The sequence below is a fragment of the Gouania willdenowi genome, chromosome 11 (genome assembly GCF_900634775.1).
Source record: "Gouania willdenowi chromosome 11, fGouWil2.1, whole genome shotgun sequence".
NCBI lineage: Eukaryota > Metazoa > Chordata > Actinopteri > Blenniiformes > Gobiesocidae > Gouania > Gouania willdenowi.
In genome coordinates this window covers 25916908-26028312 of record NC_041054.1, presented here as the reverse complement: position 1 = coordinate 26028312, position 111405 = coordinate 25916908, and the positions used below count along the sequence as shown (strand labels likewise).

Genomic DNA, 111405 nt, shown 5'->3' with positions numbered 1-111405 from the left:
GCTAGCAAGCAGGACCTAGCCGGTGCGGACCGTGCTAGCTCTAGCTTAGCTTCCCCCCCGGCCAGCAATGACTGGGTTGCTGTCCGTGGTAAGCATAGTCGAAGGTCAAAAAGCCGCTCGGGATACCACCATGTTCACGTCTCAAACAGGTTCTCCCCCCTCCGTGAGGACAACACACTCACCGGGGAACAAACTCTGATAATTGGCGACTCCATAGTGAGAAACGTGAAGCTACCGAAGTCAGCGGGCATCGTGAGGTGCATCCCAGGGGCCAGAGCGGGCGACATAGAATCAAATCTAAAGTTGCTGGCAAAGAGTAACCATAAGTTTGATAGGATAGTCCTCCATGTCGGCACTAATGACTCCCGACGTCGTCAGTCGGAAGCAACCAAAGTGAACATTGAATCAGTTTGTGTTTATGCTAAAACAATGTCGGACTCCGTAATTTTCTCTGGTCCCTTACCAAATCTGACCAGTGATGATATGTATAGCCGCATGTCATCATTTAACCGCTGGCTGTCGAGGTGGTGTCCAGAAAACGAGGTGGACTTCATTGATAATTGGAGATCCTTCTGGGGAAAACTGAACCTGATAGGAAGAGATGGAATCCACCCAACTTTGGCAGGAGCATCTCTACTATCAGAAAACATGGCACAGTCACTGTTATGACATCTCATGAATGAGACCATGTTACAGAGGTGGAGTCCTCCACGCCCCTCTGTGCTTGCCTTAGGACAGTTTCCCTCCCATTGCTATTATGATAGCTGTGTTCATCGCCATGACAACTGTTGTGATGATGGTGAATATTATTTTATAGAGACGGTGTCTGTCCCCCGACCCAAATTTCACAATGATTTTAACATAAAATCAAATAAAAGAGCAATCAATTATAAAAATCTGAAAAAAAATTAAAATCTCAAATCTAGAAACACCAAAACATAAAACCATTGGATGTGCTCTATTAAATATTAGATCACTGAGATCCAAATCTCTACTAGTAAATGACCTTATCTCAGAAAATAACTTTGATTTATTCTGTTTAACTGAAACATGGCTGTATCAAGATGAATATGTTAGTTTAAATGAAGCCACTCCTCCCAGTCATTTAAATACTCATATGCCACGAGACATAGGCCGTGGAGGTGGTGTAGCAGCTATTTATCATTCCTCTCTCCTAATCTATCCTAAACCAAAGGCCAGTTACACTTCCTTTGAAAGCCTGGTTCTAAATTTATCTCATACCGAATCAAAAACCTGCCAGCCAGTCTTATTTGCAATAATTTACCATCCTCCAGGCCCTTATTCTGAATTTCTATCAGAATTCACTGAGTTTATATCAAACTTAGTCCTCAGTTCTGATAAAATACTGATAGTAGGAGATTTTGACAAAGATAGTGATAGCCTGAGCTCAGCCTTTATGTCCCTCATAGACTCAGTTGGCTTTTTTCAAACTATTAATGAAGCTACTCATCGTTTAAATCATACTCTTGATCTTGTTCTAACATATGGCCTTGATATTAATGAACTAAAAGTCTACCCTGAAAATCCTCTGCTATCAGATCACTTTTAATATCTTTTAACATTATCATAGAGGATCTCGCACTGTGCAATAAAATAGTTACAAGTAGAAATCTATCCAATAGTGCTGTGGCTAAATTTAAAGAGGCCATTCCTGCTGCCTTAAACTCAGTGCACCATCCAATAAATAACTATGATATTAATTATAGCCCCTCTCAACTGGATCTGCTTGTCGATAGCTCTGCTAGTCTACTAAAATCCACCTTCGACTCAATTGCCCCATTGAGGGAAAAAATTATTAAACGTCAGAGGAAAGCTCCGTGGTTTAGCTCTGAAACTCGCACACTCAAACAAACAACCTGTAAATTAGAGAGAATGTGGCGCTCCAATAAAACAGAGGAGTCACGAATACTCTGGCAAGAAAGCCATAGTAAATACATGACAGCCTTACGACATACTCGATCTACATACTACTCCTCACTAATTGAAGAAAATAAAAATAATCCGAGGTACCTTTTCAGCACTGTCGCCAGGCTAACACAAAGTCAGAGCTCTATTGAGCCCATGATTCCTCTAGCCCTCAGCTGTGAGGACTTGATGACATTTTTTAACAATAAAATTCATAAGATTAGAGATAAAAATAGCCACTCCCTACCTTCACCTGGGCCTGCTGTACCATTAAATGTAAATAGGCCTAACCTAAACTGTTTCACACATATAGGATTTCAGGAACTTAACTCTATTATTTCATCCTCCAAACCACCGACCTGCCTTTCAGATCCAATCCCAACTAAGCTGTTTAAAGAAGTTGTTCCCCTGGTCTGCCCATCTTTGTTGGAGACAATAAATATATCCCTATCAGTAGGCTACGTGCCACAGTCCTTTAAAGTAGCTGTAATCAAACCCCTTCTCAAAAAACCTACTCTTGATTCCAGCACTTTAACAAACTACAGGCCTATATCTAATCTTCCTTTTATTTCAAAGATTCTTGAGAAAGTTGTGGCGACTCAGCTCTGTGACTTCCTTCAAAACAACAGCCTGTTCGAGGACTTCCAGTCAGGTTTTAGAGCTCAACACAGCACAGAGACTGCTTTAGTTAAAGTAACTAATGATCTACTCTGGGCTTCAGACGGACGCCTCTCAGTGCTGGTTTTATTAGATCTTAGTGCAGCTTTTGACACTATAGATCACTATATTCTACTAGAGAGATTAGAGGAATTACTTGGAATCACAGGGACTGCCCTAAACTGGTTTAAGTCCTACCTATCTGATAGGTACCAGTTTGTACATGTGAATAATAAGTCTTCTGTGTACACTAAAGTAAGCTACGGGGTTCCTCAGGGCTCTGTGCTAGGTCCAATCCTCTTCTGTATCTATATGATCCCCCTTGGTAATGTTATGAGAAAATACTCTGTTAACTTTCACTGCTATGCTGATGATACCCAACTGTATGTATCAAAGGTGAGACAAATCAGCTATCTAAACTTGAGGCCTGTCTAAAGGACATTAGGGCCTGGATGGACCAAAATTTTCTTTTTCTTAACCCAGACAAGACTGAGGTCATTGTACTGGGCCCACGACACCTTAGAGAAACCTATGCTAGCCTAACTGCCCTCGATGGCATTACTCTGGCACGAAGCACAACTGTTAGAAACCTTGGGGTTCTATTTGATCAGGATTTATCCTTCAACTCTCACATAAAACAAACTTCAAGAACTGCCTTCTTTCATCTCCGTAACATTGCTAAAATCAGATCTATCCTGTCTCAGAGCGACGCCGAAAAGCTAGTCCATGCTTTTGTTACCTCTAAACTGGATTATTGTAATTCTCTTTTAGCAGGCTGCCCAAGCAAGTCGCTTAAGACACTTCAGCTGGTTCAAAATGCTGCAGCATGTGTACTGACTAAAACTAGGAGAAGAGATCACATTACTCCTGTATTAGCCTCTCTGCATTGGCTTCCCATAAAATATAGAATAGAATTCAAGATTCTTCTTCTCACTTATAAAGCCCTAAATGGACAGGCACCAGTCTATCTCAAGGAGCTTGTAGTGCCATACAATACCCCCAGAACACTACGCTCTCAAAATGCTGGCCTCCTCGTTGTTCCATTTGTCTCTAAAAGTAGTATAGGAGGAAGAGCTTTCAGTTATCAGGCCCCACTTCTCTGGAACCATCTACCAACCACGGTTCGGGGGCAGACACCCTCTCTACCTTTAAGGTTAGGCTCAAAACATTCCTCTATGGTAAAGCTTTTAGTTAGGAACCAGCTCATAGTTAAGATGCAATAGGCATAGACTGCCGGGGGGGTCTGGCATGCTCGGTTGGAGAGAGGTTGGAGAGGGTGTTAAGAGAGAGGTCATTTAGGTTAGAGAGGGACCGGAGAGGGTCCCATTCCTCTCTCTAACACTCCCTCTATGTCTGCTTCTTCCCTTGTGTGTTTGCTCCTGTACTCCTTCTGGCTTTTGTCTTGCAGGTCCGTGGGATCCTCAGTGTGGAGTTACAGAGTCTCAACAACTCTGTCTCCACCCTTTCCTCTGCACATACCCAACACAGCACAACGTGGATGGCTGTTCATCATAGGAATGGGATCCACACAAGGTTCCTGCTGCTTAATAGAAGGTTTTCCTTGCTGCCATGATGAATTCATGTTGGGTGTGGGATACATATGTATGTGTATATACGTATACATACATACATACATACATACATACATACGTATCCATAAAATGAAGAGTCCGTCCTTAAGACTGCTCTACTGTAAAGTGTCTTGAGATACCATTGGTTATGATTTGGCGCTATACAAATAAAAGATTGATTGATTGATTGATTGATTGATTGATTGATTGACCGGGCGACCGTGGCTCAGGTGGTAGTGGGTCGTCTTCTGATCGAGAGGTTCGGGGTTTGATCCCAGTACCTGACTATGTGTCGAAGTGTCCTTGGGCAAGACACTGAACCCTAAGTTGCTCCCAGCGGTCGACTAGCGCCTTGCATGGCAGTCCTGTCCCATTGGTGTGTGAATGTGAGAGTGATTGGGTGAATGAGTTGATATGTAAAGCGCTTTGAGACTGCTTCAGTGTGGTGATAAGGCGCTATATAAATCAAGTCCATTTACCATTTACCATTGATTGAACATCAACAGGACTATAAGAGCCTTCATTGCAAACTCAATGAGGCTGTGGAAAACCACCCTTGAAGCCAATGGCAAGCCACTTGCACAAGTCTCCATCAAATGTGGCATATTCCAAGTAGACGCCCTGTCCCCACTGCTGTTCTGCATAGGTCTGAATCCCCTCAGCCAAATAATCAACAAGACTGGCTATGGATACCGACTCAGGAACGCGGCCACCATCAGCCACCTCCTCTACATGGATGACATCAAGCTGTACGCTAAGAATGAGCAAGACATCGACTCACTGATCCATACCACCCGGATATACAGTGCAGACATTGGGATGTCATTCGGACTAGAGAAATGTGGTCGGATGGTGACTAAGAGAGGGAAGGTAGTCCACACAGAAGGGGTCTCACTCCCAGAAGGAACAATAGCAGACATCGAGGACAGTACCTCGGAATCCCACAAGCAAATGGCAACCTCGAAGAGGTGACAAGGAAAGCGGCTACGGCCAAATACCTCCAACAAGTACGGCAGGTCCTAAGAAGCCAGCGCAATGGCAAGAACAAGTCCCGGGCAATAAACAGCTACGCCCTGCCAGTAATCAGATACCCTGCAGGAATAATAAGCTGGCCAAAGGATGAGATACAGACCACAGATGTTAAGACGCGAAAGCTCCTAACCATGCACGGAGGGTTCCACCCCAAATCCAGCACTCTGAGACTATACGCTAGCCGGAAGGAAGGAGGCCGAGGACTAGTGAGTGTGAGAGCCACTATCCAGGATGAAACATCCAAGATCCATAAGTACATCAAGGACAAGGCTCCAACAGATGACGTGCTCAGTGAATGTCTCAGACAATGGGGAACAGAAGATGAGGTGCTGGAGGTTCCGTCATGGGAGGACAAGCCCTTACACGGGATGTACCACCGAAACATAACTAAAGTGGCGGATATCAAGAAATCCTACCAATGGCTAGACAGAGCCAGACTAAAGGACAGCACAGAGGCACTCATCATGGCTGCACAGGAGCAGGCCTTGAGCACCAGAGCAATAGAGGCCCAGATCTATCACACCAGACAAGACCCCAGGTGTAGACTGTGCAAAGAGGCCAATGAGACAATCCAGCACATAACTGCAGGATGTAAGATGCTGGCAGGGAAAGCTTACATGGAGCACCATAACCAAGTGACTGGCATAGTGTACAGGAACATCTGTGCAGAGTATGGGCTGGAAACCCCAAGGTCAAAGTGGGAAACACCTCCAAAGGTGGTAGAGAATGACCAAGCCAAGATCCTGTGGGACTTCCAGATACAGACGGACAGAATGATAATGGCGAACCAACCAGACATTGTGGTGGTGGACAAAGAGCAGAGGAAAGCCGTTGTGGTCGACATAGCAATACCAAGCGACTTCAGCATCAGGAAAAAGGAACACGAGAAACTAGAGAAATACCAGGGGTTCAGAGAAAAATTGGATAAAACCTGGAGGGTGAAGGCATCAGTGGTGCCCGTGGTCATTGGGGCACTCGGGGCAGTGACCCCCAAACTGGAGGAGTGGCTCCAGCAAATCCCAGGAAATACATCAGACATCTCGGTCCAGAAAAGTGCAGTTCTAGGAACAGCAAAGATACTGCGCAGAACACTCAAGCTCCCAGGCTTCTGGTAGAGGACCCGAGCTTGGAGGAAAAAAGAGACCACCCGCGGAGGGTGAGGAAGAGTTTTTTTTTTTTTTGTTTTTTTTTATGTATTATATTATATTTATTGTATTTTAAACAAATATTTATAGTTTTCAAAGCCTTTTTGCTATTAGAGCCTTCCAAAATCTTCATATACTGTAAGAATGTGTCACTATTTTTTTTTAAAAAAGGAAAATTAAGTTTCTGTTTGGAGTATTTACATTTATGAAGATAAAATTTTGACCAAAAAAAATGAGTAAATTAAAAATAAAATAAATGTGTACATACCTTTGCCTTCTGAAGAAACAAAAAACATTTTCCCATTTTAAAATAAAGTCATTGTATAGATTTCCAATTACAAAGCTGCGGAAGTCCTTCCAGAAATGTTTTGAGCAAGAACATGTCCAAAAGAGGTGTTGTATTGTCTCTTGATGATCTCCACAAAAATAACAGTTCACATCAATATTCCTTTTGAATTTCGTCATAAAAAGAGTAACAGGATCATATTTATGGATGATTTTATACGAAACTTCTTTCACCTTGTTGATTGTCAGAAATTTGTTGGTGAGTTTCCAAACCTATAAAATATAATCAACAAAATGGGTCCAGTATGAAACAATATGAGGAATAGACACAAGCTCTTTCTGGAATAAAGCACGAATAATTTTATTACATTTTTTATAATGAGCAAAACATATTTTTCCTATTTCTGAATTAAGTACATTGGGTAGAGAAACAGATACTTGAAGGCAAATGCACACTTTTATACAGCGTGATAATTCCAACAGAGATTCCATCGAAAAGTATAGCAAGGGCTGCTCTGTTTTGCATCACTTCCTCTTCCTGCCTGAAGAGATGGTGTTGTGTACTCAAGACTCAAGCGGCAATTGTCCTCTGTGAATGGTATGTGTATATAATGCCTTCCTTCATTAGCTTTCAGGACACCGCCTACATTGGGTTTTCTGTTTACTCTGACAGTGTGGTGTGACCAGGCTCTAAGCTGCATCGCCAGTTTGTGATCAGGATCTGGGCTGCATTGCCGAGCCTGTGTGTGTTCGGAACCTCCGTTGGTAAGTTGCCTCGACGCCTGCCTCTGTCGGCTGCATAGCTTGGTGAGTTAATTAATTACGTCTCTCCCAGCCAGCGCTGGTGGAATCTGGGCTGTGTGGTTTCCCCCCTACCACTGCTGTGTGACGGTCAATCCAGCGTTCCGATAGGGACACTTAATATAACTTACTTATTTTAGGTATACTCCTAAATAGTAATTATTAACATTGGTTATTTTTACAGTGCACGGCTGCGACCCTGCTGTCTTGGCTTATGATAAGTGCTGCTAGCGGTGGTTTGACTGAAATCTTTGTGCTGGACCCTTTTGCCATCCTGGTTGCTCTGAGCCAACTTTTGGGGGCGTTTGACTGCGGTCAAGCCAGCCTCCACTCGGAAATCCTCGGTCATTCTAGCCGCCAGTCAATTTGCGGTGCCAGTTTATTGAGGACAGTACGGCAATGCAGCCTGAGGATGGACTTCAAAATAAAATTTGGAATCAAATTTAAAGTTAAGCCCAGTATGAGTTTAATCCCACATCCCAAGGCATGCCAGTGCATTGTAAACCAATGTATGTGCAAAAACCGCAACTGTAAACCCAGGCGCCGCCCCGGGTCCGAAGATGCAGCCAGGCCAGCAGAAAGAGCGAGGGCCAAGGAGCCCCAGGCCACCTTCCCACGGCCAAGCAGCCCCCCAGATGCCCCCGAGATCCCCAGCCAAGAGGCAGCCGCCGCCCCCACATACACATCAGAGAAAGCCCCAAGGACCCACCGGTGGGCCCAGAGCCAGCAGACATCGGACCCCAGGTCAGAAGGACCAGGAATAGAAGCAACACTGAGAGCAGCCCAGGGACGACGACCACATCTCCAGCTGCCTAGGGCACCAAGGGTACGCTGCAAGTCGCACCGCGATTTCATTGATCTGTATTCAGAACATCCCTTATTGTTACATAATGATCATGTAATAATATTACTGAACTATGTGGTAACAAAGTTTCTGCTCATTTCAGAGTTAGATTTAAAGGTTCATCTGTAGCTCAGCTCGTCTTCATCTCAGAACAAATCCAGTTAGATTCATTCATTTTTTGCAAACATGTACAATATTATCTGTTGGTCCATCCTAAAATATCATTTGTTTATGAACAAATAAAACTATTATTAAGAACTAATATTGTTTTCTATTCCTGGACAAAACCAGGCACATTCTTATTCAAAAAGCATTGCACACTCTTTATTGTACAATTGTTTTACTATATATGAGTTACTGTCTTGAAGTTCGGGGAAATACATACATGACGAACATCCAAAACGTTATTTATAATGTAAAAAAGATCCATCAGACTCAGACATAACGCAGGATACAGAGAACACACACATGGATTATTGTTAAAAACACCAGATTTAAAACTCCAGAGCTCATCAAACTCAAAACTGTCCAAATGATTTATAAAACAAGTAAAGGTTCACTTACAAAAACGTTGCAGAAAAGATTTTTAGAGAGAGAAGGGGAAAATAATTTGTGTACAACAATATCAGGGGTTAAATTATGGAACTGCACTATCCCTATCTCTCGGGGGGGGGGGGGGGGGGGACTAAGGGGAGATATACGTGGTTTTAGTATTGTGTCACTCACTCTGCCTTTGGACGTCCGCCGGGACGGACACTAATTTTTGTTCCATCTTTGCCTTTTTTTTTACTTAGCTTATAATAAATCTTTTTTATAAAACCATCAATGCTCCGACTGGACTCCATCATTCAACCAGAGCAATAAATCATGTCTCCAAATGAGGTCAACCGCAAATTCAGCCGTAACAAAACAAAACAACATAAACCAGTTTAAAAAGTTTTTTAAATCATATATTGTTTGTAAGTATAAGAAAGAAGAGTAACAATTTTACCAAGTACATGACATATATACATTCATGTGTATGTACATATGTATATATGTTTGATGTGAATGTATACACTGTATATATAAAACTTGTGTAGAATATATAGTTAAAATAGTAATATAAGCTAAATATTTTTTGTGTGATTATCTAGAGAACCTTGTTTAGTTTTATTGTGATAAGGTAGGTTTGTATAAGCTTTGCTTCAAACTACACACTTTTGGCTTAAGGATTACACAGTTGAGTGTTTGTTTTTGTATTTTCTTATTGTGGAGACTGCTGAAATAAATAATAAATTCAAATATTATTTTTAATGCTTCTATGCAGGAAAAAAAGGAGGAAGATGTTAATGCAGATGTTCTTCCATGGAGCAGTCAGCGACTCGGTTCATGGACCAGAACCAGGGCCAGGACTACGTCCATGGTCCATAACCTCCAGCTCATGATGAACTCCACAGCACTGGTGTTGATTCTGGAGTAGATAGAATCAGGCTTTGGCCCTTTCTAATAGAAAACCCACAATCATTTAAGTAAATGTTAATATATATTGAGTTGATTTGTAAATCTATTTTTACTTTGTGTAAATAAAGTTACTTATTTTGTATTCTACAAGGACTTTGTTCATTGTTTGTTGCCTACTTGTAAGCACACATTTTATTTCTATTCAGTTAATTTAAGTACTCTTTACATCCACTTTTTTGCCCTAAGATAGAAACATAACCTGCTGTAGCACACACTATTAGGTTTGTATTTTTTTATTTTGATACATTTATTGAATTGAAAAGTTAATACAATACTCACCTATTAAGTAGGACAATTAAATAGAATGCAATTAAGATTTCCTCAATTCAAAATTTATTGAAACAAATCAAACAGCAGCAATAGGTTTAAAACATGTTGGAGTCAATAAGATGTCATTGATCATTAATAACACAAGTTGAACAACATGATGAGGACACAAACATTTTAATAAAGCATCCATTCAGTCACACACAGTAAGTCCTTGGTCCAAATATATATGAATGAAATAACATCAGGACTCGTTAGTTTGACACAAACTTGCTCTGATTCTGGTCGTATTGAGTCCCACCAAGAGCATGGTCACGGACGTGCACAGTCAGCATTAAGAGCATCTATAATGATAAACAAACATATCAAAATGAACTTATTGTCTTTATCTGCTGTACTTATGCTGGTGTAGTTGAAGCTAAGTAGCTTAGCAAATGCTAACACAGTCATTGTTAAGCAATAAAACGTCTTTGATAATTACCTGTGTTCACAAATGTTGTCGCAGATTCCTGTGACTCCGATAAAGATGGTTACATTTGTTCAGCAGAATCTTTGCGTAGGATAAGATAGTATTCATACGACGTCAACAGTCAAAACATGGGCTTCATTATGGCGCAAGTGCTCATGGGTAAACTGTTATGTAATCAGGGACGTACTGACGTATTGTGGTGACGCAAGGACGTGGTTCCAACTTGCCGATGCTGCGGTGGAAAACCAAACCGGTTCTTCAGCTAAACAGGTCTAGCTCTGAAGGAGCTCTGGCACCAACCCCAGCTCCAAAAAAACCTCCATGCTCTTAGTGGAAAAGCCCAGCCAGAGCACCTCAGATCACCTTTTCTTCATGTCGCCCGTGCGATGAGCCTTAGTTATTGCCAAAGTTAGGCCCCCCACCCCCAAGGGCCCAGCCAGACCGCCACACCTGCTTGCGGCACACACAGCTCTGAGGCAGCAGAGAGGCTGGCCTTGCAGGGCATCGCCCAAGCTGGGGCCACCCCACGCTGCACTCACAGGCATGCAAGGGCGCAGCCTGCGCACCCGACCCAGTTGACCTTCGCGAGGACCGGCCCAGCCAGCCGGTAAGGCCCGCTGAATCCCAGAAAGGCAAGCTCCCTGGCGAAGCCTCCCACCCCAGCTCATGAACGGGCCACAGCCCAGCAGGACTGCACAGGCCCAGCTGGCACAAGAACAGCAGCCCAGCCCCCCCCCCCCCCCCCCCCCCCCCCCCACCAGACAGCGCAAGCCACGGGCAATGCTCCCCACCGGCACACGAGTGACCGGCGGCTGCCACTGTGGGAAGGAGGCAGTCCAACGGAACACATCCGGTGCGGAACAGCAGCCCCCAGCCAAAGGTGCCCCGGACCCACCCACCAGTCTACAGATGGCGGGACAGACCTACCAAGCGGCTGATAGCAACCTCAATTATTGAAACAGCTAGCGCCGCCCCCCAGCAAACAGCATCATCCCGGAGCGCCAAGCAACCCCGCCCCAACCTCGGCACAGAAGCCAGCTAAGCCCCAGCGCTCCCACCCCCCACACCAGCACTCCGGGCCCAAACACCACAGGGACCACCCCCAAGGCAACCAGGAGAAGAGACAAGCACCAAGTCACAGCCGAAGGGAAGAGGCACCCCTACGCCCCGCCAGGCCGACACCGCCCGTAGAGACCCCGTGAAGAGAACCCCCAGCAACAACAGCTACGAGTGAAGTGAAATGTCCATGTAAGAGGCTAATTTATTGAAACAGCTAGCGCCGCCCCCCAGCAAACAGCATCATCCCGGAGCGCCAAGCAACCCCGCCCCAACCTCGGCACAGACGCCAGCTAAGCCCCAGCGCTCCCACCACCCCACACCAGCACTCCGGGCCCAAACACCACAGGGACCACCCCCAAGGCAACCAGGAGAAGAGACAAGCATCAAGCCACAGCCGAAGGGAAGAGGCACCCCTACGCCCCGCCAGGCCGACACCGCCCGTAGAGACCCCGTGAAGAGAACCCCCAGCAACAACAGCTGCGAGTGAAGTGAAATGTCCATGTAAGAGGCTAATTTGGCGGGACACTGGAGAGGGTAGATGGCGCAGACTGGCCCAGGGATGCGCCGAGCAGCACAGCCGGAGACCTACCCCGCGGCACTCCCAGAACCATGCCGACCCCCACTGCAAGAGAAAGGCCCGTGAGTGCACCAGAGCCAGCACAGGTCCTCACTGCACCACGATAAAACACCCTCCACAGGTAGGTGGACTTAGCCGCCCGGACGAGAGAGGATGCCACCAACCGCCCAAGCAGGGTCACCCCGCCAGCCACGGACTGATAAGCAGGCAAACCTATGCACCCCCAGCCAGGGGTCGCCCCCTGGACCGCTGGGGGTAGTGGCTGGTGCCTGGGGGGTGGGCGGTCCTGCCGTGCTCCGTGTGGTCGGCACTGGTTTGGGTGGGTCTCCGGCTGTGCTGCTCAGTGCGTCCCTGGGGCCCACGCTGCCGCGTGCCCGTCTGCACCATCTACCCTCTCCAGTGGCCCGCCATGTGGACGGGCCGGGCTCATTAACAGACAGGCCTCTTACTGTATATGGACACTTCACTTCACTTACCCCCAGCTCGTCTGGCTCACCCACTTGGTGCACCACACACATATACCCAACCCTTGGGGAGCCGGGTGGTGGGGCTAGGGGTGGAGGGGGCCACCGCCTGTACTACTAAGTAGTGGCGCGGGGGCTGCACTCCCACCTCAGGTTGCCCTTCCAATTCCTCCAATTTTAATTACACCTCAACACACCACTCCGCGGAAAGTTGGACCACCACTTCCACCCTATAGAGCTATTGCACAACATACACATATAGGTTGAATGGGGATCGCCGCTCCCCTCCATCCACCTATTTTTTAATAGCATTTCATACATTCACTAAACAAACACATTCACTCAGGGGATAAGTAAGTGCCTCTCCATTGGGGAATGGATAGGCACCATAACAGGGTGGTGGGTAATTCACACATTTGGGCCTGTCGGGTGAGGCCCGGTCCCTCTGTTGATGGCTGGGCCGCCGTGTAGAGTACAATTACATCAGGAAAATGCAGTCGGGGGCGATGGGTCTCTGGGGGGGTGTAGGGGGTGTTGCTGGGAGCTCTCTTTGCGGGGTCTCTCCGGGCAGTGCCGGCATGGTGGGGCTTGTCGGGGCAGGGTTGCTGGGCGCTCAGGGATGATGCTGTTCCGGTGGTTGAGGTCGGCATCAGTATCTTGCGCGTCGGTGGGGGCCATTGCTCCGTGGCTTGCGCTGTTTCTGGTGGTGGGGCCTGGGCTGCTTTCCTTGCGCTGGCTGGGGCTGTGCGGTCCTGCTGGGCTGTGGCTGGTTTCTGGGCTGGGGTGGGGGTGCTCTCGGGGTTCAGCGGGCCTGGCTGGCTGGCTGGGCAGGTCCTGGCGGGGGTCTTCCGGGCATGTGGTGCGGACCGCGCCCTAGCATGCCTGTGGATGCGGTTTCCTGCTTGGGTGGCGTCCTGCTCGGCCAGGTTCTGTGGCTCAGGCGGCAGGGCAGGTGGCGGCCGGTTGCGGGGAGCCGGAACTGGCGGCAGGGCAGGCGGCGGCCGGGTGCGAAGGGACTCAGGAGAGCTAGCCCGGAAGCTGGGAGCTAAAACAGGGACGCTAGCCTGGAAGATAGGGGAAACAGGGACGCTAGCCTGGAAGCTAGGGGAAACAGGGACGCTAGCCTGGAAGCTAGGGGAAACAGGGCCGATAGCCTGGAAGCTAGGGGAAACAGGGACACTAGCCTGGAAGCTAGGGGAAACAGGGACGCTTGGCTGGAAGCTAGGGGACTGGCAGGGCTGGCCCTTCTTTTTGGACCGACCTCTATTTCGTTGCAGGCTCCGGGGTCCTCCGGCAGCCAGTCGAGTCCCCGAGTACGCTTCTCTGACAGGATCCTCCTACAGTCCATACAAAAGAGCCTCCCTGGCCTCCAGAAGGTAGCTCTGCCAATAGGCAGTCCTTTCTGCCAGGTACATCTCAGCAATATCCTTCTCTGCTGGGTCCACTGATGGCTGGGACATTCTGTCATGGGCATGTGTGGGTGCAGACCCAAATGCAGGGACGGAGGCGGAGCTCAGGTGCATCATACCAGTATTTATTGCTACCACAGGCATGGTCAGTCCAGGGAGGCAGAGGCAAACAAGAAAAAACAAAACGTAAACCCAAGAACCATAGTCATAGCAAGAGTAATGTCCCAGCACTGAGCTGCAGCACAGCCTCCCTATTTATCCTAGCAGTTAATTATTTGCAGCTGGTGGCCAATCAGGAGAAAGCTGCTGGGAGGAAGGCCCAGAGTTCCTTCCTGCCCACCAAAATAAAACCCCATCATGACAAGGTTGTGTACTACAACCCTGAAGTGGAATGAGACTGTAATAACAGGCCATTTAAAAAAAAAATGAATTCAAAGTCTTATGTAACAAGTCATAATTGAAACTTTGGTGAGCTTTTATTTTGAAACTACACATCAGAATGTTTTGAAACTTATAGGGTCACATCATGAGGTTGTGTACTACAACCCTGAAGTGGAATTAGACTGTAATAACAGGGCATTTAAAAAAAAAATTGAATTCAAAGTATTATGTTGACTGAATGACCTGCTTGACCGCAGTGGCATATGCCAGCTTTGATGCCCTCTTCCAAGTTTAGCTTTAACTATATTGGTTGTTTTATTTGTGAGCTTTTTTATGTAGAGCTGTAATTTTAGTTATATTTTTGTGTTATTTTTTGGAGATTTATTATAATTCCTTTATTTTGTTGCAACATTTTCTTTTTGTTTTTTTTAATTGACAGTGTGTTTACTTTTGGTATTTGGGTTTATCCTTTTTTGGTTTTTCTTCCATTTTGTTATGTTTTCTTTTTATTTATTTATTATTATTTGTGTGATATATATGTGACTCATTTAGTGCTCGTATTGTGGAATGTTTTTAAGTGTATGTTTTGTTTGACAGGTGCTGAGGGCTTCAGTGTGACAGCAGCCCGAGTGATGGTTCCCTCACTTGATTTGTTTTGTTGCTGTGACACGGGTGCTGTGTAGTTTTGGACTCATTACCTCTCAAAAGTCACTGTAACAAGAGCTGCCAAGCCTCACGCTTTGTCAATCAATCAATCAATCAATCTTTTATTTGTATAGCGCCAAATCTACTGTAAAGTATCTCAAGACACTTTACAGTAGAGCAGTCTTAAGGACGGACTCTTCATTTTATGGATACACACATATGCATATATACGTATATCCACATACATATGTATCCCACACCCAACATGAATTCATCATGGCGGCAAGGAAAACCTTCTGTTAAGCAGCAGGAACCTTGTGTGGATGTCATTCCTATGATGAACAGCCATCCACGTTATGCTGTGTTGGGTGTGTGCAGAGGAAAGGGTGGAGACAGAGTTGTTGAGACTCTGTAACTCCACACTGAGGATCCCACGGACCTGCAAGACAAAAGCCAGAAGGAGTACAGGAGCAAACACACAAGGGAAGAAGCAGACATAGAGGGAGTGTTAGAGAGAGGAATGGGACCCTCTCCAGTCCCTCTCTAACCTAAATGACCTCTCTCTTAATGCCCTCTCCAACCTCTCTCCAACCGAGCATGCCAGACCCCCCCAGCAGTCTATGCCTATTGCATCTTAATTATGAGCTATGAGCTGGTTCCTAACTAAAAGCTTTACCAAAGAGGAATGTTTTGAGCCTAACCTTAAAGGTAGAGAGGGTGTCTGCCCCCGAACCGTGGTTGGTAGATGGTTCCAGAGAAGTGGGGCCTGATAACTGAAAGCTCTTCCTCCTATACTACTTCTAGAGACAAATGGTACAACGAGTAGGCCAGCATTTTGAGAGCGTAGTGTTCTGGGGGGATTGTATGGCACTACAAGCTCCTTGAGGTGCCTGTCCGTTTAGGGCTTTATAAGTGAGAAGAAGAATCTTGAATTCTAATCTATATTTTGTGGGAAGCCAATGCAGAGAGGCTAATACAGGAGTAATGTGATCTCTTCTCCTAGTTTTAGTCAGTACACGTGCTGCAGCATTTTGAACCCGCTGAAGTGTTTGTGTGACACATTCTCACACCACACGCCATACTTGACATTTCTCACTCTGATATTTCCCCATTCACTTATTTTTTTCATGATAATGAACTTTAGTCCTCATGGCTTTCCGTAGCTCAAGTAACTCTGATTGACTGGCCGAGATAACCAATCCATGTCTCCTTGTGCCTAAATATAACCAACCACGTCAGGCATCACACAATAATAAACCAATCAGAAGCAACGTAAGGCAGGTCTTGACGAGCCATTACACAACAAGCACCGACTCTTCAACATGCTTTCAGAAAGAAAGTGTTTCTCGAAGTCAGACACCGTCTGAGATGGTATGTAACTACCCAGTTTTGTTCACTGTTTATATTTGTGTGTGTTATTTTACTCGTCTAAAAAAACTAACCCCCCTCCAGCTCACGGACACACAGTTAGTGACTGTCAGAGGCTCAGTGCAGATGTCTGTCTGCGCTGTAAAACTATATCAGTTCTGAGTGTTGAAGCACTGAGAGATGTTTGAGGAAACACTGCATGTGTTTCTCTTCTCTAACTAACTCTCTGTCGCACTTCAGCAGAGATCTGCTACTGTAGCTAACGGGCTGTTTCCACATTCTTAAAGAGACAGTGTCCTGAATGTGATTTACTTTAAAAATGACTTTCAGCAACTTGGAGCTGCCCTAAAAAAAGCAACACTACATAATTTAATCACATTTCAGCCTTAATGAAGGAAAAAGTCAAAAGTGACACAAAATGTTATTGTGCTGCTAGTGATTAATAAAAGGATCTTTGTGGCATTTTTCTCCACTGACCATCGTGAAACAGGTTAGTTTTACCCTACTGATGATGTGTTGTTGCAATAGTAAGGTAACACTCAATAAGTTATTGAGTGTTACCTCAATAACAAATAGAAGTCACTGGACTGATATGCCGCCTTGTGATGTAGCAAGTGTTGCTAATGCTACACTACTTTAGTTAAACAAAAGAAAAAGACTGTGTGACTATAAGAACATGTCAACCCTTTTGTTTGATGCTAATTGCACATGGAACCAGTTTGATAAATTGCTTACATACAATTTAATAAAATATTTGAAAATTATTTTATTTTAGGAATAAATGATTTATGAAAAAATTATCTTTTTTTTTTTTCATTTAAGGCAATGACTAAGTGAATTGGTTTGTTTTATTGGTAAATAACTTTAAAATAGTCTAAATGATTTGAATGAAAAAAAAAAATGTATTGTGATCATGATTTTACAAAGAAAAAGTTGTGATTTTTTTTTTTCCCCCCATATTTCCCACTCCTACGTGTGTGTCTGTGCAAGACATGAACTTAAATTAATTAAAACTCTTATTCAGCTACTGAATTGCACTTGTAGGTTATATCAGCATAAATACATAGTAAATGAAACAAATGCCTTGTCTAATCTTATGTTCATTTGAACTGTTCTTATTTGATTATTTTTGTATGTAATAGTGTCTTTCTATGGACATTGAGTCTGCTGCTAAACATTCATTCAATCAAAAATCACTTCAAGTTTTAATGTTTTTTACATGATTTGCTTTTTAATGACCTTTCTGTTGCAAACAAGGAGAGCTGAGGTAAAGGTAGCACTGCCTTGGGCCACAGTGTTTTAAGTAGGAGCCCCCTGCCTCTGTCATCAAGGCATCAAAATCTGAGACAAACACCTACAACATGAGACATGTCCCCAGCTAAATGATGGAGAGTTGAATGAAATGAAATATTGACAAATAAATTAATTTTGTCAAAATTCTTGTTAGTTTTCATTTCTGGATGATTGAAACTGGCATTAAGAGGCCACAGTGCAGCTGGCATGGAGGTGAGGACATCAGTCTTAAGGCATACATCAATATTAAAACAGGCCAAAGCCACGGTTCAAGTCCCAAATGCGGACCAAAATACAGAAATTGTTCTGGTAGCTGGAGAGGTGCCAGGGCACTTCTCGAGCACTGTCGAGGTGCCCTTGAGCTAGGCATCAAACCCCAACACTGCTCTGGTGCGCTCCCTTCATTGTGGAAGCAGCCCCACTCTGACATCTCTCCATTGGTGCATGTTCATATTTGTGCATGTGTGTGTTTCGGGCCTGTGTGTGTGAGAAGCATTTCCCTTAAAAAAAAAAAAAATAACAGAGTGAAACATAATTTCCCTCCAGGGATTAATAAAGTAATTAAAAATAATAATAATAATATTTTTTTTTTTTTTTTTTTTTTTTAAATGACACTTTTTTTTTCGCCGGAACGCATCAGGTCACTAAAGTGTCACTCTTGTCATTTTCTGAAACTTGGCAGCCCTGCTGTAACCATTTAATTTTAATCTTTCCATTCATTGACGAGAAATCCATCACATTCAGTCCTCCTTTTGCTGTACAGACTTAACCATATCATTCCTTCTGATATAATTATGTTTTTTTTTCTAAATAAACCCATATAAAATTGGAACAGGGAATTATTTCTCTCTCACTGATCGACACGTTTAAAAGGTTACGGTTAAAGCAAGGCGTACTTTTATTTTGAAATCAGGCAGTGATGACGCCTACAGCAGTGGGACTGAGTGTACGTGCGTACGTTCTGACGTCAGATAGACGAAGGTGTGTGTGTTCGCCTGGTTAAAGGTTGCAGTGTCAATCGTTCAGCAGCCTCTGTGCAGCATGTAAAGAGCGTAGGGGCCGCCAAGCGTCGTCTTTATGAACGAACAGAATGCGACCGGTGCCCTGCAAGGATCTGTGTAAGGTGTGACGTGTTCAGCGTTCTCTCAGTGGGTGTCCTCTCCGCCTGGACTATCCGGTGACCCACCAGGGCCATGGGAGGCAGTCTGGGCTGTCACCGCTCCATTCCCAGAGACCCTACAGACTTTGGCTGTGGGAAGCGCAAATTCAGTGCAGCTTGCAACTTCAGCCACATCTTGGTCAACCAAGAGCGGATCAACATCAACAGTGCGACAGAGGAGGAGCTCATGACCCTGCCCGGGATAAACCGCATTGTCGCTCAGAACATTGTGGAATACCGGGAATGCATCGGAGGATTTAGAAAAGTGGAGGACTTGGCCCTTGTCAGCGGGATCGGTGCTACCAAGCTAGAGGCCATCAAAGTAGAAATCTGCGTATCCAGTCGGACCAGCTCGTCCCAGCATTCCCCTTCCTCCCTGCGCAGAGACCCAGAGCAGCAGGCCTGCAGCGGGGTGAACGTTAACACAGCCACCGCAGCACAATTGCTCAGCCTCCGCGGCATCACAGAGAAGATGGCCAGGAGCATCGTGGCTTACCGGGCGGTGCACGGCCCGTTTAAAAGCATCGAGGACCTAGTGAGGGTCAACCACATTAACAGCTCTCTGCTGGACAAGATCCGCTTTCAGGTGTTCGTAGAGCGCATCAGGACGCCCTCCACCAACACCACTAAATCATTTCCCAGCCCCACTTCGTTAAGCCTAAGGAGCGATAACCTGGATGTCCCACCTAGAGGACCGGTTCACATAGTCGCCGAGCGGCCGTGCGTGGAGCTTGGGTTTGGGCTGAGGTACGGGAAGCCCGCGGTGCGTATTGCAACTTGGAGTCTGCAGAGCTGCACCTGCGATAAAGCCAACAACCCGGGGGTCAGGGAGGTGGTGTGCATGACCCTGCTGGAGAAAGAGTGAGTACATGGCTTGTAGTTTGTGTCCTTGGTGGTTTTATGCCGTCTGAATCAATTTTTTGTAAGTTATTGAATATAACTGAGAGATGTGCAGCTGAACGTCAAGGTACCTCCGTCCTCAGTGAAGAAACAAAGGAAGCAAATCACACTGAAAACAAACCAATGACACTGGAATCAATGTGTGGCATTTCCCAGCATTTCGTTAGTTTAAATTTCTAAACTATTTGGACAATAAACAGTCCAACATATCAGCAGGCAGGAGCAACATAACAAAATCAACATTAAACTATGGACACAAAATTATATATATGTTTTTTAAATCTAATAATATGAATTACGGTTTAGTTCTCAATAATACTTTTTATGCCTCATATTTGGCCACCAGGTGATTAGACAGGGAGAAGAGAAAGATATAGAAGTGAGGGATATCCACCTAAATAGCATACAGAGCATTCCAACTCTGACTAATCGTACATGTAGTCATGTAATCATTATGAGCCAGTTGCTAACATTTAATCTGGATCAAAATGATTCACAATTGTTAATCCCATTTTTTGGTGTTCAGGTAAACCATCTTACTTTTATGCCGATTTTTCAAAGCAATATTGGACTGGATTACCCTGATCCAGATGCACAGTTTTCAAGATTGCCAAATCTAGATTATCAGTGTTCTAAATGGGAAAACATATCACATTGTCCACAGTTACACGATGTTTTGTATTTTGAAATTAATTATTCAGAATTAAATAATTCGGAATTGAAGTGTTCTGCTTCTTGTTTACATGGAAATGGTAAATCCGCATTGACCTTTACATGGAAACGTGTTTGTTCGCCTTCATTCAATTCCGCTTTTTTCCAACAAAAATAAAATACATTATGAGTGCCATAGAATAGATTTAAGTGTTCATGTTTTTTTAAAATCGTTTTTATTTTATTTGATTGCAGAAATACTTTAAAATGGTAAAAATATAAACATTTAATAATTTAAAAACAATGTATCAATGCCTGAAAAGTGTAATATGGAACTTTGGGTGTGTCGGAGATGTGAACCTTTTATGAAGTATAATTTCATAACTTAATAAACAAGTTGAAAACAGATAAATTGAATCCCTGGAACTCTGAAGTTGGAAAGAATAGAAGTAATCAGTACTAATAATTACAGGTACTGTGCAGAGAACAGGACCATGTAATGCAAATATCTGTCTACATAATTGACGGGAAAAGCTGTGATGTGTCGACCAGGGTTGTAGGATGTGATGCACTTGGTGACAAACAATCCCCACACATCGGAAATTGCAGCAAACTTATCAGTCTCCGCTCGCTCACTGCGCGTGAACATGTCATCAAAGCGTAGGTGTCACATGATGTCTTGGAAGCGGTTTCGGGATATAGTTGCAATGATCCGTTGGTTTCCCAGGTTTGTTGACCAGCTGAAATGAATTCTCATTTGTGAGCAAGCTATAAGCTATTTATATAAATATGCAAATTCGGACCATTTCACACCTGGCCGGTGACCCTACATGACAATGTGAGAAATGATCAATCGAGTCCTCTGGTTGTTATACATGAATGATCCTCACAAAACTCCCGTGTTTGTACGCCTCTTTTTGTGCCACAGTCAGCCAATTGAGCAACAAACAAGTGAAATCTGCATTACAGTTGATGATACTCATATCCAATGTGAGAAGCAGTATTATAGTTAGAGCTCCTCTGCTTCCTACTCTTGTATTTTCTCTATTTACTTTTATTGTTGATAGCTTTTTTATTTTATTTACTTTTTTAACAACTGTAAAGTGTTTTTGAAATGTGCTTATAAATAAAATTTATTGTTATCATCGATAGTAAAGCTAGATTTTCAAGTGTGAAAAGCACAGTATGAGTTCTCACTTTGAAAAGGTATATTTATGAGGTACACCATTCTCTAACCAGGTCCATTATTATTTTTATTAAGGTATTATTTTACAAATTTGAAGGAAGTGCACAAGATGGACAGGCCGATAAGTGAAACAGCACTGTTTAGCTGATTGATTTTGTAGCTTTTGTGCAGCATTAGCTTTAGCAGCTAACTCATCACTTCCACTTTGGAGACCAAATGTGGAAATTCTGAACCAGAGCGAGAGTGTGAAAAGGCTTGTAAGGTGTGAAAAATTCCTCTCCCCCTCCCCTGCTGAGACCTCCAGCAATGGTCACATTGCTTCATTTGCAAATGAAAGGATGCTGATTGTTGGTGTCAGTTTGAGCTGAGGGTCTTTTGACCTATTGCCAGGACTTAGAGGGGGTCTGGAAAATCCTGGGAGTTCTACTGTTAATAACACTACAGAGCACAGAGTATGTACACCACTTTGTACATCCAACCTTCAAACACATACTCATTTGGCCATAATTAACTCTACTTAAGCTCCCACGTGAATGCATACTTCTGATGGGCACTGTATCTATTTCACTGCACAGCTCTTTTCTGGTGTGTGCCAGCTGAGTTTGGCCCTGATCTAGCTCCTGTGGACTTCTCTTTTGAGGGAAAATATTTTTTTACTGTTCTTTATTTGGTGACGATGTCGTTTCAAAACGTTTGTTTGACCGTACGCTATTTAGACCGGACGGACCTCACCCGGAAGTGATTGACGGCAATGGCTGCTGTGTTGAAAGCTACAAATTTCTCTGAAAATGGCTCAAAATACACAAAACTAAATAATTATACTAAAAATACATAAAACTGAATATTTATACTAAAAATACATAAAACTAAATATTTACACACAAAATACACAAAATGACTCCTGAATCACACTACAATGGCAACAAAACAATAATTATACAAAAAATGCACAAAAACACAACAGAAAGATACAAAATGTTTATTTTAATTTTATTTCACTTCTGGATGGCCCCAAAATGGAACCTATTCAGCTTTTGACCTCAGGGTGTGAGGGGGCGCTAGCGCACCATCTATATCTATTTCACTGCACAGCTCACTTTCGGTGCATGCACAAGCTCCCGTAATACTTCTCTTTTCTCTTTTGAGGAAAAATATTTTTTTTACTGTTCTTTATTTGGTGATGAAATTTCGAAACGTTTATTTTCATGTTAGTTTGACCGTTCGCTATTTAGACCGGACAGACCTCACCCGGAAGTTATTGACGGCAATGGCTGCTGTGTTAACACTAACATGTCCAGAGGATGTCATTTGACACCTATACCTTTAAAGTCCAAGCTGGTGTCAGATGGCGGGTGTGAACAACTCAGCTTGTGACCATTGTTATGTTACTGAGGCCACTACTCCACCCTCAGCTAGGGTGGGGGGGTGGCTGGGTAGGTTCCAGGATACAAAGACCTTTTGTATTCTCCTTTGTGTTTCCCATACTGCAGCTACATAGAGGTTGCAACTTATATTTCAACTTTTGCGACAGAAAGTAGTAATAGTGAGACGTCAACACAGTTTGTTTGCATTCTTGGTGAAATTTATTTCTTAGAGATTTTGTGAACATTTCTGGCACTGCCACACCTCCTTTATGCATTTGCCACATGAAAACTTGTCACAATACATACAACGCTTGGTGGCACGGTTTTTCCTGCAGCAACACTTCACCTGGCACAATGCCCTTTTCCCCACATCAGGTGTGGGTGGTTGTTGCTGAAGGTTTTGCTTATTCACCTCCTTGGATGCCATATGAGACCGGGCAAGCTCCAGCAAGAAGTCCACCCTTCTCTCCTTGACCCCAGGGCATGCCTGATAAAGCACATGTGCGTTCAGCGCTGCAATGTCAATCATGTTGTAAAACACAGCGACTGGCCAACGCCGTGTTCCTGAACGCACAGTGTACTTTCAAACCATCTGGTCCATGACGTCCACACCGCATTTCATGCTGTTGTGCTTTGTGTAAGGGTGGGCGCAGGTATCATCATCGTTCACACCTGCGCCCACCCTTCCACAAAGCACACACAATAACTTTTTCAAACTTTCACTATGGTTCAGTACTTCCGCATTAGGTCAAAGGTCAAGAGGGATAATGTCAGCATAACTGATGGTGTAAACAGAGATTTAGATTATTTTTCCCTGTTGAAGCATTGATTCTTTGTGCATCTTGTGCACTTTCTTCAAATTTGTAAAATAATAGCTTAATAAAATAATTCATGGACCTGGTTAGTGAATGGTGGACCTCGTGAATTTACCTTTTTAAAGTGAGAACTCAAACAGTCCTTTTCACACTCGGAAATCTCGCTTTACCATAAATAGCAACAATACATTTTATTTATCATTGTCTACGTATGTGTAACGGACCGCCATTTAGTCCGGTTACAGTCTGTGTCACGACACCCGTCCATTGGGTGGTAGTGACTGTAGTGTTGAGTCAGATCAGTAAACGGTGCTACATAGTGAAGCCCTGATGATTACTGCAGCTTCACTCACAACACACCTGCCACTACACTTAACTACTGAAAATAGATAAATTTGGTGAAAGTTAGACAGGCATACACACACTAAACAACAACACAAAATATGAAAATGACTCAAAATATACAAAATTAAATATTTATACAAAAATTACACAAAAGACAACACAGAAAAATACCCCAAACAACAACAAAAACATGAAAATGACTGAAAATACACAAAACTAAATATTTATACAAAAAATACACAAAATTACTCCTGAATCACACTACAACAGCAACAAAAACAATAATTATACAAAAATACACATGACTCCAAAAAAAACATACATTACAAAAAAATTAAAATAAAAAACAGCAAACATTTATGCACAAAAGACAACAGAAAGATACAAAAATACACATGACTCCAAAAAACATCCATTACAGACAAATACACCAAAGGACAACAAAAACATGACAACAAAACTAAAATGGCAACTAAAATACACAAAATTACTCCAGAATCACACTACAATGGCAACATAAAACAATAATTATACAAAAAATGCACAAAAACACAACAAAAAGATACAAAAAATATGCGTAATTACTCCAAAAAACATACAATACAGAAAAAAACATCAAACAAAAAATAAATAAAAATGAGTATGAAAAACAACAAACACATTTATAATGCGTATGGCCCATAAAATTAAACCAGGGAAATTGCACACGCTATTTTACTTTGCACCCACGAATATACCCCTTTATAACACTACATACGTATGTACACCTCTTTGTACATCCAACCTTCAAACATATTCTCATTTGGCCATAATTGACAACTGTACTTATGCTCCCACATGAATGCATACTTCCGACGGGCACTGTACTAGTCTAACTAAAAAGCAAGGGAGGTCTGTGTGTGTGCGTGCGTGTGGAGCAAATATCTCCCAGTGCAAGTTCAACCTGAAACTTGGTCAATGGGTTCCAAATACCCCGAGTGTGTGTATCTGTTGTTTTGGAGTAATTTGGTCATTTCAAAATGTTTATTTTAATTTTATTTCACTTCTGGACGGCCCCGAAATTAAACCTATTCAACTTTTGACCTCAGGGTGTGAGGGGGGGCTAGAGCACCATCTATATTTATTTCACTGCACAGCAAAAGTCACGTGTGCGGCCAGAGCCAATTGTTGCGCACACAGCCAAGCAGATTGCATACACACGAGTGAGAGAGCCGGCGAAACTATCTGGTTCTTCAAACAGAGGAGTATAATGTTTTTGTGGCTCCACAACACGGCTTCACTATGATTAACATTTGTTCTGCGCAAGAGAGAGAGTTGTGTTGCAAAACGTTTATTTTTTGTGGTACTTTCGGGTCTCTCTCTTTTTTTTTTTTTTTTTTTTTCTTTTTAAATCTCTCATTAACCTGACGGATTATGAGCATAATGTGCGCGCACGTGAGAGGTAACGCGCACACACATACAGTATTTATAATAAAAATATACTAAATGGGTAAAATGAAACAAAAAACTAAACAATATTTATAGAGTACACAAAACAACAACAGAAATTCCCAAAAATATACAAAAATGCTCCAAAAACACACAAAATGACTCCAATAAAAAAAATTACAGAAAAATACACCAAACAACAAAAAATATGAAAATGACTCAAAATACACAAAAAATAAATATTACTCTACAATGGCAACAAAAGACTATAAAAAAACAACAGAGAGATGCAAAAATACACGACTCCAAAAAACATCCTTAATGAAAAATACACCAAATGACAACAAAAACATGAAAATGACTCAGAATACACTACAATGACAACTGAAATGTACAAAACTACAGCAAAAAAACCCAAAAATACACAAAATGACTCCAGAATCACTACAATGGCAACAAAAAAACAATAATTATACAAAAAATGCCCAAAAAGACAACAGAAAGATATAAAAATACACATTATGACTCCAAAAAACATACATTAAAAAATAAGAGTATAAAAACAAACACATTTATCATGCACATGTCCCATAAAATTAAACCAGAGAAATCACACACTATTTTACTTTGCACCCACAAATAAAACCCTTTATAACACTACAGAGTAGGGATGTAACGATTAATCATAAGGCAGTTAAAAATCGATTCATAGGTATCACGGTTCACATCGATGCTCTGAAAATTGAATCGCAGTACTTTTTTTAAACAGCAGAGGGCGCTATATATTAATCCTTCCAGAAGTGGACGTGACGGGCGGAATCTGCTACTATTTTCTTTCTGGTTGCCATTTACTGTTAAACATTCTCATAAATGATTCTTTACATCTTTAGCACCGAAAGAATATCTGTAATATTACGTGAATATCTGTAAAAGTCACGTTTTTCTATTAGCTCTGTCTGCTAGCATAGCATCTCTTCTTCACTGGTGGAATATCTGCATGCCAACCGACCACTGGGTTACCAGCGCCCTCTGCTGGTCCAAACAAATATCTGACGTCAACACAGTAAAATGACTTTTTTTTTTTTTTTTTTTTTTTTAAAAAGTCTAATTGTTAAGGCACAAACTACATTTTCAGTTGCACTTTTAAAAAGAAAAAGAACTATTATGTAGTTTTGAATTGTTTACTATAGAACCAGAATTTAAATTAATAGGCTTCTTCTTCATTTGTATTATTCCTTTATTTATTTCAATTCAAGATTTATTTTTAGTGAAATTGCATTGTTTTGAATAGTTTATCATGGGATTCTTTTGACAATGAAAAATAAAAGGAAAATAGAACAGTATTTTCCCCCAAAAAATAAAAGAATATTTTTCAGTCATCATTTGTCTACAGTCCCATTTTGTAAAATAAATCGTGAGAAAATCGTATCGTGAACCCAGTATCGTGAATCGAATCGTATCGGGAGTTGAGTGAATCGTTACATCCCCACTACAGAGTACAGAGTATGTACACCTCTTTGTATATCCAACCTTCAAACGCATACTCATTTGGTCATAATTGATAACTGTACTTATGCTCCCATTATATGAATACATACTTCCAACGGGCACTGTACTAGTGATTATAGATAATTAAAAGGAGCAGAAATAATAATCCATGTCAGGACAATCTATAGTTACCTTTTAATTAGAGTTTACACATGGTTTTAAATTACAATTTCTTTTTGACATACATTTCTGTTTAATTTTGGTTTTCTTTTTTTTTTAATTATTATTCATTTTGTTTCCTCACAGGAGTTGAAAACCAATATTTTCTGAAAAAAAAAAAGATAAAATATTTATTTAAAAAAAACAAAAAACAAACTGAATAAAAAAATTAGAACGTGGAAAACAGATTTTGGAAAAAAAGAATAAAATGGAATTTGGAAAATAACATTTATTTTGTAGTGCCCTATGTATGTTTTATTAATGTTTACCAGTTATTTCACCCGACCTCGCTGCAGCTGAGTACAATGAAAACGCACTGGAGAAAGAAAGAGTGGTTGGTAAAAGGCTTATGGATCAACAAAAAGCTTGAGAGGTTTGTTCAGACCAAAAAAGGAAAGAAACAAGGCAAATTATGGAAGCTGTTAAATGACTATAAAACCAGTAGCAGTGGTGTTAAGTAACAAAGCGAAAAATGGTACAAATGTTCGGTTTTTCTTTAACATCACAATTCTTCATATATACATTTTTTTTATTGTTTTTCACTAACAACAGCTTGAGTGGTGTGAATACATGTTTTTTTTTGCTTGAAGAAAATAGTGTAATTTGCCTTATTGTTTATTGTTTGCAGAGTTTTCAAGATTGCTCAATTTGTGTTAAAATTTTAAAAAAAAATCTCTCTGGAGTATCTCTGGAGGAGGATCCCCCATAAGATAAATTTTTTTGTCACCTTTTTCATGCCTTTGGTGTCTGAGTACATAATGCAACACAGCATGTTCAAGGCAATGGGGAGATGTGTGTGGGCTCATTATTTTTGGTTTTGAACTCTTCATCACCCAATAGCATTAAAAGACTTAAAGGGTACCTGTAGTGAAAATGTGTAAAACAAAAAATGTCTTACCAATAAACAATATGTGCACCTTTTTATAAAAAGACACTTTAAAATGACCTTTTAGAAGCATTTTATACCCTCTGGCATAAACTATGCAGAGCCGCTATTTTGGACAGGATATGATGTCCGTTTGTTGATCCGGCCCAGCCTGTCGCTTTAAATAAATGGTGCATTGTGGGAGGTAGAGGCCCAACAGGTCAGTTTACATTGTGGGAAGTGTAGTTTTTCTGTTGGCTCTCGGTGCTAAGCAGCCGTGTGTATCCTACTCCTTCAGTGATAAAAGTGTTTTATTCTGAATTAAAGGGGAATTAAAGCTCTCATGTAAATGTAGCTATTGTGGGCTACTAGCTATGTAAAGAACAACAAGTAGCTAACATGGGGTCACTGTACATGAACCCTCCAATATAAACAGAGCTTCTACCAGACATAGCATGTAGCGCACATGAAGCTGCTCGTCATGTTTATAACTCACAATAAATCATTATACATGGGCGCGCACGGATGTAAATGCCGTCGGGTTGAAACGTGTTTGGGCTTAAAGAGACACTGACTAAATTTGGGTCGTGTGTGTGTTCTAATGTTACTGCAGGTCCCACTTGATACCTCATTTAAATTTGCATGAAAGTGCATCTTGGAATCAGTCTTTTGAATCAAATGTTATTTCTTGTCTCCATAGTGTCTGTTAGTATTTATTAGTAGATGACCTATACCAAGCATGAGTAACTAACTACATTCATCATGACCATTCACCAATTCAACAAATAACTTTTAGCTTTAAAGTGAGGTTGGGACAAAAAGAAAAGGAACATGTTAATGATGAACAAATTCAGGTGCCGCATTTATCAACACCCGAACATTGGTGCGCTGGGATTGGTCAAATACAAATGTTTCATAAGTCGTTGATCCTGTTGTTCGACACAATGTGCACTCAGAATCAGGGCCATTGTGTGTGTGTGTGTGTGTGTGTGTGTGTGTGTGTGTGTGTGTGTGTGTGTGTGTGTGTGTGTGTGTGTGTGTGTTCCCGTCTGTCTCTGCATGTGCGCAGACATGCATGTACATTTTGTCGATGTGTGTGCCAGAGGTGGTGGGAGGCTGATAACTGGAGAGCAGGGCTGTTTGCCCCTGTGTGATATAGTGTATGTAGGGCTGTGTGTGAGCTTCACATCGTGATTGTGTGTGTCTGTGATTGTAGTGAGTCTGAAAATTCTCAGCTGAAAATCGAAGCATTTTTTTGAATTCCCTCTAGTGGCAGGTCAGTAGAAAGCAGGGGTTTAGTTTCTCTTTTATGTTTGAATTTACAAAAAACATTATAACCCTATTTTAAGTAGACATAAGGAATCTTCTTGGTTGAGGATTCAAGATAGAAACACTGTGGGAAGTCTGTTCTATCCTTTAATGTGCATTTTATTGGAGTACTCCAGTTTTCAGAAAATTGCAATCAGTGCACCCCTAGCTTAGACTAGAAATAAGAGACCCGAGGGAATCATTTAACAACTGATGGTACAGTATATGTTTATAACATTTTTATACATACACACAAATTAAGAAAACAATTAATAACTATAATGTCTATCCTTTCTAATATTGCTGTGATAAAAGCTTTGATAGTCAAACTGAATGAAGTTATTTTCGTTCTGCTCGCTAAGTTACATCTGTTTTTAATTTTTATATTAACTCACTTAGTGCCATTGATGAAATATCTCGTCATTTCAAATCCAAACCCTCAGTGCCATTGACGAGATAACTCATCATTTGCATTTTTTCACGGGGATTACTAGAAAACACCCTGGCGGCGGTCCCTCATCAATATCTAAGCTGTGGGGTGTTGTAGTGAACAACTTTGTCCTGAAGATGGCAGCAGTGCACCTTTAGATGTGAGATTAGCCACTGATGCTACCCAGCAAAGCAGGAAAAAGTGAGATTATGGCGCTACTGAGTGATATTGTGAAGTATCAAGCAGCTCACAACACCACATACTAACACAGAACATGTGTGGACCTGAGTGGATTATTGATAATGTTGTGATCGTGAGATAAAACCATCAACTAACCGGGCCAAACGGGTCATCCCTGCATGTTGGGAGGAGGGGTGGTGTCGAGGTGGGTACAAAATACCCCCAGCCTGTGAGCCAGATAGCAAAATAATAGGTGACATGTAGGAGGTAGCAGAGCACCTTTGGATGAGAGATCATCCATGCTACACAGAGCTCAGAAGGAGAAAGGAAAGGCATTTACGAGACAGAATTCATGGATAATGTGGCGATTGTGAGATAAAAACCATAGAAAAATGGGGCAAGCAGTGACACTCTGTATGTCCGGGAGGAAGAGGAAGTTGTGTGTGCAGACTGACGGGAGAGAAAGTTGGAGGAATGCCAAAATACAGTAAGAAATCAATTCATCTCTGACCCAGATAGATAAATAATAATAATTTTGCCATCAAAAGCCCGGTCTGTGTTTTTTTTTTTTTTTTTTTTTTCTATATAAGGAAACGCTCTATTCAACGGCTGATTACAAAAGAACGAAACAAGCCAGAAGCAAATGGTTTTTTTGTTGTTGATGAAAGTAGAGGCTTCAATCTTTTAGAATCTGGTGTCAGATTTTAGATAGTCATAGTAGAAAATATTCTGTGGGTCTTTAAAATCAGTCAAAATGCTAAAAAAAATGGCTGGCACTGAGGGGGGTCGAAAATCTGATAATGGCTGGCACTGAATGAGTTAATTACTAACCTGGGATGATAAGCACCCCTGCACTAAGAAATGTTAAAAATATACATAGAAATATAAAAAAAATACATAGTTTTATTTTGTACAAATTTGTGTCTTTTGTCAGATTCTACCTAAACCGCCGCATTGATGCAAACTTTATTTACCGTATTAATTTATCATGCGCATGTCCAATAGAATTAAACCAGGGAAATTGCACGTTATTTTACTTTGCACCCCCACAAATATATCCCTTTATAACACTACAGAGTATGTACACCTCTTTGTACATCCAACCTTCAAACACATACTCATTTGACATAAGTGACACTTAAGCTCCCACATGAATTCATACTTCCGACTGTACTAGTATAGTGCAGAGTCAGTGACAAATTTTGCTATGGCCTAGGGCTAGGCGACCAGACACAAGCAAGACCTACAGTAGAGGGAAAGCAACTCTCATATTATTTATATTTATATATAATATTACCATTTTCCAATTTTATATCAGTTTATAACAAAAATGTACATGTAGTTGTGTAATTCAAACATAAATGTGTCATAGGCCTAAAGTGCATTTATTACTAACTTCATAGAAGACCAGACAATAAATAGCTTATGTCTGATACATGATGATGATGATGAAAACACTTGAATTTGAATTTAACACTTCACATTAAACACACATTAAACCAGCCCCAGCTAGCTCAGCAGAGTGAGTTCAATAATACTCGCAGGTCTGTTTGTTATTCACTCACCATCTGACTGTTGTGCACATTTCTATGCTCTTTGTTTGGCGTAAAACAGTTGTTTTTTGTCACTACATTGTTTGTAGCAAGATGGATGGTAGTGGGGAAGTGCTTCCAAATCCAACTCACTGTACTGAATATAGTACTACTGGTGTCACAGCTTCTCCTTCCTTCCCTTGAAGTGGCAGTGACGCATTTTCTGCGACATGTCACCTCTTGTGACCAGGCGCAGCCATCTTTGTTGACCTACATAAACTCTCCCTGACGTCATTATCAAGAAATCAGGCTCCCTGATTGGCTGAAGCTGGGTCAATGGAACTTCACAACCATGGTGTGTGATGGAAAATTGTTTCAATTTCTTTTGAGGCTAGTGCAAATACTGCAGGGATTCTGCGTGTGAATGTCTGGTGTATTGGGTGGGATGCCAGAACTGAAATTAACAAGCATTGAAAAACTAGAGCTAAAAACAAACGCAGTTGGAACAGCTGCGCCATATGAACAAAGTAGCTTGCCAGTTTTTTCAAACTCGAGTATGTGTAATGTACAGATTGATCGAAATCGCAGGTTGTCCAGCGGACGGTTGAAACATTCCTCATTGCTAATTAGTTTTGGCAGCAGTAGTGATAATGAAATGAAGCGGCAGAGTAATGCATGAACTTTAAGTGTTTTACTGCTCAACTTCTTCTCTCTTCTCCATGCATACACACCTTCAATACAGCCTTACTAACCTACAGCGCCTTCCAGGCTGTGGGGTAGCAAATGAATATACAACAAACTGAAACTTTATTACAAACCCGTCGAATGCCACTATAAGCGCTTTGTAACACATCAGTTCAGCCTCTTGAAAGGTGCTTGTTTGACTTTTTATAGTGTAGGCTAATGATAACTTGCCAGAGTACAATTTTTAATTGCCAGTGTCAAGCAGGCAAGCATTACTGTCAAGCCCTGAGTGTGTTTGCTTACTGATGACACCGGCTGTGTTTGTTACTCCAGGCATCTGTTTGTTGTGTCATATACCTCTGTCACACCCAGTGCAACCTGGCCTCAAAAAACACATCACAGTTTAAAGGGACGTGTGTTGTGATAAGGCCTCTCATTTTTTTTGATCATCATCCAAAACCACCCCAGTTCAAGTCCTCACTCCAGGCCCAGGTTCATCTTTGTGACCCCTTTACTGCACTCCTTGGGATCCATAGCCCTGATGGGAATCTTGTACGATCAATGAAGAAAAAGTCAACAGGGTTATGTGCGTGGGGCGCTGGAAAAAGATGTGTTTGTTTAGAGCTTTACTGTACGAGCAACCAAAAGATCCACACCTCCTGGCTTTCCCCCAAGCACAAGCTCAGAGCTTCTAGAGTTCAATGAACTTCTACTTACAAAAGGTTCCTGTACTTGGCTCTATGGTGTTAGTCATCAAAAAGCTATTTGTCACATCACCAACAGCACTAGGTTAAGGGAAGATGGAGTTCTGTGTTGAGTTGACATTTTAATGCAGGTAAATATGTCAACATAGGCTGACTTGGTTCTTTCTGCTCTGCTGTTTAAAACTAACACACCCTTCCATCAATTTTAGGACCCTCTTGTTCCTTTTTTCAGGGTTGTGGGGGTTTAAAACTAACCTGCTACTAAAGTTAGGAAAATACAGGTCTCCGTTAAGCATTTGTATTTTATTTTTTTTACCTTGTCTGCACATGCTGTCGAAGGTCAACACTACATGTAGTGCAATCTTTTCACGACGACAATGAATGTTTTGTTATTGCGATTAAGTAAATTAATTTATTTTATTGCATCATTGTTACCATCACCAACCCTCCCTAAGGAAGGGTAAACTTTATTAAAGGGAGGATATAAAAAGAGAGCACAGTGTTGCACCTAGGTGAGGGAGAAGGGAAGAGGGAGTCTGGGTAGAAAAATGGACAGGGTGGGGAACAGTTGAATGTTTTGAGGTGAGAGTGCAATGTGATGTTATCGTTGTGCATATTGTGCTTTTTGTGTTGTGTGATCAGTTAAGACAGTCTGGTGAGCAGAGGGAAGGAGTGAGTGTTTTGTAATCAACGTTTCTGAGGTTAAGCCCAGTACAAGCTTATCCCACAGCCCAAGGCATGCCAGTGTATCCACAACTAATGTGTGTGCAAGAGCCACTTCCGCGAACCCAGGCGCTGCCCCCGGGCTTGAAAGTGCAGCCAGGCCACCCCCCACGACCGAGCAGCCCCCCAGATGCCCTAGAGACCCCAGGCCGAGAGGCAGCCACCGCACGGCATGTAAAGAACATACACATAGGTGAATAATGGCTGATTAACAGGGAAGATAGTTGTAGTGGCCACATGGCAAGGCCTTATGTGAAAAAGTGTATTAGTGAAGTGTTACACAGAAAATGAAATGCTAGTTACTTTGCGCTTCATTGACGTTATTATTATGATTGTACCACACACATACACGCACACACTTTCTTTCTCTTACACACACACATCTCAAAACATGCCTTCACCACACATAAGGTATTTATATTAAAAATATACTAAATGAGTAGAACAAAACAAAAAATGAAACAATATTTATACAAAAACGACAACAGAAATCAGGGCTCTACACTAACTTTTCCAGTGGTGGCACTGGTGCGACTAACTTTCTCAGTTGGTCGCACCAGCACAGAATTTGGTTGCACCTTTTTTTTCCTTTTTTTGAGCGGGGTTGGGGAGAGTGTACAGCATAGTCATGTTCTATTTGAGAAATTCCACCACTTTCTGAAAGCTAAGGCGTTATATTAGCATGAATCATACATACTTTTCTTTTTAATTATTATTTTTTCTCTCCCTCTTCTTTAATAAAGAAATAATAATTACTTATTTTGTAGTGTAGAATGCTAGAAAAGGCTTTAACAAGTGATGTTACTCAAATGGAGAACAATAGTCAGAAACAGTAGGTATCAGAAAAACTGATCCATTTATTATTAACCAATTGGTTACATAATTTTTAACCATCAGCATAATATCTACAGTATTCTACAATTGAATAAAAGAAATAAATAAAAAAAATTTTTTTTAAAAATCCGCAAATTTGAATCCGCTATTTTTCAGGCTAATATCAGACCGATATCCGATATTGATATTGGATCGGGACACCCCTACTTTCAAGTCCGCCAAGAAGCCGCAGTGTTTGCAACTGTCGTCACCTGCTTTAACAGATTTTTTCTGGTATAGATATAGAATCAACTGTGCTTTTTAAAAAACACAAACAAAACAATATAATTTGTTGCCTTTGTTATTTTGATTATTTAGATTTAAAACCAATCAGAAAAACACCGTTTTTTTAATTGGTTTGTTTTCCTGTTTCTGGCTTTAAATTATCCATCCATCCATCTTCTCCCGCTTAGCCGTTTCCGGGTCGCGGGGGCAGCATCCTCAGTAGGGAGGCCCAGACTTCCCTCTCCCCGGCCACTTCCTCCAGCTTTTCCGGGGGGACCCCGAGACGTTCCCAGGCCAGCCGAGAGACATAGTCTCTCCAGCGTGTCCTGGGTCTTCCCCGGGGCCTCCTTCCGGAGGGGCGTGCCCTGAACGCCTCACTAGGGAGGCGTTCAGGGGGCATCCTAATTAGGTGCCCGAGCCACCTCATTTGGCTCTTCTCGATGCGGAGGAGCAGCGACTCTACTTTGAGCCCCTCCTGAATGACTGAGCTTCTCACCCTATCTCTAAGGGAGAGCCCAGCCACCCTACGGAGGAAACTCATTTCGGCCGCTTGTACCCGTGATCTTGTTCTTTCGGTCATGACCCAAAGTTCATGACCATAGGTGAGGGTTGGAACGTAGACCGACCTGTAAATAGAGAGCTTCGCTTTTTGGCTCAGCTCCCTCTTTACAATGACGGACTGGTGCAGACTCCGCATCACTGCAGACGCCGCACCAATCCGCCTGTCGATCTCTCACTCCATCCTTCCCTCACTCGTGAACAAGACCCCGAGGTACTTGAACTCCTCCACCTGGGGCAGAACCTCATCTCCAACCCGGAGAAGGCACTCCACCTTTTTCCGGTCGAGAACCATGGACTCGGATTTGGAGGTGCTGATTCTCATTCCGGCCGCTTCACACTCGGCTGCGAACCGATCCAGTGAGAGTTGAAGGTCACGGTATGTTGGAGCCAACAGGACCACATCATCTGCAAAAAGCAGTGATGCAATACTGAGGCCCCCGAACCAGACCCCCTCAATGCCCTGACTGCGCCTAGAAATTCTGTCCATAAAAGTTATGAACAGAATCGGTGACAAAGGGCAGCCCTGGCGGAGTCCAACCCTCACCGGAAACGATTTCGACTTACTGCCGGCAATGCGGACCAGACTCTGACTCCGGTCATACAGGGAACAAACAGCTCCTATCAGGAGGTTCGATACCCCATACTCCCGGAGGACCTCCCACAGGAATCCCTTAATTAATTAATAAAACAAAAAAAACAACACGTGAAATAAATGTTAGCATAAAACAGTTTTTATTCATCTGTCCCAAATAGTGAAACGGAATATTTTACTATTATATTTCACGTGTTTCACAAGTAAAAGCTGGCTCCATTAGACAGTAATGTAACTATTGTGATTATGTGTGAAATATACTGTTTGTAGGGATGTGCATTTAATTTAGGAACCGGTTCTTACTTAAACAATTCTTTGGTATTGCTAACAAAAACCCTTTACAATTCCGCTATCAATTCTTCCCGAGCTGCGTGCCACTACTCGCAAAATTGCAATGTAAATCAAAATTAAACAACTGGCTAACGTTGTATGATAATGATATAAATGAGGTTAATTTATTAAGCCAATAGCCACTTGACTTGTGGACTCATTTTACTCATTTGAGTATTATTTTTATTTTTATTTTTGACTAATTTGAGTATTGTTTATTCTCAGTGGTGAATAATTAAGATTTATATTAATAAACCTGACATTTATTTTAATAAACCAGGTTGTATTCTTTTCTGTACTCATGTACTGCTTGTTTTTCAGCCTGTTTGAGAATTGATAAGAGAATTGATAAAAAAACCGGATCGATAAGCAGGAATTGATAAAGCATCGGAATTGTTAAATCGTTATCATTTGTACCTGCTCTCACTAGATCAGGGGTCTGCAACCTGCGGCTCTGGAGCCTCATGTGGCTCTTTAACTCTTTTGCAATGGCTCCCTATAGCTTTAAAAAAAAAAAATTAAATTATGAATTGGTATTTCTTACAGAGGGTATTGATGATTAATGCCATTAACATAAAATAAAAATCTGATAAAACAGTTGTTTAACCTAAAAATAAATCACATCCACTACAGACCATCAACTTTCATTGCCCCTGTGGCTAACCTAGGTTGTAAATTCCTTTTAAGATAACTAAACTAACAAAAAGACTACTCTGAAAAAAAATAGAGATTGTATTTGTGTGGGGAAAGATTTATTTCATTGCCAACATGCCATCTTATTATGTATGCTTGATATGCTGCAAGAAATTAGCAATTAGCATGTGTTGAACGACATGATCAAGTTATTTTTTGTAGCTCTTCAAATCCATTAACTCTCAAAATTATTCGATACTATTTTAACTGCATAGCATTTTATACACTATTGTTTTCCTTGAGAAGGTATTTTTTACGGCTCCGGAAGGACTTCAATCCTGGCGAGATTAGGCAAAATGGCTCCTTTGAGAGTAAAGGTTGCAGACCCCTGCACTAGATCAATGATTGAATCATCAAGCCTGATCTGGTTTAATTATAGGAGATCAGGATGATATTCATCAACCAAAACATTATGTAACTTATTATGCTATTACTGAAGCAGATTCTAGTGTTGATGTATTAAATTTAATTTGTGTTTGTAAGGAACCTATTTACACTAAGTTGGGAATCGTTTTTTATATTTATTCATTGTTTTTATTTATCATACCATGATAAATACCAGAAATTATCACAATACATTTTTTAATCTATATTGCCTATCCCTGGTGCTTAGCACTGGGGTCAGCAACTTTTAGCATCATAAGAGACATTCAAGACTAAAATAAACTGGAGGTTGGGAGCCACAGATAATTCAATATAGATAGATAGATATCCCCTGCCATGTGGAAGGTAGGATGATTAGAAAGGTGAGGCCAAAAGCTGCATGACAGAAGCTTGTTAATAAGAATAATAATAATAGATTTTATTTGTATAGCACTTTACATTAAAGAAATCTCAAAGTGCTACAAAAAAGCCTAAGACCTATAATGAACATAACTAGTAAAACAGTTTAAAACCAATAACAACGAGGCATAAAAAAGGCTACGGAAAGGCCTTTGTAACAAGGTGTGTCTTTAGGCTGCTTTTAAAAGAGTCCACAGTCTGGGAGCAGTCGAGCAGAAGGCTCGGTCATCCATGCTGTGCAGCTTGGTTCTGGGGATCTTAAGGAGGAGAGCTTTGCCGGAACGGAGGGTGCTCGAGCAGGTCTGAGGGATAAGACGTTCCTTTAGGTAGGTTGGGGCATTTCCGTGTACACACTGGTGGGTGAGGAGGGAGATCTAATATTCAACTCTTTGTTCCAGAGGGAGCCAGTGCTGTGATTTTAGGAGGGGGGTGATATGATCATATTTGAGCACCCCCATCAGGATCCTAACAGCGCTGTTCTGGATGTATTGAAGCTTGCGAATGCTCTTGCTTGGGATCCCGATGAGGAGAGCATTACAATAGTCTAGCCTGGAGGAGACAAAAGCATGTACCAGTTTTTCAGCGTCGGGCAGAGAGTGTGTGGGGCGGAGTTTCGTGTGGTTCCTCAAGTGGTAGAAGGAGGTTTTGCACAGCTGCTTTATGTGTGTGTCAAACATCATGTGAGAATCCATTCTCACACCCAAGTTGGTGACTGCTGCAGAGAGTGGAATTTCCTGACCAGAAAAGGGGATAGAAGTTATGGGGGATGTTTGAACCTGATGTGGATTGCAGACCAGCATGGTTTTGGAACTATTGAGTTGTAGGAAGTTGAGATTCATCCACGCCTTAGTCTCCTCCAGACAGGTTGTCAGTGTGGCTAGTGATGAAGATGATGAAAGGGCAGTAGGGGGTGAGGGCTCCAACCTGATGTAGAGCTGCGTGTCATCGGCATAGCAATGGAATGACACGCCATGCCTGCTGATTATATGGCCAAGGGGGAGCATGTATAAAGTGAATAAAAGTGGTCCAAGGACAGATCCCTGGGGGACACCACAGGTGGCCGGCTGGGTAGAGGATTTAGCTCCACCAAGGGCTACATACTCAGTCCGACCAGCCAGATAGGACTGGAACCAGCTCAGGGCCATGTCGCGAAGACCAACGGTGGATTGTAGACGATCCAGGAGGATGGCATGATCTACTGTGTCAAACGCTGCTGATAAGTCAAGGAGGACAAGAAGGGATGGACATCCAAAATCCGCCGCCATCAGCAGGTCGTTGGTGACCCTTACTAGGGCTGTCTCGGGGCTGTGAGCTGCTCGAAACCCAGACTGGAACAGATTGTTAATGATCTGAAGGCAATCAAAACCTCAGTCACCAAGTAAAACAATTAGGAGCAGACTGCATTGTAATTGACTACAACTCAACTCAGCCCACCTTGTTTATTGTATTACCCAAAGAACACAATCCCCAAAGTCAAGCATTGAGGTGAAAACAGTTTTGGAGCAGTTTCTGCAACGACTACAGGGCGATTTCATTCCATTAGAGGGAAAGAGAAAAAGTTTGACAAATTGATGTATTTTGAATTAACGGTAATAAAGCAGTAATGTTTTGTTCATTTTCTGTTTTGGTTAATTAAAATAGAGCAAGCCCTTTTATTGTCACAATTCCTGAGCCTGCAATCTACCATTTTGTGTGTGACGTCAACGGCTGACAGACATTTTTTCGCACACAGAAATATTTGGTTCTGTGTCTATTAACAACCAACATGGCCAGCAACATGTACACTTGACCAAGCGCAGAGAACATAATGTCTTGAATGATTTAATGTTCCATTCACAGTTTCACTGTACCAGGCGCGACAAACCAACCAGCTGCTAAGCTGAGGGTATCAGAAAAAACCTATCATAAAAAAACATGACCTGTATGACTTAAAACCTTCACAGACATTGTGATTCATACTTATAAGAAACCCTAATGATGGCACTTGTAAAATACAGTAGATCAGTACACACGATCTAACAGGTCACGCTAAAGATAGAAAACACTAAAGGTGCAAAATCAAAAAGCAATGCAAAACAGTGCAATCAAAAGTTTAAATAACATATAAAAGTTTCAGTTCAAGGACAATTCTACTTTCCTGTTTGGTTTTACTCGTCAGTAACACAAATCTTAAAACCAAACAACACAATAGCATTATATAGAAGAGAACAAGAATTAAAATAAAATAAATAGAAATATGGGCAGGAGATTAGCAGTTATAGTTAAAGATTTATTAATATTCAATTAAGAGAAAACATGTACAGTGGTTGTAAAGGGTGTGTTTCACGTTTATTATACCTTTTTTTTTTTAAAAATGGGGGGTGCAATTTGGCGCCCTTCCAGCAGATGGTGCTCTAGGCGGCCGTTTGTGTTGCCTGTATGGAAGGCAGGCCCAGCTTGCCTTGATCATCACACAAAGGGGCATTGACGAGTCACCCTATGCTTTGTGACTCTTTGGCGGCTGTAAAACTAAGTTGACTGTGTCAGTCATATACTGCTGATGGGCTTGTCTGTATTTGTAAATCTACAGGTCATCCTCTCTCTGATTGCAGCATCAAGTTACTGGCAGTGCAGGACCTGCTGGAGCGAGAAGCCCTGGATAAGGTAATAAGGGGTGGATTCACAAAAGGTTTAGGGGTAATAAAATGTGTGCAAACGTTACTCCACGCACTAATAAGGTGTACAAAGCCCAAGGAATCAGGTGTGCGCTGCAGCTGCACTTCCAAATGCATCCTCATTTCATTTAGCGCGTTTCCCTCTGATGAATATTCATAGTAGGTGAATGCAAATAAATGAATGCAAGAGATGCAATGCGATTCATGAAATCTGGAACTGTTTGTTATAATAGTTTTAGTACCAGAAAAATAATCCAAACTTTGTGATAAATCAGGAAAATTGCAGTTCCAATCAGCAAAAGACCTGTTATCATAAATTCCAATCCGGTGGATGTCTTCCACATCCTCAGGACACATGGGCTCTCCCTTGTCCGACCTCCTTGTTGAGAAAATTTGACCAATAGCGTTGAGAGACCAGCTGATCAATTCCATGATTTAGATTTAGGATCGGAATGCAGAGAGAGACTCCTAGTAGATTATGACAAGACAAAAAGCAGCAAGCAGGAAAAAAAGGAGGAGGTGAAGGAAAAAGCATCCCGTCTCCTCCGAGAGCAAGGAGGGACTGTTGCTTTTTGGATAATGGTTTTTTCCGTTTCGCCACCCTGCTTCCAGACAACAATATTGCAGGGTGATGACACTGCAGATGTAAGTCTTGTTGGAAATGCTTTCATTTAAATTGGCAATATGAGTAAAACAAAGTTTACAGACACAAATTTTTTTGTTCACCATTTTCTGTTACTTGTCATTAGACTCGACAATGAAAGCAAATTATTCCCACACCGCTGACTTTCAAGACAGCGGTGCCTTCCCAAACTGTAGCTGCGCTTCACCGCTAACCATGCTAAAAGTATAAAAATGTTGTTGTCAGCCTGAATCACAACGTGCTAAAATCACAACTTGTGATTGGCTTATTAACTCACTTGGTGGGATATTCTCATCCCTGTGCGCTGACTCACAGGCACACAGGCAAATCCAATTATGGCCCTGGGAAACATGTTTTTTTTTTTTTTGCTGCACTTGAGTAAAGTATAATTGCACATCTATTACGGTAGGGGGAAGTCGCGCTCTTGTGTCTGAGTGTGTGCTCTGTTCGAGACCATAGAGCAGAGGTTCCCAAAATTTTCAGTCCGCGACACCAAATGTATATTCTCTTGGACCTCAAGATGAGGGTTACTCCGGAGACATTGAACCCACCTTCCTGCTGGGGTGCGTCGCACAGGGTGACGGCAAACCGGGTCGCATCCCCCAGGAATGCTTGATAAGGGAGGCCGAGTGCCCGAGGGGCGTGGAGCGGGCCCGCGGCTGAAACACTTTGCGGGGGGAGAGGGTGAGACTCAAACCCCACCGGAGGAAGTGGGACACTTGACACTTGAGTTTTTTCAGCGAAAACATGTCGAATATTGCCAACAATCATCCCGCTTTGTGAATGCCACTTAACATTTTGACATGACAAATGTTATGGCAATTATTATATTAATCATCATATCATTAAATGTGTGTTCATGTGCACATTTTGTCGAGTCATGTTAGATTAGATTACCCGCAGTACAGACAGATTGTGCTGTATTCACAGTGCCAGCAACAATCTCTGCTGAAGGTCTCATACCAAAGCTCGTTTTATGCCTTTCAGTTCTTCCTTCGGAGAGGGTTTAAATGGCCGACTTGCATACTTTCACCTACGTACACAGATAAGCTGCATCTGACTGTCAAGGCCAATGGCAGACTCACATGTGTACTCACATGCAGATACGCGTACACACATACATACACACCAACTGATGCACACACATTATTAAGACAGATATTATTGCTCCAACATCTCCACTGTTAGGGCATCTGGCCCCCTCCTTTCCTCTCATCAGGGTGGGACTTTTCTCTATCTGTAAAACGTTTAAGCTGTGGAACTTTCCAGTTAGTGGCTGGCCGCTTGCCCTTCCTACAGGATGGAAGACATTTTTTTGTGCTCCTTTTCATTTAGTTTATAATAAATCCTTTTTTATAAAATCATCATGCTTTGACTGGATTTCATCATTCAACCACAGCACAAATCATGTTGCCAATGGAGGACAACCGATCTGATTTTTTTGTGTTGTAGCTTAAAGTATTTTATTTATGTTGTGTTCTTGAGTTAATGTTACTGGTTAATTTAATATTATTATTATAATCATAATAATAATAATTATTAATATTATTATTATTATTTATTGTGTATTTAAATGTATTTTTCAGTATCAAATACCTGCATCACTTGTAGGGTGCTTTCACACGTATAGTCCAGTGGACTCAGTCGTATTCAGGTGGTGAATCTGCAACATTGATGGTCCGGTCCGCTTTCACACATTCTATTTGCCAAGCGCACCAAACTTTCTGAACGTCACGCAGGCAAAACGGTCTGTCGCCGATTGGACAGAATACTTCAAACTTCAATGCTGTGATGATGTGGCGCTTTCCTGTCACTTATTTATTTATTCAGTCCACACAATCAAATGTACAGTGTATATGTACTTCCACATCAACTACACATTAAAAGTGCAGACCGCTCAAACAATGTCCCATACAACTGTTAACCTGCTTTTCCTTTCTTTTTCTTTGTTTTGACAAAAGTATCTGACAACAAACTTCACTCAGGCTAGACAGCAGACGATCAACCTTAAAAAAAATAAAATAAACACACTGGAATTTTCAGATGCACTACATGCATCTGATTCAAACACATTAATATCAAGGTAAAATTAAATTTCCATTCCCGTCAGACTGAGGAATGGGTCCCATATCAACTTAAACAGGTCCTCCTTCCCTGTCACTCTATAAATGACTCGCTCATACTTTCTTTCTGGCAGCCTTATACTCTTAAATATGTTCATTAATGATTCCTTACCCCTTTAGCACCGAAAGAATATCTGTAATATTACGTGAATATCTGTAAGAGTCACGTTTTTCTATTAGCTCTGTCAGCTAGCGCATAACATCTCTTCTTCACTTCACAGATTATCTGCATGTCAACAGACCACTGGGTTACCAGAGCCCTCTGCTGGTCCAAACAAATATCTGATGTAAATACAGTGCAATGACTGTTTTTTTTAAAGTCCAATTGTTAAGGCACAAAATACATTTTCAGTTGCACTTTTAAAAAGAAAAAGAACTGTTATGCAGTTTTGCATTGTTTATCCTGTCTCAGGGCGACGCCGAAAAACTAGTCCATGCTTTTGTTACCTCTAGACTGGATTATTGTAATTCTCTTTTAGCAGGCTGCCCGAGCAAGTTGCTTAAGACACTTCAGCTGGTTCAAAATGCTGCAGCACGTGTACTGACTAAAACTAGGAGAAGAGATCACATTACTCCTGTATTAGCCTCTCTGCATTGGCTTCCCATAAAATATAGAATAGAATTCAAGATTCTTCTTCTCACTTATAAAGCCCTAAATGGACAGGCACCAGCCTATCTCAAGGAGCTTGTAGTGCCATACAATCCCCCCAGAACACTACGCTCTCAAAATGCTGGACTACTCGTTGTTCCATTTGTCTCTAAAAGTAGTATAGGAGGAAGAGCTTTCAGTTATCAGGCCCCACTTCTCTGGAACCATCTACCAACCACGGTTCGGGGGGCAGACACCCTCTCTACCTTTAAGGATAGGCTCAAAACATTCCTCTTTGGTAAAGCTTTTAGTTAGGAACCAGCTCATAGCTCATAATTAAGATGCAATAGGCATAGACTGCCGGGGGGGGGGTCTGGCATGCTCGGTTGGAGAGAGGTTGGAGAGGGCGTTAAGAGAGAGGTCATTTAGGTTAGAGAGGGACCGGAGAGGGTCCCATTCCTCTCTCAAACACTCCCTCTGTCTGCTTCTTCCCTTGTGTGTTTGCTCCTGTACTCCTTCTGGCTTTTGTCTTACAGGTCCGTGGGATCCTTAGTGTGGAGTTACAGAGTCTCAGCGGCTCTGTCTCCACCCTCTCCTCTGCACACACCCAACACAGCATAACGTGGATGGCTGTTCATCATAGGAATGGGATCCACACAAGGTTCCTGCTGCTTAACAGAAGGTTTTCCTTGCCGCCATGATGAATTCATGTTGGGTGTGGGATACATATGTATGTGTATATACGTATATATGCATATGTGTGTATCCATAAAATGAAGAGTCCGTCCTTAAGACTGCTCTACTGTAAAGTGTCTTGAGATACCATTGGTTATGATTTGGCGCTATACAAATAAAGATTGATTGATTGATTGATTATAGAACCAGAATTTAAATTAATAGGCTTCTTCTTCATTTGTATTATTCTTTTATTTATTTCATTCAAGATTTATTTTTAGTTAAATTGCATTGTTTTGAATAGTTTATCAAGGGATTCTTTTGACAATGAAAAATAAAAGGAAAATTGTATAATATTTTCTAGTTTTTTTCCCAAAAAAAACAAAGGAATATTTTTCAATCATCATTTTTCTACATTCCCATTTTGTAAAATAAATCGTGAGAGAATCGTATCGTGAATCGTATCGGGAGTTGAGTGGATCATTACATCCCTATCCAGCACACATCGCTGCTTCTTAATCTGAGCCTGGCCAACCTGGAAGGTGTCCAGTAGGCTCTATTCAGGATCTTGTAAAACATGAGTTACGACTGAACCTCACATGAATGACAAAACCAAGATGCAAAATCAGTCCTCCAATTGTCATCAGACATTTGGAAATTCAGATCCCTTTCCCAGCATACTTTAAGCCCATCCATTCTTGGTAAGTGTGTACTCCTGATGAGCTCATAAAATTTGGATGCCCCCTTGTTTTTATATTTTAACTTGTGTGAAAGATCTTGAATACCAGTTGTTACGGCAAGATTTGCGGTTGACCTCATTTGGAGACATGATTTATTGCTCTGGTTGAATGATGGAGTCCAGGAGAAGCATTGATGATTTTATAAAAAAAAGTTTATTCTAAACTAAGTAAAAAAGTACAAGATGGAACAAAGTGGAGTGACCAGTGACCGTCCGGTCCGAGGTCCGATGATCGAGAGAGAGACAATTCTGACACACATCACGTATATCCCCTGCTCAGTCCCCCCTCCCTCCTCCCCCCCGGGAGATAAGATAGACAGGACAGAGTGGAGGAGGTGGGGAGAGAGAAGAAGAAAAAAACATTTTCTTCTTCTTGGGTCAAATAGTCCTGGTATCTGCTTGATTGTCATAGAGACGGAGGTGTGTGTGTTTTATGTGTTTGTGTGTATGAATGGATGTGTATGGCATGTGTGTATGTGAGTGTGTGTAGCCATGTGACTGCGTACACAGAGAGTGCCTATGCATCTGTCCTTGATAGTGTTTTGGGTACGTGTATATCTGCATGTGAGCAGAGACTCTGGCCTTGGCAGAGACTCTGTGCTGCACTGAGTACGATCTGTACTGTTTAATCATGATTCAAAAGTGTAAAGAGTAATGGAGTCATCATGTATTAAAACATGACAAATTGTACACATGAACATACATTTGACGATATGATGATGAATATAAAAATGACCATGACACAGTGCTGCTATGCAAATGCTGTTTGTGGGAGAGGATGCAATGTCTAATTTTTGTAAGAATCTCCAAAATTCTAAATTAGCCAGTTCAAAGTTGTTTTTGAGTTCTTCAAAAAAACCTGAAGCCATTCTCTCCCACCACATCACTGAGGGTGTGTATCCCACATTTAATCCATCCATCTCATGCCATGCATTTCTTGTATAAGCAGTTTTTTGTTATACCATATTGAGGCAGTATCTGTCAGATATGGATCAAGTTTTGATAGCTGATGCGCCTTCCTGTAGGATTCTCTGGCAAAAGCCAACACTGGATCCTGAACTGGAATCGGTCTGGCCATTTGTGTGAGGAATACCTCCAAAGAGAGAGGTTGCAGAAAAGTCATTATTCAAAATAACCCATAATCACTAGGGATGCACTGAAATGAAAATTTGAGGCCGAAAATAAAATATAAATGTTTGGCTGAATATCGAATGCGGTTGTTAAGTTTTTCATAAAAAATTTTTAATAGTGCATAAATAGCCTAGAATACATTTTTAGACATGTTTTTTAAAGAAAGTAAATGTTTATTGAATATTATGACATTTTTTAAATATTCTCGTAGCCTTGGCTTTTCATAAAAAGCACAACAAAGTTTTTCATTTATATTAGACCTTCAAATAAAACAAAACATGCATTCCATAAAAAATCTAACGTGCATTAAAGGGGAGGTATGATGAAAAAAATAGCTTTCTAATGGTTTTGCTACAGTGATATACATCCCTTTAGCCTCATTCAGAGGGCCAGAGTTGAAAGAGTTCCGTTTCCTCTCTCCCTTGTTATTCTACATTTTGTAAAAAGTCAGCTTTTAATGTGCGAGTTGGATTTTGCCCACGTTGGTAGGTGACGTCACCTAACATGTCTCTTAGAATGTAAGCTCCTCCCTCTCAAACTATCTAACAGCTAAAACAACACTGCGGTTTAATATAGAATATATATTATACTTTATTGCCATATATGTAAATACAAACTGCACTACTGGACGCCCAAACTGCATTACTTTTTCTGCTGACTGGTGGACGGATGGATATTTGTATTTGTTGTGCTGCTGGAGCACTGGGTTGTGAGTGTGTGCTCGTGCTTGTTACCGTGACGGCAGGCACGCAGCACCAGCAGCTGCTGCAGTTGCTCCATTACAATTGCTCTTCAATGTAAAGTCCTATGTTTGGTCCTGGTTGCTTTCTCACATGGTTAAAGACCGCACCATGCTTTGCTTGAGCCGAACCAAGACCTACATTTTTTAAAGGACCAGAGTTCGCTTGTTTGCTCCACACCAGAGTTCCAGTGACTGGAGTATCCAAGGACGCGAAGCATGGTGTGGAGCAAAGAGGCATGTGTGAAAGCACCCTTAGAAATGTATAGTATATATCCATCATTTGTTATCCCCGCCACAAATGCGGAACGGTGATATAGGTTTGAGCTCTGTCCGTCCGTCTGAGTTAAAGGGGACAGCGTTTCTCAGAAACTGTTTAAGATAGGATAACCAAATTCGCTGTGTGGCTTCAGGGTATCAATACCTTGATGGACTTAAAAAATGAGAAGTGCACAATTATTTCTTCCAGAGTTATTGCCTTTGTGCCATTTTTATTACTCTGTTCGAAGTATCTTCAAAAGGGAAGGCTTTTCTTAGAAAACGTTTAAGGTAGTTAGTCTATTTACAGTATATTCTGATGTGATAATATTTTCTTATGTATACATCTAAGTTAGATTTAGGACGTTCTGGAAAAGGTTGTGAGTTATAATGAGAACCAATCTGGCGGGCGGTGTTGATGACTGTCTTATTATTATTACTATAATTATTATTATTATTATTATTATTATTATTATTATTATTATTATTATTATTATTATTATTATTATTATAGTATTTCTGGTTTGTTTGTTGTTTTTCTTTTTGTTCTTTGCACCATTCACCAAGATAAATTTCTTGTATTCTTTTTAAACTTAACTTGGTGAATAAAACTGAGTCTGATTCTGAAAATGTTTGTAGTTTAAGTAAGGATTTACTTATTTTTTTAATTTCAGGCAAAATGATGCACAATAAATCTTGATCTACTGTATATTTTCTTTCTTTTTTTCTTTTATTTAGTTTTCTTCGATGTTAATAAGGATGCAATGTTATGCAGAGGTGTACTTATAACATTTTTATAGATGAATTGTACTATGTAAAGAGTGGAGGGGGAGTAAAAAAATTCTTCTTCCTAGGGGGGGGGGGGCGAAACAGAAAATAATTGAAAAGCACTGCCCTAAGGGTATATGTACTAATGGGAATCACTGCATAGACTGATTAAAAAGCTGAAACCTTCCTCAGAGATGTTGGTCCTTGCTAACCTGACAGTGTTACATAGTTGCTGCAGGTTTGTTGCTGCACATTCGTGATGTGAATGTTAGACCTCCGTGTCCGTCCCAAAGGTGCTCTATAAATGCAAAAAAGATGATTGTGGAGGCCATTGAATTACAGTTGAAGTCATGTTGAAGAAACTGTTTTTAGATGGTTTGAGCTTTGTGGAAGGGATCATTATCTTTCTGGGGGTATCCATTAGATCAGGGGTCACCAACTTTTGTGAAACTGTGAGCTACTTCATAGGTACTGAATAGTCTGAAGGGCTACCAATTAGAAAAGCACTTCTTAAATACCAAATGTTCACGGTTTCACTAGAATTAGAGGCTAAGATAATAAGGAAGGCTAGCAGTAACTTAAAAAAATTGGAAATGTTTAAGTTTCAACATAAACACTTTATTTCTCATAATTTATGCAATTGTTTTATTTTTATTACATTTCATAGAAAATAATCATGTTCCTATTTTACTCGCTACTAACAAACAACTTTTAAACTATCGTATAACATTTGTAAAAATGTAACAGTCATTTTATTAAAATCCACCTTGTGTTTTTAAAAAAATATGTTATACATATATTACAGTATATTATATATAACATGTGCACTCACTATACACCAGATTAGCAACACTTAAAAACCTTTGTTTTAGTGAAAATAAACATTTAAAGATGGTTAATTAATACTCAAACTTTATCAGCAGTATTTAAATCTACTAAGTACTAACTATATACTGTATGTCATCTGGATTTATCTTTGTGAGTTTGAATCCTGGAAAGTAAATCAGATTTTAGATGGAGTTCATTGGTGACTAGAACTGCTGAGGGCCCCCACATGTTCCATGAGGGCAACCTGGTGCCCACGGGCCCCGTGTTGGTGACTCCTGCATTAGATTAAGATGGAACACTGTGGTCATGAAGGGATCACATGATCTGCAACCAGGGCCGGCTTGTGGCATTGGCAGTATAGGCAAACGCTAGGGGCGCCGGCCATCATAGGGGGTACAAAATTGGTGGGGAAAAAAAAAAAAAAAATATATATATATATATACAGTATATATTTTTTTTACATTTTTTAATTGTATTTTTTATATTAATTAAACAATCAAAGTGCTGATATTATTAGCAAACTAAACTTGGTAGTATTATTAATTATTAGTTAGTCTAGTTGAAAATAATGAAAATACAACCAATCGATTGACAGGTTGTCTGAGGCGTGACCCAGGCAGCTCGGACCTGTTGTTTACTGTTTATTGCTGCAGCAAGAGGCGTCATGTCTAAACAACCTAACTAATGATCTGGTGCCCAGGGAAGAAAAAAATGGAAAGAAGAGGAGGAAAATGTGGAAAAGTCAGAGGTAAGCCAGTGTTTGAAGATCCACGACAATTTATTAATCCACGATAGTCAAACAAGCTAGCAGAGCGACCATGCTAAGGTATGTTAGCAGCTAGTGCTAAACAGAAATAGATAAAATACTAGCTAAACAAAAACATTGATTGTATGGCAACATCGGTCTATTAATTTATTACATTGTAGTTTAACGTCATTTTAAGAGAACTATGTATTATTATGTACAGTACATGTGAGGAGTGATGTCACAGTTTATGTTTCATACAGGGGGCCTTATTTATTTAATGTGTGTGTATAAATGACTTGACATTATCTATAGATAAGTAAACATATTACAGATGCATAAATTATTAAGAATAAAGTTAATATTTCTAATTTAGCTGAGACCTTTTTACTTTTAATACAACTGTATTCTATATGTAAACTTGTGTTGTATTAGTATTCTGTGTCAATCTACATCATAAATAATAAATAACTTTCATCTACTTTTATCTGCTTTGTGCTACATCTTAAATTTGTACAGCTTTTCTTCTATTTATAAATATCTAAATATTTAACAATTTCTAATCACAACATTCATATCCTATGACTTGGTTTGATTGATAGACTAGCTAACATTCTGTTTTTCCCCTTCAGATTCACTGAGGAAATATGACGATGTCATCGATTACTTTGCTGGCAGAAAAACCACTAGAATAAACTATTAAGGCTGGACGATGAATGGATGGGCTTTTTTTTTAGCTTGTGTTGGTTAAAGCTTCTTTATAAAGCACCATCAGAAAATGACACTATTTTTAATAAATAGTTTCTTTGTGCAATACCTCTGTGAACTGCAATTGTTTAAAATGATGTGTGTTCATTACTGCAATTTCAGTATTTTATATATTTATATAAACTGGAAGTTTTGTATCTTTTCACAAAATGTGAATGTCAATCGTGAAACATTTTAGTCACAAATATTTAAATTAAAAAGAATACTTGATGAGCCAACCCACCACTATATCTATCTTTTATTTGTATCTTGTTTTTGTGAAATGCCTTACTCTAATAATATTAATAATTTGTATTTTGAATGTGTTACTAAGATATTTAAATTCGTTTTTATTTACTTCTTTGTGTTCTTTTATGTGTGTATGTGAAACCCTTTTATCAAAATTAAATAAAATGTCAAAAAAAGTAATTTTGCTTATGTTTTATCCTCATGTAAAGCATCTTTGTGTATATGGTGAAGACCACTATGTAAGTGTTAGAAATTATTCTGATAATAATAATATAACAATGATGTAAATATCAATTACTTGGTTTAGAAAAGGCATATAAGGGGGCTCCAAAAGACAGTCGCCTAGGGTGCCGGACTCGGATTGGCTGTGGTATTAAGTGGCCCACAGTATGCAGAGAAAATCCCTCACACATTTCTGGTTCCTGCAGCAGCCCGAACTCTTGATGCAAAACAGACATGCTTTGATGTGATTCACTCCAAATTTTGCTCACCTAATCTTTATTTCTGTTGCCCTATTCCTTCAACAATAATGTAGCACACAAAACAAATAATATATATATATATATATATATATATATTAAATAAACTGATTAAAAAAAAGCTGCAATAATCAAACATTTCTTTGATTGCTAATGGTATGGTTGTCAGTAATGATTAGTAACTGTGATCATCTGCTACTCTGGTGTATCTGCTAACCTGTGTGTGTGTGTGTGTTGCAGTTTTGTGTGGAGTTAAATCAAGGAACCCTGACCAGCGTACGGAAATGGAAAAGGCCTCGAGGACAGTGGAAAAGCATTGTGTCTGAAAAGCCTACAGGAAGTTACAACGAGGTATGACAACCGTATTTACCTGCTAGGACTTTTACTGTGTCAGAGAAGGATAGAAATTGTTTGCAGCATCACTTATACAGACCCTTTCCAAAAAATGATCATGGAAAAGTTGTTTAATTTCCATAATTCCATTCAAAAAGTTAAACCTTCATAGATTATAGATTCAGGGCCCACAATTTAAATGATTTCAAGTATTTATTTGTTTATTTTTACATAATTTGGGCTTCCAGCTCATAAAATCCACGAAAACAGGATTTCAAAAAATTGTCGTTTAAATTGTGGGCCCTGAATAGCTATGAAAGTTTAACTTTTTGAATGGAATTATGGAAACTAAACAACTTTTCCATGATATTCTAATTTTTTGGAAAGGGTCTGTACATGTGTGTGCCATTTATGAACTCATTGTATGTTTTGTAATTGTGCATACATGTGTATTTGCATACAGAAATAAATACATTTGATCAAATTGAGTATGTATAGGTCTTGTTGGCACATTGTTTGTCATTCTGGTTTTATACATTTTGTGTGGATTTGATCTGAAACTTCCTGACCGTGTTGATTTTCATCTGACTGCTGCTCAAAGTGTGTGGACACACCACCACAGGTTCAGTTTTAATCAAACCTCTGTGTGACTATCAAAAGTCGCGTGTCCTCTATCAAAATACAATTTCTAGCTATTTGGAGTTGTATTGTGTAATTAGCATATGATTATTTGCTCTGTTCACAGAGTGCGAGCTACAGCGGCTTTCTGTGGGACAGTTCAGCAGGGATTGGCCTAAAGGACGCTGCTGTCCTTGAGTCTTCAATGCTTAATGGCAACAAGAATCACACACAAGGACTCTACTGTGCCCACTTCTTAGTAGGTGCTGGTTTGTGTGCACACATTTACATTGTGTTTAATCTTCAGCCTGAATGAGAGTTCTTGTTTTGCAAATTAATATGTGTGTGCTTCAGTTCAAGAACAAAGGAGAACTGAAGATATGTTATTTGATGATGCACATGCAGTATTGTCGTATCAATCCATCCGTTTTCAGACCCACTTGTTCCTGTTTTTCAGGGTTGCGGGCGTCTGTCTGTGTATATCTCTGGCTGTACTGTAGTATAATTATTTTAAAAGAGACAAATTCTGATGTTCTTTATTTTATATCTGTAGTTGGGTTCATACAGACTGACTTTGGTGAACGTCCACATGCAGGCTATGGCCTCACCAGCAAGCTCAAATGGCAAAATCCACATGCCTGAGGAAAGCAAGAGTCAGTTCTTTAGCTCCATTATCCAGGAGGCACTCAAAGGTCAGTCCATATATTATTGTGGAGTGTTTCCTGACAGCCCATTGCATGCTGTCTGTTTAGCACTATGGTTCTCAAACCTATTACTTTATTATTACTGTTCCAAAATATGTGAAAGCACATTTTGAGTTTTAAACAGTTTGTACCTTTTTCAATACATGTTACATTTTTTTTACAAATTTCATTGGGGTGGGGTATCTAAAATGTTTTCATCAAAAACAACAAAACATTTTTTTAATCAAACACAACATAAAAAAGTTTGAGAACCACTGGTTTAGCAGCTTTGTTTGAAAGTAAACTATGAGCATACTAACCAGATCTTCTCTCAGGTGAGAAGGACCTTGTGGTGCTGGGGAACTTGGCATCATCACAGGGCTCTGAACTGGACAACCTGAAAAAAGAGAAGCTTTGTGCTCTGCTGCCATCAACACAATTTACAAATATCAGCACTCGCATTCCGCAAGGAACTCACTGTCTGGACAACATTTGGATCAGTCGCTCTGTAAAGAAGATCTACACAGGTTTTACATTATGTGTTCATGCTTTGTTAGTATCTGAAACGCTTGAAACAAAAGTACCCTACAAGTTTGTGAGAAACCATAGCGATTAAAGCTACATGTTGTGGGCTGAACAAATCCAGTTCCCTAATTTACCAAACCTGAGCTCAGTTTTTAGTGATGCCAATAATGACTTTGAATCAGGGAAGCTTATTTAAAACTTAGTGTTGGGTCATAAACAAAGCTATTATCCTGTAAACACGCCAATCTGAGTGGGGGTTAGCTTGACAGTGATATTTTCTTCTGCAAAAGCACATGGTTACTTGGTCACTGGTTGTTTGATCCAGAAAGAATAGTTTTGCTTATTCAACTGAGATTAATTTTTTTTTAGAATGGTGAGGAAAGCATGTGGTAGTAGGATGTGAAACAGTAAAACACCGTTATTATTAACTATTTATGTGTTGTGGTCTGACAGGTTACACTGTGGTGGTGCGGGAGGGCCTGACTAACCCATGGATCCCAGATAACTGGTCATGGGGTGGTGTGGCATCCAATCACTGCCCCGTGGTAGCAGAGTTTTACACTGACCTTTCACCAAAAGAGAACGAGCTGAGCCTGCCTGTGGTGGACAGAGGAGACATTCTGCCCAAACATGAGCGATGACAGTTGGAAACACAGGAGTCAAGGACATGGAACTAGCTGAATTTGGGTTTATGCCTGAGTCTGCTTCTAATGAATGTGAAGACGTGCCAAGATTGCCTCAGGGTTTTGATTTTATTCAAATACAATAATATGACACAAGCCATGAGAAGAATATTCTATGTCTACATTGTACCCAAACATTTTATATTAGTGTGCAAAATAAAAAGCAGATTATGGGTGTTTGAGCTGTGTGTCATTGTGTGTAGCATGTCAGAAATCAAGACTGGAGTGCTTGGTGTGAGCCTACCTTTTTTCCCCCACTGAAATCACAATAGATTGCTGCTGCTCAACAAAGAGCTCAGAAATCAGTCAACTTTTCACTCTGTCTTATTTTAATAATGGAAACAGATAAATGTTGTTGTTGCTGCCTAGGATGTCAAGGAGTTTTGGCACAGTAATTGAAGTTAAAATATTCCAGGCAGTGACGAACAAAAAAGGGAAGAGAGCTGGGTACACCAAACTTTGTGGTTTTATTGACAAAAATTAGGGGGGGTTCAAAAACAAACAAAAAAAAAAAAGGATCCAAAGGTTTCAAATAATGTTGAGTTTTCAGAGGAAGGCAGGCTGGAGGACCAACGCGGCTGCACCACAAGACCCATCGGCCACAGGAGAAGGGTGGTGTCTGCCTTTTAATCACCAGCTGGCCTCAGGACCAGGTGTGGCCAATCAGCTGGTACAGCAAACAAGAGATTTTAGTTCTGTTATTATAACAAGGATATAACATAAAGGGCTGTTTGAGCATCATCCTCAGTCCCTGGACTAAACATCCGCCACAATGTTTTCTTTGCCGTTCTTGTGCTTGATGACAATAATTAATTCCTTCAGCAAAAGGCCCATCGCATCAGTTGCTGGTTGTGGTTGTACATTTGTGTGAGGAACATGAGAGGGTTGTGGTCTGTGAAAACAGACTGGAACAGGGGTGGAGCCAACATACAGGAAAATAGCAAAGATTCAGAAGCAATGCTAGAATCTCCTTCTCAATGGTTGCGTAATTAATTTTGTGCTTTCTGAACTTAGCTGAGAAGTAGCTGACGGGATGTGGTGGACCTGCATCATCCTCCTATAATAGCACGGCACCAGCTCCAGTGGCACTAGCATCTACCTCCAGATAAAATGGTTTTGAGAGGCCAGGAGCAGATAGCGGAGCACTACATAGAAGAGACTTTGCTGCTCGGCATGCACGTTCACAATCCTCTGTTTAATTGAAAGGGACTAGAGGACTACAGAGGAAAGTTAAAGGGACTACAAACACTGAAAAATTCTTACAAAAACTCTTTGATAGTAACCGGTGTAGATCCCTCCGCATGGTAAGAGTGGGGTAAGCTATCTCAGCCGCGACCTTTGCATATTCTATACTTGTCATACTCAGCCATGACCAACCATTTTACCGCGGTAAGTCACCAATGCCTTACCAAACTCACATTTAGCTAGGTTTAAGGTCTACTTGGCCGTGGATAGACGTTGGAACACTTCACTCATGGTACTGAAGGTTTTAAATAATCAATTGGGTGTTGATCTAACCATATAATCATTGCTAAAACCATTGTTTAAGGCAAAGACAAGTGCAGCAGGTATACATGTGCTGTTTCAACATTTTGTTGTAATTTTACACTTTGAGCTATTGCAGCGACACTTTTTTCCTTGGAATGGTCAAGGTCGATGCCATACAGTATATGGCATTATTGAAATCTTTGTGTAAACAGTTAAAAACTCACTTTTTGAATTACTTGAGATGTCATTTGTAACATTGTGATCTTGTTGAATAACATGTTGAAAAGATTATATGGGCAACCACACTTTACGTCTGTATTAGTTATTGGAGTCAGGTTACACAAGAGCACAATAACTGATAAACGGATGACGTGAGTGGAAAGCGTAAATTAGCCCTGCACATGAAGTTTGGGGCTCTTCCTCTTTGATTTTGCTCAGACTCTGTTCACGTGATGGGTCAGTCATTGGTCAGTCTAGGTCGCGTGACTAAAATTAAACCTTACCCTAAACATAACTCCAACCCTAAAAATTGTTGCGATATTGGGTTATAACCCTGAGACGCTACGTACGTGTACTTCGGTAACCGTACCAATAGCACCGGGGGTTGTCCGTACGGTAACCGTACAAATATACACTTTTTCATCTCAGTCACAGTCTGACCCTCTGAGGCAATGCAACACAATCTGCCTTTCTTACATTTTTAATGCCCACAGTGTCACCAAATTACGCTCTTCTGCGTGTGTCCACCTCAACAAGTGATGCCTCCACCTCGCATTTGCTCGTTTTCCCCCTCGGTCCACCGTGAAATTTGTATTATTGAATATTCGTTAAAGCTGCACTATGTACCATAATTTCCGGACTATAAGCTGCTACTTTTTTCTCACGCCATGAGAGCTATTTAATAACAGGGCTGCCAAGTTTTAGAAAATGACAAAAGTGAGACTTTAGTGAACTGATGCATTCCGGCGAAAAGAAAGTGACCTTTTTTAACATTGCTTTGGCCTGTTTTAACGTTGATTTATACCTAAAGACTGATGTCATCACCTCCATGCCAGCGGCTCTTCCTGCACTGTGACCTCCTAATGCCAATTTTAATCAACCAGAAATTAGAAATGAAAACTAACAAGAATTTTGACAAAATTAATTTATTTGTCATTTCAACCAACTCTCCATCATTTAGCTGGGGACATGTCTCATGTTGTAGGTGTTTGTCTTGATGCCTTGATGACAGAGGCAGGGGGCTCCTACTTAAAACACTGTGGCCCAAGGCAGTGCTACCTTTACCTCAGCTCTCCTTGTTTGCAACAGAAAGGTCATTAAAAAGCAAATCATGTAAAAAACATTAAAACTTGAAGTGATTTTTGATTGAATGAATGTTTAGCAGCAGACTCAATGTCCATAGAAAGACACTATTACATACAAAAATAATCAAATAAGAACAGTTCAAATGAACATAAGATTAGACAAGGCATTTGTTTCATTTACTATGTATTTATGCTGATATAACCTACAACTGCAATTCATCTACTAGCAGTGTTCATAACACTGCTAGTAGCCGAATAAGATTTTTGATGAATTTAAGTTAATGTTTAGCACAGACACACATGTAGGAGTGGGCAATATGGGGAAAAAAAATTCCATCACATTTTTTTTTGGAAAATCATGATCGCAATACCATTTTTTTCATTCAAATCATTTAGACTATTTTAAAGTTATTTACCAATAAAACAATCCAATTCACTTACTTAAAATCATTGCCCTAAATAGAAAAAAGGAATAAAAGATAATTTAAGACAAGGTAATTTTCAAATATTTTTTTAAATTGTATGTAAGCAATTTATCAAACTGGTTACAAGTACAATTAAAATCAAACAAAAGGGCTGACATGTTCTTATAGTCACACACAGTCTTTTTACTCTGTTTAACTAAAGTAGTGTAGCATTAGCATTAGCAACACTTGCTACATAACAAGGCAGCATATCAGTCTAGTGATTTCTATTGAGGTAACACACTCATTAATAAATTACACAGTGTTTGAATGCCTCATTTCACACAGTTTAGACTATCATATCCTTTAAAAGATAAAACGTTACTGCTTTGGTTACATTAGGCCTGGGTGATATGAACCAATACTCTATATTTTTCCTCAAAATGGCAATAGGCAATATAAACCATTAATTTTTTTATCAATAGTTTTACAAGAAAAACAGTAATGGGTCAAAGTCAGTGGAGGCATAATGACCCTTTAATTAATCACTAGCAGCACAATAACAACATTTTGTGTCACTTTGACTTTTTCCTTCATTAAGGCTGAAATGTGATTAAATTATGTAGTGTTGCTTTTTTCAGGGCAGCTCTGAGTTCCTGAAAGTAGTTTTTTAAAGTAATTCAGGCTCACGACACTGTCTCTTTAAGAATGTAAACAGCCCCGTGAGCTGCAGCAACAGATCTCTGCTGAGGAGCAACCGAGAGTTAGTTAGAGAAGAGAAACACATGCACTGTTTCTGTTTCCTCAAAAGTCTCTCAGTGCTTCAACACTCAGAACTGAGTTTTACAGAACAGACACATCTGCACTGAGCCTCTGACAGACAGTCACTATAAGCTGACTGTGTGTGTCTAGAAATACTTTCTTTCTGAAAGCATGTCGACGACTCGGTGCGTCTTGTGAGGATCCAAGATGGCGGAGGGAGCGGACACTTATTTGCAGGCTCATAAGAAATACATTGTGTAATCCTCGAATTGTGAACTTTGTGGTGCAATAACCCAAAACCTACCAAAAAGGAAAATTTTCAAAGCCTTTTGACTTTGTTAGTCATACAGTATGTTGAGCGTGCCAAAATGTCAGACCACAACTACAGTGTGTGTGTTCAACCTGTTGCTGTTCTATTCGTGTCGGAAGGCGAGGTGGAAGACATTGAGGTAGATGAAACCTCTAAAGCAAGCAGGATAAACCTGGCCCATACTCCAATCAACAGCCCTAAACCCAAGAAGTTGAAGGCAACCAGCGACAAAAAGGAAGAGGAAATTTTCAACACTACCCTTCTCCACGCAATTCAGGTGCTGACTGGGAAAGTGGATGATCAGACTGAACTGCTGAAAAGCTTTGACAGACGTATTGAAGCGAATTCGGTGGCTGCAAGTGAGAACAGAAAAGAAATTGTTCAGCTTCAGAAAAAAGTTGAAGAGCTTCATATGGAAAATGTCAAGCTTAATAATGCAAGTGAGGAACAGGCTCGGTACAAAAGGAGGTGGAATCTCCGGCTGACCGGTCTCCAGGAAAAGGAAGGTGAAGACACGAGAAAGACTGTCATCGGGATACTCACCAGAATTGTTCCAATGGCTGTGGATCGTCTGCGAGACACTGTGGATGTTGTACACCGCCTGGGGAAGAGAAACACCACTACTTCACCGAGCACGCCGATGAAGTGTGGAAGAAGTCCAGAGAGGCACTCATGTGCAGCAAGATGCGCATTCGTTTCAGAGAGGATTTTTCGAAGGAGGACCGGGAGGCTCGCTCCAAGCTGTGGCCCCTGGTTGTGGAGGCCAGGAAGAAAGGGAAACGAACATTCCTAAAGGAAGGGTATGCTCTGATTGACAACCAGCGTGTGGACCCTAAATGATTATCTTCGTGGGGCTTTCATTGCTCTAGTACAGGTACTCTGACTGTTTTGCACTGACATTTTGAAGGTTTTATATGTTTAAGGTTGTTGCAAAAACGTTAACATTGATTTGTATTGTGGATATATGTGTATCTCACCCCTGCGCATCACGTTCCTTGCGCAATTATTCTATATTGTGAATGTTATCTTTTATGTCGTTAAACGCCATGGGGTTAAGGAATACTGTGAATCATAAGGCAATTTTTCTTTTTTGTAAGGAGCAGAAGTGCATTTTAATTTTCTTACAAGAGACTCATTCAACGGGGGGGGTGATATTAAGTTTTGGAAGCCACAATGGGGGGACACTGCCCTCTTCAGTCACGGGACATCACACTCAGCAGGAGTTATGATCCTTCTCAATAGGTTTTCTGGGAAGATAATTAACCATACGAGTGACAATGATGGGCATTGGATAATGTCAGCCGTGGAATTTAACAATGGAAATTACATCCTTTTATGTGTGTATGGCTATAACAAAAAAGCTCAGAATAAAACATTTTTTTCTTCCCTGAATAAGTTGTTGGAGGAATGGAAACTGACTTACACCACTGACAAAGTCATAGTTGGGGGAGACTATAACCTGGCTCCTGACCTCTGGATGGACAGGATTCCTCCAAAGGGACAATAGCATAACTATGAGGAAATCATTGTTGATTTTATTTCAAAGGGAAACCTAATTGACATTTGGAGAATGAGAAACTCCAATACTTTGCAATATACTTGGGTTAATTCTGCTGACAACGGTCAACATTCAAGGATAGATTTTTGGTTAATTTTTACAAACCTAATTAAAAAGGTGTATAAATGTGAGTTAACAGCTTCACCCCTGACAGATCACTGTGCAATTACAATATGTATCCAGCCTGATGGGCTTCAATATATACTGTACCTAACCCTTTGTGGAAATTTAATAGTAGGTTCGTTAGGTTCGTCAAGACCCGCCTTACCTTGCTTCTGATTGGTTTATTATTGTGTAATGCCTGCCGTGGTTGGTTAGATTTAGGCACAAGGAGACATGGATTGGTCTGGGATTGGATATCTCGATCAGTCAATCAGAGTTACTCAAGCTACGGCAAGCCACGAGGACCAAAGTTCATTATCATGAAAAAATAAAAAGAATGGGGAAATGAAAGCATGAGAAATGTCAAGTGTGGCATGTGGTGTGAGAATGCGTTAAACTGCGTTGCGTGACTGTCATACTAAAAGTGTGACTCTTGGCAATTTAATCATAAAAACATGCCAACATGTTTCAGCCTAATAGGCCTTCATCAGGGCAGTAACAAAATGGCTGCCAACAGGTCACATGACCAAGTGAAAGGTAACACAATTACAATTAAAATTTGTAGAGCAGTTAATTCAGTGATGTTTAAGAACATGAAAAGTGCATTATACAGGATTGATACATAAAGATTTTCTAAACATGTATTAAATAAGAGCCCAGAAAAGCTGTATACGAAAAGCTACAAAAAAGACGTTTCGGAGAAAAAAACAAAGAAATAGTATAAATACGTTGTAAAATGTTACAGAGAGTTTACCTTCCTAAAGAGCAGCAGGATGTGACACAGTTACACGTTCTGTTCGATTAATAACTAAGATTTTAAAGTCTCCCACAGTGGAAGGAATCATGTAAGTCAGCATGAAAAATCAGCCAATCACAAGCACCACAAATACACTTATTTAAAAAAGTGTTAAAGGATGTAAAGTCTGTAATAAATGTGTCTAATAAGTCATTAGTGAATACCAGAAAACCACATGAGTGAGCATGAGAAATTAAAAGAAAATATCTAACAAAAATAAAATGTTAATGTCTAACTTAAAGACAAGCAATGTGAAATTAACAGTAAATATTCAACGTGTTGACTTGTATATACACTGTAAGTATATAAAATAAACACATGTGCTTCATATACACATTTATGTTTTTATTTAGGCTGTTTTATAATTTAGGAATTAGGGCTGGGCGATATATCGAGATTCAAGATGTATCAAGTTTTCTGTTTTGGCGATATACAGTATATATTATAGCTTATTATGTATCAAAATACTAGTTTTAGGAGATGCTGCTTTTACTTCTCAGAACAACATGTAAAGCTCAGTTAGATGATTTCTGAGTGCACATATTGATCAGCTGTTTGTTAATAAATGTCCATGTGTGGCATTTTGCATCAGCAAATTTAACCCAGAATTGTCTTTCTGGTCAGACTTTATTTGATAAAATTATCTAGATTTATATCATATATCACCATTTTGAGAAAATATATTGAGATATGAGTTTTGGTCCATATCACCAGCCCTAGTAGGAATGTTCACAGCATTTCATTTTTAATAAAGGTCGACCTACCAGACTCGAATCACATAATTGTATTTAGTAAGTGGTTGACAAGTGGCTATTTTAGATTTCTTGTACACCTATCTTAAAATATAAGGGATACTGGAGCTTGGTTGGGCGGGTGGGACGGCTGGTAGTGGGCACCAGAAAATTTCCCTTATTTTTGAATCCAAAACTTAACAGGTATGATAATTAAGGTCATTAATACTTGTTTATATAAAGTTTTGCTGTAACATTAAAAGGAGCACTATGTGAAATAACCTTAAAGGTTACATGCTCACACACCTGAAGGTTTGGTCATGTGAGATTTCCAAATAAAACCTATACCTTAGTAGTAAGTGTAGGAGGTCATGTCTGACAGATACCACAGCACACTTCTTGACCATTTGGTCAGGAAGAGTTTCCCACCTTTTCCCCTTACAACAGAGACAAAGAGCTGAGGACAGGAATTTACGACTGTTTGTCCTTCCCCCTCCTGTGAGCACATGGCAGAATCTTTGCTTTGTGCTATACTGTTCTCCAAGAATTAACAATGAAACATTCCAAAAGCGGACACAAATTTCTGATAACATTTTGAAATGTATTTTTCTACACTGTCAATAACTGTTTTATTCACAGGAAGTCAAGGACAACCTTAGAATAAGATCATATAATTGTTTTACAGTAAAAGTGTTCCTAAGGAATATCTCTCATTAACGTTGCATAAAGTATATCATGTTTGGTGCCACAATAACCAGGAAAATATGATCTCTGCTTTTGTCTCGTTTGGAAAGTTATAATCTAACTGGTTTCTGAGTTATATTCATATTTCTTGTTCCAAAGGATTTCTCATGCATTCATTCCTTATCCCACATACATGATAGCCACAACCCACAGAACATCCAAAGCAGTCTATTTGGCTCCCGAAAACACGTCCACCAATAGAATCGCTTAGACCGCGACAAAACCGAAGCGCAAAATTCAAATCATTGGATTTTGGTGCTGGCCGCTAAGATACCCACTGCAGTGTTATGTACGTCTCCTTTAATCTTTTATTTTCTTTGTAACAAAGTGTTTTATTTCATTAGACCTTTTAAACAAGCTAGCACGTCCAGAGATAAAACCTCCTGTTCCAACTGAAGATACTGAACCAACACAAGAACCTAGCCTGAAGGAGCTGAACCAACACAAGAACCTAGCCTGAAGGAGCTGAACCAACACAAGAACAAAGCCTGCACACGCTGAACAAAGACCAGACAGGCCTAACACAGGTCAGAACCAGTGGAAACCTGCTGACTGAACGAGCTGTGAAACGTGCTAAACAAGGAACAGAACCAACCAGCCTAACACAGGCCAGAACCAGGTCCAGGAAAGGACCCTTTCGGACACACTCCAGCGGTTCAGAGCCACGCTTAGCTGCTTCAGACTCCTCTCGCCAGTCCACTCTGCCACAAGAGAAGGATCACCAACCACGGACCCATCAGAACCGAGGTACTCTGGATCTCAAATTCTAATCGGGCCGAACATAATTGCAGCCACATTATTCTACACTGATCTTATCATATCTCACACACACACACACACACACACACACACACACACACACACACACACACACACACACACACACACACACACACACACACACACACAGAAATCATGCTACTTTTCTCTCCTCCCTCCTTTCTTTCTCTACTAAGCTTTTACCTTTAAAGTGTGAATACATTTATCCTTAGTTTAGTGAGCATATAGCGCTCTTTTAGCTTTATTGTGTTAGTAGGTTTTAACTTGTTTTGATTAATAAATGTTTATACTTTGAGAAGTTGTCTGTGGTTTATGAAAATATTACAATCATAAGGTTTGTTATATGGAGAGTAGATAGTCTTGACAAGAGTTCACAACCCTGGATGACAAGGTATTAATAACTAATTAAGTGATCTGAAACACTTTAACTCAATTTCAGATGGCACCTCTTGGCAAATTACTGTAATATTAATAATAATTAATATTATAATTCTTATCACTCCTTGTCCAAGCTCATCCCCCTACATAAGTAACCATTACATAAATGCAGTGATTTGAGAAAAGGTGAATTTCTGTTAGTAGATGATTTTCTTCCTACAGCACAAGAAGATAAGCCTGCTTATTTTTATCAGTGTTTTTATGTTGTATTTTTTATTTTATTTTTTTTGTCATTTTGTGTGTTTTCTTTTTTGTTACATTTATTATCTGTTTTGTTTAGAATTACAAATCACAAGTGCAATATTTGTATAATTTGTTTGTTGTTTGGGGCGACCATGGCTCAGGTGGCAGAGGGGCCATCTTGTTGTTTTCTATTCTTGTCATAATTATTCTGACGCAGCAACACGTCAAACTCAGATGAAACCTGTGAATTTTTACTAGGAGTGTTTATGGTCAAGTTTCTGTCTGTTCTTTCAGAAACATTTTTGTGATGTCAGACGAGAAAGCCTGTGTCACTATCTCTGCTCCAGAGCCGTTTGGGCAAAGGAAGTTAAAAATGCTTGACTGTCACATGATTCATGTAGACAAATTTGTTCCCCAGAAGTTATTGGCGGGCCATTCAAATCTATTGATTCCAAGTGACTGTCACGGCGAATTTGCAAATTTGGTGACATGAATTATGCTCTGTGTTGAATGATGGAGTCCAGTCAGAACATGATGATTTTATAAAAAAAAGGATTTATTATTAAACTAAATGCAAAGGAGTACAAAAAAGGAGAGCGTCCCATCTTGAATAAGGGCTGAATGAAAATGAGTACAGAATGGTCCAAAAAGTTTCTTCCCTGGCTCTGAATATGCAGGACTAACTAACAGTTTCACAGCTTAAGCTTTATACAGATATGAGAAAAAGTCCCAACCCTGAAGTGAGGAGAAGGAGGGGGTCAGATGCCCAACAGTGGAAACGTTGGAGCATGATGAAGACGTGTATATTATGAGGAAGGCCTGCGCCACTGGTATCTGTCCTTGATAGTGTGTGCGTGGATATCTGCATGTGAGTTTGAGTGGGGCCTTCAGTAGAGACTGTGTGTTGCACTGTGGATACAATACAATCTGTACTATTAATCTAACATGACTCAGCTGTTCAAAAGTGCAAAGAGTAATGCAGTCATTGTGTATCAAAACATGACAAATTGTACACATGAACACACATTTAACGATATGATGAATATAATAATTACCAAAACATGACATAACTGGGATTTTTGGTAATTTGTCATCAACTGCATTGATTTACAATATTTATACCATCATATTTATGTGTATATACAATATGTTTATGTAGTAAATTTAAAATTGTAAATTTATTTTAAAGGTTAGTGTAAACAGCAAGCTTACCTACTTTTTTGACGTAGTTAATGCCAACCTTAATATGGTTAAAAACCGTGTTAATATGTATTTTATACAGGATGTATTGCTTGGAATTTTCTTTTGTGTTCTTAAACTTGTAAGGTATTAAGAACAATCACATCCCAATGTTTATTGACATACTAATAGCCAAAGCCATACAACTTTTATGCATACAACCAACTTCAATTTAGTAGGGGGGGTTCTTAATGATTTAATTTAATATTTGACTTTCAGATATCTATACATTTCAGATACCCTTGAAAGAGCTCTGGGACAGACGAGGAAAAAAAGGAGTCTGACAGGTGACTATCAATGATTGTCAACTGACAGCACAATGGGTCAAAGGAGGATTGCACGATATATACACGCATATATAAAATTTACTTATTCAGAATAAATTCACTGTCTACTTTATGTTTTTCCAAAGGCATAAATTATCTTTGGCTTGCATGTGCAGAAATCTGAAAAAAAGAGGTCATTAAAAAACACACCACATCCAGACAGGACACATTGAAAACATATTTATTATGTTTATACATATATAAAAATAGATTTTTACTATGCACTTATGTACCAAGATGAATTCATTAAATAAATGTCTAACAAAGTCAGAATCATGAACAACTTGTCATGCAGTTTGTCTGTGCCTTTCATACATGGTGTCATTGCATGGAGTCGCTGTTTTTTAAACAATATATTTATCCTTCTCTTGTCTAAATGCTGAGGCGGCGGGCGGAATCTGCTACTACTTTCTTTCTGGCCGCCTTCTAATCTTAAATATGTTCATAAATGATTCCTTACCCCTTTAGCACCAAAAGAATATCTGTAATATTACGTGAATATCTGTAAAAGTCATGTTTTTCTATTAGCTCTGTCTGCCAGCGTAGCATCTCTTCTTCACTGCCCAGAATATCTGCATGTCAACCGACCACTGGGTTACCAGCGCCCTCTGCTGGTCAAAACAAATATCTGACGTAAATCACTGCAGTTACTGTTTTTTTTTTTGTTTTTTTTTAAAGTCCAATTGTTAAGGCACAAAATACATTTTAAGTTGCACTTTTAAAAAGAAAAATAACTATTATGCAGTTTTTCATTGTTTATTATAGAACCAGAATTTAAATTAATAGGCTTCTTCTTCATTTGTATTATTCCTTTATTTCATTCAAGATTTATTTTTAGTTAAATTGCATTGTTTTGAATAGTTTATCAAGGGATTCTTTTGACAATGAAAAATAAAAGGAAAATAGTACAGTATTTTCTAGTTTTTTTCCCAAAAAAAAAATAAAGGAATATTTTTCAATCATCATTTGTCTACAGTCCCATTTTGTAAAATAAATCGTGAGAGAATTGCATCGTGAACCCAGTATTGTGAATCGAATCATATCGGGAGTTGAGTGAATCGTTACATCCCTATTTAAAATGGAAAAACCTGCCGGTTTGTCTGAAATTTTAAAGGCACTAAACTTTGATTTTGTGCACTTTCTGTGTTTCCTCTGTGTTAAATTCCGTGAAACTGACACAGACTCACAATAAATAAACTGAGAAATTCTGCACAAGCCATTGTCTCAGCTTTTTTTTTTAATCCCTGAGACAGATATTCCAATGTATTGTGTAATTTTTTTGCAATATATGGATGACTGTAGAATCATAATGTATCAGCACTGTGAATCACAAATCATATTTTGTAGCTAAACCCCGGCCAGATATTGATGAAGCGTACCGAAGTTTCATGAAGCCTTTAATTTGTTCAGCCTTTGACCTTGTTTGAACACAATTCCTTTTGCATCCTCAGAAACACCGTAACAGCTAAAGGACACATAAAATACAGAAATTTGCAATAACAGACAAAAAAGTACAAGATAATCATTATTATTGCTTAATATTCACATATTGTAACAGACAGTTATACTATCAAGCAATCCTTAACATACACAAGGTGGCTAACAATGTAAAACTAGCTAAAACAGAAACCTTTGAGGAAAAGCTAATTATAAAAATTACATTCTCCATAGCACTAGCTTAACAAACACATTCATAAACACATTGTGAAAGTAAATACCTTGCTCTCACTCCAGCCAGGTGCTTAAAAGTATTAAAAAAAAATGGATTATTAACCTGAGAAAACACCGTTCTATTTCATATTATTTTGTGAGATGTCTTACTATGGGGAACACACTCCCTGCAGTCCTCAGAAGCACTTTTCTCAATCCGCCAAGCCCTGATTGGCTGGAAAGAACTTTCCATCCGCCGGGGACACTCCCACCCTCTTCTCTCTCATGCACATCTCGCATTCGTATTGGCTAAACTATCCACAGGCGGATTCCTTCGGGTTTTCCAGTCGCCGGGCGCTGGTAAGTATAAAATGCATTGCGTGGACCACAACAGGTCGGGAAGCAACCAGCACTTACCTTGCTCTGCTCGGTAAGTGCTGCTCCTTCACAGGTAAGTGAAATTCAGAGCCTCAGCTCCGGCTGTTGACTCTCCTCCAGCATTGTCGCTTCGGCGCACGTTGGTCCTCGAGCGGCTCTCTCACTCACGATGTCTGTTAGCCGCTCCAAGCTCTGCGCCGACAGGTCCAGAGCTCCCGGACATCACTACTTGACGCCTCCGGGCTTGTGTGTACTGTCCTTCACTGCTGCAAAGGGTGAAGACCCCGAGCCTCAGCTCCGGCTGACTGCTCCTTCCAACGTTGCCGCTCCGGCGTGCACGTTAGCCTCCAGCGGCCTCTCACTCCAGTACGACCCCGGTGACAGTCCCGCTGCTAGCTCTGTGCCACACAGCCAGAGCTCACGGACCCCAGCACATCTGCTGCTGCTGTCCCAGATCACGACTCTTAATGCCCCCCAGGTCCGGCAAGTGTGGATCTCTCTCCAGAGCCTTCACCACCGTATATGGCCTGGTTCCAACTCCGTACCACGGTACCCAAGCCCCCAAAATCTACCCAGCTGCCCAGCTGCCGTTCAAAAAGAGTCAACGCTGTCTCGGACGTCCGGAGCTCGATGTCCTGCATCCCTGCTAGCACCTGTGTTAGCCGCCACGAGGTAGCATAAAAGCTAATCCACCTGCTCTTCTTGCTTACCTCAAGCGGCGATGGGAACCTAGACTCCTCTCACCGAGGGGACCGGGTGCACTGGGGCTCGCTGCACGGCGTTAGATGCACGCAGCCTCCGTTGTAGGCCGGCGAGTCTGATGTCCGCTCGTGCCCCACTTCTTCCTTTTCACGGCGCTTCTGCCTCAGCGAGCGAAGAAGACACGGCCCTTATAGATCAATCAATCAATCAATCTTTTATTTGTATAGCACCAAATCATAACCAATGGTATCTCAAGACACTTTACAGTAGAGCAGTTTTAAGGACGGACTCTTCATTTTAGGGATACACACATATGCATATATACGCATATACACATACATATGTATCCCACACCCAACATGAATTCATCATGGCGGCAAGGAAAACCTTCTGTTAAGCAGCAGGAACCTTGTGTGGATCCCATTCCTATGATGAACAGCCATCCACGTTATGCTGTGTTGGGTGTGTGCAGAGGAAAGGGTGGAGACAGAGTTGTTGAGACTTTGTAACTCCACACTGAGGATCCCACGGACATGCAAAACAAAAGCCAGAAGGAGTACAGGAGCAAACACACAAGGGAAGAAGCAGACATAAAGGGAGTGTTAGAGAGAGGAATGGGACCCTCTCCGGTCCCACTCTAACCTAAATGACCTCTCTCTTAATGCCCTCTCCAACCTCTCTCCAACCGAGCATGCCAGACCCCCCCGGCAGTCTATGCCTATTGCATCTTAACTATGAGCTATGAGCTGGTTCCTAACTAAAAGCTTTACCAAAGAGGGATGTTTTGAGCCTAACCTTAAAGGTAGAGAGGGTGTCTGCCCCCCGAACCGTGGTTGGTAGATGGTTCCAGAGAAGTGAGGCCTGATAACTGAAAGCTCTTCCTCCTATACTACTTTTAGAGACAAATGGAACAACGAGTAGGCCAGCATTTTGAGAGCGTAGTGTTCTGGGTGTTCTCCATGTAGGGCTTTAAAAGTGAGAAGAAGAATCTTGAATTCTATTCTATATTTTATGGGAAGCCAATGCAGAGAGGCTAATAAAGGAGTAATGTGATCTCTTCTCCTAATTTTAGTCAGTACACGTGCTGCAGCATTTTGAACCAGCTGAGGTGTCTTAAGCAACTTGCTCGGGCAGCCTACTAAAAAAGAATTACAATAATCCAGTCTAGAGGTAACAAAAGCATGGACTAGCTTTTCGGCGTCGCTGTGAGACAGGATAGGTCTGATTTTAGCAATGTTACGGAGATGAAAGAAGGCAGTTCTTGAAGTTTGTTTTATGTGAGAGTTGAAGGATAAATCCTGATCAAATAGAACCCCAAGGTTTCTAACAGTTGTGCTTCGTGCCAGAGTAATGCCATCTAGGGCAGTTAGGCTAGCATAGGTTTCTCTAAGGTGTCGTGGGCCCAGTGGAATGACCTCAGTCTTGTCTGAGTTAAGAAGAAGAAATTTTTGGTCCATCCAGGCCCTAATGTCCTTTAGACAGGCCTCAAGTTTAGATAGCTGATTTGTCTCACCTGGCTTCATTGATACATACAGTAGACTCTGCTGCTGCCCTAAGCTGGGTCTCCCAGCGGCCTGCTGCCTTTGTCGCCTCTGCGGAGGAGGCGGTTTCTACGCCTTCCTCCCCTCTCCCAAGCTCAGACACTGTGGGGCTGTGCAGGCACGCTGTGACGCGCCTCGCCATCCCGTGGCCCATCGTCGTAATGGGGGCCTCTAAGTCCAGGTATGTGAGTAAGCTTCCCACCTCCGAGGACACGCAAGGACAAATCCTCCCCATTTTCCCGAAGTTGTTGCTGGAAGTAGCTCGTCCATGGATGGACCGCCCTTTCAGTGGAAAGTCTCATGTGACAGGCCCCTCCACCCTCGACTGTGGGATGGACATGGAGAGCCTCGGACGGCTCAGAATGCCGACGGTGGAACCGCTGATTGCGGCTCACCTGTTGCCTTGCCAACCTGTTCTGTCACCCCGGAGACCCATGCTACCGGCCAGGATGGGCTGTCTTCAGTCAGACCTATCGGGCAGGGCGTACGCTGCAGCAGAGCTCTCAGTGAGAGCTCTGAATGTCCTCTCCCTCCTCACGGCTTACTAAGTTGAACTATATGAGGATTTTGCTCGGTCTCAGGACCCAGCGACAGTGGAGGAAATTTCATCCGTAACAGGTGTGTGTCTCCGCACTCAGCGCCGCTCCGTGCAGGCCTTGGGTAGCGTGATGAGCAACATGGTGCTTCAGGAAAGAGCGTGTTGGCTCGACCTCACTAGGTTTTCTGATGCAGAAAAGTGCCGCATTCTCGATGCGCCGGTGGTCCTGGGCGGGATAGGCGGGATAGGAATGGGATCCACACAAGGTTCCTACTGCTTAACAGAAGGTTTTCCTTGCCGCCATGATGAATTCATGTTGGGTGTGGGATACATATGTATGTGTATATACGTATATATGCATATGTGTGTATCCACAAAACGAAGAGTCCGTCCCTAAGACTGCTCTACTGTAAAGTGCCTTGAGATACCATTGGTTATGATTTGGCGCTATACAAATAAAGATTGATTGATTGATTGATTGATTGATTGATTGACAGTTTAAGTCACCGCGTCCGATCCTCCCACCCTCGGCGAGGCCCACTGGGCTAGCCCGCGGCCGCTGCTGCGCCGGCACGGCCAGCTGGCCCGTATGCAAACGAGGATCTATCCGCTTTCTCCTCCCTCTGTGATGCAGCTGGATATTCCTCGTTCCCCAGCTCCACCTGTTACGCTGTCACGTGCGCATCCATGGACTACACAGCCCATTCTCCCCACCATCGAGGCACGGTCCTCGGACAGTCGGGAGAGGACATGTTTCACGGGAAGTTTGGCTCACGCCCCCCTCTTCATGTCCACAAGCACGCATCCACACACATGTTCAAATAAAGATGACGTGTACATTGCCCATAGCCCGGTCTGTAACTCAGTGCTGACGTGGTGACGTATCGATCATTTCCTGTTTACACTCTACCGCTGCTTGCAGCGCTCTACTACTGTGTTCTGCTAACTCTAATCAAACTTGTTGTCATTGATATTTTAGCCTTGAAAACACTTGTTTTAATTTTTTACCGTACAGTTAAACGTACGAAGGTTAAGTAAAAAGCAATCTCGCCTCTTATAGGCAGTGCAATCTCCTTTAAACCTCCTTTTGTCCTTAGCTTAGCTTAAATTTAGCACCTATGGCTTCTCTCTCCTCCCCTCCGCTCTCCTGCCCGGTGTGTCAGATGTTTAGTTACTCCTCGTCCTCCTTTAGGGACAATGGTAGTTGCATAAAGTGTAGCGTACTGTTAGATATGGAGGCGAGGATCAACAATCTGGAGAACAAACACAAACAAACAATCTTTATTTGTATAGCGCCAAATCATAACCAATGGTATCTCAAGGCACTTTACAGTAGAGCAGTCTTAAGGACGGACTCTTCATTTTATGGATACACACATATGCATATATACGTATATACACATACATATGTATCCCACACCCAACATGAATTCATCATGGCGGCAAGGAAAACCTTCTGGTAAGCAGCAGGAACCTTGTGTGGATCCCATTCCTATGATGAACAGCCATCCACGTTATGCTGTGTTGGGTGTGTGCAGAGAAAAGGGTGGAGACAGAGCCGCTGAGTCTCTGTAACTCCACACTGAGGATCCCACGGACCTGCAAGACAAAAGCCAGAAGGAGTACAGGAGCAAACACACAAGGGAAGAAGCAGACATAGAGGGAGTGTTTGAAAGAGGAATGGGACCCTCTACGGTCCCTCTCTAACCTAAATGACCTCTCTCTTAACGCCCTCTCCAACCTCTCTCCAAACGAGCATGCCAGACCCCCCCCCCCCCCCCCCGGCAGTCTATGCCTATTGCATCTTAATTATGAGCTATGAGCTGGTTCCTAACTAAAAGCTTTATCAAAGAGGAATGTTTTGAGCCTAACCTTAAAGGTAGAGAGGGTGTCTGCCCCCCGAACCGTGGTTGGTAGATGGTTCCAGAGAAGTGGGGCCTGATAACTGAAAGCTCTTCCTCCTATACTACTTTTAGAGATGAATGGAACAACGAGTAGTCCAGCATTTTGAGAGCGTAGTGTTCTGGGGGGATTGTATGGCACTACAAGCTCCTTGAGATAGACTGGTGCCTGTCCATTTAGGGCTTTATAAGAAGCGGTTCCGCACCCCTGATACCAAAACCGAAGCTAGCAAGCAGGACCTAGCCGGTGCGGACCGTGCTAGCTCTAGCTTAGCCTCCCCCCCGGCCAGCAATGAGTGGGTTACTGTCCGTGGTAAGCATAGTCGAAGGTCAAAAAGCCGCTCGGGACACCACCATGTTCACGTCTCAAACAGGTTCTCCCCCCTCTGTGAGGACAACACACTCACCGGGGAACAAACTCTGATAATTGGCGACTCCATAGTGAGAAACGTGAAGCTAGCGAAGTCAGCGGGCATCGTGAGGTGCATCCCAGGGGCCAGAGCGGGCGACATAGAATCAAATCTAAAGTTGCTGGCAAAGAGTAATCGTAAGTTTGATAGGATAGTCCTCCATGTCGGCACTAATGACTCCCGACGTCGCCAGTCGGAAGCAACCAAAGTGAACATTGAATCAGTTTGTGCTTATGCTAAAACAATGTCGGACTCCGTAATTTTCTCTGGTCCCTTACCAAATCTGACCAGTGATGACATGTATAGCCGCATGTCATCATTTAACCGCTGGCTATCGAGGTGGTGTCCAGAAAACGAGGTGGGCTTCATTGATAATTGGAGATCCTTCTGGGGAAAACCGAACCTGATAGGAAGAGATGGAATCCATCCTACTTTGGAGGGAGCATCTCTACTATCAGAAAACATGGCACATTTATGACATCTCATGAATGAGACCATGTTACAGAGGGGGAGTCCTCCACGCCCCTCTGCGCTTGCCTTAGGACAGTTTCCCTCCCATTGCTATCATGATAGCTGTGTTCATCGCCATGACAACTGTTGTGATGGTGATGAATATTATTTTATGGAGACGGTGTCAGTCCCCCGACCCATATTTCACAATGATTTTAACATAAAATCAAATAAAAGAGCTATCAATTATAAAAATCTGAAAAAAATTAAAATCTCAAATCTAGAAACACCAAAACATAAAACCATTAGATGTGCTCTATTAAATATTAGATCACTGAGATCCAAATCTCTACTAGTAAATGACCTTATCTCAGAAAATAACTTTGATTTATTCTGTTTAACTGAAACATGGCTGTATCAAGATGAATATGTTAGTTTAAATGAAGCCACTCCTCCCAGTCATTTAAATACTCATATGCCACGAGACATAGGCCGTGGAGGTGGTGTAGCAGCTATTTATCATTCCTCTCTCCTAATCTATCCTAAACCAAAGGCCAATTACACTTCCTTTGAAAGCCTGGTTCTAAATTTATCTCATATCGAATCAAAAACCTGCCAGCCAGTCTTATTTGCGATAATTTACCGTCCTCCAGGCCCTTATTCTGAATTTATATCAGAATTCTCTGAGTTTATATCAAACTTAGTCCTCAGTTCTGATAAAATACTGATAGTAGGAGATTTTAATATCCATGTGGACAAAGATAGTGATAGCCTGAGCTCAGCCTTTATGTCCCTAATAGACTCAGTTGGCTTTTTTCAAACTATTAATGAAGCTACTCATCGTTTAAATCATACTCTTGATCTTGTTCTAACATATGGCCTTGATATTAATGAACTAAAAGTCTACCCTGAAAATCCTCTGCTATCAGATCACTTTTTAATATCTTTTAACATTATCCTAGAGGATCTCGCACTGTGCAATAAAATAGTTACGAGTAGAAATCTGTCCAACAGTGCTGTGGCTAAATTTAAAGAGGCCATTCCTGCTGCCTTACACTCAGTGCACCATCCAATAAATAACTATGACATTAAGTATAACCCCTCTCAACTGGATCTGCTTGTCGATAGCTCTGCTAGTCTACTAAAATCCACCTTGGACTCAATTGCCCCATTGAGGGAAAAAACTATTAAACGTCAGAGGAAAGCTCCGTGGTTTAGCTCTGAAACTCACACACTCAAACAAACAACCCGTAAATTAGAGAGAATGTGGCGCTCCAATAAAACAGAGGAGTCACGAATACTTTGGCAAGAAAGCCATAGTAAATACATGACAGCCTTACGACATAGTCGATCTGCATACTACTCCTCACTAATTGAAGAAAATAAAAATAATCCGAGGTACCTTTTCAGCACTGTAGCCAGGCTAACACAAAGTCAGAGCTCTATTGAGCCCATGATTCCTCTAGCCCTCAGCTGTGAGGACTTTATGATATTTTTTAACGATAAAATTCACAAGATTAGAGATAAAATTAGCCACTCCCTGCCTTCACCTGGGCCTGCTGTACCATTAAATGTAAATAGGCCTAACCTAAACTGTTTCACACATATAGGACTTCAGGAACTTAACTCTATTATTTCATCCTCCAAACCATCGACCTGCCTTTCAGATCCGATCCCAACTAAGCTGTTTAAAGAAGTTATTCCCCTAGTCTGCCCATCTTTGTTGGAGACAAAAAATATATCCCTATCAATAGGCTACGTGCCACAGTCCTTTAAAGTAGCTGTAATCAAACCCCTTCTCAAAAAACCTACTCTTGATTCCAGCACTTTAGCAAACTACAGGCCTATATCTAATCTTCCTTTTATTTCAAAGATTCTTGAGAAAGTTGTGGCGGCTCAGCTCTGTGAATTTCTTCAAAACAACAGCCTGTTCGAGGACTTCCAGTCAGGCTTTAGAGCTCAACACAGCACAGAGACTGCTTTAGTTAAAGTAACTAATGATCTACTCTGGGCTTCAGATGAAGGACGACTCTCAGTGCTGGTTTTATTAGATCTTAGTGCAGCTTTTGACACTATAGATCACTATATTCTACTAGAGAGATTAGAGAAATTACTTGGAATCACAGGGACTGCCCTAAACTGGTTTAAGTCCTACCTATCTGATAGGTACCAGTTTGTACACGTGAATAATAAGTCTTCTGTGTACACTAAAGTAAGCTACGGGGTTCCTCAGGGCTCTGTGCTAGGTCCAATCCTCTTCTGTATCTATATGATCCCCCTTGGTAATGTTATGAGAAAATACTCTGTTAACTTCCACTGCTATGCTGATGATACCCAACTGTATGTATCAATGAAGCCAGGTGAGACAAATCAGCTATCTAAACTTGAGGCCTGTCTAAAGGACATTAGGGCCTGGATGGACCAAAATTTTCTTCTTCTCAACTCAGACAAGACTGAGGTCATTGTACTGGGCCCGCGACACCTTAGAGAAACCTATGCTAGCCTAACTGCCCTAGATGGCATTACTCTGGCACAAAGCACAACTGTTAGAAACCTTGGGGTTCTATTTGATCAGGACTTATCCTTCAACTCTCACATAAAACAAACTTCAAGAACTGCCTTCTTTCATCTCCGTAACATTGCTAAAATCAGATCTATCCTGTCTCAGGGCGACGCCGAAAAACTAGTCCATGCTTTTGTTACCTCTAGACTGGATTATTGTAACTCTCTTTTAGCAGGCTGCCCGAGCAAGTCGCTTAAGACACTTCAGCTGGTTCAAAATGCTGCAGCACGTGTACTGACTAAAACTAGGAGAAGAGATCACATTACTCCTGTATTAGCCTCTCTGCATTGGCTTCCCATAAAATATAGAATAGAATTCAAGATTCTTCTTCTCACTTATAAAGCCCTAAATGGACAGGCACCAGTCTATCTCAAGGAGCTTGTAGTGCCATACAATCCCCCCAGAACACTACGCTCTCAAAATGCTGGACTACTCGTTGTTCCATTCGTCTCTAAAAGTAGTATAGGAGGAAGAGCTTTCAGTTATCAGGCCCCACTTCTCTGGAACCATCTACCAACCACGGTTCGGGGGGCAGACACCCTCTCTACCTTTAAGGTTAGGCTCAAAACATTCCTCTTTGATAAAGCTTTTAGTTAGGAACCAGCTCATAGCTCATAATTAAGATGCAATAGGCATAGACTGCCGGGGGGGGGGGGGGGGGGGGGGTCTGGCATGCTCGGTTGGAGAGAGGTTGGAGAGGGCGTTAAGAGAGAGGTCATTTAGGTTAGAGAGGGACCGGAGAGGGTCCCATTACTCTTTCAAACACTCCCTCTATGTCTGCTTCTTCCCTTGTGTGTTTGCTCCTGTACTCCTTCTGGCTTTTGTCTTGCAGGTCCGTGGGATCCTCAGTGTGGAGTTACAGAGACTCAGCGGCTCTGTCTCCACCCTTTTCTCTGCACACACCCAACACAGCATAACGTGGATGGCTGTTCATCATAGGAATGGGATCCACACAAGGTTCCTGCTGCTTAACAGAAGGTTTTCCTTGCCGCCATGATGAATTCATGTTGGGTGTGGGATACATATGTATGTGTATATACGTATATATGCATATGTGTGTATCCACAAAACGAAGAGTCCGTCCCTAAGACTGCTCTACTGTAAAGTGCCTTGAGATACCATTGGTTATGATTTGGCGCTATACAAATAAAGATTGATTGATTGATTGATTGATTGATTGACAGTTTAAGTCACCGCGTCCGATCCTCCCACCCTCGGCGAGGCCCACTGGGCTAGCCCGCGGCCGCTGCTGCGCCGGCACGGCCAGCTGGCCCGTATGCAAACGAGGATCTATCCGCTTTCTCCTCCCTCTGTGATGCAGCTGGATATTCCTCGTTCCCCAGCTCCACCTGTTACGCTGTCACGTGCGCATCCATGGACTCCACAGCCCATTCTCCCCACCATCGAGGCACGGTCCTCGGACAGTCGGGAGAGGACATGTTTCACGGGAAGTTTGGCTCACGCCCCCCTCTTCATGTCCACAAGCACGCATCCACACACATGTTCAAATAAAGATGATGTGTACATTGCCCAATGTAGGGGTATCTGCTTGGCTGCCTATTTGGGCGATTGGCTGCTTTTAGCACAATCTGAATCGGAGGCCACAGCGCACACACGCGTGCTGTTACGTCACTTATCTGACCTAGGGTTCATGATAAAAGAGGAAAAGAGCATGTTGTCCCTGACACAGGAAACTGTCTTCCTGCACTCGGTGCCTCTCACCGCGCACCTGTCGGCGCAGCGGGTGGAGACGTTCAGGGCATGCAAATCTGTTCAGTTCAGACTATGTCGGATGTTAGTCGGATTGATGCAGAGTCGGCGCCAGGCAGTATTCAATGGGGTGGCATTAAGAAAACTGCGGGGGGCATAAAAACACTCCGTTCCGAGTAGCATCATAGCCACCCCCCCCACCCACCCCACACCGCACACCAAATTCTGCGCATTTTTGCGTATTGTGAATATAAATAAATAAAAGACCATTCAACATTTAAACATCACCCTACTACACAAAACAGCGTACGTAAGCGTAAAAGTACGAAGGCATATAACTTTTTTTCTAAACGGGTGGGTCCACAACCTCCTCAGCAGTAATGGCTATATTGTAAACAAACATGCTAAACATGCTAAACATCTTAACAACGACGTTAGCCTGACAGTCAAGGATACAACCAGTTAGTTTGACACATACATATATACTACTACTGAATAATACTTTATGACATGTAGTGAACTAGCATAGGGTGTTCAGCTTTATGCGCACAGTGTGCAGGGGTAAAAGAAAGAAGGTAAATAATAGTAAAGGAGCATTTAACGACAACCTAATGAATTTGTGTACTTTTCATTCTTATTTATTTCATTTCATAACCAAATTGAAAAATCGGGTTGATTTTTTGGTTTTATTAATTTAATTTTAATTGAATCTGGTTCTGTTTGTGTGACATTTTGATAATTACGGGGAAACTAGGACGAGCTTCATGTTTTAATCTCACCTCACAGAGGGGACACACAGACTGACTTTTATTCTGCTGCGTTTGATAAAAATGATCTTGTATCATGTTTTCCACCTCACACTGATGGCAGAGGTGTAATTTGTGTCGATGACGTTTCGTTAAAGAGTTATTAATGCAAGAAGTCTGAATATGTGAATATCTGCCAACTATACCGAACAACGTTATGGTCCAAATAGTATCCAGATAAACTGGTGACTGGGCGGACTTTTGCACCCGGTCCGAACATAAAAAGAAGCAACTCATAAGTCACATTACTGGTGAATTGAAACGTTATTAATACATTAATAAATCAAAAAGAAAAAAAAATGGATGTTACGTAAAAAATGCACATGTGTGGAACCAGAGGTGATGTAATGAATCTACTGGTGCGTCTCATTTCTTATGATCAACTTCCGTGTGTGTTGACGGCTGCTGTTAGCGGTATTTATAACGTGCAAAATATGTTTTTTAATACCCTAAAAAAAAGCTGTACTTTTATTTTATTTTTTGCAAAAGTGTCAAATGGTAGAAGTTCTAACATCTATTGTTCACCAGTTTATTTGGATACTATGTGGACTGTAACACTGCGAAACAAAACATAAACGTGTACGGGGAATGGAGGTTACACCCACTAGTGGTGCAACAGTTGCGGGCCCGCTATGGACGAGCCGAGGTGGATCTGTTCGTGCAAGGCACGGCACGGATGCTCCCTTCCACGTAGACGCGCTGGCACACGTCTGGCCGCGTCCACTGCTTTATGTATTTCCCCCTTTGGCTCTTATACCCCCACTCTGTCCAAGGTGAGGGAGCAAGGTCATGCACTGATCCTGGTGGCCACTCACTGGCCAGCCATGCACAGGCTGGCAGGGATTTACCAGCTGCTGTGCGCTCCTCCTGGCAACGGTTCTCATTATAACTTAATAATAATTAATTATTTTAATTAATAATAATTATTATTGATTGCGGGTTCTATTTCATAATATAGTGAGACTTCTCACTCATATTACTCATGGAACAGGGGTTATATACATAACCTAGAGATCTTAAGCATCCCCCCTTGAGCGACTGGGGGAAGCTAGCCTTAGGGTTGCTTCCCTGTGAGCTGTGTTGTTACTAGCACTGTCTTCAGGTTAAGCAGGTTAGTGGACCTCGCCTCTCACGTTTGTCCGGGTATACATGCTGGACTGTTTGCTGTCCTGATGTATAACGAACTCTGCCTTGCAGGCTGGTTTTTTCGCTCGATAAGCATGTCTGCACTACGGGAGCTGCCATATCCCATCGTGAGACATCTCATGAAATATTATGAAATAGAACTTTATTTGGATACTATTTGGACTGTAACACAGCAAAACAAAACTACAGCATGAGCAGATTTTTACGAGCTAAAACATCCACAGACTGAATGAAAACATGAGCAGGACCAGAAACCTGCTGGAATAAATCCTAAACAGTCCTATTGTGTGAGGAGACCTGGTCCAGGACCTGGGGAGGGAAACTATGTGCAGCTTACTTCAGTTCTCGCTCTAATTTCTCCAAAAAATCACACAAACGGAACAAGTAAAAAACAAAAAACGCTGTTTATCTGGTTTGTGTTTTTTCTGTTTTGGTTTTAAATCATAAAAACTAAATAAGGTTTAAAGGTTTAAAATCCACTTTTTACGGCGTTGTTCTGTGAGCTTTGTACATTTCTCACTCTTGTGAACGACAATCTTTGGTACCCTATAAAATCTCTTTTCCTTTTCTCGGTTAGAACGATTGGAGCAGCGGTAAACTACACAAAATATGGGCATTTTGATGATTTCAGCACTCTAGCTTTGTCGCGATGCAGCAATGTGAGTGACGTCACGTGAATCAACAGACATATACACATTTCAACAGCTCTAGGGTACGTTCAATAGCACAAATGTTAAACGATTACACCACAGTATATTATATCTATGAAGCAGACTTCCGTCCGCTGTCAGTGAATGACAGTCAGTGACACATTCAGTTGATAGTCAATCAGATATCTTTTATTAATAAAAAGCTCCACTGTAGTGGCCGGGAAGTGTTTGTGTGTGTGTGGTAATGAAAATTGAATTATTTCACAATAAAATAAGGGTAGGAGAACAAATTCCTACAAAATGGAGACACTGCTGCCAGTAATCTACTGTTCATTTACATGACAGTTTCTTCCAGTGATAAACAGGGTGAATCTCAAAGTACTTGGAGGGATTGGGTTTTGAGCATGAAAAAGTCCCCAATAATGCTGAGGGATTGTTGTGGTAGTGTTGGGTTATATACATGTGCTCTAGTCCGGTTTCGAGAGGATCTACACTGCCGACCAGATCCGACATGTGCTCCGGTCTGTCCGGAGCTGATAACCCGCCCGGTTCTTTAATGCTGGAGAAAGACACACAGAAATGATCATACGCTTACAATGAAGATGAAGTCAAGGAATGGATTTAACACCATTTATTACAGATACGATTTACGAGTGAGTGAGATACTATTCAGCGCTAGACCCCAGGATTCCATCACACGTGTGTTCCAGAAGCTGAAAGAGACCATCATACTGGCATCCTCTGGCTTTATCCTCTTTGCTCCTCCTCTTCCGTCGGACCCCCCACCCACGTAACCTGTATCAGTGATCAATGTGTCTGGGATGGGTGTGTCGCAGTTAGTTACATGACTTGCTTTATGTAGTGTGTAAACAATGTCCCTAAATATCCTTTGATAGATATCTGCTCCTGATTTCTGAAGAATGACATTCTCTCTGGTCTCCAACCTTACTCAATAGCAATCTGGATTCAGTGAAGGTGTTTGTTGGATGCATCTTCAGAGAAAATTTTAACTCACGAATCAAGACTTCACAAGAACTAAAGTGGCCTCATACGAGTGTTTCATTCTTGTTTAGACATTAGAATCCAGCACCAAAAATAACAGAAGTACAGATTCAAACAAAGCAATATTAATTAATATATGGTTTTATTATGCACTGTAAAATGACCTTGGGTGACGCTGATTTTTCAAATAAAATGTATTATTATTATTATTATTATTATTATTATTATAGTATCCATTTATTTATTTTTGGCTTTCAAATTCATGAATAAATATCAAGGTGGCACACTTTCCTCATTGGTAGTGCTATATAAGGAAAGTGGTCACCAGTCAGGAAGTGCCAGTTTCCCATAGATTGCCAGTGTGTTCTGTGCACACACACTGGATGGGTGGAAGCCTGAAGTATCACGGTAAATGCTGTTTTCTGTATGCATTTTAGATGTTTGCTGTTTGTTTTAAATACTTGTGTCTCCAATAGGCTTTAAACCTGCTGCCCTCATTGAGAGAGGAGAGGCTGTAACTGGGTGACTGTCTAGTGTGGGTCTGAGGATCTTTTTAAAGTGGGAACTGGGCGTGTAGAGTCATCGTCGCAGGTACATTGTTTTAATTGGGTTTTAGCATCTGAATATTAAATGTTATATTGTAGTGTAGACTCATTGTTGTTGTTTTTTCTTTGCAGTTAGACCCACTGCCTGCTGTCCTTTTGTTTTTGATAGGTTTTTTTGTGTTTAGTCTGCCGGTTGGTCTGCATACATTGCCCGGGCAGACTACTTAATTTTTTATGTTTTGTTTGTTTGTTTCGGTCACTTCCCTACTATTGTATGTACTCTTATTAACCCACAGTTAGGCCAACCTGATCATCCTCCATCGGGGTGTTTGTGTGTAGTGGTTGAGTGTGGTTATTAAGATTGCTGTGTCAGTGCAGAGTGTCTTGCGGTTCCTTTCCGCCCTAAATTTTGTTCATTCAGGGTCTTGAGCCCTTACTGTCGGTTAGGGTTGAGGAAACAGTACTGGGAAAACCGTTGTTTACCTGTCATGAAATAAACATTGTAATTTACCTATTTCATGACTGTGCTTCATCCTTCGGCCGTGTAACATTTTGGCGTTGTCAACAACAAAATATATAAGGAACACTTTTTTTGATTTTTATTAGTTAGTTAAGGACAGCAGGACCAGCGGCTCTAGTAGCACAATGGAGCCGGTTGCAGTGAGCAGCAGAGCTGTGGACGACGAGGAGCAACAGGCTGTGTCACAGCGCATACGGGACCTGGAGAGAGAGTTGGCTGCTCTACGGATGGCTACTACAGACTCCAATATGCCCTCCACATCGTCAGCAGCCACAGGGGGTGTCTTAAAAGTTGAACAATCTCCTGTGATTTATGTGCAGCAGGATCGAAAAATGCCTGTGTTCTCCGGAAATCTGGACAGTGCTGACTCTCTGCCACTCGACGAGTGGATTGAACTCATGAGAGACTTTGCTCAGACACAGGGATGAACTGAGAAAGAGCGTGCCCAGCTGGTGTTTGATCACCTGGAGGGTGCGGCCCGGACAGAGGTGAAATTCCTCCCAGTGATCCAAAGGGAGTGTGTGGAAGATGTTTTTGTTGCACTGAAGGAAGTATACGGTTGTATGCACTCACGAACTTCATTACAACGCAGGTTAGCAATTAGACAGTGAGTCATTTATTGACTTTTCACATGGTTTGATGGATCTAATGGATCAAATTGTCAAAAATGATGCAGAGGCTTCATTAAGATCATCCAGAGATTTACGTGACCAGTTTTGTGATGGGGTGAGAGACCAGGCATTAAGAATGAGACTGAGGGATTTGGTTGGCGCTAATCCACATTATACTATACGGGATGTTAGGAATGAAGCCATTAAGTGGTTGGCACATTATGAAAATCAAGCTCCTAAACAAAAATATAACAGTGTTAAATGAAATGTCTGTCTCCTGTGAGACCACTGTGTCAAAACCTTCAGGATTTGATGAAATGGTATCCTTATTAAAAACACAGCAGACCCAGTTGGAATTGGTCAGAAAGGCTTTGGCCCCACAGAGTGCTCCTCCCTACAGAACACGTAGTTATCGGCCCCGAAGAACAGCTGATGGGAAGCCAATTTGTTTTAGATGTGAACAGAGTGGGCATATTGCTCGAAACTGCCCTACATCGATCAAAATGAATGAATCTGCTGAAAGTCCAAATCCTGCGGGAAACTAGAACCCGCCAGTGTGCAGAGCCAAACATTGGTGGGGGGTTTGCAGGGCTCAATTAGTAAATCTTTGGCAGTTAACAACTTAGTTGGTGAATGTTTGGAAGTAGAGGTGAATCTTGCTGGGGTAGATGTTAATTACCTTTTGGACAGTGGGTCTATGGTCACGACTCTGAGCTTTTTCAGAGATCACTTTTCTCAGTTATTGGATAAAGAGCTCAAAGACTGTGCTTGGTTGAGTTTAAAGGCAGCCAATGGGTTAAAAATCTCTTACCTTGGGTTTATGGAAATTGACATAACTTTGCTAGGAGTAACAGTCCTAATAGTTGAAGACCCAGCTGACAGTTTCATGAACCAAAAGAAAAAGCATGTACCTGGGTTAATTGGTATGAATGTGTTAACCCCTCTTTTCTGTGAGCTGTACGAACAACATGGTTCTGACCTATGGGAGTCACCAGTGCTGAAGTCAGCGCCACGTGGTTGGAGGAAAGCTCTTCAATGCTGTCAGATAATGGGGGCTATCACCAATTCCCCAAACCCCCATCCTATCAGAGTACAGGGTAAGAAACCATTTTGTGTTACAGCTGGCAGCCTTTGCTATGTAGCAGTAACATGTCCACAGGTGCACACTAATCAGGCAGTAGATTTGTATGTAGAACCTCTGAGCCCAGAAGACGGTTGCCTACCCGAGGGACTGCTGGTTTCTCCTTCTTTAGTGAAGGCTGAGAGGGGGAGAGCATTTATTCCCATTGTAAATGTTGGTCATTCAGATGTGTGTCTAGCGCCTCGTAGGGTGGTAGCAACTGTAAAAACCACCACTGTGGTATCGCCTAATTCTCAGATTCAAATGTCAGTTGACTCTCAAAGTTGTACCGCTTTTCTTTCTACTCATGGAGATAATGTGGGTAAAAGGGATTTTGACTTTCCTGAATTTGAACACCTACAAGGAAGGGAGAGGTAACAAGCAAAGGAGATGTTGCTCAAGTACAGGGGTGTGTTTGCCAAGGATGATCTGGATGTGGGCAGTACAAATTTGTTAACACATGAAATCCCATTGTTGGATGAGACTCCAGTACGGCAGCCCTATAGACCTATTCCTCCTTCTCAGTATGATTTGGCACGTACCCACATCCAGCAACTTTTACAGGGTCAGATAATAAGGGAAAGCAACAGTCCCTACGCTTCACCCATTGTTCTAGTATCAAAGAAAGATGGGACCTTGCGCATGTGTGTAGATTACCGGCAGTTAAACTCCAAAACTCGAAAAAGATGCATTTCCCTTGCCTAGGATCGATGAATCACTGGATTCGTTGTCTGGGGCCCAGTGGTTTACAACCTTAGATTTAGCGAGTGGGTACAGTCAGGTTGAGATGGCTGAGAAGGATAAAGAAAAAACTGCTTTCTGCACACCGTTCGGTTTGAGTTTAACCGCATGCCGTTTGGCTTATGCAATGCCCCAAGTACCTTTCAGCGTCTCATGGATCGCCTTTTTGGGGATTGCAGATACCAGTCAGTGTTGCTGTATTTAGATGATGTTATTGTTTTTTCATCATCTATTGACCAACACCTGCAACATTTAGATCAGGTTTTGTCCCGGTTGCAAACCCAAGGGTTGAAGGTGAAACTTTCAAAGTGCCAGTTTTTTCAAAAAAGGGTTAAGTACTTGGGCCATGTTGTATCCGCGGAGGGAGTCTCTACAGATCCAGAAAAAGTGGAGGCAGTACGAGAGTGGAGACGGCCCACCAACCTTGCAGAGCTTCGTTCATTTTTGGGGTTTGCTAGTTACTACAGGAGATTTATAAATTAATTTTCAAAAAGGGCATCACCTTTAAATCATTTAGTAGCTAGGCTGCTCCCTTCGGCTTAAAAGAGCAAGACACCGAAAAAACAACGAGTCTACACTACAATATAACATTTAATATTCAGATGCTAAAACCCAATTAAAACAATGTACCTGCGACGTCGACTCCACATGCCCAGTTCCCACTTTAAAAAGATCCTCAGACCCACACTAGACAGTCACCCAGTTACAGCCTCTCCTCCCTCAATGAGGGCAGCAGGTTTAAAGCCTATTGGAGACACAAGTATTTAAAACAAACAGCAAACATCTAAAATGCATACAGAAAACAGCATTTACCGTGATACTTCAGGCTTCCACCCATCCAGTGTGTGTGCACAGAACACACTTGTAGAATAAATGTCCCGACATAGGAAATGCACATAAGTTGTATTAAATGTACTGATAATTTTATTTTAACATAAGTTTTCAGCTGCTAAATCATATTGGTTTTAAAATGTACAAATCCCTGTACAACTTGATAAACACAGGGCGACCGTGGCTCAGGTGGTAGTGGGTTGTCTTCTGATCGAGAGGTTGGGGGTTCGATCCCAGTACCTGACCATGTGTCAAAATGTCCTTGGGCAAGACATTGAACCCTAAGTTGCTCCCAGTGGTCGACTAGCGTCTTGCATTGCAGTCCTGTCCCACTGGTGTGTGAATGTGAGAGTGATTGGGTGAATGAGCTGATATGTAAAGCGCTTTGAGACTGCTTCAGTGTGGTGATAAAGCGCTATATAAAATCAAGTCCATTTACTTCTCCTGATTTGTTTTTCTTAAACAACAGTTTTCTTCTTTATAGATATTTTTTTAAAACAAACTAAATGATAAAGTATCTTTTGTCACACAGTGAGATTAGATAGGGATTTTCTACTGACTCTAAATAAATAGACTTCTAATACCTTTTTGTGATCAATGTACCTTTGAATCTACAGATATTGGTGGTTATTTTATTCTATTTATTTGTTTTTTTCTTACTTAGATGAAAGAGCTCCTCGTTCGTCACCGTCCACGAAAACACCAGTGGGTGGCGGTAATGACACTTTTTTGGATGTCACCCGCCATAAAACGCCACAAAAAAAGAAGAAAAAGCACTCTGATTGGTTGAACGAAAAATACGTCACCTACGGAGCTTGCGCAGTCCGCCCAGCGCTGAAATTCAAATTTGAACCTAGGTTCTTTAGTGAAACCGTGCAGAGTGAAGACTGACATACGTGAGGATCGAGGACAGCCCCAGATCCTATTTGTCGTACTGCTGCACCCACTTGGTGCACATGTAGCTGTGTACAGTCGATTTTATTTGTCTACAAAACCGGTTGGTTTTTACGCGCAATATGGATCCCTTTACTGAGGTGAGCCGTTTTTTTTTTTTTTTAATTTTAAACGTATACGGTTGCGTGTCCATTACTTTTCATTGCTGTCACAATAATGTGTTCTGCATTTTGCTACTCTCTATCTCCTTTTTGTGTGTTCATGTTTTACCACACGTTTCTTGTGTTTGTAATACTGTTTTATGGAACACTGGTTTTTGTCGTGAGTAGAAGTTTTTGAAGTACCATACCAGGCTAGTGATAGATCAGTTCCATAGACAAATGCTCTTAAAAAGTGTGTCTGTGCCAAAACCATGCAGAAGAAATGAAAGACCGTTATTTCAGCGAAACTATTATTATGGCGATTTCGTCTTTCTGCTAAAAGTTGTTTTATTTCACATCACTGTGTTGCTCTTTGTAACCACCTAGGTTCGATGTGTCTGGATTCCTCATGAAACTGGTTTGCGATGCATAAATTACAGTGTTTTCAATCCAGGAGTGGCTTATTCCTCAGGAATGCTGGAAACTGTGACCTCAGTTTTTCCACCCTTAGTTGGCGAGCCTCAGTGCAGCAGGAATGTTTGGAGTTCGTCAACCAACGTGCAGGGCTTGGGTAGTAAATTGGACCAGTTACACAATAGACAATGCATACAGAAACACATTACTGACAGAAATACAAAGAAACTGGTGAAAATGTATTTAAAAAACCCATTGCATACTGTTTATTTTAGCACAGATTCAATGTGTGGTTGTTTATATCTTATATCTTTGGCAAATATTCGTTTTTGATGATTTTTTTAAAATGTTAATTTCAACTCAAAGTAGTTAATGAAATGATCTGTGATTGATATGGGCAAAACATTGAGAACTTTGTTGTAGAGGACAATACAGAGCTGTGCCGATAACGTACGCTGGTTTGTTGTTTTAATACATTTTCAGTAAATGCTTTGTGATTCTGACAAAATTAATGATTTTTTTTTATCTCATCTATGTCAGTATGAATAGATTTAACATCCAAAATAACAATTTACTGCATTGTTAAATAGTGGGTGTGATGAAAATGTGGAACAGCGCAAGAAAACTCAATGCCTTTAGTTGCAATGCATTTCTTTGTAATTGAACTTTGACAATAATGTGCTAAATGTTGATTAATTTCTCTCTGCAGTTGTACAGATATTTGAAAGTGCACCAATCATTCTTTTGTCCTGCCTTATTACGGTACGTCTTAAGCAGCCTAGGCAAGTTCTCAATATTGTTTTGTTTTTATCAACATAGAAACTGCTGGAGCGGACCAGGGCGCGCAGAGAAAACCTGCAGAAGAAAATGGCAGAAAGACCTAATTCAGCCACCAAACAGATAGTGAAGAGACCCAGAGAGCCACTGGGGGAAACTAACAGTGAGATTGCTGACTCAGTCTCTGGGAAAAGTAAGGTTTTGTTGTTGGTTTGCTGTTGGTCAGCCAAAGAGTTGCAGCATCTTCATGATCACTCACATTTCCATATCACTCTTTCTCAGTCCCTCAGCTGTCCACAAAGTCGTCAACATCTAAGCGCAAGTGTTCAGGGGAAAATTTCCAACTTGCCGCTGGTGAGGAGAACCAGGAGCCGAACATGGCACGACCAGTTGCTCCTCTACTTTTAGATCTGCCTACAGACAAGAAGCCACCAGTCGAACCTTCCAAAGCTGAGTCACTCAAAGCTTCACAGCAAGAGGGAGAGAAAATGATGCTTACTCCTGCCCTTGACCCTCCAAGCTGCAATCAAACACACATAGCAGCACATGGTTCAGCCCTGGCAACGAACAAAGAGGCACAGGTCAAAAAGCCTGTTTCATCTGCTGCTGGTATGAAATCTCGCCTACAAAGACTGGCAGAGCAGCGAAAGGGTTGGGATGGTGAGTTGTTTGGAACTGACACACATTCAGGCTCCGGGTGTAATGATTGGGTTAAGTCCAGGTTTGGCCCTTTTCTCAATAAGGCTGGGTTAGAGCTGCACGATTATGGCCAAAATGATAATTTAAGTACTTTTTAACAAACAATATGTGAACAGTTTAGAGTGCAAAAGAAAAGCTTTAAACAAGAATAATGATAAATACCCCAATTTTTACGCCAAAATTAAAAAATTACTATGTGCTAACTATATAGATACACGGACATGAATTTTATGAAGCAACGTTAGCTGGAGCCTTCATGCATTTATTATATTTAAATTTGTGGTGTTTCTCAGGTGGTTGAACAGATTAGTTGTTACCTGTGGTGCACACACAACTCTGCTGTACGCATATGACCTGAAGTCCAGACTAGAAATGCTCATGGTTAACCAATAACAAAAACTTAAACCGATTAATACTAATAAAAATTAACTAATTAGGTACTTATCAATCCACTCATGGGGGTGTGTCGACATGTGCTACATCAGCGCCCTCCCCACCTAAAAAAAACCCCTAAAACTCTCCAGTTTTCTCCACTGTCGCTCACTTCCATGTTAAGTTAATGGAGTATCATAACATTAACTTGTTGCTGAGAGCTAGACAGGTTTTGTGTGTGTCCCGAGTGCAACACACACGGAACAACAAGCGCATGCCCAGCTGACGTGACCTACATATGTGTCCGAACCAGGCCTGACCATCTGGTTTCATCGGGCTTGGGTCAGGTATGATATCCAGGGTCCCCATGGTCATGAAATTCCTGGAAAAGTTATGGAATTTGAAAAATCTATTTTCCAGTCTCGAAAAGTCATGGAATAATTTAACTTTTCAGGAAAAGTTTTGGAAATATAGCCTATTTCCACACTCGCTGACCTCTGTTACATTAGTACACTGGAAAGGCCCACTCATTTGTGCGCTCTAATGGTCTTGAATAGAGCTTAGCACTTCAAAACTAAGTCATGGAAATTTGCTCAAACATTTTGGAAAAGTTTTGAAAAGTCATTGTGAAGAAAGTGTGGGAACTCTGGATAGCCACCCTGCGTAAGAGAGTCTCAGAGGAAAAACAAGGAGGATTGACGGATCCATGTTTTATTTCGACCAGAACCAAATCATCCAAAAAAAAACCTATAGAAAACTCATAATATACAGAACGATTTGTCCATGATTGATGATTTTAGTATGTATTAATGGTAATTCTCTTTCTCTACCTTCCACTTCTAAAGGATGTGTTCTATTTGTACAAATAATATGGTTTTGTCTTTAGGTACTTCAAATGCAGCTCAAGAGTGCGCCCCTCTGCAGTTGTTGAAGAGACATGAGGTCTCACCAGGTAGCATCCTTGCCGTGGCCTCGGAAGCTCCTCTTGGAAGGAAAGGGAGGCTCGCTAACCTTGCCGCCACCATTGGGTCTTGGGAAGATGACCTTAGCCATGCTAACAACCCCAAGGAGGCTAATAAAGAGAAGCACAGTGCTGTCTCTACCTCTACGCAACCTGTTAAAGATAAAAGTGTCGCACTCGGTGAGCAGAGTGCTGCTGTGACCAATTTAGATACATGCAGCAAGATGAAACCCAGCACTCATCAGGTAGGTTCAGCTGCCATTGATTTTCTGTTCAGCATAAACCTTTAATTCAAAGTAGAGTTGATGGTTTTTATGTCCTTCAAGGAGCTTGGGAATTCTTCAGTGTCTTCTACTCGAGAGGTTCTCCCAAGCCCTCAGATGGTTAGCATGTCTATTTGCAAACCTTCTCAGTTGGTAGCTAATAATGACAATAGCTCCATCCATGGATCAGCTGCTGCAACTACTCCCAAAAAAACAGTCTCCAACTCCTCCTTGCACCCTCCATATTCAGTCAGAGGAGTGTCCCAAAGCCCCCTGAAGTGTCGGGCATTATCTAAAGAGCCCAACATCACATCAAGCCCTCAAAATCCACAGCCCCGTGCCAAGGCCATCCTCACTGATCCCTCAACCTCAGAGCAAAAGGCCAAAGTTGCAGTGCCAGGTGAGTAAGGCTACTAACAGAGTAATTAGAAAGGTATGGAATAATGCAAACTCAAAAAAGCCTAGACAAAACAGTATTCTTATTTGTCAATGAGCAACTCACGTGACCACTATTTATCTTTCATCAGTTGTGTTTTTTCAATCAGTCGGTTTAGTTGAATGCTGCATTTTCTGCAAGTGAAAGCAAATCTGTTTTTTTTTTTTTTTTTTTTTTAAACGAAAAAAAACAGGAGTGAAATCATTCCTGGAACGTTTTGAAGAGCGTTGTCAAGAGCGCACCAATCAGTGCTCCCCTGCTAGGGATGGTACACATGCCAAGATGCCTGCTGTAACTCCATCACCCACACCAAACACCAGGCTTGTCCAGGAGAGACTAAGGGCAGTCCAGGCTACTAACACAACCACCGCTGAGCTCACTCAGAGGCAGAAGCTGGTAGGGGAGCAGGTCAGACTGTAATTAAAATCAGCATAGCTAAAGGGTACAATGTGATATAATGCTTTCTGCTTGTTGCTTTTTTTAGGAAAGAGAATCTGAGCTTGCTCAGATTCGGGAGCGCTTTCACAACGGCAACAATATGTGGAAGAACGGTGGGGAAAAGGCACAGATGAAGACAGACACTGACAATAAGGAAGAAAAGCAGTTATCTCACTTACAAATGCAAAAGGTGTGTTTGCTGTCTGATATAGAAGCTGCATGCCATAGTGTTTAATCCACTGTACCTAACAAAACCCATGCCATTTAGGAAGAACTCCACGAAACAGTGGGGAAGGAAGTGTCCAGTAAATCACAAAAGGAAGACACAGCTGCATCCACAGAAAGAGCTCAGACACCCACCAAGAGCAACGCTGCAGGTCCCATGGCAGTTCTTACTTTTATTTCAGTCAAATTCAGTCCTACGTGGCTGTTGGTTTTTCAGGCTACAGTGATCAATTTATGTTGGAGAAAGTTGCTGTATGTATTTGTGCTGGGTTATCTTATATGATCATACTGTGATGTTCTCACATTAAAACCATGTTTGTAAGATGGTTTTCAAAGAAGCGTTGAACGTTTCTTTCAAAGCCTCAAACATGGCTCTTTACAAACAGGTCATAGAAAGATGATGTCTCCACCCACCTCAACGTCTTGTAGAGCACCCACCCATAATGAGAGGATGTCAGAAGAAACTGTGGCTGTGATGGGAAAAGAATTGGAGGTTGTCACAGTGACCGAAATGAATGTGGACCAGTCTATTAACTCTGCAGTCATCAATGAGCTTTTCGAAGGAGTGTTGGAACAAAGTGAAGATCAGAGTGAGGAGGAGGAAGATCCTTTGAATATCTCATCTATGTCTCTCCTCACTCCACTGGCTGAGACTGTCGCAGCCGTGGTGACGAGCCCAGTGAAGGGAATGATGGTATGTTCAGACTCTCAAAATGACCCATACTGAGAAAAAGCATTGCAGTAACAACCCCTCCTTGACGTTGAGCAGACTTCCACTCCTGCCAACTCATTTATTGTGACGAACACTCCAGAAAATAGTTCCAAACCCAACAGATTCCAAAGAGCTACAGTGACGCGGACCTCTTCTGTTGGTGTGGAAAACTCAGACGATGACCAAAAACTGCCTTACAGGTAAGACAAAAGTTAAGCTTTGTTTAAATGTCTGTGTGAACCCTGAATAATTATGTTTCTGCTGTTAGTATTGATGCATATAGGTCCACTAGACTAAAGGAGACGGAAAGGCCCAACGTGAAGCAGGTTATTGTGAGAAAAGAGGATGTGTCGTGCAGAGCAGAGGAGCCCAAAGGATCCAGTCACTGTAGTGTCAGACAAAAGATAAAGGTTGGGCTACACACTTTTCTATATTTACAATAATACAGTTCAATGAAAAAACATGAGATGTTTTAATTTGAGTTATTTTAATGTCTTTTTTTAAACCTGCAAAATTACGTGCCATCAGTGTTTGTTCTGCCACTGTGACTTTCATTTGGATCTTGGAGTAAATACTCCCCTAATACTTGCACACCATAAAAAGGAATTTGCACTGTTAAGATTTGACAGAAAATAAGCCTTGTATGATTTCAATGGACTGTTTAGAACATGCACAGAAAAATGGTCATTGAAACTACATTGGTCATTTTATTGGGAGTGAACGAGTACTGGTATATAAACCATCCTTCCACTGTTTGTACAGATTTTGTCAAATGAGATTAACCTGCAGCAGACGGTCATCCATCAGGCCAGTCAGGCTCTCAACTGCTGCACTGATGAAGAGCATGGCAAAGGGTCCCAGGTGGAGGCAGAAGCAGAGAGGCTGTTGCTGGTGGCAAGTGAGTTTATAGCCACACATTCATTTTGGTATCTGTCCGTTTTTAGTGATGCACCAAAATTCCGGCCACCAAACATTTTTGGCCAAAACACAAGCAAAACAGGATGTAGTAAAGACGTGAGCAAACACCGCAGCCAGCGTGCGCGGTTGTCTGGAATCGTGGAGCGGCTGTATTTCAATACTTCTGAGCACTAAAGAATTTTCTGAGCAGAGTTTGAGACCAGGCACGTAAGTGTGTTTCTGTGTCACGTCGACACTAGTTACGTGTAGCCCTCCGTTAACTCTGACCACATGGCAGCCTGACGCACAGCTGCGCATCAGAAGCATTAATCTGCTTTCAGTCTGTTCGCGCACATTTCACAGAGATCCTCTTATCTTTATAACAACTGTTATGCACATGACAATCCTAGCACACAGACCGTCTGCATCTCCAAGAACATGAATGGATAATAAATAACGCAGAGAAGCTGATCTTCACCAAGAATTTAAATGCACTTTGGGGCGGATTCACTTTTTTTTTCTTTTTTTTTCTTCTCTCTCTTTTTTTTGTCTGCACATGCTGTCAAAGTTTAAAAGAAGTGCAATCATTATGAGACAGCAATGCATGTTTTGTTATTGCAATAAAATAAATTGATTTATTTAATAAATTGATTTATAAAATAAATTGATTTATTTTATTGCTGGGGGGGGGGGGGGGAGGGAGGAGAGACTCAAGGTAGGAAATAGAAAAGGTGGGGAAGAATAGATTATTTTACAGTGAGGGTGAGATGTGAAGTTGTAGAACATATTGTGCTTATGTTGTGTAATCAAGCCAGTATAGTGTGAAGCTTAGCTATAAAGTTGGTGGCTGTGGACAACCTAAAGCACGTATTTGGGATTAACGTGTTTAAAGTTAATTACAGTATGAGTTCTATCCCACATCCCAAGGCGTGCCAGTGCATCGTAGACCAGTATATGTGCAAACACCGCCAGGGAGCTCCAGGCCATCCCCCCAGACGCCCCCAAGATCCCAGGCCGGAAAAAGAAGACCCAGCCCGAAAGAATATGACCCAAACCTGTCCGACCCAAATAAAGCAGACGTCTCATTAAGCGCGAACATTTTTCAACCAGTAATCACATGCATGCGTGTGCATGTCGAATGATCCGAAGTACACTATTTATATTGGACGGTGATTACGGTTACCAAGCGGAGGAGCATTGGTGGCAGCTAAATGGAGGCAGGGGTCCTCAAGTGAAGACGGGAGCATCCCGGCAAATTGCTTGTATTGAATAGATTTCGGCTGCTGTATGCGTTTCTCATTTATGTAGGTTAAAAAGAGAATTAAAACAACCCGTGCACGACTGGAAGTCCCTTTTGTGTGCAACAGTTATTACGAAGGTATCGATTTATTTTTTTTATTTATTTTTTTTTTAGTTAAAAAGGAAAAAACTACAGAAAATCCCCCCCAATGTTGCTGAAAACAGAAATTAGGGGGCACCATTGCTATGTAGGGGAGCAAAAACTACAACGTTGGGGGGCCCTTACTCTCAACAGAGCTGGCAAGAAACTTGCATGCCGTCTCCTGTCTCCTTACCATCCTGCCAAGCATACCAATCAGTTTTTACCTGCTTCTCATTAGGGATGTAACGATTCACTCGACTCCGGATACGATTTGATTCTCGATACTGTAGAAAATACTGTATTATTTTCCTTTTATTTTTCATTGTCAAAAGAATCCCTTGATAAACTATTCAAAACAATGCAATTTAACTGAAAATAAATCTTGAATTCAATAAATAAAGGGATAATACAAATGAACAAGAAGCCTATTCATTTAAATTCTGGTTCTATAGTAAACAATGCAAAACTGAATCGATTTTTAACTGCCTTACGAGTAATCATTTCATCCCTACTTCTCATGCTTTGTAACATATTTTGAAATGGCTGATGACAGCAGCCTAAACCCAGCATTTTTTGATCAAAGTTTTTTTTCTTTATTTTTCACAATGTTAAACAAGAAAAACACAAGCAACTCCCCACCCCCAACCCCTGCTATACCAGATCAGAAATTCAGGTTACTTATTTATGTGGCACTGATTTGTATACAAGGTACAGAGCTTATGCAAATTAAGAAAGCTTATCAGCAGATACACTTTCAAAATAAGACAAAAATGGTAGCCACTGGTCGCAAAATTTCTTAAAAGATCCTTTCAGTGTATATCTGATTATTAGCCTTCGAGCCAACAATGAGCAAAAAACAATCATGCCGGTTTGATGTCTACTTAAGGGAGCATCCACAGAGACCACCATGAATAAAGCAGTCAAAGGACAGGGGCGTATCGCTATCCCACAAATGCTGGAAAAAGCCTCAAAGATGAATTGCCAATATTCAGCTTGAACCTAGACAGCTTGTCTTTGGACCAGTGCAAACGGTGTACCACTTTAAACTGAACCACAGCATGTCTAAGTGAGATCAAAGAAGAATGAATCTTCTGTATGACCTTTTGCCAAACTGAGTCCGTTATGGTTTCATTCAGATCGGCTTCCCATTTCCGCTTACGTTCATCCAGGCTGGTCTCATGGTATGAAGTGAGCAGAGCATAAATCCTATTTAAAACCTCTTTAGTGATTGTCTGGCAGTACAGGAGTTCATCCACCAGTGACCGAGAGCAACATACAGGAAAACACTCAGAATTAGACCTAACAAAGTTTCTCAATTTTAAATATCTAAAAAATATGACTTAGGAATATTTAATTTTTCCACGAACTGTTCAAAAGAGCTGAAAGTGCTGTCTATATATAAACTGTACAAAGAATGTGTTCCGTTCCGATCCCAGGTGTTTAAGGCCTCATCAGTCACAGACGGAGTAAACATATGGTTTTTTGAGATGGGTGCTGTGAACAGTAACTTATCTTGATGTATTATTAAATACATTATTAGTTTACAGCAACTATCAACTTGCTGAATACCTGTGCATAAAGAAACTTTCTCTCTCATATTATCATTGACTACGCTACTATTGTATATCCAGTTTGCATTTGGCATAAGTATTTATTACCTCCTTGATTAAAATTTGTGATGCTTTTTCTTTTTTTTTTGTTAAAGCTGAGAGAAGAGAGGCTCTAAAGATTGAGTTGGAACAACTGAAAGCAGCACCAGCTGGACACAAAAAGCCCTCTGCAGCCCTTGTGGCTGCCTCCAAAGGCTCCATCAGCCTGCAGGAGCTGCGCCTGCCTCTCAAGGCAGACTTTGTTTGCTCCACTGCCAACAGACCAGGTAGACTTGGAGCTTAGACATTATCTGATTAAGGAAAAAACAACAACTGAAAAAACCCTTACTGACACTTCTTCTGATATGATTTTGCATTTTGATGATTCAGAGTCAACTAAGCATTCCTTCTTCATCATGATCCGTGCTGGAGCTGAGGACACAGTAGCCACTCCTCTGGCTAGCACTCATCGAGGCCTGAGTGGAGACACCCTCACCTTCCCAACCAAATTCACATTGTAGGTCCAATAGTACTACCAGTACACAGGAAGCACCTAAGGCTCAGACGATAAGATGAAGTTGCCTATGTTTAAAAAGCGATTCCAAAAAACGAATCCTTTTGCATAAACTGTACACTCTGATTGTGATCTGTAACATCTTCTAGATCTGATGCCTCCTGTAACTTTGAAATTGATTTGGAAGTTTACTGCTTGGTGAGTATCTTTTCATGTCATTTTTTGCAGAAAAAACATCTGAGCAAGATGTACTTCAGTAATTATATATTTTTTTTAAAAAAAAACAGTTTTTCAGCACAAAACATGATAGATTAGAAAAAAAACAGAACTGTCAAACTACCCAGTAGCTTTAAGCTGTGGTAAATATAGTTAAGCTACATTCTGCTACTCTCGGTAAGGGGAAATGACTGCAACAGCTCTGCAAGCATTAGTTGTATTAAGTGGTGTCGTAATGCTAAATCTTATGCAACTACATAATTCAGGTGCAGAGACGTGACATGAACTATGACAAGAAGAAGAAAACCACCAAGTCAAAGGTAAATCTTAACTGGCTTTTTAAAAAAAGCATATTAGGCACTGCACCATGTCAGTGTGTTGAAAGTATCCCTGTGTGTGTCCAGAGGATTTGGAGACAAATGTATGAAGCCCATGATTTATGTATGTCGGTATGAAACCTTTCTGATTCAGCCCCTCACACATTGGTGTGTGTGAAGGCCTAGTTTTTACAACACTGTTGGTTACACAGCCATGGGGTCTTTGTTTCTGTCTCTGTTTTAAACAGTCTCACTAGTAAATATTTGATGGGCTAGAGTTGAACACACAAATAAAAATAAATTCCTGTTTTTGTTTTGTAGGCAATCACTCCAAAGAGATTCCTTGCCATCACTGTGAGTCTCTTATTTTCTTTTACTCCAAATATATCAATTTTGTTTAATTTCTTTGACTGAAATCTGTTTTTTCTTCCTTATACAGAAAAGTTCACAAACGCCAGGTAGGGGAAACTGTTGCTTTAACTCAATCACAAATGGAAAAGGACTTATCTTAAGGGTATGAGCAAAATTCTAAGTGCCTGTGGCAGGTGTAGGTGTAGAGTCTGACACTTTCAGGCCTGTGGGCTGAGAATCTACACATCTGTCTGAAAACCTAGCCAGGCCTTAGTTGACCTTGTGATGTATTTAATCTCACCATTTGTTGCACCACCACTGTTCATTGAGATTAAACTTTAAAGCCAATTTATTCTAATTATGTATGTTTCATTAGTTGTGGCCAGTCCTGGAGGGCCCAATGCTGTTCGTACCAGTAACTTTGTCCTGGTTGGGTCATATAAACTCAGCTTGTCCTCCATCGGAAAAACCAAGTTTGCTTTGGAAAAGGTAATGTTATATGTTATGTCATTCTGGTCACTTCTGCTTCAAATTTTGCATTTGTATGGGGTGCGGGATGTAAAAATTAAGTGACTATTTTATAGCTGATATTTTCAATATTTAGCAAATTTTTCATAGATTTGGCTTATTTTCCCTGACATTTAGGACATAATTTATTATAAAATGTGTAGTGTAAATGTGAAAAATATTTTTATAGGTAAAATAGATATTAGATGTATATTTAAATCTTAAAATCTGCTTGAAACTTTTTTTTGGATAAAGACATACTGTAGTTTAGGCCTCAAAGATAAATAAATCCAAGACAATTTGCTTGAAAAAAGATGTAAACGGTTTAAAATGTTGCTCAAAAGTTTTTCTTCACCACCACCGTAAACACTTTTTTGGAAATTGTATTGTGGGGATGTGTAGTCCCGTAATGGTAGAAAAGCTTTTTTGTTTTTTTTCTTTTCCTTTCACAATTACCTGTGTTTATGCCAGACATGGATCACAGTAATTCGCTTCATACCTTTTTTTTTTGTTTGTTTGTTCTAGTCTAGATATTCTATTTTGGCTGGATTCAGATCTTTTTGTGCAGACCCCAAAATCAAAGTCCTTCATTGTTTTGCCACAACTTTCAGTCTGTGAAAACACCAGAAATGTGTTGGCGAAGTCAATTTGGAAGAGTTTTTGACAAGTAACATGAGCAATCACAGTAAGAATGTCTACACTTGCATCCATCTACGGCCGTGTTTCTCAAATGGGGGTACTTGAGAGAGAGAGAGAGTGTAAAATGAATAACCGCTTCAGTCTTGGTCCCACCCCAGGTGTGAGATGAGTGGAAATTATAAAAACTATAATAATCAATCTTTTCAACCTTGGGGTCGTTTTCCCATTTTAAATTATAATTCTTTGTTTAAAATTAAAACACAGTGTTAAACGACTGTATTCTTGTACTTAAACTTTGTGAATATATACATTTAGTTCAACTAAAATGCAGTAAAAAAAAAAAAAAAATGATCTTTGAGAAAAAAATCATTGATATCAAAATGGGGTCATGATCCAAAAAAGGTTGAGAACACCTGCACTAAATACTGTTTATTTACACTTATTTACAAAATGACATTCTTTAAAATGTATGTTATCACTCATTCATCCCCTCATTATGCTCTATAGTGGTTTTTAAATAGTTTTCTAAGCAAATTGTTGTAGTCGAACAAAGGGGGTACTTGGATTCAGAAATGCAAAAAAAAAAAAGGGTGGGGTACTTAAGCAAAAAACGTTTGAGAACCACTGGTCTACGGGACTCCACAATGTAATGCAAATGTCAATAAATTGAGTTTTTACAAGGAGATCCAAACAGATGTTTGTGTGGTAATTTAAATTTCTGATATAAATGTATCGTTTTCAGCAGCTTCATTACTAAAACTAAATGTGTCACCAAGTGTAAAGCTAAATATTAAAAAAAAAAAAATCAAATCACCAATGAAGCCACAAGTATGTTGCATGTAGAATGCGTTTTGTGGAGGTGAGGCAATTTAGCCAGCTCAAGATATAATTAGGTTTATCTAAATATATGCACGGAGAGGCAATCCCTGTAACTCATTGTGCTTACAAATTAACGGCTTGAAAATCGTCACTGAATTTTTACATTTGGCACTCCATCCGTTTGTAACATGTACAGTATATGGCTCAGTTGTAAAAGTACAAAATATACTGACTCTAAAATGTAGTTTCTACTTATTATGTAGAGTCTACATAATAAGTAGAAACTACTTTTTTCTTTGTATGTGCTTTCAATCGCCTGCTCTGATGTCTGTCTTGTAGATCGATTGCGATGGAAGTGAAAATCAATTACTCAGTGGCATGTTTCAGTATAAGGTCACTACTTTCTCTGTCTCCTGCTGATATGTGAATTGGTGTGAAGGACAGCACGGCCACACTTGTTACCTGCTTACATACTGTATCTGTTGTCTTAAGGGATATAGTGGATGTTCTTCATTACTGCCAGGATTGGTGCACTCTCCTTTCTAAACCCTCAAGTTTGATCGTTTTAGTACAGCTCTGACTCTAATCAGAAAATTTGCAACTTGTCATTATTACAATGAACTATTGTATGCCTCCAGGTGCCGTTTCTGTGTCCTTTGGAGGGTCACATCTTTCTCAAGATGCAGTGTGAAGTGGGCTCAAAAGTGGAGGAGAAGGGCTTTCTGGTGAGTAGATATTAGTCTAAATCACATTCCCACAGGTAGGCTACTGTTTAATTAGTTTATATTTAGTTTAGTTAGACTTATATGGTCACACACCAAACTGTGTTTAAGAGGAAGCACATCTGCCACCTGTCAATGGGATGCATCTTTGTCTAAAGACAAATGTTTATACTGCAAATCAACCAATTGTTAACAATGCTATGGAGCCTGAACTAAAAAAAAAAAGTTTCTGGAGGGACCATTTTGACCTTGTATGAGTAAATATGGTATTAGTCCTATTGTCCTTGTTTCAAATTCAATTGTTTAATCTTGATTATTCAGAATTCAAATCTATTTCAAAGTGACTTTTAGTTTAAATTATTCATTTCATGTTCTGGAGGTTAAATGCCACATTTTTTAATCAAAACTGTCATATACAGTATTAATAAAAATATCTGCTTCAAAGACAATCACATAAGCAGCATCACATTCACAACATATTAACTTTATTTGCCTTATTTATTCACCTTATTACATGTATATTTTAAATATATCAAATATATTTTATTTAATATATAGAATAACACAATAATATTCACAATAGCTCCACGCCACCAATAAAATTCTCACCACACTTTAAGGGTCCAGTATTATGCTATTTTTCACACAACTCCATTTGTTCTAAGAACCCCAACAACATAGTATTTAAGGTTTATTTTCCCAAACTCTCCTGTTTTCCAAAGTTTTAGATATCTGTAAAGTCACTTTCATGACTCTTCTAAAAACAGGCTGTTTTGGGGCCTTGAGTGGGCGTTTCTATGGACGTTTACTCCACACCACAGCTTTATTACCATAACGGTTTTCTTTTGCTATCCACACACTCTTGTTATTGTTTTCAGCCAAAAAACTGCACATTACAGTAAAATACATTGCTGTTTAATTATTGTGGTTATGAGTCTGACAAATGCTGCTTCAGGGTGTGTATTTATCACATCATGCATTTGAAAGTAACATGGTAGTGCTTGATCTGGGCAATCTGATCATCCTTTGGAAGTGAACCAAATTATTTGACCAGGCTGGCCATTGCAATTGACACAGCTTCCATGACATTGCTCACAGTTGATTTGTCCACTTCCATATTGTCACCAACAACTTGGTAGAAAGGCCCAGCTGCATAGACGCGCAGACCAATGAAGACCTGTTCTTTCACAGACAGACTGTGACTCCTTTGGGTTCTCCGTTGAAGCTTTGGCCTGACAAGGTCTGTAATGTACTTAATATCAGCATTCCAAAAGCGAGCGTACAGTTCTTCAGTGGTGTATTGCTCAAGTGGTTTTGCACGCTCAACATATACCCTTTGACGGTATCCCCTTCCACCAAAATGGTGGTAGCGATGGACAATACCTGCCATGTCAGTGCCTATCTCTCTGAGAAAGACTAAGATAGGGCTGGGTGATTTTGCCTTAAAAAATTTTTTTGAGATTCGATTTTCAATTATTTTTTTTTTAATGCACTCAAAAATGACTGCAGACATCAGATATTTAGTCAAAAGTGCAACTTTATTGCTGTGAATCTCCTCAAGAGTTAATATGCATAAAACAATCCCAAAATAAAAAGTAAATGAGGCTCTGTTATTCAACAATTTCAAGCTTTAACCCAGTTTTAAGCAAAAGTGCAACAGCACACAGTAGCTTAAATTTTCAGATTAAGAAATCAGATAACTACGGTACATATAACATATAACATTGCAATTAAAAAAATAATAAACTCTTCCCTTAGCATTTCAGCATAGTGCAAATAAAAAATTGAACATGCCTGTGGGACACATACTGTATAGCCTACTCAAAGGGTAAACAAAGAGAGGGCTGGCTCACATCGGAACGCAAAAAAGTCAGAAAAAACTGAGGTGGGGAAAAAAACAAAAACTCGAATTTGCAAAATAAAAATTGTTTTTATCGATTATATCGATTTTTTTTTTTTGCCCAGCCCTAACATAAGATGGTTGTCAACTATCCACCCACTCATTAGCTTGTGTTTGATTAAACCCAAGGCCTAGAAATACTATGTTCACGACAACAGATTAGGTGGAAACATGGACTCAAAAGGACCTCATTTCACTGTTTCAGAAACCCATGCACTGCTGGAGGCAATTCATCTCAGCGTGTTTGAGGAACTAATAATATGTATTTTATAATAGATACTAATTCCAAGACCTCACTCTCCTTCCACTGTCTAGCTTTCATTCTGTCCCACGCCTGTGCTTTTTCCCCCGCTTTTATCGCATGGGCGGGGCCAACGGGGACAGTTGGTGACACACAATGGTCCAAATAATCTGTCTCAGCCAATAGCAAATTTCAATTGTACTAACCATCATTCAACCCTTAGAGGGCAGTCACTCTGACATTTTACAACTAAATACGCAAAATGAAAATACTTTTACTTAAATGTTAAAAGTTCGACGAGGATCAATCAACGGCACTATTTAATACCCAAATACATGTATTCAGCAAAAAGAAGTGGGTTTGGAGTTTAGTTACTCATTAAAGGTGCAGTCTGCTGCTCTCTTGCCCTGCCTCCAAACATTCCAAAATCCCTCCCTCAGAAGAGCTAACAAGCTAAAGTTAGCCCGACAGCAACATCACAGTAATATAACATGCACTGTTAAAAGCATATTACTGCAGCGCTTCTCTCTCCCAATGTGCACACACCTCAGCAGCAGCAACAACACAGTGTCACTTACAGCAGCCCACATGGAGGCCACTGCGCGCACAAAAACACATGCACCATAGAGTTCTAGTGTAACAATTACAAATTAAAAATAGCAGTAATTACCTTTCAAACAGAAAAGTCACCAATTCCATGTTTTACTCTTCCAGACCTTCGCTGTAAAAAAAGATGGCGTGGGGACTGTGAGCAACAGCTGTCAGATAGTCCATCAAACACAGTCCTGGCTCTGATTGGTTATTTTTGCTCGGTCGCAGTGCATTCTGACAATCTGCCAAAGGTTTCAGGAGCAGCAGAGGGGGCTCAGTGAGCCTTTTTTCACACAAACTAATAGTTTCATGTAAGGCTGTCCTTACATAGTAACAGCTTTAGCAGATATGACAAAAAAGTCACTTTTATAAGAGTTGCAGACCACCTTTAACAGAGTGGAAAAAGGTCGCATATAGGCAAAAACATTGGATTTGGATCTCATCTGCTTTCAGTCTGGACATAGCCAAAGAAACCTGAAGCAAAGAGAGCAACTTTGACATGACAATGAATGTCTGATAATGAGGATGAGATATTCAAATATTTTCTGCAACGCAATAATAATGAAAAACTAAGTTATTACCGTGTATTTTCATCTTTACATTGGTAAATATGTTGATGCCTTTAATTATTTTTTTAATTCCGGACCGCTGTTATTTCAAACATTTTTCTTGTTGCATTATCATGTCAGCATTTTTGTGTTGTTTCCAGAGATTGTGATTGTTACGGTACTTATTGGTGTAGAACTATAGTATGAAAATGATTTCAGATGAGCTTTCATCCTTTTTATTATTGGTGCATTATTTTATTAATTACAATAAATAGTCTCTGTTTTTCTAAGGCATTTTTGTGAGAGCGCTGAGTGAAAACCTGCCAAGTTTAGATGCCCAAAGTTACCAGCAGGTGGTGCTGTAAAACCAGTCAAACATCCACATTATGATCCAAAATTCCCTGATCATCTCCAAAATCTAAATTGTTCTTTCTTTTGTCATTGTCTATCAGTTGATAGACAATTTAGATTTTGGAGATGATCAGGGAATTTTGGATCATAATGTGGATGTTTGACTTTCCAATTTCCATTTAAATCCTGAAGTGTTTTACCCCTGGACACAATCATTTGGTAGTGAGAAACATATTACTCAGCCTTTAATTTAGGTATTGGATGACTTGCTTTTCCTCCTGAACACAAGGTGGATTGTGGACCTCAGTTTTAGTTTCATTTTATCTTTTACCGCAGACCATGTTTGAAGATGTGAGTGGGTTTGGAGCCTGGCATAGAAGATGGTCTGTGCTGTCGGGATACTGCATCTCTTATTGGACATATCCAGATGACGAGAAACGAAAGGTATTGACTGCCTATACATATAAACAGCTCTGTAATGGATGTTTGTTTTCACTTTCAAGCAATTCCAAAAGTGCAAACTGAGCTAAATCAGTGATAAAATTATCAGCTGTTTGCTGCTCATTCAGCCCGAGACTCGGATTATCCCTATGTTAAAGCAGCCGTACACTGCTTATGCAGTTTAAGGAGGACGTGACTTACTGCTCTTCAATTTTCATCCTTAGTAACCAAACAAAATGTAGCTTTTCCAATGGACTCCTATATGCATTAGAAACTGGTTTTAAGCCACATAAATATGTAAATACTCACGGCGCGTCATGACTATTAAGTCACTTATCCACCATTAATATAAAACGAAAGTTACGAATGTAACTACAGTTCTATGAATCCTGAATGACCACCAGAGGCAGTGCTTGAAGCACTGAATGTTACCTTTTGCGCATGCGCTGTTCGTGAATGTATACAGCAGTATTCGTGGCACGTTAGAAGAAAAAAGGAAACAAACCTCGTTATGTGACACCAGAACCTATTACCTTTCATCCAAAGGTCCAGTTGATATTGTTGGTATGCATAATCGAACTGCACATGAGCGAAGGTAACATTCAGTTCTCTGGCAGTCAGTAGGGATGAAATAGAACTACAATGCAGCATCCCACTTCACTTCATACTGCCATGCAGGATATACAAGGCTAATACATTTACAAGTTAATTTTTTCAATAAAATAACTTGTAAAAGCTTCCAAGTGATTTACTGTATTTATTTACGAGGGAGGCACTGCTAAATAAGAATGATGAACTAGCGCACTTAATTTCTCCCAGTGTGTTTACAGTCTTTACGTTGACAACTTGACTGTTATTAATTCTAATACCTTATGTTAAATATATCTTGTGTATATCAATCTTCTTATTTCGTATATCAGCCGATTTATTGATTATCCCCCACCCCACTTGCCCATGATCCGCAACGGTCTTTCCTGTTGCTTTTAATGAAGTCGGAGCTCTTGGACAACAGAATCAGAAGCCTTTTAATTTAAAAGTGAATTTTCTTCTTTTCAGAACCCTATAGGTCAAATCAATCTGGCCAACTGTACCAGTAGGGCAGTGGAACCAGCTAACAGAGAGTTCTGTGCCAGACCCAACACCTTTGAATTAATCACAGCCAGGCCTCAGAGAAAGGATGACAAGGAGACACTAGTCAGTCATTGCAAGGACACTATGTGTGTCTCCACGTAAGTAACATCTCTTTCTTAAATCTCCATCTGAAGCTATTCCTGTGAGTAATCCCTGTTTCTGCAGAAACTGGCTGAGTGCTGACACTAAGGAAGAGAGGAACTTATGGATGGGGAAACTAAACCAGATTCTGATGGATTTACGTATGTGGCAGCCTGAAGCCTGTGCCAGGCCCTAGTTAGCAGTGCTTAATGTCACAGAGATCTTTTATTATTGTGGACTGTACTATATATCAGACATGCACATATTTAATAAGTGCAATACAGTGTGAAAGGTGTTGGTATTTACTTGGGAATATTCATATACATAGCAGAAGAACAAGCAAACACGCAGCTAAATGCAGCCATTATGGAATGGACATCTACAAGTGTGGATGTCCAAGTTGAGCACTATATTGTCAACAATCCAACACTGTTAGCCATGTTACTGTTTTTAAGAGGTAAATTTTTCTCATGTGTGCTTGTACACCTGTGCCCTGCATGGCTTCAATATTATTCACTGCAGAAATATCTATTGATGCTGTTGGGTATTTTTTATTTTTTTTGTAAGTTTGTAATTCATATGTTGGCTTTCATTCTATCATCTTTTTTAATCGCAGATTAGCCTATTGTGTAATATAGAAAATATCAAACCTGTCAGAAATGTACTAATGACAGTTGATTAGTATTTTCAAACATTTGTTTGTGTCATACTGACACTAACTGCTCATTGTGTATACTATTTACGTGCCAGATTGTCAGCCCAAACCATTCTATCTGGCAGTAACGATTTAAACCACAAGATGGTAAAGTGAAGCACAATCTTTGGCTCTTAAAGCTGAGACCTTTGGCTAACCTGCCTCCTACTGCTAGAAAGTGGAATTACTGAGGAACATACATAGCCCTTAGCTTACATACTGCGATGCATAAAACTGCATAGTTATTGTTGTACGCAAGCAGTAACAGGCTTTCCAGTGGCGGTAATTTTGCTTGTTTACACAGAGGTAAAAGAGTGTTTCTATTATGTTATATGTAATATATCGTTAATAGCAGGTGTGTGTGTGTGTTTTTTTTTTTTTTTATTACAATAGGCTCTTTTTGACTTGTGGATACCCAAGAATCATTGAGTTGTCAATAAATATCTGCTCTGGTTCTTTCAGCAAAGTTTGAAACTGCTTAAGTGTTGTGTTTTTTCTCCCTTGAACTTGTCTATTGAATAGAATCTAGAAAGGTTTCTCATTCTGTAATATCCTTAATGTAAAAACAAAAGACTCCAAACCAACATAACATAAACACTGATATAAAGCAATGCAGTATCCTGTTATTTTGAAAAGAAAAAAGTTACATTTTATTTTATAAAATGAACAAAATTACAAAAAGATGTGTGCAAAAGTCGGCATCCTGAGAGTTTCAAAGTGTCAGATTATTTTTAAAAGCTCACATGAAGCATGTGTCAACACTTGTCATGGAGCACTGGCTGATGCCAATTTCAGGGTTTCCTAAATATGGCAACTCCACAAACCTTGTGCAAACACTTATCAGCAATGGGTTCCTCTAAGGAGCTGTGTACTACGGAAAATTAAAGTTATTGATGCCCACAATGCCAGAGAGGGCTACTAGAAGATAGCAAAGTGTTTTGAGCTTGCAGTTTCCACAGTGCAAGGTATAATTAAGAGATGGCAGGTGAGGGGATCTGTGGAAGTCAAGATGAGATCTGGAAGACCAAGGAAACTCTCTGAGATAACAGTTCATAGGCTGGTTAGAAAGGTATATCAAAACTCACATTTGACTTCAAAAGACCTGCAGGAAGATTTAGCAGACTCAGGAGTGGTGGTGCACTCTTCCACTGTGCGGTGATACTTGCACAAACAAGGCCTTCATGGAAGAGTGTGCAGAAGAAAACCTTACTTACGTCCTCATCATAAAATACGTCAAAAATATGCAATATGCATCTACAAAGGCCTGATGACTTTTGGAAACAACTGCTGTGAACTGATGAAGTTCAAATAGAACTCTGGCCACAATAAGCAAAGGTATGTTTGGAGAAAAAAAAGCAGCATTTCATGAAAAGAACACCTTGCCAACTGTTAAATATGGGGGTGGATCCATCATACTTTGGGGTTGTGTTGCAGCCAGTGGGACAGGAAGCATTGCTCAGGTGGAGGGAAGAATGGATTCCATTTAAGACTAGCAAATTCTGGAGGCAAATCTCACAGCATCTGTAAAAAAGCTTAAGCTGAAAAGAGGATGACTTCTACAACAGGATAATGATCCTAAACATACATCGAAATCCACCATGGACTACCTTAAAAAACGCAAGCTGAAAGTTTTGGAATGGCCTTCACATTCTCCAGACTTAAACATCATTGAAGATCTGTGGGTACATCTTAAAAAAGCTGTGCATGCAAGACGACCCAAGAATATTGCAGAACTGGAAGCCTTATGCAAGGAAGAATGGGAGAAAATTCCAAATAATAGAATCCGGAGACTTGTAGTTGGCTATAAAAAGCATTTACAAGCTGTGATATCTGCCAGAGGTGGTCCTACTAAGTACGGAAGGTACCGATGCTGTAGGGTGCCCTGACTTTTGCACATGCTAAAATTATGTTTTTTATTTTTGTCATTTTGTTCAATTTATAAAATAAAATGTAACTATGCATTAATGTTTCCGGATAATATTGTCTTTTTTCCCATATACCAGGGAGACTATAAATATGAATATCGTTCTTTTAATACATAAAATATGCTGTTTTTAAAGGGGGCCCTGGCTTTCACACACAACTGTATATATTGGTTTTCATATCAAACAAAAGTGGACACTACCAAATTTGGTACAAAGTTGATTGACATTTGAGGCTCATATGGAACATTAGTAGATTTTATCGTGATACATCAGAATACATAAGATGTGAATGTATTTTTTGTGTTCCTATTCTGATTTATTGTAGGTATTCCTGTATAAACAAATAACTACCGTACTCCTCTAGGATCTTTTGTAAAGTTCAAGATTCTTTGAGCTGTAAAACCTGGAGTCCGGTTTGAGAAATTAGTTGATTGTTGATTTATCTATATTACAGCTGAGGTACCTAAGACTATTTATTATCCAAATGGCATTTATAGTTGAGGCAGCTGTCAAAAATTGTGAGGATAACAAGTGGGACCACTGAAAAGGTTTTGTCTTGTAAGAGGATCCCCTAAATTGTGTTAAAAAATCAGACCATGAAATTTAGTTTGAACTGTGCAGTGCTACTCCTTTGAGTTGCTAAAATGTGGATTCACAACTAAGCGCAATTTAGTGAGCAGGATGTTTCTACTTTCAGAAGATATCAATGCCATCTTGTGAGTTTAAAGGGTTGAACTTAAAACTCCTCCTGATTCTACAATTGTTTCTGAGTAAATACAATTACTGAATGTTAGTTTAATCCTTCAGCTAACACTTGGTGACAGACCTTTCAAATAAGCAAAGCAATTATAGCATTAGACAGATCTCAAAAAAGCATCAAATGTATCATGGAGTACATAAAAAAGGCAGTCAATAAATGGAAAATATGGTAAAACAATGACTTCACAAAAAATTGTGAATCTGTCCAAGCAATGAGGGAAAAATACTTGCCAATAAGGCTATGAATTGCCATCTTCACAATTATTTGTGTGTCTAGGCTGTAGAGTATGGAAGCATTCGGGGAAAACCATTGTTGAAAATAGTTCAGTTTATTGGAAGGATGAAGTTTTTGTCAATGTTTAACTGCCATGCCTGAGGTGAGGCACAGCTCAGTTAAACCGGGATCTAACTGGCACGGTCGTTTCATCAAAGAGAAAATCCATTAGTTGCCATGGAAACAGTCTATGCTGCAAACCTGTTCCCGATCAGGTTGAAGCAGATGGCTTGTTTACCTGCCCCAGGCTGGAGACCCACTCATGATACCACGTCATCATTTTGAAAGGTGTCATTAAGTAGTTCTTTTAAAAAGACTTACAAATGGAAAAATTAGTCAAAGACTTAAATGCAGTATTTTAAAAGAAATATAAACCGAATACGCAGTGTTGGATGTGACGTTCAGCAGTGCATCATCACATCCAACAGCGCACACATAGCCGCTCCCTCATTCATTTTAATTCAATGTTTAGTGCTAGAAACTATTCATCAAAACACTCACCAGTCTCGTAAATTACATGTTATTTAATTATGAGTTACTACATGTCTTTAGAACACTGACAGGTGTGAAAAAGAACAAACTCACATAGATCTGTGTCTGATCAAACATGCTTCAGTTGCTCTCTATGATAAATTGACTAAATACTACCAACTTTTCACAGCAAAAAGGTCACGGGTTTAAGCCTAGGGGTGAACACTTGGATCCTTTCTGTGTGGAGTTTTCAAGGGTTTTCTCCGGCTTCCTTCTGCAATCAAAAAACATGACTGTTATAGGCTGATTGGAGTCTCTAAATTGCTCGTAGGAGTGAATGGGAATATTTGTCTGGGTGTGTGTTGCCCTGTGATGGACCGGCGCCCGAAGAAAAGGAGATAGTCACCAGCTGAGCCCCATAACCCTGAAAAAGGAGCAAGTGGGTCAGAAAATGGAGGAATGGACTTAGATTTTTTATTGGCCAGTTAATAAATAGTCAACCATCCAAATAAACCTTCATTATTTTCCATGTTTCTCTGACAATGGGTATTAATGGCCTGCAGGAGATTTTTTCTACCATAATCACCCAACATATATTTTTTATAAAAACTTACAAATTATTCTTTTTGCAATCATGCTATTTTATCCACAGTGTCCGTTTATTACATTGTTTATTTTTCAGTAAGTCCACTCTTAATTCCTCATCCGATGAGTTGACTGACAAACAGTGAAACCAGCTCTTAGTGTTTCAGATTCAGAAAACTTTATTTGTCCCTATGCATCAATTAAGGGCACAAGACATTGGCCTTCATTTGTTAACCGTTCATATGTCCAGATCTGAGCGTATAAATGTGCATTCAACCATATTCATGCAAGAGTTGGTATTTATCAATTCTGACGTCAGGGGTTTTTCGGCCACAGGGGTCCTGGGCCTTGCTTACAAGGCAAGTGTTAACGGAAGAAAACCGTTCTTGTGGCATGAGGTTTTGGTCCTGGACCAACAAAACAGACCCCCAGATTATTCCATGTTTTCTGGTAGAAAATGGGATCCTTGCCCAGTACCTCAGATATCTCCCTCCATGATGAATTCTGGGCCATCTGATGGTCTTTATAACTCTGTAACAACGGGCTATATTGCAGTCTGACCTTGTCCTTGGCTATAGCTACAGCATACCAGATGGTGATAGAGGAGGTGAGTATGGATTTGATGATGGAGGTGTAGAAGTGCACCATCGTCTTTGTTGGCAGGCTGAACTTATTCAGCTGCCACAGGAAGTACATTCCCTGTTGTGATGTTGGTGCCCAGTAAGCAAAAGGACTCCACAGAATTCACTCTCAGGGTGATGGGGTGAGTGGAATAGAGTTCTTCTAAAGTTGTCAATCATCGCCACTGTCTTTAGAGAGTTGAGCTCCAAGTGGTTCAACCAGAACCATTGATTATAATTTGTTACTTATTGTAAACTTATTGCAGTCTACTGAGAAAAATAAAATCTCTATGGAAGTTCTACTGGTTGATAAAATAAAATATTTACTTAAAAATATGTTTTATTGTTGATCTAAAAAAAACAAAAACTTATGAGCATATGTTTTCTGCTCATATTATTAAAATACAAAGTGATGTAAAAGAGGGCTTCTCCCAGAGAAGCTTTGCAGTGACCCATGAATTGCACACAGAACGAGCTCATCTTTACCTGAGGCTCTCTGCTCTTACCTGCAATGAGACACGTGGAACCAGTTTGGTGAGCAAACATGTAGTAGTGGAGTCTGAAATAACCGTTGGTTATTCTGCTAAACTGATCATTAAAAAGAAAAAAAAAAAAAATTCAATTGCAGCAAAGATTAGATTCTTGTGTTGAAAATTACCCATTTTTTGTTGAATCATGGGCGTGAAATATAATTTGCTGACAGTGTACGTTCACGAAACTGAGTGTCTCTGCGGTGTCAGATATTTTATAGTGTTTACCACTAATCAGTAACAGTCACCCTGACTTTCAAAGTAAGACCTTAGATTGAATGCAAACCTTAAACACCCTGTTAAAATTTATTTTATAAGCATTTCTACACACACACACACACAAATATACATGATTTCCAAAAGATGGTTCACACCTAAAAAAAGTATGTATCAGCTATACTTTTTCAAGTTCTTAAATTTTTGTAATGAAACCCTAATCTAGTCTACATTTTATATTGGTTTGAACTCAATTATTTGCTGCTTTTTTATTGATTAAGTATATCTGTGAGACAGACTGATCTATTAAAGCTGCAGTTTGTAGAATCGTGAGGCGCTCCAAGCTCCCCTCTCCCCCCTGAAAAACTCACCGTCCTTCTTGGGAACGCTTTTGTGCTCGTGCTGAATTGTGGAACTCTTTGTGATTGTTTTCACCATAAAAACTAGTAATGTTGGGATTTTATCTTGTGTTATTGGAGAGTTTTCTGAATATTTAGAGACATGAAAGTGTATATCACTCTCTGCTGTGAGGACAGTAAGAGGCTCAGAGCTGCTCCTCACATACAAGCAGCCGATCCTCCGCCTCCTGGGCTCAGCTCAATTCACCCAATTCACTGCAAATCAATTGGGTCTGTTCTCTGTCTCCACCTTAGATAATGTCCATTATAGGTTTACAAGCTATTTATCTCGTCTGTCATCACTCTCTCTCCCTCTGACTTGGGGCAAACTGTGCGCACAGACTGAAAGCAGATCGCGCACAGTCTGCCGCATACAGAGTCAGAGGAACCTTCTGGATTCTGTTCCTCCTGAACACATTTGTGCCTTTATTCTGTTGCTTCTC

The 111405-nt window shown here is 40.7% G+C and overlaps 2 protein-coding genes and 1 long non-coding RNA gene across 6 annotated transcripts; all 3 read left to right on the top strand.

The window, feature by feature from the left end:
• The first annotated feature begins 8370 nt into the window (after positions 1-8370).
• LOC114472696 (uncharacterized) lies at positions 8371-9848 on the top strand. Its single transcript, XR_003675175.1, has 2 exons — positions 8371-8421; positions 9571-9848. It is a non-coding gene; the product is annotated as an uncharacterized LOC114472696 (long non-coding RNA).
• An 8803-nt stretch (positions 9849-18651) lies between these two features.
• On the top strand, positions 18652-54120 carry eepd1 (endonuclease/exonuclease/phosphatase family domain containing 1). Its single transcript, XM_028461850.1, has 7 exons — positions 18652-19716; positions 40326-40377; positions 51342-51452; positions 52180-52311; positions 52606-52744; positions 53071-53262; positions 53714-54120. The coding sequence occupies exons 1-7, from the start codon at positions 18890-18892 to the stop codon at positions 53899-53901; spliced, it is 1641 nt and encodes a 546-aa protein (XP_028317651.1). The 5' UTR covers positions 18652-18889; the 3' UTR covers positions 53902-54120.
• Positions 54121-85741: 31621 nt separating this feature from the next.
• Positions 85742-105540, top strand: anln (anillin, actin binding protein). Of its 4 annotated transcripts, none has more exons than XM_028460824.1 (23): positions 85742-85957; positions 87191-87341; positions 87431-87808; positions 89106-89425; positions 89507-89843; positions 90073-90275; positions 90364-90507; positions 90586-90694; positions 90929-91236; positions 91312-91454; positions 91523-91664; positions 92017-92152; positions 95238-95408; positions 95512-95638; positions 95785-95833; positions 96118-96171; positions 96490-96522; positions 96608-96626; positions 96896-97008; positions 99123-99209; positions 103174-103281; positions 104335-104507; positions 104575-105540. In XM_028460824.1, the coding sequence occupies exons 1-23, from the start codon at positions 85940-85942 to the stop codon at positions 104684-104686; spliced, it is 3435 nt and encodes a 1144-aa protein (XP_028316625.1). In that variant the 5' UTR covers positions 85742-85939; the 3' UTR covers positions 104687-105540. The 4 variants fall into 4 exon arrangements, 3 of the variants coding, with proteins under 3 accessions (XP_028316625.1, XP_028316624.1, XP_028316626.1); XM_028460823.1 differs by having other exon boundaries at positions 90073-90287; XR_003675037.1 differs by lacking the exon at positions 104575-105540 and having other exon boundaries at positions 90073-90287; positions 96608-96682; positions 104335-104364.
• The last annotated feature ends 5865 nt before the right edge of the window (positions 105541-111405 follow it).

Coding starts and splice junctions, on each gene's coding strand:
- eepd1 (XM_028461850.1), top strand. CDS start 18,890: ATGGGAGGCAGTCTGGGCTGTCACCGCTCCATTCCCAGAGACCCTACA. Junction 51,453..52,179: donor CTACAGGAAGTTACAACGAG/GTATGACAACCG, acceptor CTCTGTTCACAG/AGTGCGAGCTACAGCGGCTT. Junction 53,263..53,713: donor TGTAAAGAAGATCTACACAG/GTTTTACATTAT, acceptor GTGGTCTGACAG/GTTACACTGTGGTGGTGCGG.
- anln (XM_028460823.1), top strand. Junction 89,426..89,506: donor TGAAACCCAGCACTCATCAG/GTAGGTTCAGCT, acceptor ATGTCCTTCAAG/GAGCTTGGGAATTCTTCAGT. Junction 91,665..92,016: donor GTGTCAGACAAAAGATAAAG/GTTGGGCTACAC, acceptor CTGTTTGTACAG/ATTTTGTCAAATGAGATTAA.